This window comes from Cyprinodon tularosa, unplaced genomic scaffold (assembly GCF_016077235.1).
Source record: "Cyprinodon tularosa strain WSP-4 unplaced genomic scaffold, ASM1607723v1 ctg147, whole genome shotgun sequence".
Taxonomy (NCBI): Eukaryota; Metazoa; Chordata; class Actinopteri; order Cyprinodontiformes; family Cyprinodontidae; genus Cyprinodon; species Cyprinodon tularosa.
In genome coordinates, this window is record NW_024038298.1 from 966,005 (window position 1) to 1,110,183 (window position 144,179).

The following is a 144,179-nucleotide window of genomic DNA, read 5'->3' on the forward strand; positions in this document are numbered from 1 at the left end:
CAGCACAATATTGTCTCTGTTTTAGAGCAAGGTTCTTCGGAAAAAAAAAAGTTTGGCTTATTTCTAGACTAGACTAGACTAGACTTCTTTATTTGTCATTTTGTATGCACAGGGTGCATACAGAACGAAATTGCGTTACATACAGCTTATGAACGTTGCATTGATATTTCAAATGGCACGAGTTATAGAAAAATACAAAAAGTGCAGCAGTGGTCAAAGTGTGAACAGTGCAGAGGATAAGAGACAGTGTGCAAGTTGCAGTGGTTCAGTGCAAAATGGCATTTGTGCAAAAAATGCGTTATTGAAAAATACAATGAGATGAACAATTTAAAGGGCTAAAAGTTAAAAGTTCAGCAGCATTTGATGCCCGATAATGTGCAATAGGTGCAGAGTTCGGATTGTGGATCAAAGGTTCAACAGTCTGATGGCAGTGGGGAAGAAGCTGTTGCACAACCTGGTGGATCTGCAGCGGATGCTGCGGAACCTCTTTCCAGAGGGCAGCAGGGAGAACAGTCCATGGTGGGGGTGTGAGGGGTCTTTGATGATATTACGGGCTCGGGACACACAGCGCTGTGATGAAATGTCCTTAATGGAGGGAAGAGGAGCCCCAATGATTCCTTCCGCTGTCCTCACCACCCTCCTCACATTCTTCCAGTCAGAAGCTCTGCAGCCTCCACACCACAGAGAGAGACAGCTGGTCAGAACGCTCTCTATGGTGCTTCTGTAGAAGGTTGTGAGGATGGGCGGGGGCAGGCGGGCTCTCCTCATCCTCCGCAGAAAGTACAAGCGCTTCTGTGCCCTCTTCACTAGAGATGAAGTGTTTACAGTCCAGGTGAGGTTGTCCGTGATGTGCACCCCCAGGAACTTTGTGCTGCTGACCACCTCCACAGCTGAGCTGTTGATGAGCAGTGGAGCATGGTGGGGGCGGTTTTTCCTGAAGTCGACGATGATCTCCTTCGTCTTCTCCCCCATCTCTCTAATCCTCACTCATATTCTCTCCTTCAAATCTAGTTTCTTTGCTTCAAAAATGTGAAAAGAGAAGGAAAACTTTGTTTGATGAATAAATTCAGATTAAACCCATTTTATTGTGGATGGTTTACAGTTGTGCAGAGAGCTTTTAATAAATTATTACATCCCAAAGCGTTTTGTTGTTTATTCAATCAAACAATTTGTTTCATAGATGCATGTGTCATTTTTCTGCAAATGCAGGTGGTGCTTATTACAAACTGCAGCTGTACAGGGCTGGTAATACTTTCATTTTGATCGATCTGCAAAATTGAGCTGCCTGTGTGGAGAGCTGCATCTTATTTAATCTGTATTGGCTCAGTTGATTATTGCAAAAGCACAATGTTTTGCTGCTAAATCAAGTAGAAACATAGACTCATATTCACTTAAATACTATTATTGTATCTGACTTATTTTGTAAAAATAGTTTGTTTTAGAAATCTTGGACTGATGGAAAACTAATGAAATGCTGAAAATCAGCAGAACTGACTTAGTTAATAGTTCCTTTCTGTAACCTTAAATCGTGCTTATTGATCCACTCTGCTTGTGGTTGTTTATTTTTACCAAAGGTCCTTTGTGTGCACATACCGAACTGATTTGGGTTAAAGTGCTCACTCTGAATTTCCGTTCAGAACAAAAAGCCAAAATAAAGAGAGATCAAAAGATGGTTTAAGCTATTTTTCAAAAGTTGAGAGACAATTTCTTGTTACATAGTCTCTTCCAGTCTCTTTCTCATAACATGATTAACTTCACAAAGAGTAATAAAGGTTTAAAAAACATGATGTACTTTTATCAGGCATGTTTCAGGAACGGGGGCTTTTTTGTCCCCTAGAATTAACTGTAGACAACCTTTTTATCCATCCGACTAGATGCATTGCTACCATCCATGGTGGCTCCTATCTGTGGAGGGGGCCACTGTGATCTAAACTCCGGCCACTGCAACAGCTGAGTCTGCAATTACATAAAAGATTGTGTAAACAGAGCAAGACGGCACAAATCTCTGATTTGTTTGTGTGAAAATGTTTAGGTAGAACTCATTTCAAATAACTGGGCTAATTCAGACAGTGTTTAGGAAGATTTTTTTATAGCTGTTAAGCCCTGAAACTCTATTAGAACCAGATGAAGTTTGTAATAATCCACCGATCTTTAATAAATAAAGTATCCAAGATGTAGAAGAGGAACAGTAAACAAAGAAGCAAGCAGCAGCTGCATCTGCAACAGCTGAGTGCCTGATCCCTTCAAAGTTAAAATGAGTGGATTAAGAAAACTGTTTTAATCTGTATCTTGGAACATAAAACCTAAAGAAAACTCCGGCTTTACTGGTTGAAATTACTTTAGAAGGCTTTTAAAACGTAATTTACTATCCATCTTCCTATAGTAAGACACTTTGGTATTGAGCAAAAGTTGCTGGCTGCAGTAACAGACAATAAAAAATGCAGGAGGAATAAAAACTGGGAGGTGGTTGGACTGAAGTACTGGGAAAGAGATGCTTAGCATCCACCCAGTGCAAAGCTCTAACTTGAGCTCAGGATTTACTCAGAAAGTTACACCTCTAATGGTAGACTTCTGCTGTACCCATGCCTGATATGTTCCTGCAGTTAAAATAAATTATGGTCTTGAAAATGACCCAGATTCAAGAAAAGATTGTGGAAATGAACCTATACATGCATTTTATAGGATAGATTGAATATTACATGCTTAGCCTGCATTTTACCTTTAATAAGGGGGAATATCTGATAAGCTAAGCATGTGTTATTCAAAGGATGCCTGATGAAGAAGCCACACAGACACACAGACCAGGTCTAAGCTTACAACCACTAACAGGTCATGAAAATGCTTATTTATTTTTTATAGCCTCTGTTTGGTGGATGGGATGTGTTAGGGACATAGTCAACCTTTCCTCTGGAGGCTGGAAAAAAAGGCAACAACAATATGAGTGAGTCTTACAAAGGTCATGATGGCTGTACAGCTGGATGAGAGACACTCCATATCTGCAGTTCTTTTTGGGGTTTTTTGTTGTTTGTTTTTGAGCCTTGGAGAAGTTGTTTATATCTAAAATTGTCTAAAGGAATAAAAACAAGACAAATCTGTGTCTTGGTTCTAATTGATGAGTGTGGGGAGTGTGCTACTGCTTTAAGCTGCAACAGCTCAAAAGGGTGAAGTCAATGCTTTTCCTAAATAAATGTGTCACACTATACAGTAGATGTCAATTTCGTTCGGTACGGGACTCCATATCTACTGACCAGTAATAAAAACTTATTTCCTTGATAGCTTTGGGCTCTCTCATCCCTGAATAATTCTAGCTTCTGATACCTATTCATCAGCTGGAGGATCATGGTGATTAATGTTTCTTTGCTCAGAATGATTCATGATGTGGGATGTCAGGTCAAAAGCTCTAAAGCTCTAAAGTCAATGACTATCTCTAGAATTTATTTTTTTTAAAAGGCAATTTTGAAAGAAATTTTAAAAACTAAATCTTGGTATGGAATATTGTATGATTTCTTTATTTTATTAGAATTTTACCCTTTTGCTGTGAACAAAAACATTTTCATATATTTGTTTGCAACTGGCTTAACTTGGACAACTTTTCAACAACTGACAAATGATCAGCTGAAGCTGCCCGTATTGTTTTGAAAATATGATAAATATGACTGTGTCAGATTGTATTTTGAATCTGAATCTGTCTATATGATTGGATTAAAATGAATGAGAAATACACTATATTGCCAAAAGTATTTGCTCACCTGCCTTGACTCACATATGAGCTTAAGTGACATCCCGTTCCTAATCCATAGGGTTCAATATGACGTCGGTCCACCCTTTGCAGCTAGAACAGCTTCAACTCTTCTGGGAAGGCTGTCCACAAGGTTTAGGAGTGTGTTTATGGGAATTTTTGACCATTCTTCCAGAAGCGCATTTGTGAGGTCGCACACTGATGCTGGACGAGAAGGCCTGGCTCTCAGTCTCCGCTCTAATTCATCCCAAAGGTGTTCTATCGGGTTGAGGTCAGGACTCTGTGCAGGCCAGTCAAGTTCATCCACACCAGACTCTGTCATCCATGTCTTTATGGACCTTGCTTTGTGCACTGGTGCACAGTCATGTTGGAAGAGGAAGGGGCCAGCTCCAAACTGTTCCCACAAAGTTGGGAGCATGGAATTGTCCAAAATGTCTTGGTATGCTGAAGCATTCAGAGTTCCTTTCACTGGAACTAAGGGGCCAAGCCCAGCTCCTGAAAAACAACCTCACACCATAATCCCCCCTCCACCAAACTTTACACTTGGCACAATGCAGTCAGACAAGTACCGTTCTCCTGGCAACCGCCAAACCCAGACCCGTCCATCAGATTGCCAGATGGAGAAGCGCGATTCGTCACTCCAGAGAACGCGTCTCCACTGCTCTAGAGTCCAGTGGCGGCGTGCTTTACACCACCGCATCCGACGCTTTGCATTGCACTTGGTGATGTATGGCTTGGATGCAGCTGCTCGACCATGGAAACCCATTCCATGAAGCTCTCTGCGCACTGTTCTTGAGCTAATCTGAAGGCCACATGAAGTTTGGAGGTCTGTAGTGATTGACTCTGCAGAAAGTTGGCGACCTCTTCGCACTATGCGCGTCAGCATCCGCTGACCCCGCTCCGTCAGTTTACGTGGCCTACCACTTCGTGGCTGAGTTGCTGTCGTTCCCAAACACTTCCATTTTCTTATAATACAGCTGACAGTTGACTGTGGAATATTTAGGAGCGAGGAAATTTCACGACTGGATTTGTTGCACAGGTGGCATCCTATCACAGTTCCACGCTGGAATTCACTGAGCTCCTGAGAGCGACCCATTCTTTCACAAATGTTTGTAAAAACAGTCTGCATGCCTAGGTGCTTGAATTTATACACCTGTGGCCATGGAAGTGATTGGAACACCTGATTCCAATAATTTGGATGGGTGAGCAAATACTTTTGGCAATATAGTGTATATTGGATATTGGGAATGGCATTAGTAGTACACAGGGGTTAGGTGATTCATTTTAGATTTTTTAAATATTATATACACTAATTGCACACATTTTCATATATATATATATATATATGAGCTTGAGCTATCTCTATAGTTATGTTGCTATACGCTTAGACTTCTGGAGGACATAGGGACCCCTATTTCATAATTTTGCTTTATTCTATCTCTATTCTTCCGCTATTAGTTTAACTGTAACGTTCTGCTCTCTCTGCCTTTTCTCATAGTAGCTTGGCCTCTTCTGTTCCTGTTTGGCTGTGATACCACCCTGGAGAGAAATATCAGCTGTGCTGCTGCCATCAACACCTTTGTTTATAGATGTTAGAGATCAGCCTGTTTTTCCAGTGTAGTCTTGTTTCTCTGATTGTGACTGGCTGGATGTGCTCTCTTCATCCTCTGACATGGGAGTTGGTGCAGAGCTTGTCTGCCTGGCTGTGTGTTTCCTGGACAGGGCCGCCTTTAACAGTTGCTTTTTGTATCTCTGCTTCTGTCTCCTTGACCCCCAGTCGGCCTCTGCAGATTGGCGCTCATACTGAGCCTGGTTCTGCTGGACGTTTCTTTCTGTTCAAATGGAGATTTTCCTCTCCACTGTTGCTACTAGCATGCTTAGTGTGAGGGATTGCATCTGAGTCAATGAGGCAATCAACTGGTTGAATCAATCTGACTGTAAGATCTACTGAACTGTAAAGTGCCTTGAGTGACATGTGTTTTGAATTGCTGCTATGTAAATAAACTGAATTGAAAATATATATATATATATATATATATATATATATATATATACACTCACCGGCCACTTTATTAGGTACCCCATGCTAGTAACGGGTTGGACCCCCCTTTGCCTTCAGAACTGCCTCAATTCTTCGTGGCATAGATTCAACAAGGTGCTGGAAGCATTCCTCAGGGAGTTTGGTCCATATTGACATGATGGCATCACACAGTTGCCGCAGATTTGTCGGCTGCACATCCATGATGAGAATCTCCCGTTCCACCACATCCCAAAGATGCTCTATTGGATTGAGATCTGGTGACTGTGGAGGCCATTTGAGTACAGTGAACTCATTGTCATGTTCAAGAAACCAGTCTGAGATGATTCCAGCTTTATGACATGGCGCATTATCCTGCTGAAAGTAGCCATCAGAAGTTAGGTACATTGTGGTCATAAAGGGATGGACATGGTCAGCAACAATACTCAGGTAGGCTGTGGCGTTGCAACGATGCTCAATTGGTACCAAGGGGCCCAAAGAGTGCCAATAAAATATTCCCCACACCATGACACCACCACCACCAGCCTGAACCGTTGATACAAGGCAGGATGGATCCATGCTTTCATGTTGTAGACGCCAAATTCTGACCCTACCATCCGAATGTCGCAGCAGAAATCGAGACTCATCTGACCAGGCAACATTTTTACAATCTTCTATTGTCCAATTTCAATGAGCTTGTGCAAATTGTAGTCTCAGTTTCCTGTTCTTAGCTGAAAGGAGTGGCACCCGGTGTGGTCTTCTGCTGCTGTAGCCCATCTGCCTCAAAGTTCGACGCACTATGCGTTCAGAAATGCTTTTCTGTCCACCTTGGTTGTAACGGGTGGTTATTTGAGTCACTGTTGCCCTTCTATCAGCTCGAACCAGTCTGGCCATTCTCCTCTGACCTCTGGCATCAACAAGGCATTTCCGCCCACAGAACTGCCGCTCACTGGATGTTTTTTCTTTTTCGGACCATTCTCTGTAAACCCTAGAGATGGTTGTGCGTGAAAATCCCAGTAGATCAGCTGTTTCTGAAATACTCAGACCAGCCCTTCTGGCACCAACAATCATGCCACGTTCAAAGTCACTCAAATCACCTTTCTTCCCCATACTGATGCTCAGTTTGAACTGCAGGAGATTGTCTTGACCATGTCTACATGCCTAAATGCACTGAGTTGCCGCCATGTGATTGGCTGCTTAGAAATTAAGTGTTAACGAGCAGTTGGACAGGTGTACCTAATAAAGTGGCCAGTGAGTGTATATATATATATATATATATATATATATATATATATATATATATATATATATATATATATATATATATATATATATATATATATATATATATATATATATATATATATATATATATATTATGGAATCGTTAAGCAATGATACATTTTCATGCTAGTTTTAAGATTTTTTTTTTCGCGACAACACTGTGTAATGTCACAGCTCTGCGTAGAAAAAGTGTCTAGGTATTTATATGGAAAATAATAGCAGTGTCACGTCCGTCACGAAGTGTGGTTGGAAACAGTTGTACGGAGCTCCTTGCTTCGTTTGGCCTACGCGCTGTCGTCACAGCCCTCTCGTGCCAGTGGCCTCCTGCCATATTTATCATGCCGGGCAAGATGGCGGCTACGCGGACGATATGTTCCTACCAGTGAACACATAAAAGGCGATTTATTAATTATATACAAACGAAACGGATTCCTTTACACGTTTGTCTGGATTGCGTGTGTACTCTTCCTTTGGCTAGTGTCGAAGTCGTTTTTGTTTTTTCAAATTTTCGACGTTTTTTTTCCTCACAAAATGTTCCCGTTGTGAGTCGCTCGCTAACCGAGGCTAACAGAGCAGTTAGGAGCTAGTTAGCTCTCTATCAGAGTGTAGAATGGGGGAAAAGCTGGAGCTCAAGCTCAAATCGCCGGTTGGAGCGGAACCCGCGGGTTATCCCTGGCCGTTACCAGTATACGTAAGTGATACCATTCAGCATCTAGTAAGGACAGATTTTTGTTTACCCTCATGAGGTTGTCTTTGTTAGCTCTGTTAGCCGTTGGCTAGCTGGGTAACAGAAGAAGATAGTACTCCTCCGGGGAATTGGTTAACAGCAGACTGTCAGCTGCAGATACAATTTTCTCCTTTTACATTTTAGAATTACACAAAATGCCACGTGCTGTATTATGTGATTAATATTTGTGCTTTTTCTGACGAGATTGTGGATGTTTAGTAACCAGTGGTATTCAGGTCAACACTTGGTTCAAAAATATTGTTAAAAAAAATTACGGAAACAGGCCTGTTGGTCTCTTTATATCAAGATTTTTGTATCTATTCTCTGTTTCCCGTATTTATTACTTATTTATTTATATGCATGCATTTGTATTAAAGTGGTGTCATTAACGGGCATGCGTGTTGTAATGTTAATCTAATGTTAATATCCATTTTCCAGTTTGTGACATTGTTTGACAAACATAGATCGTGCACATCCTGTGTAGACCAACCCAGTTGTAGCCATTGACTTCTGCATTTGTTGTGGTATTTTAGCCAAAACACCCCTCCCCCAGTCAGCTAACCATCAAATGAATGAGTGGTGTGTATGGCTGTGTATGTATGCTTATTTTCTAATGTCTATAAACAATTTATATATATATATATATATATATATATATATATATATATATATATATATATTACTGATGCATTTTTTTTCTTGTATCGGTATCAGTCGATGTGTTGCTGATTCGTTTGTGCATCCAGCAGCCATGCCTTGAAATCACGTGATAAGGATGCGTCGCTGCTCCCCCTATTTGCTATCCATTTTTAATGTTTCCTTTTATTTTTTACATGTTTAATTTTGTGTTTACATTTCTTTATTATTCTTTACTGCATCATTTTAAATTCCATTAAAAGTTGTCTGTTATAATCTTAATGGTGAATTAAAGCACCTTTCCCCCCAGGGAGCTGTAAAACTCATCTCAAAATAATCTATATTGGCATTAGCCTTGAAAAATCTGTTTCGGCCGATCTGTACATTTTTTTATGTATCGGTGCTGTTGTTGCATTATTTAACTGCAAAGCATTCCTTTGAGTAATAGCTGATGACCTTTTCTGTTTCAAACTTAAGGAACGTTGATGTCTCATTTGGTTGCTCTTGATATGATAGTTGAAGGCCTTTTATCTCCGCTGGGCTTCCTTGTAGCTTTGTGCATGTCTGAAGCTGATAGCAGCTCCTTCATTTAAAATAAGAAAAAAACAAACCCAATAACAGCTGTGGTGGTGGGGGTTTCTGTTTTTTTCCCCCTCTTTTCTTTGGGGCATAGGTTCTCATTTATAATAATTATAGCACCAAATTTCTCTGAATGCTTAAGTTTGGTTTCTTTGAAGTTTGTTTCTTTGAGACAAACTACACCCACACTGAAGTCTACCTCGTCAGTCTTGTTCTTTCAGTTTTGTCATTTTGTCCGTTTATTTCGTTATCAAAATATGTACTGAATGAGTGGTTTTGGTTATTGAGTCACTCACAGTTGCTGCCTCCAGGTAAACAGACTTGCACAGTCTCGTGAACGGGAATGGAGAATGCCAGGAATTTACTCTGTCTGATCATTGTGATAGCTGTTTATATTGAGATGAGCGTCATGGGTAGAATTAGAAACAGCTGATCAAGTGATCATCCTCTGGTTTTAGAATATAACTCTTCATTCCTCTTCCCTCCTTCTTCTGATGATGATTCTATATTATTAGTATATAACTACTAACTCTGGTATGTAGAGTTTTAGGCAATCAATGTTCTTATAAGCCTTTATGTAATCCAGTTTGTTCATGTTGACTGAAATAGACTCTTCTGTAATAACATGTTCCACGTCCACTTAATTTGAGACTGCTAATCTCACTAACAACAAACAAATTGCCGACTGTTTCATGCTCAGCTTGTTGAACAACAAGATGCATGGTGAGAACTAAGGGCAGATAAGCATGTTTTTGCTAAGCTAGCTGGTTCATCCTGTCTAACCCTAGTTTCTTTTTTTCTTTGTTCACTAAACCCCCATATGTGTGCATTTGTAAGTGCTTCCATATGAAGTCCACCACCTCTGAAGTTGCAGTTCCTGCTCCATCTGGTTTTGGGTGGAGGCGTTAAGAGGCCTCAGCCAACACTTAAGAGACACCAGTGCCTCATTGCTTTTAGACAGTACTTCTCTTGTTGGCTACTCAACATCCCCAACCCCCTACAAAATATTCATGCAGATTTTTACATAAATTAATTCTGTATTTAATGTGTGAAACCAACCCTTAGATGTCATTTAAGTTCCTCATATTTGTAGGCGTGTCAGTGGTGACAGAAGAGGTGCTCATTAGCTCAATGTATTCAAATGTGCTTGTTGACGGACCGTGCTGTGTGTGGTAGGTAGTCGGTGTAGTATTCATGTGTAAGCCTGTCTTAGTCATTTGTTTTTGGCTGCTGAGATACAAAGTGGAATTGTGTCGTGTAAAGCCCCCATGCCCACTGTGCGTCACTGTGATGTGACAGGAGATTGACTGAAGTCTTTGCGTGCACAGGCAGAATCGTACATGCATCCGTCAGCACCACAGCTGAGACTGTCTTCTGTTCTTTTTGTCTCGCTCTCTCTGCTTTGTCAGAGCATGTTTATTTTTAGCACCAGCCTGCTGCTGGTGTTGCTGTGTGCTGTCCTCATTTTAGCAGGTGACCTCCCCCCACACTGCTCTTCTCTCGTGCACTAAGTCATTTTCATGTCTTTGCATTGCATAGCTTCCTGAACATAAGATTTAAAATTTACTTTGCAAAGCAACTTTTTTCAGGAAAGCTTTTAGACTGTTGCCTTTTTAAACACGGAGCTTGCACCTAGCTTGATACTGTTTCGATTTTGTGCTCCCTAACATGCACATCTAGTATGTAGATGTCAATAGCTACTATAAATTTTTGCGCGTGCATGCATTTTTTGGGGTTTGGCAGAAGTTTGCATAGTGGAGGCGGGCATTATTGAACGGGAAGCTGGGAATTCCTGGCTCTTAGCTCTTGACTGTAGCTGCTTTGCCAGACCGCAATATCTAAAAACAACCTCTCAGCCTTTCTGTAGCTCCTCAGCTCTGCCTTATAAACTTTGCATTTTTTTGTTGCATTTCTCTCATTCCTTCTTTGAATATCCCATATTTTCTTGCTCTCCTTGCCAATGTGTTGGAACAGGAGACAAAAAGTGGGTCAGTGGGTCAGCACAGGGAACAGGCTCAGACTGGCTGCATGCTGGATGAAACCTGAGTGCTGTTCCTCCTACAAAAAAACTCGGATCCTGCTAACACTTCTAATTTTAGATTTCCTGCATGCATCAAAAATATTTCAATTTATTTTTTACCCTTTTTGAAACCTTTTCTTTTTTTAAAGATCATTTAAAAGTTAATTCGACAGCTGGTGTTCTTCAGCTGCATACACAGGTTTTCCGTGTGGGAGCTAGGGGTCAACCTTTTTTTTTTTTTTTCAGAAAGAGAGCAGCAACCAACTGTTTGAAGATTGCTGCAGAGTAGGTCGTGTTCTAATGAACTGGATTGATCTAAATTGCAAAAATTCTTTGATAATGCAAAACCCAGTATGAACTGGACTGCAATAAATTGGATGATCTATTAGTTAATGAATTCCTTCCTCAGCAGAGAAATGCAACTGCCTGATTGTTTCCTAAGGGCATATACAGTGTATGCTGACTGTTTTCATAAACAAATCCTGTTGATCTATTCATTGCTAGAGTCAACAAAAAAAGAGGTTTTCTATTTGTAACACTTATTTCAGATTATCTGTTATAATCTGTTATTCTGTTGCATCCCCAAAAGGCTCTGAATATATGAGAGTAAATGGTAGGGATGTTCTGCTCTATCGATATTTCAGTTTTTAGTATTAATTTGATACCATCACCAATCATACACACTTTTATTGCTAATTTTGTAATGTGGAATTTTAGAAAAGGCTCGATCAAGTGATATTATCTAAACAGAGGAACACTAGTCAACAGTAAATATGAGAACAACTGACCCATTTATTATCAACCCATGGGTTACAGTTACTTGAAACAGAAGCAGAGTGTTTCTATCAGCTTTTTTACATCTGTGATTTTCAGACGTAGGCTGATGTAGTCCAGTGTTGGCTTCTTGGGGGGCTGATATCCGATCAATTTCTGATAAAGAAGCAGCAAAATGTGTTATCTTCAATCATCTCTCCAAACCACATTTTTTTTAGTAGTAAAAAAATGTTCCTATGACTAATGAGGTTTACAAAAAGCTCAAAGTCCTCCCAAGCAGCAGTTTCATACACCTAAATGTGTTATAGAACAACAGAGAAATTATTGCCTAAAAGGTTCACAATGACTCCCATTTTCATTTATCCTGAAAAAAATGTATTCCTGCATTGGATGCCATCTCTCTATACCATATGTATTTAGTTTTTCCATGGCTTATTTCATACCAAGCTTTCACAGCTTTAATTCAAGCTGGTATAATATTCTTTTTTTTCCCTTCATAATAAAGCTTGTTTTAAACATAAGAAATTAAAATGCCAGCACTGACCTCCTCTTTACAGAATCCCTGACACATTTCCATATGGGTCTGGTTAACCATTGGCAGACAAAACTCTTAGAAAATGTTTCTCTCCAGTTTTATAAGTGTATTATTTTGCTTTGATCACTATCACTTAGGGCTGGGCCTTAAAATCTTATTGCGATATCTTATTGTACTAAATTGACAATAAATACACTTCTTAGGTAGCTATAGAGCTTTGAAAGCATGGCACAGCAATCATAGCCTCACAATCACATACATTACGCTTAAAAAAATATCCACATTTAAAATGGGCTTCTTCGTGGCACATTACATGAAGAAGTGTGATTTATATCACTAAACATCCAGTAATAACCACATTTAATCTTATTCTTTGAAATAGCCAAACCCATTTTTGTTTTATCATCATTAATTCTAGTTCATTGTTTAGAAAATAAAATTATCATGACTAGAACTGGCGATAACAATAAACGAAAAGCCTACTATAATTTTTAATGACAAGTCAGCTCTGCTGAACCTTTTGCCATTTCTCCTATTTGAACAGTTTTGTTTGAAGACCGGAGATTTGGTGGAAACAAGCTTTTAGCTGCATATAGCCACCAAATTACACTCGTAATTTCAGATTCTTTGACGTAGGAAGCAGAATATTTGTCAAATCAAAGATTTTCTAGACAAACTAATTACTTTGTTGGTTGTGATGCCATTTTTTACACTGCTCAAAAAGAACGGTAGACTAATTTGTTTAAAACTGAGCGCAACACATGACTCAGGGAGCATGTCTAAATCTGTAGTTTTTTAAGGCATCCTCATAATTAAGAACAATTAAGTTTTTTTGTTTTTTTTTTATTTATACTTTTCTCTTCCCTTTTGATATTATTAATTTTTTTTCTTAGAAAACAAAACTCCTTCAGCTGCTGGAACAGTTCAGTCATTACAAAAAAAAAAAAAGTGAAGCTGCCAGCAGTTGTTTGGTGCTTTTACAGGTGTAAGTACACATTTATAGTAACTATAGTGAGACAGTCAACACTGACTGAAAAGTGCTGAATTTCTCCGAATGCCTGAGTAGGGTCTCTTTGTCTGTAGTTTGTCTCTCCACCCACGCTACATTTGATCTTCTTATTCTAGTTCTTTCAGTTTCCTCAGTAAGTCCTTTTATTTCGTTATCAAACCAAACTGAAAGAGGTTTTTGGGTCACAAAGTTACTCACATTTTTGCTTCCACAATACAGCTAGGGTTGCGTGATTATGGCTGAAAAATGTTTCAAAACGTAAGCCAATCAAATCAGTCAATAAAAATAACAATTTTTGTTTATTTTTGTCGCTATTTTAGCTAATTTAGATTGTTGCTGTTAGCTTCTTTAAGTGTAACCTTTAAAATTAGGTCAGACCGACTACCAACTCTGCTTAGCTTGACCATAAAAGGTTAACAGATCAAATCATTTTATCTGCCTCCTACTTCCAGAATGTTGTTGCTTTCTGGATTGGAGTTCATTGAAATTATAAAACATTTTATTGAACATGTTTTTTTATAAATTTTTATCAGATGTCTTTCACAATAGCCTTTGTTGTTTTTATTGCCCAGCTTACCGGCATTCCGTATGGATAAACTAAAACAAAGAATTTCAGGAATTTCATATCCTGGTTTGTCTATATCTTAGGAGCAGCTGATTCGTGTGGATAGAAAATATGGGGTCAGCACCTCTCCTCCTGTTTTCAAAGGGAAAGGCTTCCTCTTCCCTCTCCCTTTTCTGTTGTCCATATGGTCAGGTCTCTGCAGGGAAGAAGTAGTTGATCTGTGATCATGTTCTGCTACTTTCATCAAGTAAAAATGCTTGCACACATATCTGAATTAAACGTGTTTCAGTGAAGTGTACATGTATGGGTTTTTAACCTTGTCAATAGTGTTGCTGCTAATCAAGGAACTTTAAAAAAAAACATGTTCCACCCACACTCACAGTAGTTAAGATTAGTTATCTCACCCACAGAGTATGAACACTTTGCTGCCTGTGTTTTGATATTATTATTGCTCGCTCTTATGGCCGATGAATTAAATGTGGTGTTAGAACCAAGCAAAAGCACTGAATTATTGATCTGGTTCATCTAGTTTCATCCTGTTTGCTTCCCCACCCCTTGTTATCCTTATGGGACCTTTTCATTTACCCCTAGCTATATTTTGTCAGCTTAGGCTCTCATATTTATTTTTGTCCACCCCTCTGTGGCAGCCCGTAAATTACAGCCCTCTTAGTCATTTATCATTTAGACTGAAGAAAATCTAGAAAATTTAGATTTTCTTCAGATTTTCTATAGATGACATGATTTATAGACAAATTGTCTATAAATCAGGTCATCTATAGTTCACAATATTGATACAATAACAAGTACTTGATAATTGGCAATTTTCTCCAAAGCCCTTCAAGCGTTTTCTCGTCTGGATCTTTCCGTAACACGAAGGGTTAATTTTCTTTTATAATATGCTGAGTTAAAAGTTATTTTAAACCATTATAGTTTAACAATTTGTTGTGCTAGCTGTATTAAATACTAAATAAACAAAGTTTTCTGTGTTAAAAAAACCCAGAAACCTGCTGAATAATATTAATATTTATTCAGTAAAATTATTCAATATATTTTCAGTAATGTATTGTTACCAAATAAAATCTGTGAAACCCTTTACATTTTCAATGAGCAGAAATGTTAGACTATTGTTAAAATACAGGGTATGTCACTGATATGCTGGCTGAGCATTTACCACTTAGTTTCGATAAAGTGGATTGTGATGGGTGTGGGTCTGGTTTTAGTATAATCTAACAATCAGTGGTGAGAGATACTTTGTGCTGTAAACGGTGCTTATCAACAGATGGTTCTCAGTGGGATGTTATTGCTGTCTCTTTGCTATATAGTCTTTTTCTATCATGTTATTATTATCGTTAGAATGGCGGAGAAGTTGACGCTGCTCCACCATGCAGCACGGCTAAAAGGAGGGCTGATTTATGTGATAGCTTGGGGAGTATATGGAGTTTTTATATTTACAAATAGAACCACATAAAATGCATTCTACATTTCATTTGTCTTTTAACAGTGTAAGTAATCCCAGACAGGATGGCTTGAAATGAGTTTAGGCCTCACATTGTTTTAACTGTGTATGCAGCTGCAGGGTCCTAAACATCACATTAGTGGGTTTTGCAAAGAGTTACAAAATGTTTACACTAGATTTACAAGAATGCCAAACAGCGTTTTAACCAGTCTACAGTCTGGTTGTGATTGACATGTATATAAGTGTTGGGGTTCGGGATCATATCCTTGTATTTACAGAAAAAATAAAACGTGTAGAAAAGATGAGCTTTTCAATCACACCTTTTAGGCCATCTGATAACATTGATGCACAGACTTGAGCCTAGTATGTGGCGGTATTGCCAAAAGGTTCACATGCCAGCCACCAAGATAAACCAGTATTGTACAGATAGAATTTGACCTTTCCATGGCTGACGTGCCTCTATAATTATTTTGATTAACATTCTTATAACGAGTTAAGAGTGAAAATAAAGCAACCAATCAGAGCCTTTCATACTTTGACAAACAGGCTTTTAGGCTGGGAAAGGTACAGCTTTATAGCCTAGTAAACTAGCTACACTCACAAGCGGCCAAAATCATTTTATCCTGCGAGTTGGTCTAGCCTCAGTGCCCCGGGCCCTAAATCTGGCGGGCCAATCACAACGCAGAGATGTGGTTTGAATGTCTGGATGCAAAGCGGGTTTTGAGGGCATGACAACAAAGCTGGAGAAAGCACAACAGTAGCATGCACTGCGGCAGCCCCCGCTTTCAATGATGAGCTCCATTGAAAGTTAAAAGCTCTCTTTTTCTTGCTGTTTTCTAATAAAAGTATGTTTTAAGAAAATTTGAGACAAGAATATTATACTTTAAAGCTTCACTATATGGTCCATTTACCGATTTAATGCGTAATTTAAAAACAATATTTCCGTGTTGAGAGGACTGTGTCGACCAGTGGGCCTCCGAGGCTAACTGCAGCCCGTCTGCAGCGGCCCTCTCTCGGCATAGTCGTGTGTGAAGGACCGCTGGCTCTGATGACAATTTTTGACTCGGCTTTGGAATCAGATTTGGGGTTTTTCATTGAAATGTGAGCAGGAAGAGGCTCTACGCTCATCCATTTTTAAAAAGGACGTATTTGCCGTTTTATAGACAGGCTGTTTGTTTACACTGCCCCACAGGCTTCCTGTCGGGCTTACTACGTCACAGTCAGTTGCGTTCATTGGTCAGAGTGTTGACTAATAGGCACAGACAGCGGTTTGAAAAACAACGGGTTGTTCTCATTTACAATTCTCCGACGTCTCATTCATCGGGGCCAGACTAAATAACACCTTTCATCTTCCATTTAGTCTGGTTTATCAGGCTAACAGCTTTGATTTTCTGAGCATTGTTTGTGCAGCTTTGGGTTTTGTTTTTGTTGAGCCATTCCACATTTATAACTCGGGTTAGGGGGGGACGCCTTAGAATTTCAGGGGAATAAAGCCCTCAGGAACTTTTTAGTTATGTCTGATGTGGCCGTGTTTTCTGTTAGGAGTTTCTGTAATGAGAGGATGAATCGGACCTAATGGTTGTTGTGGGCATTTCACTCTAGTTGCAAAAAGCTATAATCAACTTCCCATGTTTTATATAATGAATGCCCTTATTTTTGTTTAGATCATTGTTTCTTGAGCTTTTGATTGTTTTCTGCTTGTTTTAATGTTAGCAACTCATGATTCTATTAAATGTACAGCCTCTGGTTGAGTCATTTGTTATGTTCGTGGTTTAAATACGCCTTGTCCCTGTCTCATTTCAGGATAAACACCATGATGCTGCTCATGAAATCATCGAGACCATTCGGTAAGTAACATCACCACCAGACTCCCACCCCACCCACAGAATACTCCACACTCTCTTGATCATGTCAGATGTCACGATCAATTAAGTGATTATCTTGTGTGGGTGTTTTTTTTTTTTTTTTTTTTTTCCTCTAGGTGGGTGTGTGAGGAAATCCCTGACCTCAAACTGGCCATGGAAAATTATGTGCTCATCGATTATGATACAAAGAGGTTAGTCCTGGATTGCGTCACATTCAGAATTTATGTTGAAAGAAAGAAACATGAAATACCAAACATCAGAAGAGAGGCTGAGGTGAACTTTATGATCTCTCCATCATATGCTGACTATCTCATTGATGTTGTTCTTTCAGCTTTGAGAGTATGCAGAGACTTTGTGACAAGTACAACAGGGCTATTGACAGCATCCACCAGCTGGTGAGTCCACACACAGGAGCTTTCTCACTCCTCTGTAGGTGGAGTGAAAGTATTAGTCACAAGCAGGTGGGGAATTATGGGTCTATGTGTTATCCTTTCTTTCGGTCTTGGCGATAAATGAGTATTATCTGATGTGTTTTTCAATCAATGTTTATTCAAGCTTTCAAATATTAGAGAAAAAACATCCTGTTTTTTAAGTATTTGTTCTTTGTTTGTCTTTACTTTGTTTAGAAATCACCTAAATGTGTTTCTTTTAATTCTGTGTTTTTACTTCCATGTTAATTACATATTCTTTAAAGTGATGTCTGAGATAATTGATGCAGTAATGAGATAAAAATCTCGTTGCAGTGGAAGGGGACCACCCAGCCCATGAAGCTAAACAAACGTCCCTCCAATGGGCTGCTGAGACATATCCTACAGCAGGTGTACAACCACTCAGTGACTGACCCCGAGAAGCTGAACAACTATGAACCCTTCTCCCCTGAGGTTTATGGGGAGACCTCATTCGACCTCGTGGCTCAGATCATTGACGAGATGGAAATGATGGAAGAAGACACATTTGTTGACCTTGGCAGTGGTTGGTTTTCCACCTTTGATATTATTTCATGTATAATGAGCAGCCTGAACCTTTGCTAACACCTTGAATTGTCTTGTTTACAGGAGTAGGGCAGGTGGTACTGCAGGTTGCAGCAGCAACAAACTGTAAACACTACTATGGTGTAGAGAAAGCAGACATTCCATCCACTTATGCAGAGGTAACTGCTATTTACTGTTTGTTTACTGTTTATATAAGCAGCAGAACTGTGGCCGAAATGCTTCTCATTGTAATAAGTTAGTTGGTGATAGATTTTAATTCAAAAGGTAAAGCTCCAATTATAAAGCTTTGTTTCTCAAAATATCACATATTTTAATGTCTTTTAATTTAGCTCTTTTTTATTTCAGAGCTAAAACCTATAATTAACTTTCTGAGAAAAGTGCAGTATAGCAGTAGATCCATAAGAAGTAGATCTGTTACAGAATGAGAAGTGTGTTCATGCACTAAACATGAGTTCCTGTCTCAGTGTTGTATCAGATGAAATGATAACAAGCTGTTAAAAACTCCTGGTAGAAGCAACACCGGATAATGTACATTATCGTTACTGACTAGAATCTTCTAATGGACTCTAAGCAACTAAAATTGTGTGATTCTCTACTCTTGTCTCTGACTCTGGGACTGATTTCCAAATTAAAATTTGCCCTAATCTGAAAAAGGGAAGTTGGTACCGGTAATCGAAAAATGTTACCTGATGACATATCTGTTGTTTCCGGCTCATGTTTAGCTAAGCAGGATGCGGGAGATGTTTTTCTTTACCATGTCCTGGTTATATCTGTATGTGGTGATTATTATAGCCTCGGTCCACCCCCTCTGAGGTTTCCCCGTGCTATAGAAATTATTGTTTGTGTTACCATCCTTTCAAGGCTTGCTTATGAACATTTCAACCATATTTTTTCCCTTCTGCTTGATTTTATATTATTTGCTTAGATACAGGCTTCATAGGTTATTTTCTTCCAAAGTGCTCTAGCACCATTGTTTGTTTGGTCCAGTTCCTTATGTTTCATTCCATCAAAAACTGTGGAAAACTGGTTCCTTCAAGGTAACAACTCGGAAATGGGCCAGAGAAAAAACTTTTTATAAAAAGCTAGAGGCAGGTTTATGGATGTCTGTAAAGAACTTGCTATGGTTAATTAATTGTTTGATTTATTGCTAAGACGTAAAATCATTGTAGTTAAAGAAGAATAAAGCATCAGATTGGTGTCAGAATTACACACGCTCACTCTATTATCTTCCTGCTGTTTGTTTTTGATGTCACCCATTATGGATCTTTGGGAGGTCAGAGCTCAGCATAAACCTGTTCCCACAGCTGATAGATTGTTAAACACTATATATATTTCCCCATCAACTGGTGGTGTTAATGAACCTAGCTGTTTACGGCCCCGTCACACCTTGCTGATTTAGACAGTATATGCCTGACTTCCCAGAATCTCCTGAAACACTAGCATACGCTGAACTTTCGATGTATTTTTAAAATTTTGGGCATATACATAGAGTATTCATAACAAGACCAGAACTTATGTCCAACGACAGCCTAACTTAAGAATAATGAACAGCAGCGCAGTGCCCATAAATGTTGCACAATCTAGTGTGCTGAGGGAGGGCAGCAATGCGCCCGGAGGCGCCCGGCCTGCATAAAAAGATTTATTTGATTGTGGTTGCTAGCTACTGTTTACCACCCCGAGAAAAAAAAAAGAATAAATAAAAAGAAAAAAGAAAATTTGCAGTCACAGCAGATTCAGCATCATGTCTGCTAGGAGTTTGTTGCTAACGGCCGGGTGCGTGAACGCAGGGAGGATCCATTACACTCCTCTCGCTCACCCTATGATGGGGATGAAGTCTGGAGGAGTGCTGACTGTTTACTCCTGTGAACCCCCTTTATACCAATACGCTACCAATACGCCCATTATACCGTAGCTGTAAGTTAGAAATACGTTCAGCGGTCGTCTGGAACATGTTAAATACGTTGATATGAGTTGTAGATAAGTTCTTGATAAGTTATGCATAAGTTATTCACACGTTACTCATAGCTTTTTGATAAGCTGGACACCACGACTTATCAGATGACGGGTCTAAATCATCAAGGTGTGACCGGGGCTTCCTGTTCTCAAGTGAGAAATTAGCTAATTTGTTTTGGGAATCGTTCACAAACATCCACTGTTGATTGTGTTCAGAAATGTATATTAAAGACTCTATCCGCTACGATTCTCCAAAACGATTTAACAGATGTTTTCTCTTGGTTTGGGGATAAAATAATTATTTTTAAAACAATGAGTTAAGTCCTCATTCTAACATCTGCTTGCTATACAGTGAATTCTGAATAAATCAAAAATTTTGAACTGTCAGCCTCCCAAACTGACATCTATTAACAGAATATCGAATCTCAGAATCATGTATTATGTCTGTAAATTATTGTTTTATTTTGTCTAAAACATTGGAGATTAATGGACTCATGTTTTTTTTTTTTTTTCAGACCATGGATAAAGAGTTTAAAAAGTGGATGAGATGGTACGGGAAGAAACACGGGGAGTACACAGTAAGCTCACTCTTCACATCTACAGGGTTAGAGTTTTTCACCAACCTGTTAGTTTTTTTTCAGATGGTTCAGTCATTTTTCTGTGTTTTCAGCTGGAGAAAGGGGACTTTCTGTCTGAAGAGTGGAAAGAAAGGATAGCCAACACAAGGTAGCACTCTAAACGACAGTTTCACACACGGATTTCATTTATTCAAATTAAGTTAAATTTCATCCTTTTATGTTGATTTCAGGTTTTTAAAAGGTTAGGGACTGAGATCACTGAGATAGAATATTACCATTACACACAATAATTTTTTTTTAGATATTATTTTAATATTTTATCGTTGGTTAAATCTGTAATTGTTTAAGTTTATATACATGAATGATTGCATGAGGCCAGCAGATGTTAGACTGAACATGTTTAATTTTCTTTAGTTTATATAACCTAACTGCTTTTCCTTCTCCCCTTTCTATGGTTCATTAGGTTAAAAATAACCTATTATCAGTGTGATATTAAAGTAGATTTGACTGTGACTGTACTCAGAAATCTGGGGAAGTCAACATTGTTTTTCATTCACTGTTAATAGATTTTAGGAAATATTGATTTCCTAAAATCTTTTTCTTGAATGAACAAATGTAACTTTTTTTGTTTTGTTTGTATGTCTGAACAAAAATACTAAAACATCTACTTCTCTGTCTATTTTCCAGTATTATTTTTGTGAATAACTTTGCCTTTGGTCCAGAAGTAGATCACCAGCTGAAGGAGCGCTTTGCTAACATGAAGGAAGGTACGTAGTCATTTAATACTCTGAGGACAATGATGAGCCAGCGCTTCCAAACGCAACGTTTCTCAACATTTATTTCTTAATATCTGTGCAATTATACTGAAAATACCATCGGAAAGCCCAGAAGATATTACATAGCCAAGTGCGAGCCAGCAAAAGCCTGACACCCCTACTTCAACTATGCCCACGTTTGCTATCGATTAAACAAAATATCAGATCTTTTTTCAGAGACTTAACACGTGGTTATTACTCTAAAATACAGTTTGCGATAACTTCCCGGGGTAACAGTAGAGCATTTCATTATCAGTGGTTCTGGAGAGCAGTAAGTAGGAAGATCTTCAAGGTTTTGGTTCTTGCGATGAGAAGGATTTTGACATCAGATTAGAACGATGTGAAGAAGGGGTAAGTTAATTTATTTTACCAGAAATGGTTTCTAAGCCCATGCCCTGTGTAATCCTGCTCTGATCGGGGCTTTTGGTAAAGCTATCTGGGCTGACTCAGCATTAATCTATAAAAGATTTTATGCACCTGTAGACACTAAACTAGACTGTCTTTTAGTATGTTTGTCTGTTGTAGATGCTAAAACTATGCATAAGAATGGTTCTGTGGCCACAAACAGGATAATATTGTTGCTTAGATAGAATGTGTCTAATAAGTTGTGTGTGATTTTTGTATAAATCGCAATTTTTGATTTTTTTAAATGTATATACATATTTTTTTTTATTGTCTAAAAGTGGAGGTCACAGCTATACGCTGGTAGACCAGGTCTCTGATATTTTAGTTTTTTTTTATGTATTTATATGTTTTACTTCTTCCACAAAACTGCAATTCAGATAAAGCCGCTTAGAGTATTAGAAACAATCTGGGCAAAGGGTAGGAGATTAAAGATGAAAATTAGAAAAGGTTTACAATGACATCTTTTATTAAGCTAAATCCATTTACTCTACCTTCAAAACGACACCATGTTTACATTAGGCACTATGTTCGTCTACGATTCCGTCAATAAATACTAGTAAATATAGCAACACATACTTATGATTTGTAAGGCGAGTGAAATCCTATTCGGTTACTAGATGTTTATATTTTATTTCCTCAAGGGTTTGCGGTTATGCGGCGCTTGGTTTTCTTCCAACAGGGACACTATCTTAGTGCCTGCGTTGTGACAAAAATTAGTCTTTCAAAATGGCAGAGATACTAAAGGATGTGTATGATGTTAAATAGAATAAAATACCGTAAATTCTCTAATATAGGCCCGGGCCTTTATTTCACTCAAGTGCATTGCGGTCCAGGCCTTTATTGGATAGAGGCCAGAATTAGAGACAGGCCTCTATTTCTGTTTGAGCAAAACAGACTACCAGTGGAATGAATAAAAATGAGATTTTGTGTCTATTTGAACCTATAAAACACTAGGTTCATTTATTGAAAAAGTACAGTTACCATGTCTCGCTTGGTTTGAAGTAAAAAAAAAAAAAAAAAAATCCTCCAATTCTGTTTAATTCTCCTCCTCAGTTTTTCTCCTCCTCTTCATCTCTCCCTATAATCTCCTCATCACTCGCGCTCCTCATGTTCTGCTGCGTGTCTGTTCTCTTCCTCGCGCAGACGGGCAGCAGTCAGGGCCTGTCGTCCAGCAGCGCAGGGCTGTGGTACTTGTATGTTACTTACTACCACAAGTATAATGTTGAGGTATGCCCAGAAAAAACGTTTATAGCCCCGGCCTGTATTAGAGACCGGCCATTATTTACCTCCTCTGACAGCGAGACCGGCCAATGTTAGAGTCCCGGCCGCTATTGGAATACAGGCCAATATTAGAGAATTTACGGTAAAAATAGGCCAGTGGAACTCTAAGTGAGTTAAGATATCAACAACAGATTATGTTTAGTTTATATTTTATGTCAACAATCCTCTTTGGTTTTATGCAATGTGTGAATATTGTCTTGGTTGTCGTTATAATCACCAATTTCTTTTATGTCTCCAATCCAGCATAGAGATGAGGTGTTTAATGAAATAAATGTATTGAAGTTTCTTTTTTTTTTTTTCCAGGAGGCAAAATTGTGTCCTCCAAACCTTTTGCACCTTTAAATTTTCGAATCAACAGTCGAAACTTGAGCGGTAAGATTTCTACACAAACCCTTAATTTGTTCTGTAATTGTTGTTTCCTGTTTTTGGCTGACGCTGTTCCTCTCTGTGCTGCAGATATTGGCACGATAATGCGCGTGGTGGAACTGTCTCCATTGAGGGGCTCGGTATCATGGACTGGAAAGCCTGTTTCCTACTATCTTCATACCATAGACCGCACCATAGTAAGCATGGCATTTGTAATTGCAGTGCAGAGAAGTTGAAGTTGAACTCTTACCACTAAAGCAGTAAATAATACATTAAAAGCCAAGATGAACTGAAGCCAGTTAAGAGCCTGTCGTTAAAAAAAAACTTGTCATGATTTAGTTAGAATAAAAAAGGCATGGGAATGCAATGGTTTTCAGGCACAATTTCTGATTAGAAAGCTCTTTTTTGGCCATTTCAGCAACTTCAGAAGACTTGATAAGGGTTAGGAAAAAGCTGTTTTTGTAGGCTTATAACTGGGTTACTTGGCTTTAGTTGTGATTCAGGTCTTGCCTTTTTTAAAGCTTATAGAAACACTGCTAGAAACATCTATATCGTGTTGAATATTACCTATGTAATTAAAGACAGCATATTCATCCAGTATCAACATTGTCCCTCTGTTTCAGCTTGAAAACTATTTTGCCAGTCTAAAAAATCCTAAACTCAGGGTAAGTTATTCTCTACTTTCTACGTGTGTTGGTTTTGTATCTGTATTTTTGTATAAAACTGTTAAACCTTTGGGTTTTATGTTAGGAGGAGCAAGAGGCAGCTAGACGTCGTCAACAAAAGGACACAAAGGACAGCAAAAGCAATAACACCACCCCTACCAAAACCAAGGAGCAAAACAAGGTGAGCCATGTGCAGGAGACCCTCTATATTGTCCAAATGTTTTCACTCAGCCACCTGTGCATTAAATGAAGCAGGTTATCAGCTCCATTTCTGATGAGTTCATAGCTGCAGATATGAAACCTTAAAGTTTCCTTAAGATCAAGTCAACAATTTTGCAGCCAGTCTTTTAAGAAAGTGGTTTGTATGGAGGAGTGGCTGCATTAAGCTGCAGCTACAGTTTACTTTACAATCAGAGACAGTTAACAAGGTCTACTTTCTAACATTAGTATGCAATGTCATAAAAACACATTAATGCAACTCCAAACTATGTGAGAAGTTAAAGCTGTGAAAGTAGCCCACGGCATTGCTTATACTCAACCATATAGAATGTATATCAAGGCAGGTTGGCAATGCAGTAAATTTAAATCAAGTCTCCTTCTCTATAAACACTTTCATGTGTAAATCTTAAGCTAGTGTAGCGAACATAACATGAATCTTTGTCTTTACACAGCAGCAGGACTCTTGTGGTGAGGAAGAGCGTCCTAGCTTGGTGACCGTGGTCAAAGCCACTCCTAAGCCCAGGAGAAACCGGCTGTTAGCCAAAGGTCGCAAGCTAAACAATAAGAAACGTGGTCGACCCAAGAAAGCCACCCCTGCTGTGGAGAAGAATAAGAAAAATCAGAGCGCATTAGATCTGCTGCATGCAAAGACCCTTTCTGCAGCGCCACCTCAGGGTCAGTAGACTCACACTTTTTCAGCGCATGAAGAATGCTTTTAAGCAGAAAAAAATACATAAGCTGTAATGAGATATAAATATGTAAATGCTCTCGTTTATAGATGCATATCGGTCGCCTCAGAGCCCCTTTTACCAGCTACCTCCTAAGGTCCAGCACTATAATCCCAGTCAGCTGCTGCTGAGCCCAACTCCTCCGGGTCTGCAACAACTACTTGGTAAGCTAACTCCAGACAGAAACACAATGATTCATACATTAGACGGGAATTTATCATCTAGATTTATGATAATAATTATTATAGATACATATAAAGACGTCTTTACAAAACTTAATTTCAATCTTCAGATTTCCAGTATGAATAGTTAGAATATATGAGCTTAAATCTCTTTATTAACCATAAAAAGTTAAACTTGTTCACCTTGTTATAACTAAAGTTTCAATCATTCACACTAATTTTATTGTTTAAGTCATATTTATCAAACTCCAGGCAATGTATTTGTCCTCCAGGTGCCAATAATGCATAACTTTTTTATTTTTAATTGCATTAAAGAGAATAGTGGCTCATGAAATATTGGTATTCATTATTAAAAGGGTGCAAAGTGGCTAAAGTCGATAAAGAAAAGTAAAGTCATAATAACACAACAGTGGTCTTGGTAAATAAGAAATCAAAATTTCCAATGATAAAGTTGCAACCAGCCCTTTTCAAGAATTGATATTACTGAAAGGACCTGTTATAAAAACTTTATATCGGGTCCTTTATATCACTCCCTTTCTTGTTCCTTTTTTTGAGAATAGATCAAGTATCTACGCTATTTTAAAACACTACTATTATCCACTATAAAAAAACAACAATTTGCCTTAAAAACAAGGTTGAGTAGTTGTAAATCATGTGTGAATTTCCTAAACCAAATAAAAGAATAAAATAACTCTTTAATCTTTTTTTTCTATCTCCATTGTCCAGATAACATCAAAGTCCAGTACCTCCAGTTTATGGCTCACATGAAGACCCCTCAGTACCGCTCCAATATACAGCAGCTTCTAGAGCAGGAGAAGGTGATTGGACATGTTCTGCATGTTTTCATTGCTGTCAACATTAACTACTACAGTAATGGTTTAGATGTCAGTGTTTCTTTGGAGCTCAGTTTTGGTTCTACCTTGCTCTCTTCCTCCAGAATAAACACAGGGATTTATCAGGACAGGCGGAGCAGCTTCATTTGGTCTGTCAGTCTCACAAGGACAAGATTAAACAACTCTTTCAAACCAAACTGGACGAGGTGAGAAGATATTTGAAATGTTGTTTCTCCACAGTAATTGGTATAATAGGGAGGTCTCTTTGATCCATCATCTTTAGGAGGAAAACTTGAAAATAATGGAAAACTCTGTGATTAAATATGTGATCTGTTTGTGAACAGCTTGGAGTTAAAGCCCTGACAGTGGAGGACCTCATCCAGGCTCAGAAGGAGATATCAGCCCACAACCGTCAGCTGAAGGAGCAGACTAAGCAGCTGGAGAGAGACATGGCTTTACTGAGGGACCACAGCCTGCTTCTGGTGAGACCCTGTTCTAGTTGTTTGAACTTCCAAAACTTTTTAGACGATCAATTTTCACTCTGTGTAATTAGAGGAGCTGATTGTCTTTGCCAGAGGAAAAAATAAAGAATCTACTGCTAACTGATTTTGCTTGTTTTTAGCTGAAGTCCCGATGTGAGGAGCTGAAATTGGATTGGGGATCTTTGTGCTTGGAGAGTTTGTTAAAGGAGAAGCAGGCTCTGCGCCGGCAGATTTCTGAGAAACAGAAGCACTGCTTGGAGTTGCAGGTACACACCACACCTCAATATGGGAGTTATTTTCATCTGCCTGATTAATTAAAATGTATTTATTCGTAAATCCATGTTCATGTGACCAGGCATTCATTAAAAAAAAATTACTCTTCAAGGCTACTAAATTGATTTTATATAAAATGAGCAAATCAAAAAGCTCAAAAGATAACCAGTTTAATTTTAAAAAATGTCAGAACTTTTTCAAACTCATTGAACTAAAACAAACGTCTTAAGACCTGGTATTACTACACATTTGTTGCTAATCACTGAATATATTTCATTTAAGCATTTAAATTCTCACTTTAAAATAAAAAAGCGTTAAAATAAAGTTTCTTCAAAAAGAATCCACATAAACATCCCACCGGTTTTTACCTGAGCTGTGGTTCTTATCTGTATCTGCTGTTGATGAACGCCTGTTTTCCTTTGTAATGCTTCCCTCTGCTGTCCGTTTACAGATCAGCATTGTGGAGCTGGAAAAAAGTCAGAGGCAACAGGAACTGCTTCAGCTCAAATCCTACAGCTCTCGTGATAGCTCCCCCTATAGGAAGAGTCTGGAGCCGCGCAGTTCTGCAGATATGGACTCATCCAAGCTCAGCATGTCCTCGGCCCCAGCACTAAATGGCATTAGCCCAGAGCTCTCAGTCAATGGGACCAGCTCGCCATGTTTTGACCGGGTTAACACAAAAGTGGAACTTTCTCGCTACCTTCCCATTTCTCCAGACCACGAGATGGGGGCCAGCACCCCAGAGGCTCGACAGAGGCAGCAGAACTCTTCCCAACCAGACTACACTCGCTTATCTCCTGCCAAGATTGCCTTACGGAGGCACCTTAACCAAGACCCCAATGCCTCTGCTCACCTGAGGGGATCGGGCTTAATGATGAACAGGTGGGCTTCTCCTAGAAGGCTATATGAAAGATGATGGCCAGTTTCTAAAGTCTTCTTTGTTTGTTTTTTTGTTTTGTTTTGTTTTGTTTTGCTTGTCTTGTCTTTTTTTTTTTTTTTTTTTTCTTTGTTTTTTTTTTTATGTTTCTTTTGTTTTGTATTTTTTTTTTTTTTTTTTTTAGGGAACTTGGAGGTGTGAATTCCCCTCATGGAGCCAAGCAGAACTGTCCCTCTCCCGGTGCATCTGATGTTCAGTGTAATGGAAAAATCTCTGACAGGGTAATCACTGATTTTTTTTTTTCCCCCTTTCAGTTTATCTGACTGATAATTTATTTGATGCTTTTCAGTATTGACACATTTCTCTCACTGGTGCAGGATTTATCCAAATATGAATTGATGCCTTGATAGTATAATAAAGTCTCAGTTAAATGTAAATCTCATGTTACCTCTAGTGTCTGATCAAATAAGTGAGATGTCCTCTAGACTTTGTCACAATCGATCATTAAAGGAAGAGGACAGGGAAAAGGCCTATATCCAACCTATACCTCTTTATCCAAACACAGCCTGTAAACAAATTTAACTCTTGGAGCAGAAAATGTTTGTCTCACTTGTAAATGATGCCATCTCATTAAAGGGATAGTTCGGTATTTTTGACATGAATCTGTATGGCATCCCCATCACCAGTGTCATGCAATCACACTGACTTACCCCTGGCAGCGTCCTGTGAGCAGAGTTCTCGTCCAGTTTTGGTCAAGCCGAAAGTAGTCCGGCAGGTTTGCTAGAGCCAGCGAAATAAAACGTTTCTCTTCCCAAAACATTATGTTAAAAGAGTTCAAAAGAGTGATATTTTTGCATCCCAAAAACGTTGTAGTGGAAAAAGTCACACGTCGTTATCACTTGGTCCTATTTTCACTCTGTTCGTATCAGTGCGCGCCGTCATTCAGACAGCTAGGGCCTACTAACCTGACAACAGCCAGATGCATGCAGCTAGGAGCTAGGCGGAGGGAGACATGCATCTGGCTGTTGTTGAGCTCGCTGTCTGAATGACGGCGCGCACTGATACGAACAGAGTGAAAATAGGACCAAGTGATAACGACGTGTGACTTTTTCCACTACAACGTTTTTGGGATGCAAAAATATCACTCTTTTGAACACATCATGTTTTGGGAAGAGAAACGTTTTATTTCGCTGGGTCTAGCAAACCTGCCGGACTACTTTCGGCTTGACCAAAGCTGGACGAGAACTCTGCTCACAGGATGCTGCCAGGGGTAAGTCAGTGTGATTGCATGACACTGGTGATGGGGATGCCATACAGATTCATGTCAAAAATACCGAACTATCCCTTTAAAGCATTAGAGCTTTGGCTTCATTTTTAGGTGGCTAAAGCTAAAGGAAATACCTTGATACAATTTTCGTTTTTAAGCCACTCTTTGTGTCAAGAAGAAAAATTCAGATCACTCTGTCTATAGAAATATTACTAGTCAGAAACGGACTTTAGTGGATGAAAATAAATCTATCGTGTTGGTTTTTATCCAGGGCGGTAAGGAGAAGAGTCAATCTGTTCAGGGTGACAGCATCACCAGCCTTCCAATCAGCATCCCTCTGAGCACAGTCCATCCCAGTAAATTACCAGTCAGCATCCCACTAGCCAGCGTGGTGCTGCCCAGTCGTGCTGAGAGACATGTGAGTTTACTCATTCCTAAATTACAGTATCTTGACAGCCTCACCTGCTCTAACTATGTGTTATTGCTGTGTTGTCAGACATTATAATTGTGTGGTAAATAGAAGAGTTAAATTGCTGCCATTTCTTTTTCACTTTGTTTTGTAAAGCAGGATTTTTAATAGTAATGTCTGATTTTATTTGCACTGATCATGCAAATAGAAACACTCTAATCTGGTTTTACATTATATGACTATGAGGATCCTTTGTTTGAATTGTCTTTTTATTTCGCTTCGTGATAAATGTTCTTCTTTTATAATTTCAGAGAAATACTCCCAGCCCCTTGTCTCAATCGGGTTTGACCAACGGTAAGGAGGATTCAATACTTTTTTTTTTCAGTTTTTTTTTTTTTTTTTTTTTTATGCGAGTCAGTGTATTTGTCTGTTGTTTAAAAAAAAAAATCTCACTTAGACAGTTCTGAGATGGTGTCCTGTGACAGCATGGCTTCTTTTTCTAACCAGAAGAATCTGGTACTAAAGGACTTCAGAGGTACTGTAGAGAAATGACCATTACCAGATGAAGTCCAGCTGTCTGTCTTGCAGTCTGAATGGAGTTAACCTGTAGAAAGGTTTCTGCCAAGTCTTACTATAAATCTTTTATGGATGTCCCAATACAGCTTTCATGTCCGATAGGTTACCAATATTGCAGCTTTAAGTACCAATCGTTATTGATATTTACACGATTCCAGGATTAATCATACAGCTTTTCATTACTTATTGTGTGGAACAAAAAAAAGGTGTTAGACAACTGGCCAATTTCTTTCAATTTTAAACTTGGTCTTAAAAGCATCATCCTTCTTAATGAATTGTGATTTGAAATGTCTAAGCTGAGAACCTCCATTATATTCAGTCTATAAGGGCAATAATCATCTAGTTTTAGGCCCTGTTTTTAAATTTAATGGCTAATAAATTTTTTTTCCAGTTTTATGTTGTTTCCCATGTATACATTTGGATATTGTTATAATTTCCTTTTTCAAAAAGCCTGCATATAATTTTTTAACCCAGAATTACAGAGATAATCAGAATAGATCTACATCTGAATCCACAGCTCAGATCTCAGTGTAAACCTTCAGTCAGTATAGGCCATTAAAAGGCTGGTTGGTTTATCGCTGATCATGCAAGGAATTCATAGGTTCTCTAAAGGCAAATTTATACTTCTGACGCATAGCCTCTGCAACTGTCAAATCTGTCTCGGTGCCCGACCACACCCCCCGCGCAGAGGTTCTGCAACCATCGTCACACACCTCAAAAAATATCCTGACTACACGTCGGACGGTCGCAAATCTGCGCAGACCTCAAGCGGAAGTGCGCAGACAAAAAGCAGCTGTGATTGTCATGTCATGTTTGGTCGTCCTTCTCGATTTGGTGCCGGGGCACGCCATTTTTAAAAAACAAGTAACAATGAACTACGACGAAGGATTAATCGAGGAGGTTTCGGAAGTAGAACCACTTGTACGACGCCTCAGACAAATTATATAAATAAATATATTCTCTTCAGTGTCTAGCAACTCTAGATCCATCTCAGTGACATCTTGCAGACGCACCATTGTTGTTTCGGAAGATAAACACTCCCGCCGGCGCACCCGAAGTTCTCGCGACTTCTTGAATAGGCTCCCCCTTGCAGTTTGGCGGGAAACTGCTGTGCGTCCCTAGAAATTCCAGACCAACGGTGCAGAAGCATACCAGCAAAACTGGTTCACCACCAGACCCAAGCTAAACTTGATGTGTGCCGTTGCAGAAGTATAATCTGCTGTTAACCCTGATCATTTCTGCTCCTTAAACACTTTAAACCCTGTTTTAAATTGCGTCTGACACCTACTGTGCTTCTTTTGTCGAAAACTCATTTACAGGCTGTTTTTCCTTATCTTTAACCTCGACTTTAAACTGCTGCATCTCTCCAGGATATTCATGTAGCGCAGGCCTGATGAATGGAGGTCCACACCATGAGGACCACAATGGTGCTTCTTTATCACCTCTTCCACACAGCAACAGTCCTCTGACAGGACCAACGGGTCGAGGTGGCCCCATCCAGAGCCCCTCCTTGAGCACCGGAGGCGTGCTTCAGTATGCCGACGGACCGCCACGGATTCTCCCCGAAGATGGAGCGGACCGCCAAGGTGGGGATTCAGACACAGAGCTCCAAGAAAGGGAACTACGGATGAAGATTTTCTTCTCATCTTCCCCCTCTTCATCTTCGTGTTCCTCTTCATCAGGCAGTGGAAACTGTGCGACTGGAGCATCACGCCTCCATCATCATGCTGGCTCAGCCAAGCAGGGATACCACAGTAACCATGGAAACCACCACCACCAGTCTCCCAGCACGCAGCACGCACACACTCCCACACATACGTCATCCTCCCACAGCTTCAGCTCTCAGGAGCGGTGTAGGCGTTGGAGGAGGAAACGCAGCTCCACAGGGGCAGCGGCGTCCAGCACCTCCCCGAAGAGACGCTCGTTTTCTGGGGTCGGCTCCAACAGCCACTCCTCTGGATCGCCTCTCAACATCAACTCCATGGTGGGTCACTGTGACAGAAGGAACGTTGAGCTGTCATCCTTATCTTGTGAAGAGAAAATTACAGCAGAAAGATTTTCAGATAAAGCGATAGTTAATCAGATTAGATTATTGTCTTTATAAGCTGTGAAAGTTTTTTTGGACTGAAGATAAATGTTCTGTTTAACCTCAACAGGTGAACAACATCAACCAGCCTCTGGAAATCTCCGCCATCTCTTCTCCAGAGGAGTCAAGCCGAAGCCCCCACGGTGCCGACCGGGACCAGCCCCCCATCTTAAAGAGAGAGCGCCCCCTGGAGTTCAATGGTAACGGTCGATACTCGACCACCCCCAGCTCTGATGACGAGGACTCAGGATATCCTCCGGACAGCTCCAGTTCCCGGTAATTTAGCAGCAAACACCGCCTGAACTCTGTGTGGTGCAGGACGACTTTTTCTATCGTTTTCAGCTTTTGAAATATTGTGTAATTAAATTCTCTCATAAAAAAATACGTTTAAGTATATAAAACCTCAGAACCCGCCTGTTTTTAGAATTGTTTGTTTTTTTCTTTAATACAAGCTGCGTCATTTGGCTCACAATAGCTTTGTTCTTTCTAGCATCGAAAGGAAAATAGCCACTATATCATTGGATAGCAGAGATGGACATAGACTGGTTGATGGGGAACGAGGTAAGAGAAGAACACTCCACACTTTGGGAAATTTTTCAGTCTTTATTTTTGCCTCTTTTGGTGAAGAAATCCGTTGTCTTCTTTCTAAATAGGAAGGAAATCTGGCAGCAGCAGTGGCAACAGCACAGGCAGCGAGGCTTCCTCATCATCCTTTTGCTCAAACAGCAAGTGGAAATCGACCTTTTCACCCATATCAGACCCCAAGCAAAACAACTGTGACCTCAGTCAGGGGGGGTCCCCTTTCAGCAGTGGGGGGTCGAGCCGAAGCACAGACTCAGACTCGGACTACAAACAACAGAATGGGAGGAAAGGGGGCGACGGGGATTGCTCCAGCTACATGACCCCTAACCCTTTCCTCAGTCAGGAGACAGGAGCGTGGGTCGCCACTAATGGCTGCGGTGTCCAGGGAGGAACCGGTTCCGACCAGCGCCAGGTCCTCCAGAAGCAGAAGGGTCCACGTGACTGGGAGCTGAAGAACGGCAGCAGCATGGCCAGTCAGAACCTCTTCATCGCCGCCGCTGCCGCCAGCAGTGGTGGAGGCATTCTGAGTGGGAAGGTTGGAGGCAATCCCAGCGCAGTGTCCTCAACCACTGGGCCATCTATGGGGCAGTACCTGAGCTCCCAGTTTCCACTCACAGGGACCACGGTCCTTCAGTCCTTGTTCGGGGCCCAGACGGGTGTCTCAACTGTGAACGGGACCTCCAGGCTTGTAAACGGACATCCTGCCCTGGGAAGCTTCTCCAGTGCAGGGTTGGCAGGTGGAGCAGCAGGAGGTGAGCATCACTGATAACGTAGGAGTTTGGTATCCAATATGGGAACAGTCAGAGTTACTGTAGGTCTAAGTCTTATTCAGTAGTCGGAGCGAGGCTAGGAAACAGGTGAGTGGAAACACAAGCTTGTTCTTTTGGTGTTTGAACCACAGACGCTCTGTGCTGCTTTGCTTCTGCTGACGTGGATCGGCTGCCAACAGAAACACCTCTGGACAATGCTGTGAAGGAATTGATGCTTTAACAAAACAAAAACAAAAAATGGAAACCTTGTTAACAAATTGACTTATTTCTCTGTCATTTCCTGGGGTGTTTGCGTTGTCTCAGAGTCTTTTCAGCAGATTCTCTTCAGCCATTGTTTGGTTCCATTGCTGTCTCTGCAGGAATCACTGTCTGCTTTTTGTGTGATTGTCTCAGACATGCTTGCCGCTTGTGCAGAACCCCGCTCAGTCGTTGCCTCTTTCTTTGTCCCCCTCTCCTGGCTCTCTCTCCGCTGCTGTCATCTGCTCTGTCTTCCTCTGCTCTCCACTCTCTCGCCCCCTCCCCCCCACTCGTCCGTTTCTGCTGTATAATTTGCAGGTATTTTTCACCATGTGGTTCCCTCAGCGTCCTCCCATCAGTTTGGGGTGACACTGTCCACCTCTGGAGGCCTCGGCTCCCTGCTCAGTCACTCCTCCTCTTCCTCTGCCTCCTCCCAATCCCAGCAGCGCACCACTCCTCCACCTGCCTCCACGCGCCTGACCTCTGTGTCCCAGTCTCTCTCGCTGTCCCAGGCCCAGCACAGCCGCACGCAGTCAGTCCTGCACAGCCCCTCTCTCTCGCTGCCCCCTCCACCACCCCTTCATAGTCTCTCCTCCTCCTCTTTAGCCTCCACACACTCTGACATCTCATCGTGTTCTAAGTCTGACTCCCTCCACTCCTCGCGTCTCTCCCAGACTTCTCTCCATCACCAGAGAATACAGTTATCTCTCTCGCTTTCCCTCACCACCTCCTCCACCACTTCATCCTCTGTCCCCCCTGCTGCTTCTCCCTCCCCCTCCACCTCTTCGTCATCCCGACCATTCACAGTGCACCCCCCTTCCAGGCTGCCAGTGCCTCTATTGGGCAGCAGCTCAGGCGGTGGCATGTGGAGGACTCAGGGCATGCATGGTCCACACACCAACTCCCAGATCCTCGGCCCCCGACATAGATAGTGTTTGGGCCGAAGGGCAGTGGGGAAGAGGGGATGGGCGCGGGGGAATCAGAGAGTGGTTAGAGAAAGATAGGGGGAGAGAGAGAGAGACAGGATACCTGTTTTCCATGTTTTTCTACAAGCTGTTGTTCAAAATGAACAAGGTAAGAGGCCTGACGACTATCTTAGGTGTGTCTCATTTTACCTTGTTACTCATGGAAGTTTTACATCGCACAAGCAGTCACCCCCTTAGGCTTTTCCACATTGTGGCAGCAGGTTATGGACACACATATCAATGTATTTTAATGTTATTTTATGTGGTAGACAGAAACAACTCAGTGCATGACTGAAATGTGAAGTAAATGATTAATGGTTCAAAACTGGATCTGATGTAAAGACCTGAAAAGGCTTAATGTGAAATTTGTTTTCTGCCCCCTTTTGACCCCAGAACCACCATTTTCTTCAACCATGCCTGCTGTTCTGTTGAGGTGTCTGTAGATGCTTTGCTCACCTCCACACTGCTCTTTCTGACCATCCTTCTTTACAATATGTAAAGATGCAGCTCGAGTTCTTGTGAGCTCCTTTCAATGCTCTCTTTCTACTCCCTGGACATAATGGCTGAATTCCCCATCAGACGTTCTCCAGATCTGCCTGGAATCCAGGCCTTCCCATACGTGGAGCAGCTTTTGAGGCCTGTGCTTTGGCACCCCTGATCTTAACCCTCCCATAGCTCAGATCTATGCAGACTAGCAGATTTTCTGCATCTTTTATAAAGTTCATCATCCATTTCTCTTTTAATCAGCTTCAATTGAACTCGATCAGTTATAAAACCGTCTTGTTCAGGTTTGTTCTGCTCCACAAGTCCTGCTTCTTTTACGCTCCCTCCCTCGTTGTCACTTCTTGAATCTGCAACTCCTTCTGAGCTACCATGAGCATCATGGCTTCTTCACTTTTCAAACTCTCCGTTCACTTGTTTCACACTCTAAATGACAAACTTGTGCATCTTTTTTCTATGACCTGACCCGTCCTCTGTGGTCATTGGTATACATTCCTGTCTGTTCACTGAGGTTCTTTAACACAGTTTTGAAGGCTGCTAGTTGTACTAGGTTTTATTTGCAGGTACAGGAGTGTTTATATAAATTGACTCTGGTTTGTTCCCCTCTAAGCTGTACACAACTTTGTGTTGATTTTACACATAAAACTGCATTTAAGTGTGTTTATAATTGGACAAAATGAAGAGTTAAACCGGTCCAAAATCTTCCAAAGCACAAAGGCTGCTTTGTTGTTGCTAATGAATGTTTCTGCTCCAAGTGACTGACTGTATTATTTTCTGTCTGTGATTGTTTCAGGTAATTGATGAGAACTACCTCAACAAGAAATAAACTATGCAAATGTCCAGGTGTGGACCAAGGCACACTCCTCTTTCACTGGTGCTTCAAACCGTCTGCACTACCCAACCGCCTCCAAGACCGGCTTTCCACTGGGACATCTGGGACTCTCACACTAAGGACCACTGTGGTCACCTGGAGCATCTGTTTTTAAAAGTCATGTTTATGTTTGATGTATCAAATGTCTGTGTGAAGATTTATAATCTGGACTTCAAGCCCAAGGAAAATAAATGATTGAATCAGTGTCAGCTCAAATCGGATTGTGGTGGTTAAGTGGAATTACATCCTGGAGCGTCCATCTTGTGAATCCTATCAGGTGCTCCGCTCCTCCCAAAGCTTCCCTTCATGTGTGTTTGAATACTGAAACACAGAGAATCAGATATTCAAACAGCTCTCAGATATTTTGCAGCTTTTCCTTACAGCATGCTTGTTCACCTAACCATGTTTCCTTCCCTCTTGAGCATGATGAGGATCTCTTGTCTGACGTCACACTGGAATTAGGATAAAGATGTCCCAGTCTCAGTGGGTTCTTTTGCACCACATTATTTTATTTTATTTTTTAAAATACCAAAAAGAAAATTTTGAGTTCCCTTTCCATTAGGTGGGAATTAAACTTCAATTTGATTTGAATTAGAGTTTGATCTAATATCAAGTATTCAGCAGTATCACTTAAAATCTCTTTAGTTATGCTTTTTTTCAGTGTTTGAAAATTAGTGGGAACATCTGCTAATCTTAAAACATGATTCTTGTTTTTAGACCATTTGGTGACCAGCAGTGTGTGTTTTAATCTAAAAAGATGAACTTATATTCACTAACTATGTTTTATTTTAGTGGAGGTTTAAGGACTGGCTTAGGATCGGGTGTAGAGATTTATTGGAGTCGGTTAGTTTGGGTTTTCTGTTCTTGAGTCAGCTTGGTTAAGTCACACTACTACTTGGAAGGATTTCTTTTCTGCAACCAAGTTTTTAAACTGGTCTTAAGCTAAATTTTGCCCTATTTATATTTGCTGCACTTGGTGAATACAACCACGCACACATAACACAGAGGCAAACATGCAAAGCCTCGCACACTGGGTTAAAAAAACAAAGCAAAATTTACAGTAACCACAACAAAACTACTGGACTACCTTCATACCTTTGTTTGCTTGTCATTTTTTATTTTTTTTGGTAAACAATGTATGTACTGTGAATGTGATTCATTCTCCGACTGTATAGTTGTTGATAATTTAGAAGATTATTATTTATGCTGACCGTCTGTCCTTTTCCCTTGGTGTACGTTTCTCACTTTGAATTGTGTTGACAAGTAGAATGCAATGGTGTGTGTGTGTGTGTGTGTGTGTGTGTACTTGACTCACAGTCTGAAAACAATGGTGCTAAGTTTGGACTTTGCCTGAATTTATTTATTGTAAATTGAAATCAGAAAAAAAAAGAAAACAATTTCAATTCTTGGTGCTCTACACAGGGACATTCTTTAGGCCATTTTTGGCTTTTTTTTCTTCTCATATTTAATATACTGTTCCAGATTTTAGCCTAGTGTTCAACAGTAGACGCCGCCTAATGATGATAAAACTCTAGTAGCTGCCTCAGAGTTTGAGTAAATAGGTTTTGATGTTCTCCTAAAGAGGTTTTTTTCCACATATAGACTGCTTTTTCTCTCAGAAGTGAACTTCTTATCTCTCAGTGAATAAGAAACACTGTTTTTATATTGTTTTTTGTTTTAAGTCTCCCATCAAAGTTTTATAAAATATGTATCTATTTACATTACGTCTATAAAAGTAAATAAATATATATGTATATAGCTATATATATGAAAGTGATTAGGGATGTTTGGTGCTCACATTCTGACCCTTATTTTCAGCCTGTTTAAACAGGAGGCTTGAAGCCAAGCTGAGCAAAGCAAAGCATTACCACCTCGGGACCTTAACACGGCAGCACCTGAAGCTTTGTGATGTAAGAAAAACAGGACTAGATACACAAACTGTGTTCCTATCTAAACACACGGCGGTGTGGTAGCTCAGACACACGTAGAACCCAGCACTAGAACTGTTCTCACTTAAATCAGGTGTTTTCAGCTCTATTTTTCTTTTGTTTTGGATCCGCACTCTGCAGAAAGAAAGAAAAAAATAAATGGTGCTTATGTTTCAATGCAACCCGGGTTCGGTTTTACAAACTAGATCTTAACTGGTGCATATAACGCCATGTCGGCGTCTTTTTCATGTTTTTTTTTTCTCCCCACACGCTATCTTCCTGACGAGGCCGAATTGTCAAGTGATCATGTTGTGTAACGGCTTACAGACATGCTGATGTAAAGTACTGTTTTGATGATCGAGAGCAGCAATGCCTCCTTTTAAACCTGCTAGAGGAAAATGCATTTAAGCTCAGTTATGTGTGGGTGCTGTATCTTTTTTCTCTCCCAACTCTTACTAGTGCATATCTAAGGGAAGATTAGACTAAAATGGAAAGCTTTACAGTCAAACCTCCTGTCCTGTGCACTCCTCATGTAAACAAACATTCTCCTCACCTGTGCGTGTTAAAACGAAGAGAAGAAAGTCATTTTCAGATGTAGTTAGATACTAGTCCATTTGTTACCAGCACTGAGAGATATTTTGTAATTATTGTTGATGCTGTTTGGATTATTTTTCTTTCCTATTCTTGGTGTTTGATACAATTACAGTTACATGTAATGCTTTTTATGGTGTATGCAGATTCCTGTCAGGTTTTATTACTACTATCCAGATGGACAGCACGGTGCTCTCCTTTACTTCAGATATAAAAATGCAGCTTTTGATAGATGCTACCCTTCTATTGTGCTGCAGGGTTTTATGGTTAGAACATGTTTAATCTGAGCTCGCTTTGTGGCTTTCCTGATGGTCCAAACTCTTGGATCTTTTCTTTTTGAGGTGATTTGGTGCATGCACTGCTGAGAAAGGTTTGTCTTATAAAAGGTTAAATGTGCTCATCACAGCTTTTAGTCAGATTTGTAGTTTTTTTGTGCTGTTTTTTTTTTTTTTTTTTTTTTGGAGTGTTATTTGCAATTAAAGATTTTTTTCAATATTCCTGGTACGTCTTTGGTAGATTTGTGAGTTTTTGCACTCTAGGCTGTTTACTTTAAATCCTGCCAAAGGTCTTAACTCAGGAAGCTTCCAACAGTTTTCTATAAACAGCTAATTTATAAATGTGGCATGATGGAGTCCCCCTTAGAAACTAAGCTCAGGACGAAGATAAACTCGGTGAGCATATTTTTTAAGCAAAAACCTGCCTGTGATGTCCTCAGACTGACTCCTAGCAGTGCATGCGCCGAGCTCCATGAGTCGCTGTGATCTCAGGAAAGCCATGAAATTTGCTCCGACTTCTTTCATCTCACAAAATGCCTCTGTCTCGAGATGTGTCGGCCAAGAAAGAGGTGCGGCGTCCTCTGTCCGGATCCCTTTAACCGTCGGGGCTGGCAGTGGAGGACGGCTGCTACCTGAGTGGTTGGTGTGCGGTCACCTGTGATTGGTGAAGCCAGGGCAGGTTTGAGGTGCAATAATGGCAAACCTACTTTCCAAAAGGCCCTGGGTTTTTCCTGAAACAATTGTTACTGTTTGATGTTGGTGCTTCTATCCTATGATGTTAACATGAGACAAATGGAATTAGTGTTTTGGGTTTTATTTCTGCCTCTTATGTTTATTAATAAAATGTTTCATATGATATTGGCATGTTTTGGTGTCCAGAGTATTTAATCCTGAATATATTTAAAGGTAGAGACCCGATATCGTTCAATGAAGTGAAATATTGAATTAATATGTTCTAAATGAAGGTATAAGGAGGGTTTCTGCAAGCATTGGCTGACCCTTTTAAATGAAGAGCACCACAGCATAAAATAATTGGATTAATTAGATCTACATTAGAACTTAAAAACATCCTTTAGTGCTCTTTCACTGATGCTGCCAGCTTCCACGTCCTACAGTATCCCTTAAGCTTCTACTGGTGAAGTAATAAGAGTTCCATCTATATTCACATTAAGGAATGCACAAATCATATTTTAGATGTGCATCATTGTTTTTGAGGTGAGAGATATGAAGGTAACTTTGAATTATAAGCAATTGTGCATTGATAATGTTGCAGAGAAAAATATAAGTTTTGTAATTTTCATTTTTCTGCAATTTTTTTTACAATTCAAATAATTTGGTACAAGTATCTAAATTGTTCTCTGAGTTACATAACCATATCTATTGTATTTATAGTTTTGCTTAGGGGTGTTGCCCTTAATTGTTTTTTGTCCTACCACCCAATTGGAGTTTCTATTTAAAACTGGAGAACTTTGTTTCCTCTCTTCTATCTTTCTATCTCCTGATTGCACAGAATAAAACAACTTAAACTTGGCCTCAATGACAAAGCATGGCTATCTTAACTTCTTAGTCTAAATTTGAACAAGACAGAAGTTATTTGGGGGAAGGGGCTCTTTCACCAAATGTAGATCTTGGTTCACGGTCAGTTTAACTCAGGTTCTCCGCCACAAATCTGTTTGTAAATCCAATCTTTTATTCGAGGAACAGATCAGCAGGTCTAAAGTGAAGCCAATCTTGGCGAGACTGGATCCAGAGAAATTAGTCCACACTTTTCTCATAGTTCATCTCGACTAATGTTGCGTTTTTAAACGGGCATTAGCCAGGCATCTCTTGCCTGTCTGAGGCTTGTACAGAACTCTGCTGCTCGCTTATTAACTCACACCTGCAGCAGTTTAGATATCTCCCCCATCCTGGCATCCCTTCATTGGCTCCCTGTTTATTATAGAATTCATTTTAAACTGTAAATTGTTTTTTAAATGCCTAAACAGCCTCACTCCACCATATCTATATGATCTGCTTCAGCCATACTGCCAACCATGAACACTTGGGTCAGCTGATCGCCTGCTACTGAACAGCTGCTACGTTTTGGAATAATATAACCTTAACTGTCCATCAGACCTCCTTTTCTGCTGTTTTTAAATCTCTTTTTGAAAACACATTTTTATTTCTTGGCTTTACTTTGATCTAGTTCTGTATGGCACCACTCCTGTTGTCACTCTGGTTATTAGTCTATTTTAAACTTATTTATTTATTCTTAACTTTATTCTTAACACTTTGGTGCAGTTATCAAGCGTGCTATAGATTGATTGATTACACTAGATCCTAACAGAAACAATTCACAAATACTTAGGATTCAAAAGGTGGTTGATTGCACACCCTACTTTTCAGCTTATTTGTTAAAGGAATAGCTTTCATCTTCCTTGTGATTCACAAATATTTTTCACTTCGTGTCAGCCTATCACAAAGAGGTTTAAAGAGGTCTGCCCTGAGAAGAAAAACTGTCTGTTCTGCCATGAATGGGGAATGCCTTTATCTCCTGGGACCCCAAGCTTCTGAACCGCCCTAAGACCTTGACTGTCTGCAAAACAAGGCTGCATCTGTGAGAACCTGTAGGGAGTTTACAAGGAATCATTTCTGCTGTCCGCTACAATTTAAGACACCCTGTGACCTATTGTGAACTATTTAAGCAACCGAAAATGGTGTTGCATTCTGTTTTAGCCTTGTTTTTGTTATGTTTATTCCAAATAAAGCTAAATTGTTGAAATCCTCTTTTGTATTCCCCATGTATTTGTATTATATATATAACACATATAGATATATATATAATACATATATATATATATATATATATATATGTATATGTGTGTGTGTGTGTGTGTTTTATATATAATATATATGTTTAAATTCTCTTTTGTATTCACCGTTATATGTATTTGTATTATATATATAATACATATTTGTGTGTATATATAATACAAATACAAATAAGCGGTGAATAAAAAAGAGAATTTCAACAATTTTGCAGAATTTGGATAAACACATATATATGTATATATATAATTAGTAAATGTCTCAGTCTTTAGCATAATGCTTAAAGCTAGTAAGTGCACAGTGTTTTGGCTATAGTGTGTCATTGTGCTCAGCAGTAGTAGATGAAAAAATAACTAATGAATCTGTTTCAGATTAAATCCTCCCTTTATTTTTGTTTTCTCTCTAATTTGTCAAAGTTAAGGAGATTCAACAAGCCACCCAACCTGCCTTCTACCTTTCTATTCAACAACCATTTCAGATCATCAAGGACGCATCTTTTTTTTTCTCCTACTTTGACTCCCCTGTCAGTGAGAAGGAAAGGTGGGAGGATGTTAACTCCCATCCTCTGGATCTTCACCCGAACCAAACAAGCAACTAGGAGACATGGGACCACACAGGTGTTCACCCCCACAGTTAAACATGTTGGTGTTGGTTCTGCTCTGGAGCAGCGTTGGTCCTACAGTAACAGGTCAGGATTTAATAGTGTTTCTGTTAGTCTTGCTTAAAAGAAAAGTTGCATGTATTTATGTGTATGCTCATTCTCCAGTTCCTCTGATTTATTCCACAGAGCTGCAGAAGTCTCCCTGCTTTGTGGATGACTTGGTTGCAGCGCTGCATGACGCCACAGGGAAAGATGGGGAACTTGTAAGCAGCAGCTCGACTTTGTTTGGGATGTGCAAGGATTCTGATAACTCATCCCTATCAGTCCTGTTAGAACTCAGTGTAGGAATACGAAGGAACAGCAGAAGAGGTGTGGAGGTTTTGGATCCGGCGGCAGGTATCAGTGCTTAAAAGCTGTGCAGTAATTTATTTGAACAATTTTCATTATTTATTTCTTATAAATAGTTTTGGTGACACATGATGGTATTTCTCTATTAGTGCTTGTATCAGTGGAAGATGATGAAACCATCATGGCAACCTTTGACCTCCCTCAGTCCCCGTTTTTCAAGTTGAAACCAGTGCTGGTGTTGGCGTTTGAAAGCCCCCTCCCAGATGGAGAGATGGAGGTCACTTTCTCTAGTACTTCTCTCAGGCCAAACACACAGGTACAGAAAAAAAAACACAGTTTGTGGTACAAAATGAGTGAAACTGGTTTTCATATCTAACTGGGGTCCTCTTCCAGTTAGACTAATCATCCATAACAGCACAAGCGTTGTTTTTTAACGTGGTTAATGTAACACATGAAAATCAATAGTTATATTTTGCAGAATATATTTTACCAGACCATAACATATGAAAATAAGGATTATTAGTCAGGGGATTTCAACATGCATCACAAAATGTGTTTGAAGATGCTAGTGTATACTCGCAGGCATTCATGTCATGTTACGTAGAAAACTTAATTAAAGTCAGCTGGGCTTTTTCTAAATTTTGACTGCGTAAAAGCAACTTTTGATTCAGTGCAATGGAAAAAAAACTTCTTAAATTAAGTGTATTTATCCTTAATTCAAGTAGGTAAATGAGATTTTGCCGATGGAATTTGTATCTTTACTCTTAAAATAATATAATATGAACTTGAAATAAGAAAATGCAGTTGTGTGTACATTGTCCTGTTGCATTGGCAAAATGTCGCTTTCACCTCCTCAATTCAAGAAAAAATCACTTTTTTAAGAAAGTATGACTTATCTAGATTTTGATTTTTTTTTTCCGGTGTATGTCTGAAATGTGACTCCTGCAGAAAAAGAAAAATCGGAAAACGATTCAACTACTTACATTAAGTCAGCAATAAATATAAAATTCTAACTATTTTCAATTAAGCTAAGTATATCTTTAAGTTTGAATAAAAAAGCATAATCTGTCAAATCTACTATTAACAACCTTGGACATAATTGTAAGAATATGTTAATTCTATATAGATGTATAATGAGTCTGAGGAGGGCACTATGCAGCAGCTGTTTGTTTGTGCCTTAGGATTCTGTTGATGGGATTCTCTAAATTTATTGTTCAAGTTTTCCTCATCTTCGGGTTTCACTCTGCTGTGACCACAGGTTTCTTTGCCTAGTCTGCTTGCATTTCAGGGGGAACGATGTACATACTGCTAAAAGGAAAACCATCTGAAGGAAACGTTGAACAGAAATGGCAGGTTTCTCTTCAGGCAAAATCCCCAAATATGAGTAAGATGTGTTTTTTTTATTTTTCCTACTCTTAATGTCTTGTGGTGTGTCTTATCTCCTTACGCTTCCTGTCACGCAGAACAAAACCTAAAAGATGTTCTTATGGGTGGAAATACAGGAAGCAGCATTCGCATGATTCCACTTCTGCTTTTTTCCGTAGAAACAGGAAGTGATCGGAGGTGGGTTTGAGTTTCATGTTCCCTCTTTAAACTGATGTGTTGGATCAATTCTGACTGGTATATCTCCCAAACATGTAAACAGGTCAAGTGAATCAGTGGCCTCCTTCCAGACATCATCTGCCTCCTTCCTCTGTGAACTGAGGCGCTTCCTAGATGCTGTCCTGCCTCAGCAACGCACCGAGCCCCCTCTATTGCCGCTCGGCTCCCTGCAGTCCCTTCCTCCTCTGGCTCTCGGCTTATCCACCAGCGAGGCCCTGTTGGCGGAAATCATTAACTCCTCTGCCCCCACTATCTTTTCCTTCGCCAGCTGGAGCTCCTGCTTCCCGGTGCGTCCTGGACAGCTGGCCCTCTCCCCTGCCCTGCTGGAGCAGCTTGGTCAGAGGCTGGAGAAGAATGAGCAGCAGATAAAGGAGTTGATACGGCAGGAAGCCATACCACCCAGATCATCAGAGAAGCTGGAGAGACTCAGAGAGCTCAGTGCTTTTCAGAGGCAGGAACCTGCAGCAGAAGGTGTTAGGAAAAAATGCATGGGCCTTTAAATCATGCTGTTTAAGAACGAAGATATAAACTGATCTCTTGTTTCCTGTTTCAAACAGGAGAGAGCCAATACTGCGCCTTCCTCCTCCTAAAGGCCCTGCAGACGGTGACCCATGCATACAACATACAGGGAAAGCTGAGGGCCACCAGAGCAGGCCCTTCCACCAGGGGACCCATCTGCGGGCTGGGTAGTCTCACAGTGTCCCTCGAACAGCTCCTCTTGGGCCCCCAGAGCGCCAACCTCAACAACTGCCGCGGCTCATGTGCTTTCCCGTTATCCAACGGCAACAACCACGCAGTCCTCCTGAACTATCACATCGAGAGGGGCAATGTGAATGAGCGGGGGCCCTGCTGCGTGCCATTGACCTACGACCCCCTGGAGGTGATAGACTGGAACGACGAGGGCAGCTTTCTCTCCATCAAGCCGGATATGATAGCCAAAGAGTGCGGCTGTCGCTAAAAGTTTGTGGCTTTCTGCATGCAGGGTTTATACAGTTATGGTAAATTCACATTATTTAAACAGATATGTATGATTCTTTCACATAGATGTTACAATGTGCATGTTTTATTATTCTTTCTGTCCTCATATGTATAAAAATTCAAACATTAAAATAATGCATTAAAATAACTATGATCAAAGACAGTCTGTACTTGGTTGTACTTTTTATTCAGGAATCCTGTGAATCCATCAAAGAAAACATTTTTTATGCTTCACTCTTTAGCTTTCGGTTTTAGAATTACTTTTCTGCCTATTGGCTTTTTTCTTCTCCGTATTGCTCCAAGCTCTTCGGATCCCCACCAACTGGTCACACTGTCCCATATGGAAAACTGGGAAAAGAAATAGGGAAATAACACCATGAATGAATAATGAAATGCTCTAACAATTATTTCAAGGCAGGGACACTTCCAGAACGTTCTCCAGGGGTCTGCTGGATGGGGGCCACTGATAATGACAAAAAAAACTAAAAGATATAACAGAGATTCAGAAAATGTCCCACTAAATGCCCTCTCCTAAATTAATGCATGTAAAAAAGCCTGATTATTAAAGGGCCAGAGTGTTTCAAAAGGGTGACTGTTGCCCTCCTGCAGCTCACTCACTTCAAAACCCTTCAGAAATGTCTTTATTGTTAAATCAGCTATAGAGTAATGATGGGAATTGAAATGAGTAGAATTTTACTGTTTTGACTTTGGAGATACATCACATTTCATGACGTTAAAGGGGAACACCGTTTTTTTTTTTTACATTGGCCCCTTGATTTTACGTTATTACATCATGTTCTACTCACCAATATGAGTTTTGTGTCATTTGGAGCCGTTCTGGAGATATTCCGTTAGGCTATATCCAAGTAACGTCTTCCTATGGGCAACGAGTTGAAGGCACAAACTAAACTGTTCATAATGTATTCTGTATGGTACGCCAGCATTCATAACATGTCTAGAAATATATAAATATAAAAAATATAAACGCGGATGTCTAGGGTACAGTGATTCGCCTACATGTTATGAATGCTGGCGTACCATAAATGATAAATTATGAACAGTTTAGTTTGTGCCTTCAACTCGTTGCCCATAGGAAGAAGTTACTTGGATATAACCTAATGGAATATCTTCAGAACTGCTCCAAATGACACAAAACTCATATGGGTGAGTAGAACTTAATGTAATAACATAAAACAAAGGGCCCAATGTAAAAAAAAACTGTGTTTCCCTTTAACAAATACAAAAGCGAACGGAAAAGGATTTGAAAAGAGGCACTTTTTGCTGTTATCGTAGCTGCAGGGTTTTTATATTACTTCTATGTAAGCTTTACACATAGAGGCATAAAATTATAAATTTCCTTCTTTATAATTCTTCTCATCACAAGATATATTACATTTAAAAGGAAGTTTCTCAGAAAAGCATTTCACTGTAGCTCTGGCTGTATGTTTATATTTACATTGAAGATTTTATTTTGCTCCATCTGCCTTTATGTATGTATATATGCACACACATATATATATAGTGAATTCTTTTTTTCTATTGTTGTTTGTTGTTGTAACCTAGAAAACCAATCCAGAGGACAGCGTACCCAAAGAATTCACTCAAAAAGAAGCAGCAAAACTTACAAGAAAATTACTCAAACAATAGGAAGCACGGCAGAGTAAAACCATCCTGAAGGTTTTTTTTTTTTTTTTTAAATGTTTCTCCAGTTAATGTAACTGAGTAAATATAACCACTACCCACCTCTGCTGACTGCTCAGGTGTATCAACAATAGGATAAAAAGAATTCACCAACAGCTGCCTGCACTGCTGTATATATAGTGGTTAGGACATAGAGCTTGGATTCCTGAGGTTCTCGGTTCGAGCCTCCTACTTCCACAGACTCCCAATCTGGGTCCCTGAACAAGACCCTCCAATGTGAGATCAATAAAGTTCAATTATCAAAAATATCAATTATTATTACATATAAATATTAATAGCCAGTATCGCCCTTCTGGATAGATGCAAACTACATTTGGTTGCTTTCTACTTGTGACAGTGTAATGACAATTAATTTGAATTCTACACTATTCTATAAAACAGACCAGTCTGAAGTAGATTATTTTAACATTTGTTAAGTCCACAATATTGCAGGAATATCTCAGCATCTAAAATTAAAAAATTCAAGTTATTTCCAGGTGAGACGAATCATACCTGAGGAAGAGACCCTGTCTGGAGGCAGTCAACCAGGGACCTGATACCCGTCTCCTCCACAAAATAATCCAGACCCTCTAAACAAAAAAACAAAAAAACACAAACCGGAAATTAATCGTAAAAGATACCGTAATTAAAAATGCTATCATCCATAGTGTTCGAGATATTACAATAAAGTACATATTGTCCTAGAATTACAGCATTAGTGTATTCTGTTTAACATCCAACATTGAGGTAAGTAAACAAACTTTCATTCAGCATGAGATGCAATCGTGCAAGGACATGTACTGTAGTGGATAAAGCAATAGTGAGCATTCACCATGAACTTCCTGTACTCCTGAGCTCACCAGCAGCACAACCAGAGCCATCAATAAGCAGCGGTTCATAGTAAATCCTTTCCAGGGATTTGGAACATCGTTCAAGTTTTCAATGGACAGAATACACTCATAAGACACTGTGGAAAGATGGAATTATATCAGACATTTTTCATTGTGTCCACAGATCCAGGTGGGTCATTTCTGGTAGACTTTAGACTTACTGCTTTTATTTATTCGTTGTTTGCTTCAGTTCTGGCTTCCTAACTCTGAGGATTGGGATGAAAGTTTGATGCAGAGTGAAGCTAAGAGATAAGAGAGAGAAAAATATATTTGTAGAATGAATGCTTTAAATCAGGGCCTACAGACATACAGAGCTTTAAAAGTTGTTGCAGACGCTCTCAGTTATATATTAGCCAACAGAAAAAAAAAATCTTACCACAGCTGCTACTCCTCCCACAGATGTGAGGGTCGGAAAAGTTTTTGTTTTGAGCCTCGAACAGTGGCCGAGCCACACAAACCCTGCGGCGTGCCCCTGAGCTTCCTGATTGACAGGAACAGATGGAAAACGACATTGATAGCGCTCACTTTCCGACAGATGGAGAAAGCGTCCCAGAAGCAGCAGAAGCTACAGTGTCTTGCAAAACTGTTCATACCCTTTAAATGTTTTCACTTTATGTTAATGTATTCCAGCCACAAACGTTATGGATTTTAATTTTACAGATTTATGTAACAGACGATCAACCAGCTGCATTTCTCAACAGATTCTGGGTTAGAATCCGGTCTGGATTTTGACTGAGCCATTCAAACACATAAAAGAAATACTTTCATCTGAACTGTTCCACTAAATCCCCATAGCTGTATCTTAAGAGCCAATTCGCTGCTGAATGATGAGTTTCTGACTCAGTCTGAACTCATCCTCAGCCTACCAACAGCTTCCCTTATATCTGATTTGGAAATGAATCCCACAGCATGATGCTACCACCACTGTGTAAGCACCAGGTATGCAATTTGATTGCTGATGTTTTTTATTCCATCTTAATAAAGAATAATCATGTTGACATTTCAATTAATTACTTTCTATTTACGTTCTATTTTCTAATGTTAGAGACAATATCAATGGCTACTGTAACTCAGTCAATATCTTGGAGTCAATCCGAGATAGCCAGACTAATGTTGCACTAGATACTATACCGGAGGTTTTCAACAGGGGGTCCGCGATCCCTAGGGGGCTAGGGGGTCCACGCAGGTACGGCATGGGGGTCACGAAAGTTTTGCTTGATTAGACTTTTTTTCTAATCTATATATTCCCCTTGCAATTTTTCCACTAATTAAAATGTCTTTAAATACACAATAACATGAATTAAACACACTGTAGTAAACAGATAAATGGAGGCAGAACATGTTGTTCAGTCATCAATGCACACATTCAGCGACACACAGGAGCTCTTTCAAGCTAAGCACTGTTTCATTCACAACACCTGTCCCATCAACCAGGAATCAGAAATCATCCCAGGGCAATTTACTTTCGTTACATGACTCCATCTGTAATAGAGTGACTATAGGACCAGTTTAATATAACAATTTCATACAATATATATATAATTAGGGGGGCCCCGCTCCATCTCACCATCAATTTGGGGGTCCTTGATCTGGAAAACGTTGAAGAGCCCTGCTCTATACTATAGGATACATCAGCATATATATGGATTTTCTTGGTTAGTATATCCACCAACTTTGAAATTACTTGTGAAACATCTTCCCACAGGTGGCAAACTTCTTGTTTTTGCAGCCAAATGCTACACACGTTTTTATGGTGCATCCCGTGGGAGTGGGGAGTACCAATATGGTGGCAAGTGGCTTCACTTATTTCGGGATATCAGCAATCTAGTAAATAAACAGAGATTAGTAGATAGCTCTCATGTCTCTTAAAGTAAAACTGACTAAATTGTGATAAAATGAATTTTTTTTTCTAAATTTGGTTCAAATAGTACAACTGAAGCTATCACCTTAATTTTCAAATATTAAATAAAACATAACTGTAGAGGAAAAGAAAAAATTAGTCAATCTAAACTATTCCAACAGGAACCAGCACAACATCCATGTTTTCTAAATAAAGACAATCTGTACTTTCTTAAAGCTACAGTGTGTAATTTTCAGCGACATCTAACGTCCAGTCTGCAGACCGCAGCAACATGAACATCTCCCCCCCACCGCTTCTCCCCCCCAACAGTACGGCGAGCGTTACGGGACAAAATGTCTTCCACGACGTCCGCATCACCTACCTTCTCAAGTGATGAGGTTTGTTTACATAGATAATTTTACAGATAGTATTTCATTAGTCTGTGTAGGGTATAGATTTCATGTAGACTTAAGATAATAAATATACCCGTTATTTTTTCTACGTCGTTGTGACGTTTTGGTGAGCTGCTTTGCATGGTGATATAAAGAGAGTAAGTAATTGTAGTCATTAGTTTAACAGCGAGATTGTGTTCGCTGGAAGAATATATATTCCCCGTTTACAGAGTCCAAATCTTGTTTGTGGCACGGGGGTTACAAGGCGAGGAAGAGGGAGAGGAAGAGGGCAGAGAGGCCGGGGTGGGCGTGCAGCCAGGGCCAGGCGAGGGAGAGGTGCCAGCGGGATGACTAGAGCAGAGGAGGAAAGGCTTGAAGATCTCGAAAGGAGCCGGAGAGAAGTAACCGAGGTATATATCCAGAAAATTATTTTACAGAAAATTACTGACTCATTACCTGTGAAACGTCAGGGACGTTGCTGAATAAGTATACTGGAGAGTAACAGCATCATCACGCAGCATGTTATTGTAATGGGCGATCTCGCAATCGCTAGTTTGTTGGCTCTGCGCTGCCATAGCGCAAAGATGTCTGCCTCCATGGCTGCGAGACCCACTCCTATGTAATTATAAATAACGAATTCTAAGGCAACGCAAATAATAATGTTAAGAGGCTGAGCTCGTAGATGATGATAAATAACATAGTTATGTATAATATATTACATTTCTGACTGTATATCCCTGTAATTATTACACACTGTAGCTTTAAAGCCTTTGCTAACAAATAGACACATATATTTAAACTTCCATGCTGTCTGAATAAAAGGTAGTAAAAGGTGTAAAAATTTCTGGGGCGATCATCTTTCCCATTTTCATTACTTACCTACTTTTATCAAAAATTTCTCTGCATAAAATTAATATTTACATGTACTAATATCTATATTAAATAGATTTTTAAAGTTATTATTAAAGTAGTTATTTATCTATGATTTCAATGAAGACTCCTAAATGACTTCTAGAGAATTTTCTCTTTACCCCATATAACATAAGATTTAGTTCTGAAGTGAGCATGAATTGTGTATAAATCAACTTTAATGTTAGTATTTTGATTTGTATAATTAACCACAGCATATTAGTTGTCAAGAAATCTTTAATATATGAAAAACGTAAATGTTTAATAAGTCTGAACATTCCCCTGAAAGTATTACTGCTGCTACCAACTTTATTAGAGGGCGAAAAAAAATGGTAAAGGTGGCCACAGGGGTGGCGATGGCCACCTCTGGCCCCCCATCTTGCTCCGCCCCTGAGCCAGTGGAAATCATCAATAGATTTTTTTTTTTTTTGCATTATGCCTTGAATATGTAGGGGCACTAGCCCCTGTTGGCCCTTCTCTAGAACAGCCCATGAACAATCTTTGACTGGAGCAATAAGAAATGGATTGACTTTTATTAAAGAGGTGATAATTCACTGTAAACATGTAGACAAAGTAAAAACTGATAACGATTTAACAGACAATAAAAGTAAGCAACCTGAAATAGCATCAAATCATCCAGGATGAATGAAAGGCTATGATTGTTTTGTACACATACGTCACGGTGAGCGGGACACTCCCCGGGCTGATAGCCGCAGCTCGCAGCCCTGACTCTGCTATCAGCCTACGGAGGAGAGGGACGGAGCGAGCAGCCTGTGGCGGACGCTGGCCGGATGGTTAAATCCAACCTACAGACGATTTTAAATAGTCATTGTTTTGTAAGAGAAAAAGAAAGAAACTTATCCGAGATGCCTGTCATTGAGCAGTCCGGTAATAAACCCGAAAGGTATGTCAGCTGTTAGAAAACAAAAGAGGCTAAATGCTAAGTTTTAAAGCTGCGGCCTAAGCCAGGTGTACCTGTCTATTTACTGGAACGAAAGGTACAAGTCACGTATGTTGTTCACAATAACACCATTTGATAGGATAGTTTTCTTTTCTTTTTTTATTGTGTCAGGTATTTTTAATCTAGTTTGGGTTTAAAATGTGTTTAGTCAAACTAGTTCATTTAAATTTGAAGCGTACAGTATGTGTTGTAAACCAGCAATTAGACAAATTCAAGTAACGTTGTTGACAGTCATGCTGTGATTAGCAAGCTAATGCTAACGGTTAGGCTAATATATGAAACGCTGTGCAAGCTAATGCTAACGGTTAGGCTAATATATGACACAAGCTAATTGCTAATTGGTTAGCACTTAGTAGAAAAAAACCCAGCTTTTTTTATATCATTCAAACATAATTTAAAACGTATCGCATAAACGATAAAATTATATAGTTTAGTCTTAAAGCGCGTGTGGATGGGAAAGAAACGGTTTACTTCAGCTAGCGTTTATTGGGTTATGTCATCGATTTTGTTTTTGTCGCGACCATAAAAACAAAGTATTCTTCTTGACGGCTGTAACAAAAAAAAGCACATTTTCAACAGATTTTGGAGAATATCGTCCGTCGTTCTTAATAAAATATTGTGATTTTTGTTTGTTTGATTTTAGTACGGCTTGTACTGTTAACTTTATGCCAACTGACGTCGTGATAATCGTGTTTTTATCCAATTTTGCTCACACGGTTTAAGGTGATTGAAAATTACATATTAGCTAGATTTGTTTTGAAGCTGGTTAATTAGGTGGAGTCAATAATTATCTTTAAGCAGCCAGTGTCCCCACCTGGGTAGGACTTTTATAGATTCACCTTAATGAGGATCACGCAGATTTACCGTTAAATTGAGATAAAATCGGGACACATGAGGTTAATGTCTTTATATATGGGTTATATGGGTTTTAGTGTGTTTTCCATGAGGAATCCTAAGACCTTGTTAAGTCTAGTCGTGTTCTGACAGGATTTTTATTCAGGCGGTCTGTCCTGTTCTGACGTCTTTTAAAGCTCTGGAAGGAAATTTCCACTGCACTGCGAAAGGGGGTGGCATAGGGAAGACAACTAATGATACACGGTGTGCATTTGTGAAAGAACTATCATTATGATTGTTTGTTTGACCAGTTTTGACGCATTAAGTGATGATTAACTATTTGTTTTTTCTGTCCCACTTGCATTTTGGGAAAATCTGTAGAACCTTAACAAAATCTCTGAAGATGTAGAAAATAAGGACTTTTTATGAGGTGATATATGTTATTTTTATTTCTTTAAAGCAATCATTTCCTCATCATACCACCTTTATTGCCTGAAATATTCATTTATAGATACTGGACTGAGATAAGTGTTGTCAGCCTACTAGGAAACTTTACTGTACTACTCATTCCAAAAAAGTAAAAAAAAAAAACAGTCCTCTGGACTTTGTTTCCAAGTTTGAAGACATTTCGCCTCCCATCCAGGAAGCTTTTTCCAATTCGAAATGTCAGAATTAGCGTAGATTTCCAAGCTTTGTAGAGTGGACCAAAACAAAGCCTTGTTTTGGCTTAGAAAACATGCAAATTGAAACAAATATACAGGTCCAACCATTAGGAATGGGGAGTTGTTTGGTTTCTTTGTACTGGTCTGGGTTGAGATGATGGCGGGAAGGAATTGCTGCGTTGTAGGTTTTTGAGAGCTGAAACCTGAGCTCACCCCCTCTGTTTAAGGTTGTTTTTTCTTTCTTATAAATGGCTCCCTTCACACCCCTTTCAAACCACCTGTCTCCTTTGTCCAAAATGTGAACATTCTGGTGCTCAAAAGAATGTAATTTGTCCATAAGGTGTAGATGTACCACCAAGTCTTGTGCAGAGGAGATAGCTCTTCTTTGTTTGGCCATGCGTCTGTGGAGAGGTTGTTAGGTTTCTTCAATATAATTTAGTGTGCTGCTTTTTTCTGTATCATTGAATGCTAATAGACATAGTCTAAACATGTAAGCGTTTATTGATCTAATTTGTCATTTGTCATTTGTCCATAAGGTGTAGATGTACCACCAAGTCTTGTGCAGAGGAGATAGCTCTTCTTTGTTTGGCCATGCGTCTGTGGAGAGGTTGTTAGGTTTCTTCAATATAATTTAGTGTGCTGCTTTTTTCTGTATCATTGAATGCTAATAGACTTAGTCTAAACATGTAAGCGTTTATTGATCTAATTTAAAACGACAACAAAACACTCTGGTTCTTATGAAACTCATCATTGCGTTGGATTGAATGTGCAGCATACCTGATCTCTCCAACAGAAACTGTCATAAACCCCAGTGTAAAGGGAGAAATTATTTGTAATGGTTGAAAAGCTATTAGTGGTTGGGCCTAAATTACCCATTCTTTAATATACCAAACTATTTGGTAGTCACATAGAAGAAAGCAAAATTAAATGAAGAAAAAAAAATCCAAACGTTTGGCTTCCTAATTTACGGTTTTTCTTTTTTTTTTTTTCCTCCTTTGTTCAAATCTAGCAAGTTAATAGAATAAAACGGAAGCTTTACTCCATTCAGCCAGTCTTTCCCCGTCTCTCCAGCCTTAATAAACCTCAATTAAGACTTGGGTATTGTTGAGGATTTTTGCAATTTTTTTTAACAACACAAGTCGCTGCTGTTGGTAGCGACAGCCTGTGGCCACAGCAGGCCTCTGTGATTGAAAACCTCATAATGCTTTGCGAGGAGAGCGCACGCGCAGAAAACGATTGCTAACGGTGCAAGCACGTAGGTAGGCCTTACATAAACATATCACCAGAATGATTGACAATTAGGACCACTTATTTAGATGATCACCCTGGAAATAAGAATGTCCTTTATACCTTTCACATGTCAAAAGTATTTTCCTTTATATAAACGCATCTTTTGTCCCCCTACTTTTTTTGTGACTTTTTTTAAACACCTAGTTGTTTTACAGCACATCTAGCCTTCAATATTCACTTGCTAACAGCTCTCCTCTTACTGGTTTTTGTTTTTTGTTCACTAGTGGGAAAAAAAAATCCCAGTTTGAGTTTTCTATCCAGCCAATCAAGCTGAAAATATCAGATTTTAGTCTGACTGTTTTTCATTTTGCTGCATAAATTTCTACCTCTAAGTGCTCCTCACATGGCCTCCTAATGTAGGGGCATTTCTTACTATAATGCAGTTAAAGAAAACAAAAGTGGGGGATAAAGGTCATTCTAAGTTAAAGCAAACAAATGTAGTTGGTCGATAATATTTGGTAAATAACTGACCACTTCACTGTGAATTGGTCAGCAGCAATGTAGTCTAGCATAAATCCACTTTTTGTCTGATATATTGATGCACTTATGTTCAATTTCATGAGTCAACATGTAGAAATGTTTGTCTCTTGGAAAAGAACAGTTACTGATTGAACTCTTGCCCCATGTTTTAGTTGGTGTTTATTAACCAAGTTTAGCAAATGTTTTACTGTCATAAATCTTTCAGTTGTGCAACGAAGACTAAACCTTCTATTTATGTTGCAAGTTTGTTTTGTTTTGTTAGCAGTGTTTGGTGAAGACTTGGCTTAAAATGGCTCCGGCTTTGTGCGCTTCTGTCTGCTTTTCCAGCATCTCCAGTCCCAGGAGGTGCTCCCGCTGTTGCAGTAACCCGTGTCCGGGGCCTCTGTGGTGCTCCTGATGCCCCTCTCCCACCCCTGAAGATCCCAGGTGGGCGAGGGAATGACCAGCGGGATCGCAATCTTTCAGCTAAGCTATTCTACTCTGTACGTTACAACAGCTGTTTTCTTTTTCATCTGACATTTGTTTCTTTCCACGGCGTCTCACCTTTATTTCTCTTTGCAGGATGCTCATTTATTGGTTCTTGAAGAGCCTCCCCCTGCAAACAGCAGAGTGCGTTTCTTGCTCTTTGAGCCCCGTCGCACTGAAGGCAAACATTGTGTCTGGAGGGCTGCAGTGAAAGGGGGGAACCTTTATGTTGAAATCCCCTCTGGAGCTTTGCCCGAGGGCAGCAAAGACAGGTCAGGAGAAAAAGAGATTTTTTTTCTCTGTAGCTCAACAAAAAATGTTCAGTTAGAAGAATGTTTTTTCAATAAATTTCACTTTGAAGACCTTTATCTCAGTTGATACTGTTTTAGTCTGGGATTAAAATTTGATTGTGTTTGTAATGACTATAAAACATATGGGCAAAGAGGTAACTCACCAAATAGCCGTAGGTTGTTATTGTTAATACTGTTGTTTTTCATTAACCTATATTGAGAAAATTCCGATTACCCTTTGAGTTTTTCTGCGTCCTTTAATTTTTTTTTTCTTTGATTCTCTACAGTTTTGCACTTTTGCTGGAATTTGCAGAAGAACAGCTGCAGGCTGATCATGTGTTTATCTGCTTTCACAAGAACCGTGATGACAGAGGTGAGATTATGGTGCCTGGTGTTGTTTTAACTAATAACTGTTGTTTCAAGAATAACTCAGGTGATGCAAATCGCTTTGATAGTTTTGTAGTTTACACTAAAGCTAAAATAAATGTTTTTCACATTTTGTTGTGTAGATGAATCTGATTTTTCAGCTTTTTTTTTTTACATTTCATTTTTTTATATATATATATAAAAAAAACTTCCTACAGTAGTAGCCACTCAAAGTTTCCTCACTTTCGTTGATGAGCCGGTTCTTTCTTTCATGATTTGTGGGCATTCAGATGTAAAGAGAAGCGTCATCTCCTGGTCAGACCCTGTAATTCAGTGAAAGGGTGGAGTCAGTAAAAAAAAAATATGCATGTCCAAGAGAAGGCCAGTGGCTGGAAGTTGGAGGGCATTTTGCTGCCATTTGGCTGCCGTTCAGCAGGCTTTTGGCTGGGAAGGGCCATTTTGAATGGCTGCTACTGTAGTTTATGTTTAAAAATGCTGTTCCTTCAATGATTCTCCGAACTGAGATTAAATTAGCTGCTTTTTGAAGCAGGTTAGGAATTAACTGGTCATAAGTACTTAAAACTGTACCATGTTTATAGCAGCCAGATGTATCACAAAACAACTTGTTTAAGTCATTGTTGTTTTTGTTTTTTGTTTTTATTTCCTTTTACTTCTGAGCAGACTCTGTGTTGTGATTTCTGCTATGGTATTGTCTCAGATGTTTGTTTTGTTTTTTAGAGATGGACCAACATGGTCTTAAGTGTTCATGCTAATGAATTTGTCTTCCCTTGCCGTTTCTCCTCAGCATCCTTGCTGCGTACCTTCAGTTACCTGGGCTTTGAGATTGTTAGACCGGGTCATCCTCTCGTCCCCTCCCGACCTGACGCTTTCTTCATGGCTTACAGCATTGAGCGAGACTCCTCTGACGAATAAAAATAACGCTGAGCAGTTACAAATGTTTGTTCCCATTTCAATCGATACAATTCATCAGTTCTAGAAATTAATATATTCTAGTCATCCAGTGTGGTTGAGGTTTCCTGTTTTAAGCTCGTTTATCATTGCCTTTACCTTATGTGTGCTGTTTCAGTGAAGAGTTGCACAAAAGTTTAAATGTTTAACAGAGCAGGGAAGTAAAGCAGAAGCCTGGATGATGGCAGGGCATTACATTCTGACCATTCAATTTGTCATGTTCTGGTTTTGTCCTACCCCTGAAATCTATCTCCAGTGTATTTAAGATCAATCAGAATCTTACTCATGTAAGTAGGTGTTTTCGTAGTAATTATCATTTGATTTTGCTGTTGATAACTTTTTTTTTTTTTATGTGTGCATGGTTTTAATTTTTTGATCCACTCAGTAGAGATCTGCATGTTGTAACTACTAATAAAAGTGCTCACCTTATAATGTGTGGTCTTCTGATAAATGTAGTGAAGGACTGGAGCATTATAGACTGTATTGGAGTTTCTTTAATCAAGCACCATGGGAATAATGTGACATTGGAAGTGGATCCAGGCGTCGTTCCAGAAATTATACACAAAAAAATTCTGCAAGAAAGCAAAAGGTCCTGGTAAGTTTCTGACAGGACCTTTTTTATTTTATTTTTTATGGATTTGTTAAGAGAAATTGGTTGGAAAAAAAACCCAAAACAACCCAACATATATTCAAAAAAACCAAAAAGCCTCTTTCTTTTTTTTTTACACAGAATTGTGTTTCTATTCTAAAATTTTGCCCATTGTCCTCAGTAAATGTGTCAGAATTCTTAGCTAAACGGCACAGATAATTGCATTTGAAAGATCCGTTAAAAGCGAACTACTGAAAATTCCTTTAAATAACTAGAGTACTGTGAATTTATGGACATTTCTTAAAGTGTAGATAAAAGTGTTTTGAAGCTTGATTAAAATGCTGCAAAGCAAAACAACCTTATTTTTAATCACTTAAAGACTTCAACATCTGGCCGGGTATATAGCCATCCTTCATGCCAGAAATAATGGAGCCTTTTGGTTTTCTGACAGAAACCTGAATTTTAAGTCCAAATAATATTCCACCGGCCTGAGGTGGCATAGAAGATTCATCTCAAGCCTAAATCATCCAGTTGGAGTTTTGCTGGTAAATGTAAAAGAGGTAGTTTGATATTTCAGGGTCTTCATGTAATATACAAACTTAAATCATCACAGCATGATACTACCACTCTCATGTTTGATAGCTGGTTCACTGTACCTCCATTTAAAACATGTTTTTTGTTTTGTTTTTTCAAGGTCTTAATCCACATCACTTAATCCAAATATGACTGTTTGGATTAGATATTGGAAATTTAGACAACTGCCTTTTCCTGCTGTCATTACGTTTTTTGTTTTTTTTTAACCATATTTAAGTCTACAGTCAATGATGGAATCTGGAATCCATGATTCTATCAGAAGCTTGCTGATGGATATAGAAAGAATGTGGTTTTATATTTGTGGAGAGGCATGTTAACTTTTGATCAACTTTGACTGTGTAAATTACAGCCACAACTGTGTCCTTTCAGTTATGTTGTACTTAGACATTGACTTGGTATCATGGCAACTTTAAATTAGTGAAAGCAGCACATTTCAATTGGCAAAGCTACAAGTACTTGCCTTGTATTCTAAGATCATCTCTGTCCAGTTACTAAAGAGAATACATGTAAAGAAGTCATGATACATGAGATCATTTGACAAGTTTGTTTATTTAATGATCTCAACTATTTGGGTATAAAGTTTGTAAAGATGGTGAGTTTTTATTATTTCAGTAAGTTCAGAATCCTATCAGACCAGTTCAAGTCCATATAAAAGTAGGGACTAAAAGGCTTTAACGAGGATGCAGTCCAAAAATAACCCGACTGAAGAATCATCTCAGGATGCTGCAAAGCTGTGTGCCCACACCCACTACTGTTTCAGAGTCGGTGAATGACAGGTACTTCAGACACATTAACACCTCCCAATTCAGACCAGACTGATCCTGAATCAGTCCTACTTCTGCCAGCTTCATCACCAGCAGGGCTCGTTTGACAGTCAGCCATCTCTGCACGACCATCATTGTAGAAAAGCCTTTCTGTTCGAAGACGGACACCTGGGGGCCCCAGAGGAGCACCTGAAGCATGGCTATAATGTCTGTGACCTGGGGGCTGCTGTCACTCTGAAGCAGAGAGGTAAAATGTTGAAGCCCCTTTCGGTATAAAGACTGATATGCTTCAATGGGGCCTTCCTGCTGGCGCAGACAGAACTGAATTAGGGCTCCTATTTGGTATTTAATGGTGGTCAGGGACTGAGGGGCTGAAGAAGCAGCAGATTGTGGCACTACTAGCACACAGGGCGAGCCATATTTCCTCCACAACTCTTGGACTCTGGGACCATCCCCTTCCTGGGTTTCTAGCCCCTGACTTCTCTCCCTGTTGGGCCAAACCAGAAGGATCTCCCTGGGCCTGAGCTCAACTGCCGTGCCACTATTGTACAGATGGTGTGAGCCCATTAGAACCTGCAGTAGCAGAACACACACCTGTCTCTCATAATCCTTACACGAGCAGCTGTCCAATACAAAGTCCTCCAGGCTGGTGTGCGGTAGATCACGCTCAATGCTCACACAGTGTCCTCTCTGTAGGAGAGACTCAACTGTCTCATTGCTGCCTCTGTCTAGTGGGTTAGAAGCCCTGCAGTCTGACTCTGCAGAGGTGGGAAGATCATTGGTAGGGCTTTCCTCGTTTATGCTTGGCTGAAAATAAGCAAGGACGTCTTGCACATTAGCATGCAACCGTTCTTTGCGACGAGCTGAAGGAGCATTCTTGGTCCCTTTGCATACCTGCAAAGAAAGAAACATTTTTGCAATAGTTTAATAAACTCTATACAAAAGAGATCTTGTAGCAGCTGTGGTGGCTGTTGAAAGGAAGTGAAGTGGCACCACAACAAGTGGAACATTTGCAAATGTCGATAACTATCAGTCTTGTCTTCAGTATACAGTGCTTTGCATTTCAAACCAAATCATTGTGGTTGTGTTAATGCTAAAGTATTGATTCACTAAAGACCATATATGGAGTAAGAGAAGGGCAACATTACCCTCAAACCAAGCACCCTTCCAGGAAACTTGGGGCTCTGCAGGCTGTAGTAAGTCTTGTCTCCAACTGTCTTTGTCTTGGCACCCTGACTCAGCAGAAAATCCTGAGGCTTGTATGTGTCAGGTTCCTTTTCTTTCACCAGGAGGCTTCGGTCATCAACACCCTGAGCCATGCTGCGAAGGAAAAGCAGCTGATGGTGTTGAATCCTCTTAGAGACAACATCCTGGTCCTGAAAGTTCCCGAAAATGGAGAATAGATCTTCATCTGGCGTGGCAAAGGACAGCTGGGAGAAGGACGGTAAGGAGTTTGGACTTCTGGCTGGTTTAAAGTCTTCACTTTCTTCAGAGATAAAAGTACCAGGTATCGGCGCCATCATATAGAGGGGATTGTCAAAGTTCTGAGGATGCCTTGGCAGAGGAGAGAGTGGAGAGAGCGAGCAGGGTGCTGGCGGGTCGATACCGGGAAGGGAAAGGGTCCTGGTTAGCCTCTTCTTTGGAACAGGTGGTGGTGTGCCATCAGAGAAGAATCTCATCTGGTGTTTGAAGGGATCTGGACAACACATTGAGAAACGCAGAGGAAATGGATCAGAACAGTATCAGAAGCTCCAAAAAATATTTTGATCATCTTTTAGTCAGATCCTGATTAACATATTTCTTTAATGGCACATTCTTGTGCGTTTCCCATTCGGTAGAATAAATAAAACTATGCCCTGATGTATAATCATATTTATACCTCAAAGGAAACAGGAAATAATAACATGGTGGTGGTCAAGCAGTTAACTCTGTTCGTGATCATCACTGTATTCTGGACAACTTTCAGTCAGCGTTTTGTAAATCTCACTCTACTGAAAAAGCTCTTCTTAGAGTCTTAAATTATATTTCCATGCAGTGTGACGCTTTGCCGTAACAGCTGGATGCCCATCATTTCCTGCAAGTCTTTGTAGTGTGAAGATAACTTGGATATTGCTAAAAGTAAAAGTCTCAGAGTTTTAATTCCTCTCATCTGTTTTCATATTTCAAAAGACAAAGTGAAGACAGGAGTGAACCACTCCTTTTGTCTTTTCCTCTCATCTCCATCAACTAAAGCCATGAACTTATAAAATCTAGCTCTGAATTTAAACGATGTATCGATGATCACGCAGAAGATTGAGGTGATCCCTCTTTAAGCCTACCGTAGCGTTGGTGAATTGGACACTGGGCTGCATGACAGTCGGTGGGTTGAGAGAAGACGTCGCTGTATCCCAAGCTGGGATGCTGGAACCCAGTTGGACTGAAAACAGAGTCCGACTCCATACTGGAACGCCTAAAATAAGGAGAGGTTTTTTTATAGCTTGCATTTTTGCAGAAACCATAGTTTGTTTTTGTACAATATAGTATTTCTACTTCTAATAAAACATACATTATAGAATACCTAAATATGCAATAAAGGAGGATCTGTGAAGATATTAGAATGCCCACAAAAAAGAATTTTATTAAATTGAAAAATTGATAAACGAGAGACTTATTAATTGTTTATATTACCTGTGCTGTTTGACAGGCAGAGTAGGTGGCAGATCCCTCTCTCTGCTAGCAGACGCCATCAGGGAACTTGCAGTTTAACACCTTAAACCGTTCCCTTCACCTCCGATAAATGCTCTAAACACGGCACAGAATGAAACTCAGGAGGCCGACTCCTTAAAGACTTCCCATCTCCGTTTCTGCCTCATCTGAATGGTTGATATTTTGAAGCAAGTCTTCTTTAGAGGTGTTGCCTGGCGGATGTTTTACTCTCATCAGTTTTTTTAGTTAGAACTTGAGGTTGGCACCGGAAAAGTCGTGTCTGTTCTGAGGGCAAAGCTGCTCTCTGAGCTAACCTCAGCTCCGACAGAAAGAGGAAGAGCAGTTACAACAGAGTGCATTCACGTTGCGCTCATTTCTGTCTGTTCCTCTCAGGTGAAGCTTTACTCACCCTGAGCAGACATAGCATGAAGTTATATGGATGATTCAGTTAAAGCATTCTCATAAATATGCTTCCTGAGATGATTTTAGAAGTGAGAAAAGCTAAGAATTTAAATGAAAATAAAAGCTTTCAGTAACTTTAAGTAAGTTGATCAAGAAAAGCCATCACTGAAAAGAGAACAAAGGGGGGAGGATGGTGGTTTCAGCTACCTAGCATAAACAGCCCTGTCTTACAACTCATTACAAAGGGTTTTAGTCGAAATATTTTCAGAAAAACTAAAAGTTTCAGTTGATTTTGTTTATTATTTTCAGGTATTTTAATCAGCTTTTTATTGATGTTTATCTACTGACCAAGTGTGTAACCGGCCTGCAAGCAGACATAGCTGAAATCAGCGTTGCCTTGCAGCAGTAAGGGCCTATGTTTGCATCCCGACCTGGAGTCTTTTCTGTATTTGTCACATTAAAAACACAAATGTCTTTTCATTTTTCTGGTATGTTAAAAAAATATACATAATTTATCAATTTGTTTTTGAAAATAAAGTTATGAAAAGGGCTGTGTTGTTTTGTATTCACAGTCCTTAACTCCAACACAACCTAATGCCTTCAGATGTCACCTTACTAGCAGATTGAGTTCAGCTGTTTTAAATGTGAGCTCATTATAAATCCAGCTGTTATGTAATGGTATACCTTAAAAGTTTGTCACACTTTAGTGGAAAAACAGCATTTCGAGAATGAGAAAAATTGTAGTCAGGCCAAAGATGAAGGATTAAAGTTTGGGTGAACTAATTAGACAGGGAGTCAAGAGGCGCATGTTTACTCTGGAGGGGCTGCAGCTCAGGTGGGAGGATATGTATTGTCAATGTTCTCCACAAAGCTGATCGGACCAATCTTAACTTTTATGGCTACATTCAAAATGCTTTTTATGGACGAGCATTTGTGCTTCAGTCCACATGGGACAAACCATCCCCATGTTGATGCTTTGTGAAGATAGATGGGGGAAGTTTAGAGCCTGGAAGAAAAACCTAGACATGCTGCATGAGACTTGGAATAAGTGTAAAACTTTTTAGTAAGACCTAAACTTTGAATGTACTTCACCGCAGGGAACCACCCTTCAAAAGGGAAATGGCCCGAAGTGTTCACACTCATCAAAACGCATTTTGATCTGTTAACCTTACTGTTGACAGCTGATTTCTGAAGCTGTTGTGTTTAGAGATCATGACAGATGAGGTGACACCTGTATCCTGTCAGTATCACACAAAACATCTTTGCACCATTTTTTCTTTTTTGCTACAATCTGAAAACTGAAAGGAGCACATATCTGAGTTAACAACCGCAGATGATTTTGAAGGTTAGGGGCTGTGCTGCTGCCCAGTAAGTAAAAAATATAAAACATGGATATGGGCCGTTGCTCTTTTTTGGGGGTCAGGACCCTATTTAAAAGAACTTGACTTGATTTTAAAGTTAAATCAATGTCCAACGTAGAGTGTTTGCCAGCTAGTGCATTGTACCAAGAAAAACAAATAAATAAGGGGCTATTACAGCATGGAAGGAAACAAGTCAGTGAACACATAAATACCTAAATAATAACATGTTTAAGGGGTTAGAGAAAGCATCTGCAACTTCTAATCCCTTCCAACTGCACATCACAGTCAATATGGCAAACCTCATAAAATTTAAACCATTTTAATAGAAAATCTCAGCACAAGTAGAACTAAAAACACAGATGCTCCCATTCTCTGGTAGTTTCTATTTTGAGGGGCCCAAAAGAGATTGTACAGAGATCCAAATACAACTAAAAACATTGTGGGTTAAACTGCATTTTCTTTAAGGCATTTATGATACAGTCATACATTTTTTTGGGGAAAACAGCCATTTAAGACATAATCTGTAACCTATTTCAAATGATTGTTGTCATAGAAGGCAGCAGGCTGATTTTCAGCCACAATAACATATGACCTGAGTTTCTGTAAAGTGAAACATATTGAGGCAGAAATAGGAATAGATACAGGAACCTGACCTGTCTACCTCCCATCCTTTATCCTTATCGTCTCACAAAGCAGTACCAGAAGTTACTGTAAATGCTTAAATATGATGACATTTCCTGTGCTATTGCTCTATGAGAGAAGGTAAAAGGATACCACAAGAGCTGTGACAAACTGTTTCGGCATGATTAAATGCCTGCTTACAGGAATATGAACGGACCCTTTAAAAAAAAAAAAAAAATCTCTTTACAGGAAATTAATGAAAATACTTTAAATTGAAAAAGAAATTTAAACCAAAATAAATGTTATTTGCCTTTACTAGTACCTTATGTCGCTGTTACTAATTTCTAAAGAAATAAAAAATTAAGATTGCTAATAAATATTGAAACACCAGCAGTAGAATTTTATAGTCTTTAGGTATGTCTTTTATCAAGGAAAACTCTAACATTAAAAGGTTTGTGGAGAGTTACATTTCTATATGAAATAAAATAAAAAACAAGCAGATTAAAAGCCTAATACACACTATAAAGTAATTTTCCTATGAATTTTCACTTCCATATGAGAGCAGCGTCAAAGACAGGGTTCAAGGTTATCTGAGAGTCTATCTGTGTCATCTGTTTTACTCAACAGGCATTACACTGCATTGTTCTAGCTAACCAGAAACCAGTGAGACTACGGTCAATTCCTGTTTCCACTGAAGATGTTGTTTAGCAAACTTCTCTTCTAACTGGAATCAAAACATCAAAAGTTTACACTCATGATTACGGCAATTATAAAGCCCTGTCACAACCTGACGATTTAGTCAGCGAATGCCTGACGTACAAAAAATCTTGCAAAAACACTGGCATATGTTGGATAAGTTACGAGTTGTTCAAGACGACTGCTGAACATTTTTCCAATGTACAGCTACTGTTTAATGGCGTATTGGCAGCATTTTGATATAAAAGGGGGTTCACAGGAGTAACCATCAGTACTCCTCCCGACTTCATCCCCATCACAGGGTGAGTGTGAAGTTGAGTATGATAGGGTGACCAAACGTCCGTATTTCCCGGGACATATTTGTATTTCACGTCCTGTCCCGGGCGTCCCGTTTCACGTTTCAGTGTGTAACTTTTAGCGACATCTAGCGGTCAGACTGCAGACCGCAGCAACATGAACATCTCCCCCCCACCGCTTCTCCCCCCCAACAGTACGGCGAGCGTTACGGGACAAAATGTCTTCCACGACGTCCGCATCACCTACCTTCTCAAGTGATGAGGTTTGTTTACATAGATCATTTTACAGATAGTATTTCATTAGTCTGTGTAGGGTATAGATTTCATGTAGACTTAAGATAATAAATGTACCCATTATTTTTTCTACATCGTTGTCACGTTTTGGCGATCTCGCAATCACTAGTTTGTTGGCTCTGCGCTGCCGTAGCGCAAAGATGTCTGCCTCCATGGCTGCGAGACCCGCTCCTATGTAATTATAAATAACGAATTCTAAGGCAACGCAAATATTAAGGTTAAGAGGCTGAGCTCGTAGATGATGATAAAATAACATAGTTATGTATAATATATTACATTTCTGACTGTATATCCCTGTAATTATTACACACTGTAGCTTTAATAACTTTTTTTATTTTTTTAATTTAACACTTGTCATTTGTATTTTATTGACTTTATTGACTGTTTCAAATAATTTTTCCTTTTAATGTTTTTTTCTTGTCTGGTTCAATTATTGTGTAACTCTTGTGCAAGTCTTTATATCTCCCCCTCTGATGTGCTGTCCCTTAATACAAAAAAAAAAGCAGCCCTGTTCTTAATCAGAATATAGATTGTGTGCCTGTCAGTACGCCAACAACATGCAAAAGCGCACATGTATGTTTACCGACGATTTACAAAAGAGTTTCCCCGCTTTCAGACCGGGTCGAGACAAATGGGAGGCCTTGTGCACATATGTCTCGTGTCCAATGAAGGTGCAAGGGATCTGAAAAGCCATCTGGACTCCGAAAGTAAAGATAGTCTATTGATATGTTTGTTCGTTTTTGGTACATTTTGAATGATTTTTGCTACACAAGAGGTATTTTTTGTTAATTAGCTCATTTGTTAATTTATTTTTACCAATAGCCTACAGAACAGACATTATCTCGTTCATTGCTGAGTCTAAGTATCATCTGTTATTGAGAGTTGAGAGTTATTGTTAACTTTTATTGTTAAGTGAGGGATGTTTAGATGAGACATTATTTCTTTTATTGTGCTATTCATTCATTACAGGAATTGTTAAGCATTTTTAATAAATACATTTTGAATGAAATTATCGTTTGTTATTGGAGTTATTGCTGTTGACTTTTACTGAAAAGCATTTTTTAATAAATCAACTGTAAATATCATGTTATTGTAGTATTACGTAGGTCTATGTTAAGTGAGTGCATGCCACAGACATCTCTATGCATGGGAACAGAGATCCCAATTCTTGTTTGCGAAGTTTTTTCGCATGAAAAGAGTCTGCAAAGATAAAATCAAAGCAGATTCTTTCTGCTTCATTAGTTCTACTACAAGTACATTTTTCCTAATTTCTTTAAACAATATCCTCCAAAAATCCAAATCTGATATCTAGTAAACATATTGGAGAATCATTCAGTCAGAATGATACTTGCCTCTACAGGTTTACTACATAGAAATGAAATCAGTTCTTGCTTGACGGATTATTTTAGACTGTTTGAACCAGGTAGTTAGGCTGGAACCATTTTAAGCTGACATATATTTGCTCCACTCTGCTAAGCAACTAAATCAGAGGTGTTCCTCCTACCGAACAACCTGGTGAAAACCAGCTGACCAGATGGTCGTAAAGTCGTAAATTGTAAAGTGCTTTGAGATGACACGTGTTGTGAATTATATAAACAAACTGAATTGGATTGAATTAAGGTTACACTAAGACAAATAAAGGCATACTTAAAACTGTATGAGCTAGAGTGTTTAACAATAAAAATGGATAAAAGACAGGGTACCAATTGGACAGGCTCGGTAGATCCATTTTCAGATCAGGTAAATTATTTTTTATAATTCTATGTAACTCTGTGAGCCAGAAGCATGTTGCGGTTTTTGCTGAAACACTGCAAAAACTATTTAAGAATAAGTTTAAATTTCTGAAAATAAATGTACTCATTTGAGTTGGTTAATAAGATGCTGTGCCAATGGAACATTTTTACTCTTAGAATAAGACAATTAGATATTATACACTTAAAATAATACTATTCAATTATTTTTCAATAAATTTAAATGTAAACTCCTTAATAAAAAATGTTTTCTTATCCATTGGAAGTGCAGATAATCAACTGTAGGCTCCCAGTAAACTAGTGAAGAGGTAACTGTCAGGTTAAAAGGTTTCAAATTAAGTGGCAAGAACAAAAGTATTCATAGGCCTTTTACCTTTTTCCTCATTCTGTCAAGTTTCAACCACAACTTAGATTTTTTTTAAAAGCACAACTTTGATATATTTTTCTGAAATTCATTTTTTTTTAACAAACAAAAGTACAGATATTCTATATTCTTAAAAAAAAAATCAGGGATAAAAACAAGGAGAAGTTTAAAGTATGACTAGATTTCAAACAATATTCTGAGCTTAAATAATCTGATGTAAATTGACCTGATGAGATTACATTATTCAGAGAGGGAGCCAATAGAGTCCTGGCGACTTTAAAGGAGCTGCAGAGATTCATGGCTCAGGTGGAAGAATCTACTGAGAGGGCAACTATAAGCCATGCATCCAACAAGTCCCCACAAAAAGAACCCATTGTGGTTTATGGAAATCTATCAATTTAAAGTTTTCTCTATAGGAAACAGTAAAATGTGCTCTGTTCCAAGGGAACCATATGTGCTTATTGTGCTGGACATTTAATACCGCAGATCAAGAGGGGTGGTTTTCTTCACCAGGACTAGAAATAGCACATCAGGGTTAATAGGAAGATGGATGGAGCTGGAAGGATTTTTGGAAATACAGTCTTTTTTTCATAAATTTGTTCATTGAGGAAACAGATTAGTGGTATACATCAAGAAAATACATAATTTTCCTCATTACATTTTCTTGTTTTTCCTCCGAAGAAAAGATAGACCTAAAATGGACAAAAGTCAAGTCTAACCAAATCTAAAAGCCATTACATATAACATACATGTATTGAAAAAAAAACAAAAATAAAAATAAACTCACAAAAACACCCATACACACAGAGGGAAAGGTGGGGATGGGTGTTATATTCAGAAGGCAAGGACTGAAGTGATTTTCAAATTTTTCCTGGTTTCCTTTCATTGCAAAATGCATTTTCTCCATTTCAAGAAATGATAGAACATGCTGGAACCACTGAAATATATTAAAGGTGATTCAGAAGATTTCCAAAAAAGCCACATTTTTCGTCTGGCAATAAAAGCCAATATTTTGGTGTGAAAATTGTCCATTAAAACAGACTTTACTGGTATACCAAAAAATAGCTAAATAAGGATTCATTTCAATTTTAGTTTTGAGGGCTTTAGAGGAAATGTAAATTTGTAAATGTAAATTGGAAATGTAAATTGGAAATTATGAAGTGTCGGACATGAAAAGAATATGTGGCTCAGGTCGCATGGGCTTGTAAGACATCTTTCACATTCATTTACTATTTCTGCAAAAATATTTCAAAGGTGTGGCTTAGAGTAACAAACTCTGTACCCTAATTTAAATTGAATAAGTAGCAACCTAGCTGACGGTGTACTAAACCAAATAGCTGATACTGCCTTTTCACACTGCTGATCCGAAATAGTTATTCCTAGTTCACGTTCTAAAGATGTTTTAACTTTCCATGTTGTGTATGTATCCAAGTCCATAACATCTTTATATATAATTGATATAATTGACTTCTTATAGATTTAAGTGGTAACAATTCTTCCCAGGGTTTGGTGTTAGGGAGAGAAGGATAAGAAAAAAAGGGGATATACAGTGTCATATCTGAATTTAACGAAACAAGTGAGTAGCTGGGAGATGGTTGTCAGAGGACCAATCAGAAAAGATTTGAAAAGTGGCATCTTTAAATAGATCCTTAAAGTTTTTAACACCCCTGTTTTTCCACAATACATAGGTAGCATCAGCAAGACCAGGAGGAAATTACATTTGTTTTGGTATCAATAACAATGCCTATCATAAAAAATAGTTAAAGTGGTTTCTGTACTGTGACCATATTTTAAGAGTGGATAGAAGGATGGGGTTTGAAGTAAAACGAGCGAAGGTGATCGGAAGTGAAGGAGACACAAGAGCCCCTGACGACGTACATGATTGAAATCCCAGTTTACACCATAACAGTTTGTCTGACTGGAGCTTGTATGTCAATATCTGAATATGAGCTGACCAATAGTAGTATAAAAAATTAGGTAGAGCAAATTTGCTACTCAATGTGAGCCTCTGCAAACGCGGTTCCTTCCCCCTAGGGTTCTTTACCTCCCATAGAAATGAAGTTAGTGCATCAAGGGTTTTAAAAAAGTTGCTCAAAGGCACTTAAAAATATTGGGGAGGAAAATGGAAAGGAAAGAAAAAGAAAAATAAAGGCAAGGCATTCATTTCAATTGTATTAATTCGACCTATGAGTGACAGGGGCAAAGAGCCCCATCTTTGAAAGAGTAATTTAAGCTGAGATTTTAATGGGTAAACATTCGCTACATATAAGGAGCTGGATATAAATTCTTTCCAGTCATGTAATTTTTATAAAATCCAATCAAATGTATTGAAGTTTAAGATTATAGAATGACAAAATCTTAAAGAATCTAAAGATTATTCTCAAGGCTGTAAAAATATATTATGATTTATTGAAGCATTTTGTTCTCTTTTTAAATTATTTGATAAAATCCCAGAATAAAGTAAACTGACAGGAAAGGGGTACAAGAGGGGGAGAGACATACGGCTAAGGACCACAGGTCGGATTCGAACCCGCATCGGCCCCGACGAGGACTATGGCCTACTTACATTGGCTGTGCGCGCTAACCACTGCAGCACCTACACACCCCCAACAAGTCAATTTCTTTTGGTCATATTATCTGATACCATAATTGTTGTCATAACTCTAATCATTTCTGAAATGCATAAAGGGATTATGATATTTGGAATTTGTTTCCGTGGTGCACGGTGACACAGTTTGTAGTTATGTTGCTTTGCAACAAGAAGGTTCCGAGTTCGATTCTGCATGTTTGCATGTCCTCGTTGTGCAGCTTTTAGGTTCATTAGCATCTCTAAATTGTCATCAGGCTGTAGTGTGTGTGTACTGTGTGTTTTGCCAATGCGAATGGTGACCTGTCGAGGGCGTGTCCTGCCTCTCACTGCTGGAGACAGGCACCGGCCTTACCATGACCCTGATGGAATAACCGGGAGAGGGTGGATGATTAGAATTTGTCTGCACATAACATGACAAAATTAAATATTTAAAATGCAAAAAATTATACATAAAGTTAAGAGTATTTTATGAGCATATTTGTTCTGACTAGAAGAACAGGATGTTGGAGAGGACTAAATACTGAAGATTTGTTGCTCATTACTAAAGATTCTTAGGAAAGAAAAAAAAAATAAAATTTTAGGAATTTGCTGCATTTATATTAAAATGTACACAAAATATTCTGCTAATGTTTAAACAAATTTTGTGGTTTATATTTATAATCATGTGATAACTCCTCATTCTCCTATTAAATCTTCCTGGGACTTATCTGATGTAGAATAAGGGTTTCTTAACAGCTTTACACAACTGAACAATTTCAAAAGCACCTCATTGTAGTGCAAAAAACCTTTTATTAAAAACCTGTTTCCATTAAGAAATGTATTTCACTGAAAGGGCAGCTGTTGTCTTCTTTTATAATACTGTTCAGATGCCAGATTTCCTGTCAGAAAAGCAAAAAAAAAAGGCTTAACAATGTTTTTTTTTTAAATCTAAGATGATATGAATAATTCTGGATTAACACAATTTCCTTGTTTATTTAGTGAGGCGTTAAAATATACAGAATTGTTTTTTGAAATTTCCTGTACCTGATTAAGAGAAGGCTATCAGAGCTACAAACCCATTATTTTCTTCGCTTCATTCATCACTGTCTGCTTTTTAAAAATGCTTTAGAAACTGAATTTTAATGAAGATGAAACCCTTAATTGCTTCTAAGCATTCAGGAGAAACCTTTTCCGTCATGCAAATAAACAAACCACATAGCAGTCTGATTATAAATTTAAATTCACCTGCTTCCATGTTCGAGCTCTAAGCTTGTGCTCAGGACTCAACAGTTTGCGTCACAATGATATTTAGCCTCTACATGTCAGTGTGTGGGTGACAGATGATGCATCAAGTGACCAGCATGAAGACCCTCTCCAGTGAACCTCTTCATATGTTAAATGGGCTGCTCTGTTTCCGTTCGCTGTGGAGTCTCTCAATAAAACAGAAACAGATTAATTGATGTTTGCAGAAACCAAATTACAATTTCACTCAGTTTACATACATCCAGAATGCTTTATTTTAATTTTTAAACCATTGTTTTTCAAGCCTGGAATAGTTATACAACATACATTTTCGATCATTCTACATAAAGATTTTGATGCGCTAGTTTAAATTTACAATCTTCTCTCATCTGAACAAGTAAAAAATTATACACAGCCTTAACTAAGCACACACACTTCCAACCAGTCAGAATACTAAACTTTGTCAACAAAGACAGATTTATTTAGCCAATAAAAACAGTTCTAAGTCGTGTTTTGTGGTCATTGTATTGTTGGAACAAGGTTTATTACTCATACTTACTTCTGCAGAGATTGAAATGGTTAAAATGACAAAAAAGGGCTAACTTTAAGGCATGGTACAGGAAGTGTCAGGCTGAGGGTATGTTTGCTGACAATGGTACTGGTGCATAACACAGTATTGAAATCTGATTTAAATTTGGACTCAACTGATGCTCTGAATGCACTATGATGCAAAGACATATCAGAATTGGTTTAGCAAGAAATCAAGTTGAATAAAAGCTGGTAAATATTATAAAGGTCTGACCACAGACGTATGTATGACCCAGTTATACATTAAACTTACACTTTAAAAACAGCCCATAGAAATTTCTTGACATAAATGAATGTCAGAGATCTCCTGTTTGTGTGTTACATGAAATGTTTCTTTATAACGTGATAGAAGCGTCGTTTTAGCTTATCTGGGTGTTTAGAAGTAGAGGAAGTTGACCCTGAAGCACTGAAGGTAGCCTGCAGCTCTCTGCAGTGTGAATCAGGCACGTCTTTGGACAGGTTCTTCTTGGCTCCTGACAGGTGGAAGCAGTTGCCTTTGATAATCTCTGTGTTACATCCTGATGCAAAGTTTGGATCCTTGTTGTCGCTGTTTGGACGGTGCAGCCCAGCCTGGCAAAGCAGTGCCTCCTCATTCGCCATCTGTGGGCTCTGGCTTAAAGTGACAAAGCCATAGGGTGTAGTTATTTTGGTGAGGTGTGGCAGGGAGAGGGCAGCCTTGCTCATCGGATCCAGGCAGTGGAGGCTGTTTTTGCTGAAGTGAGGAAGCTGCATGTCCTGCTGAAGGAGGGATCTTCTCTTGGCTAAAGGGTCTGAAAGACACCGTTCAGCTTTGCGGCCTGACAGCAGAACACTTGAGTATGAAGAGGACAGAGATGGAGAGATGTTAGAGCCACTCAAGTCCTCCTCTGACTCTGCCTCATTGTCCTCTGTCTCTTTATCCAGTGATTGTAAACTGGTCTGTATAGACAGACTCGGTATAGTAAACTGCGGGATGCTATCAGGAGTCAGAACTTTAGCAAAGATGTTTTCACGACTTGCTTGTGAGTCTGTAGAGCATCCAAAGGATTTTGTGCTGCTGGCGGCCCACAGCAGGCCCTGAATCCCTGCGCTACTGTGCCTCCTGGTTGTTGAGAAATCATCTGGAGACTTGTTTCCGCCACAGATAGCGCCAAAGCTGAAAGTCCTTGTCACCAGTTGTTTATCCATTATGTAAGAGTTTTCCACTGCTGCTAGACACAGGTTCAGCTGTAGTTTGGCAAGAGGAGGGACAGAAGGTGGCTTTTATACCCATCTAGTTCGATCTGTTTTTTTTTTTTTTTTAATCATATGCATAAAACATTACAGAAACAAGACAGTAAACACAACCGAAAATGGTAACCAATTAAGGGGGGCAGCTCTTTAAGGACTCTCTCAAAGCTCTTCAGATGCAAAGTAGCAGCAGAAGTAGCAGCATCTGCCAGCCTCTTGTCTGAAGCAGGACACCTGAACTCTGGTCTAGTATTAAACCAAAGGAAAAATCACTAATGACTGAAAGATTATTAGACTTAGCTTTCATGACCAGTGAGTTGATGACCTAAATAGAGGTTAAAAATACATTTTAATTGAGTTTTTGTAAAAACCACATATCTCTTGCCTGACCTGTACCATACAGACATAATGCATTGCTTGTTATAATACTGTTTCCACACATAGAGAATATGTCAGCCTATCTCACAAATGTCGGGTTTTAAATAGATTTTAGAGCTGTTCACTTTATGTAAAAAAAAAAAAATCACATGACAGTAGTTAGAAGATCCTTGAAACAAATTCCCTCCCATATTCTATACATCTACTTCATTTCCTCTTTTTTTAATGGTTACTTCCCTAATAATGGCACAGTTTCTAAGAGCCGAACAAGATGTAACACAAGATAGCCTTGCAGGTATTGAGAAGAGAAACAAACAGTTGTAATATTTGATTATCAGGTCAGCAGAGCAATCATTTAAAAAATTTGATTTCGACTGTGCGCAGTTAGCAAAAATATCACCTGATTAATAATATTTAAATCTCTACCCTATAGCTTTGTGTTGCACTCATTGCATCAGTTATTACTCATGTCATTGTTGCAAATGGTGTGATGGACCACCATAAACCTTTGTAAACTGGAGGACAGTTGGGGCCTAATTGTTAACTTAAAGAAAAATTAGACAACTTTCAATGCAACTGTATGGGAGTTTTTTGTTCGTTTCTCCTTACTTTGTGAAAATACAGTTTCTTTTTTTATTTTATTTACAGAATAAAAGTGAATAAACTGTCTCATAAAGACCAGGGCTTCAAGATTTTAGAAAAAAAATTCCATTCAATAGTACTTCATTAATCCCAAAGGGAAATCCGGTTTCAGTACGACTTCAGCTTTATGAATGATGGAGGCAGGAGTCGTGTAGGACCTTCAACGTGGCAGACATGTTTCCCCTCCTTTCCCCAGATTGGTGCCTCAAGTCAATCCTTTCTCTGCAGTCTACAGAGATTTCCTTTGAATCCATGCTTGGTGTTTGCACTCTTATGGGACCTCATGTAAACAGGTGTGATTGTTTCCTAATCACGGCTGATTAATTATATTTACCAAAGGTGGACTCAATGTAGGCTGTAGAAAAATCTAGAGGGGATCGGGGAAAAAGTATGTACCTCAGCTTAATTTTGGTCTTCTTTACAAAGGCAGTTGATACAATTGTAAATATGTTTGCTAACTGTAATAATAAAAAACAAAGAATGTTTGGTGTGTAGATTTTTGAGGAAATAGGAATAAGGATATAATATAACTAAATGTGGAACAGAGGGGTAAAATAATGTGCTATACAAATACAGCCCATTTACCATTTTATCATATGTATTGAAAATGTTCTACTGTTTAATTCTCCCCACAGTGAACTCAATTCCATGTTTTATGCAGTTATATTTTAAAAAGTATAAAATTAAGCCCTTTATGTCTATATCTCTATGTTTAAAACTAAGTCTAGTTATTAATGTTTTCTGCTTTCCGCTCGTACTTCCAGTCATCGTCTCTCCTGTCATGTTTTTCAATCCTACAAATGCTCCTTTTCTTCTCCATCTCACCGTTTCTTCCATTCTTTCTTCAGTTTGTCATTGATCAGTCTCCTTGTCTTATTTACTAACATAGTTTGTTTGAATAATGTCAATCATTTTAATTACATAGCACCAGGCGAGGAAAGCAACCAGTTACATTAACGGCTTAACAGAAAGAAATATAAATATTATTCTTACCTGCTGTTTGTTCATAATCCATTTGCCTTAAACACAATGGATTAGGCTTTTACTGTTGAGTGTTATTAAAAACTTTTTGATATGGGGGATGGTGTATATTGGACAAAGGATAGCATGAAGATCAGAATCACCTGATTTGAAGGAGGAGAAGGAAAAGCAGAGGGAAGCTTCATGGGGAATGATGCAGAGGGTTTAATATGAGAAAAGAGGATGTTCAGATAGGAGAAATGATCAGCTTCAGAGAGCTGTACATATGGGAGCTGCATATAATAACTCCAAAATATGTATACCTAATGGTTACTCTGAGAAAATACATGGTGTGAATTAGTAGGATATGAAGAAACCAGATGCCTCTTTAATTCCTGATAAAAGTCTAAGACAAATATCTCCTCTCTTCCTTTGTGAAATGGAAAGGAAGTATTTTTTATTTTAATAAGATGTAACTAATTTTTACTTTATGTAAAATTTGGCATAGGTAACTTCTACGTTTATTATTGAAATTTTGCACTGGTATCTTTAATATTATTGAACTATATTTTTTGTTGAGTTCATTGTTTTTGCAGTCTTTCCACCTTTGCAAATCACCAAGTGCTCTACAGGACTGCTCTGATGGTGTGAGCAGCCAGCCACCTGGGGGGTTAGCTTGGGGTGAGGGTTTTAGGGGTCTATTATTGTAACCCCCTCTGCAATGTGAGGTCCAGGCTGTTTAAATGGTCCGATTAGTATTCTTGGAAACTTTAAATTGTGCGTTACTGCCACCAGCTGGTATGATTTAAGATACCAAGTATGCACTATGCGATCAAAGTGTTTTGATCAATTTGGTTTTCTCAGGAAAATCTAACACAATTTTGTATTTTTGCTCCCAAAAACGTCTTTGCAATTATCTACAATATTAAACTTGTCAAATGCTCTCCTTGTGAATTTTCTTTCTTGCAAGTTTGACAGTTCAACATATGTTCTGAAGATTGCTCTTCTCCGCAGTATTCACTATACTGTGCTTTTGTATTATAAACAACTCATTTATGTCTAAATCTTGATTTTGTATTTAATATTTCCTCTTTTCTGGTCCTTCTTCCACTTCTACTGTCTTTTCATCTTCCTTCTTCCTTTTTCCATTCCATTGTTTCTGCCATTCTTAGGTGGGAGTGGCAGTGCCCATCCTATTGAGATTTATTTTTAACTAAGATATCCAAGGGTTGATGTTTATTAAAGTAACACATGACCATGAATAAATTAAATGCTTAATTATACATCTGCTTCCTAATTGTTTTTATTTTTTATTTTTATTGAGCCATATTCTCCATGTTATTTTCAACCACCATTGACTACTCTTTGACCTTTCCTTTGGTTATAATAAAAAAACGTGTCACTTTTTTTCTGTCTTTTTTTATAGGCGTTTGTGGTCTTCTCTATATAGCTTGTTATCAATTAAAAATGCATCCAATCATTAGCTAATCATTGTGTGCATTAATACTGTTGATATGCCAATTTACTTTAAATGAGATAACAGCAAAATTGAAGACTCAATATCCGTTATAATCACAAAATAGATAAGTATTTCTAATAAATTCTAGGGGTAAAGTTGGAGATTCTAACCTATAATTGTTAAATTTACCACTAATCTCTATTTATTCACTAGATTGCTGATTGCCCGTTGGTAGTATGGGGTTGAAATGAAGCCACTGGCCGCCATATTGGTACTCCCTAGTTAGACCGGCTGCAATGTAAACAATATGTGCTCCACAGCATCAAACAATGAGGATTTTCTCATTTTCAGGGGAACGTAAGACTTTTAAAATAAAGATAAATTCATCACTCTGTCACACGCTTGCTGTTTCATGGCATAAGTAGTCTCTAAATCATGTAATATAACAATACAAATCCATCACAATAGAGGTAATGTGTTAATGGAGCATAATATAGATGTGCCAGAAGTGCAGAATGATTGATGTACATGTTATATACATGTATTTTTTACATTGTTACAGTAATTACATATTACATATAAATTTAAGATTTTACAAAAAGACTGTATTACAACTACATGTCTGTTAATGCTTTAGTATCTCTCTCTCTCTCTCTCTCTCTCTCTCTCTCTCTCTATATATATATATATATATATATATATATATATATATATATATATATATATATATATATATATATATATATATATATATATATACACTATATTGCCAAAAGTATTTGCTCACCTGCCTTGACTCACATATGAGCTTAAGTGACATCCCGTTCCTAATCCATAGGGTTCAATATGACGTCGGTCCACCCTTTGCAGCTAGAACAGCTTCAACTCTTCTGGGAAGGCTGTCCACAAGGTTTAGGAGTGTGTTTATGGGAATTTTTGACCATTCTTCCAGAAGCGCATTTGTGAGGTCGCACACTGATGTTGGACGAGAAGGCCTGGCTCTCAGTCTCCGCTCTAATTCATCCCAAAGGTGTTCTATCGGGTTGAGGTCAGGACTCTGTGCAGGCCAGTCAAGTTCATCCACACCAGACTCTGTCATCCATGTCTTTATGGACCTTGCTTTGTGCACTGGTGCACAGTCATGTTGGAAGAGGAAGGGGCCAGCTCCAAACTGTTCCCACAAAGTTGGGAGCATGGAATTGTCCAAAATGTCTTGGTATGCTGAAGCATTCAGAGTTCCTTTCACTGGAACTAAGGGGCCAAGCCCAGCTCCTGAAAAACAACCTCACACCATAATCCCCCCTCCACCAAACTTTACACTTGGCACAATGCAGTCAGACAAGTACCGTTCTCCTGGCAACCGCCAAACCCAGACCCATCCATCAGATTGCCAGATGGAGAAGCGCGATTCGTCACTCCAGAGAACGCGTCTCCACTGCTCTAGAGTCCAGTGGCGGCGTGCTTTACACCACCGCATCCGACGCTTTGCATTGCACTTGGTGATGTATGGCTTGGATGCAGCTGCTCGACCATGGAAACCCATTCCATGAAGCTCTCTGCGCACTGTTCTTGAGCTAATCTGAAGGCCACATGAAGTTTGGAGGTCTGTAGTGATTGACTCTGCAGAAAGTTGGCGACCTCTTCGCACTATGCGCGTCAGCATCCGCTGACCCCGCTCCGTCAGTTTACGTGGCCTACCACTTCGTGGCTGAGTTGCTGTCGTTCCCAAACACTTCCATTTTCTTATAATACAGCTGACAGTTGACTGTGGAATATTTAGGAGCGAGGAAATTTCACGACTGGATTTGTTGCACAGGTGGCATCCTATCACAGTTCCACGCTGGAATTCACTGAGCTCCTGAGAGCGACCCATTCTTTCACAAATGTTTGTAAAAACAGTCTGCATGCCTAGGTGCTTGAATTTATACACCTGTGGCCATGGAAGTGATTGGAACACCTGATTCCAATAATTTGGATGGGTGAGCAAATACTTTTGGCAATATAGTGTATATATATATATATATATATATATATATATATATATATATATATATATATATATGTATGGGTCACATGTTTGAGTTGTTTTTTCCACTCAAATTAACATATAATATTTCAGCACATATAACTTTTTCACATGAGAAATACAACAATACAAAATCAACAGCGTCGTCCACTTACTAAAGAATTACTACATTGACATTTCACAGTGAATTGCTTTCTATTTACCGTACTTTCTATTTTATAACGTTAGACATAATGTTGATGGCTACTGTAACTCAGCCAATATCTTCGAGTCAGTGCGAAATAGCCAGACTAATCAGAGGCGTAGCCAGAAAATCTTTATAAGTGTGGCCAGGTAATAACCAATGTACACTGAGGGGTGGCCGAAAGTAAATAGGCACCAAAATCTCAGGGTCAATCTACACTGTTCCAACGGGAAAATTAACCGGCAAAAGATACATTTTTTTCTAGATAAAAACAAACTATATCTTCCCACAGCCTTTGCTAACAAATAGACAAATATATTCAAACATCCATGCTTTCTATATAAAAGATATAGTGGATAAAATTCTTTCAGGTTTGAGTTTTGGGCGAACATCTTTTCCATTGTCACTAGTTACCTACTTATATCAGTAATCATTCTGCATAAAATTGATATTTACAAGAACTAATATCTAACATAAATTGATTATTTAATAAGTTTTTATGAAAATAGTTATTTATCTATGATTTCACTGAAGACTCCTAGATGACTTGTAGAGACATATTTTTCTCTTTACCTCATAAAACACAACATCTATTTCTGCTTGAATTCTGTACTTATTATCTTTAATGTTAGCATATTGATGTGCATATTTAACCATATTGTTTTGTTGTCAAGTAATTGTTAATATATAAAAAATTAAAATGTTTTGAATATTCCACTTGAGAGTATTACTGTTGCCACCATTTGTATTAGAGGGAAACAATGGTAGGGGTGGCCAATGTTCAGCTAAGGTCACCCTCGGCCCCCCATCTAGCTCCGCCCCTGAGACTAATGTTACGCAACATACTATACTATAGGATACATCGGCGTATGGATTTTCCTGATTAATGCATCCACTGACAGTGAAATTACCTGTGAAATGTCTTCCCACAGCCGGTAAACTGCTTTTTTTTGCAGCCAAATGCTACACATGTAAGCAGTGGTGGATCTAGACCACATGTACCAGGGGGGCCAGGAGGGAACCAGGCAAGGGATTCAAATATATTAAGAGAGCTGCAAGAAGTGACATTTCTATTCAATTAGGTTTCATAAAAGTTGTATTTCTTATAAGGTCAATTTACATTCATAATTTAGAAATTTTACAAATGTTTCACTTAATTTAGGTTAAAACTACCGTTTTCTATAAAATCTGAATTAGAACTCAAGAAAAACTGATAAATTCAGCTGTAAAATTTTTTTTTATGTTTTGAAAAAAAAAAAAAAAACATTTAGCAGATTAAAACTGGGATCCTATCTCAATACCACTGAAGCTATCATCATATTGTTTTAAAATAATTAGTAAAACATAATTTGTAAAGAAAAAAACAATGAAATAGATCCAAAGGACCTATCAGTAACCATGTCTTTTCCAGCGCATATCATCATTAGAATTTCTTCAGTACAGGGGCCATAACAGGGGCGAGGACATAATTTACAGGGGCATTGGCCCCCGTTGGCCCCTGTCTAGAACCGCCCATGCGTGTAGGCATTTTTACTGCGCATCTTCGTGGGAGTGGGGAGTACCAGCATGGGTTCACTTTTTTCGGGCAATCAGCCATCCAGTGCATAAACAGAGATCAGTGAACTTTACCCATTAAGCCCTCATGGCGGGTCTCTGGACTCTGCTAATTAGCTGGGCCTGCTGATTGGTTGGTGCTAATTACACCAGGTGCGTCAGTGTCTGCTCATTGGCCACTTCGTTGTAATGGTGGAGTACATTTTGAGTCCCAAACCAGGCGGTGATTAACGCCTCCTCCTCGCTGCAGACCCATCAAGTCCAGGGCTGACCCAGCAGTACCATGACCCGTGAAACCCCCAGAGAAGCTGTGGAGCAGCCTGTGGACAACGAGGTGAATAGAAAACTTCACATTAACCGGTATATGCTCTGGGTTTGTCTGCGCTGAACTTTTCACCGTCTCCACCTGCAGGGCAGAGTAGTGAGGAGAGACGGCGTCCTCCGCTCCTTTGTTCGCGGCCTCTTCTGGCCTTTCAGTCTCGCGGTAGGTTTGTCCAGCAACCAGCACGGATTAAATTACGAGGCTGTTGTATAATTTGTCTCCCTGTTGTAGTTGAGGTCCTTCCGAGGATTTTGGTGGATGCTTAGCAGATCTCCGCCTGAAGACGCACCCACCTCCATCTCCGTGGTTTCCAGCCCCGTGCGCCAAAACCTCACCGGCCGGAAGCGCCTCTACAGGGTCACCCGGCTGCTGCTGCGCATCCTGCCCTCCTGGGCGCAGGCCGCCCTGGGCTACCCGGTGTCTAGCAGCGTTGGGTGCTCTCTGTCCCCAGGTAACAATCATTATATTTTTTTCGCTCTTAACTTTTGTTTTAAGTAGCGAGATATATATCCTTTCTACATGTTTAATGAACAGAGATCAGTGTTTCACCCACTAAACCACATGGAAAGGGCAGCAAGAGAAAACAAGATGAGCTTGATGATGATGAGGAGGAGGATCATCCATCTTGGGTGGAGGTGCTTTCTAAGGAACTTCCAGATGATGAAGGCCAAGAGGAAGATCCTGACTATGAGGTCTGTAGTGCATACAATCAAACTCTTTGTGTCAGCCAATCTGCTACTGTATTTAGGCCAGTGGTTTGCATCTACCAGACTGTTGGGTCGACTTGCTTGGTTTTTAATAAACCTTGGAAACCAAGTCCACTGGATTTAATTTGTAACATTTACAGAATGAATATGACCTGGATGAATGGGAATCTTTATTAGTAATCCTGAAAAAGTTAACAAAGGCCATCTCTCTTCAGGTCAGCACCGAGGAGGAAGACAGTGAGGAATATGCCTCAAAGGCCGACACAGAGAGTGATCTTGAAATTACAGAAGGTCGCGTCGTTATTCGTGACGTGAACACGGTGAGATGACCTGCAGCTCTGTGAAGTTATGGCTTTATTCAAATGGTTGCATTCATTTGGCTGCTTTGTTTACAGGATGTTGCTGTCCCGATGCCAGCTGAAGAGTCTACAGCTGCTGTTTAAACTTTCTCTATTGCTGTAATTTTTGTATGTTTATATATTCAATAAAACTTTAATGTGCTGTTTTGTCACCAGATGGCAGTATTGGCTTGCATTCTTTAAAGGGGGTTTGCAACTAATGTAGAACTCAGACTTCATTTTAGGCTCCATTAACCAGATGGTCCAGTTACCTTAAATGCAGTTTCTGCCAAGCAAACTGAGCAAGGATGGCTGTATGACATGTATTTATTTTTTTTCCTGGGAACATCTCTGCAGGTAAAATATCATCCTTATGATGCCATCTCTCCTTTAGACAGACAACCCTGCAGTCTGTAAACTGGTACTGTTGGCTGTATTTATGGAGTTTGGGTATGAAAAAGACCTTAAGTGGCTGCGCCCGAATAAATCCATAACTTGTGCAAACGATCCCAGACTTTAGCTCACTGATGCTTGGCTTTTCTAAAGAGCTGTTAGATTATTGAAATGCAAATGAGGCTGGAGACTACTCTATGAAAACGCCCCTCAACTTGGACATCGTTTGAAAACACAATTTCCAGTGATTGAGCTTAGGATAATCTTTGGTTTCACTTGAATAGGCTCTATTAACTAGAAATTTGATTTTGGGCAGGTGTGGTTCTTTTTGCCAGCTATGTGACTATACTGTCAGTTTTAGAACTGGTCATTTGGAGATATCCACACCCTCCTGTTCACCCTGGGTTAATTTTCCAGATGGTAATCTTTTGTTCTGAATGGTACAGTACTCTGAAAATGTCTTATCTGACCAAATCGCACAAACCCAATGCAACTTATTAATGCAAGTAATGAGATCAAATATTAAATGGGAGAAGTAAGGATAAGCCTCCACTTTAACTAAAGCTATAACTTACTATAGTGACTTATGTTTTACAGCTAGCTTCCTTATCTGTTCAGTGCCAGATTGAACAGGGTTTTGTCATTATGGATGCTACTAAATCATGTGAACAACAGTGACGTGCGGTGAGGTTCATAGCTGGTGAGGCACTGACGTCATCAGAATCAGATTTGCAAATAGATGCATAGATTGACAGCAGTTTACAGGTTATGTTTCACTTCTGCATCCTTACACATACAAACTGTAGCTCACAAAACACACATTTCCTTAAAAAACAAAACAAAATAAATGTTATTACTGTCTTACCTTTACTTATAAATGAATAGAAGTCCTCCTTATCTTCCTTCAGTTTTAAAAGTCTCTCTGTCTCAATGGAGATCACTGCCAGGGAAGAAAGCCTTCCTTGATCCGTCCTGTTCCTGCCTTATGTTTTCAGTCTCTTGAGCACCCCCTGCCATGAGGCAAGAGAACTGCCTGCCTCACCTCGAACTTGTTCTCTGCCGTTTATAATCGCTCATTACACGAAACACGTTACACAAACACAGTTGGTGACAAAAAGCTCTGTACATTATATACATAAGCCAAATTATTAGAAATAAGTTCACATATTACATTTGTTTAAACCATTTTATTGACGCCGTACAGCAACATGCTCTCTCCGCTTTGCAGCCAGCGCAGAGCCAGGGGTTGCGCAATCCAAGGTGAGGCAGAGCTCGCTGCTGCCTCACCGGCATCGCTTCCAAGCATTTGAATGGGAAAATAAGAAAATTCAGCGATTTTGAACAAATAAAAATCGAAATTGGTGAAGCTACATGAAAAATGAATATTTTTTAGTACAAACCACCGGATGAATATAACAATTTAAATTACTTTATGATTATATATTTTCTTTCTTTCCATGATGGCTGGTGAGGCACTGCCTCACCTGCCTCCCCTGACCGCACGTCACTGGTGAACAAGGCCTACATAATTACCAGGGAGCTGTTCTGTATGAAGACAGGGATATGCAGAAACACTAGGTGGTGCTAGAGCACCTGTCATTTTCCTCAACCAAAAAAGTACCCTAATAAGAGTAGCTTCAGTGTGTGGCATTTCTGGATTCCTAAATTTCTATCAATGCCACCAACTTTAATGCTTTTGATCAACCTTCTCCCCCCGCGTGTGTCTCTAAGCAGACCTGAAATCAAAAGCACGCTTGATGGCGCAAAGCTTTCTCCTCTCCTTCACCCTGCAAAGTGTATTTGGTGATTGCAGCATAATGCTGAGAAAGGCGTACAAGCAGGCAGCACTCTGCTCTCCTGGATCAAACCAGCAGCAGCTTCGGTAGAGGAGAAAGATGTTGGTAAAACTCATAAGGGACAAGAGATCTTTGGAAAGAGCTGTGTTAATACATTTTTTTTTATATCTTTACTACCAATCTCAATTATGGTAGTTATACATATATTAAAGTTTGTAGAGAAATTTATGTACCAATGTGTTTACAGCACAGTCCAGAAGTGTCTCAAGTAGTTGCTCAGTTTGAGTCTGAGACATTCTTTAGGAATGCAGGTTCCATTGACTAAATCATGAAATTGAATTCAGGGGCTGCGTCCTCCGAAAGCCAGATTCATAGGCAGATTACATCATAGCGCAGCGCTGAGGTCTGTTAGGATTCCAAGACTCCTCGTTATGCGGCCGATTAGGACGGGTCTGGTGTATTGTAACCTTGGAAATCTCGCGATTCATTGGCTGTCCATTTTATTTCAAGTTTGTTTAGTTTTATATATCTAAAATGCTTAATTATTTCATACACTGTTTCATTATACTGTTCTTTTTACCATTTTTATCGTGAAGCCAACCTGTAGAGTGTTAAGGCTTATTAATACTCAGAAACCAGGTCGTCTGCGTGTGTCACAGTGAATCCACATAAATCCCCCCTATTCCGCAGACAATCTGGTGCGTCTCTCCAAAATTGTAGGTGAATGCAGACAGGAGGAATCTGGTCAAATCTACATCCGTAGATCTATGCATATTTCCTCTTTGATTCCTTATCGGCTTGTTTTGTTTGTATAACCGCCATCGTGGAAAACGACTCGTGAATTTGGGCCAGCTAGAAGAGGGAGGTGAGTGACAATGCTGGGAGCTTTTTTCCACCTGGATCCCAGGTCTTTTTCCTCCGATATCCTACAAAATTGCCCCCACTTCCTCACCGCCTCTGCCGTAGCTAGAACCACAGCAAGTTCGTGATTGTACCTCTTGCGTTGTGGCGTGGAATAACATACTGTAGTGCAGACCCTGCTTCAATATTGGGCATAAATCAAAACATCTGCGACACACTGCTGCAGGGAGTATAACCAGCCCTTTAAACAATATTAAAAACAGTCATCCGAGAGGATTTGACTATTGGTTTGAAATAGTCTATTTGAACACCTGCCCCTCAAAATGTCTGTGCACGCCACTGTATGAAGACCTGCTTTCTGGCTAGAGATAAGCGTTTCTGTGAGTAGTGCACAGAGGTGAACTTTGTTTTCATGTCACAGCTGTTGCAGCTATCGCAAAACAAACAGCATGACAAAGACATCTTTAGCGATCATCCATTTATGTTTCATTTAATTTGACTGCTGCTGCTGTCCTTCGGCAGGGGTCCTTATTCATTTCTGTAATCCATGTGTTTGAGCGATTCATAAAATGGAGAAAAACAAACAAGCAGTAATTTGGTAATCGTAAAAATCCAGCTGCTTTCAATTATTTCCTGAAAGCCTTTCAGCTTTTTTTTTTATTAACCGTACTTTTGAGCTTCCTTTTTTCTATCCCCCTTTGAGAACTTTTTTTCACCTCCAGATGCTCGGGTGAAAAAGGCAGACGCTCTAAGAGGATGCTGGTTTGAAATGAATGCCTGATGTGTGTGTGTGTGTGTGTGTGTGTTATAGTGAAGAGCAGCTGCAGAGAGAACAGGATACAGAGGAGGAACTGGTGGTCTCTGGGGGTTCTTATGGCTGTCTGAACGTTAGAAGGGAAGCCTGCTCAACAGAGGCAGCAATGGAGAGTATCGACCCCCATCTTCTGTCTTTGTAGTCAGCTGGAAACCATCTTTTAAACCTTGAAGCTTTGTCTTTGACTTTGAAGGCGAGACCTGTACAGAACTATATTTTCGGAAAATGCTCTTGAAAAGAAGGCTCTTAGAGAAGGAGGCGATGAGCACAGATTTGCTAAGATGTTCAATTCAGATGCAGGGTCACATATACTTTCATAAGGCCTTGCAAAAGTACTTATAACCCAGACCTTCTCATGTTTCATGAATAAATGCTACATTTAATGTGGCATGTATTTATATCATGGTACATTTACATATATTTAATCCTACCCCTTTAACTCTCCATAGTAAAGGACAAAAGGTTTAGACACACCTTCTCATTCAAAAAGTTTCTTTATTTTCATGACTATGAAAATTGAATATTTAGACTGAAGGCATCAACACTTCACACATTAATTCACACATTTAAAGATAGTGAATGCCACAGAAAAGGGTAGAAATTCTTTAACAAGGCATTGAATGAACAGAGAAAGACTTTCATAGGATGTCAGAAGGTTATATTTTGGATTTTTTACCTGATCTATGTGAGCAGCACAGATGGTTATAAAACCTTCCTGACACAAACAAATGCACACCCAGAGGTAAAGCCCTGCATGGTCACGGCCAGAACTTTCTGACATCGGTGCATTGTCACCTCAAATGGATAGAGGCAGTTGCCGGCTGCTCCCTGGGCCGACAGTGTGACCTGCGGGCTGCTTTTTGTGCTGCATGACAATGCGACTCACTTCTCAAACTCACTTCTTGCCTCTTACTTTGTGACTGTAGCACTCCCCACTGTCCCTCTGCACAGTCATGCACTGTGATTCACTTTACCTGTGGCCTAATGACTGTCTGTCCCTGCGGATTTCAAGAGCATCCATCATCTTCAGAGAAGTAGAGCAGGAAAAGAGGTATGAAAAGTGAAGCAGACAGAAGCAGACCTCTGTTAGTCACACACTTTGATGCATTGGACAGTGATGGCTCTTTAGGATAGTTTCAGAACTGAAGAACGGTGGAGATTTTGTGCAAACAATCAAAATATTCAAGAAATGAAAAAAGAAATATCTCTGGAGGAGGAGCTCCACCTCAGGATGCTCTCCTCAGCGATCTAGTCAATATTTTAGAGAAAATGGAGGCAGTTTAGCCTCCTATGGAAGATAATATGACATGGCATTGATTTCCATTTTCATAATGCTGCTTTAAATTCTTTCAATAGGAGTCCAAACATGGCTTAGGAGAGCATAATATGCCTAGTCTATATGAGTTTTCTTCTTGAGCAACCCAACAGTTATTTAAAGGTCTTCCTGGCAGCAATTCTAGCAACTGCCCTTATCTTTCCGTAAGGTCAGCTGCATCCTTCAACAACTGTGCAGCCCTCCCTCAGAGGTGTGTGATTATAACAGCAAGCAAACTCCCTCACAAACTCTAAATGCCGTTCAAAGGTACTTCAGAACCTGTGAAGGGAAGGAAAACAGGCAGCTCGCTCAGAAGCCTGTTCTGGCAGCTTTAAAATCTCAATTCCCAAGGAGAAACTGTGGTGTGGTGAAGAAGGAATCCTACTTTGATATCAGTGACCTTTGCCTCTTCTTTATGCAGTTTGTCCACAAATGTAATTCTGAGATCTACTAGAAAATAAAGTAGAAAACAGCCTGTAAAGAGGAGAAATAAATGGGGCCCTTGATTTTTGGGTACAGAAATCTGTAAAGCATGGAAACTATTTGTATTTACTACGTTTTTCTCTGGTACTCCAAATGAAATCAAGTCCAACCAGTTTTAATTGGTAGATGGTCACCATTGAATCTGGCTTTTCTGTTTCAGGCACAGAGGTTTGTTGGAGAGGATTGATGAACAAAGAGGTCATGATATTTCTCGGAAGTTGAGGGATGTCCAATTTATGTAGCATATATAGTAAAGCTTTGATGTAAGCAGCAACTAAAGATTATTTTGCAAATCGATTAATCTGTTGTTTATTTTTTCGATGAATCGATTAATAATTGGATAGCAAAAGAAGACTTTTTGTGAAATGAAACAAGGTGAAACTAAAACTTTTCAAATGGAGGAGTTCTGGACAGAGCATATTAGCAGACAATAATAATAATTAAAAAAAAAATCTTAAATGCAAAATGTTGATATATATTTTTTACAATCTTGGTATAATTGCTGCTCTAGGTGGGTTGCTCTGTCAACTAAAGCCATGTTTTAGAGTCTCTATACTCCAGTTTACGATTAACGATTACTAAATTAGTTGACAATTATTTAACAATCCATTAATCCCGATTAATCCGATTAATTGTTTCAACCCTACTTTGATGACTTGCCTATGCTTACTGAGGTTACATAATGGTCACAATGAAATGTAGGCATTTAGACACAAATCAATAGATGTTCTTAAATGGATATAATACAGTATCTTGTGTCCCATTGCTTTAATAAAATACAAATCATCAGTAGTAATGAATGTTGTTCTAAGTCATTACCAACATTAATCCTGTTTAACACTAAATGGTTCTGCTTGGTCTGCTCAGACTTAGGATTTCCAATATAAGGGAATTTTTCTAACATTTTAAAAAGGGATCCTTGAATATTGTACCTCTATGTCCAAATAGATTTGATCATAAATTAAATAGAGGTAAAAAAAACAAAACAACAAAACTGTTAGAGGCAATCTAAACTTTAAGACATAAGCCCTCTTAAGGCATTTGTGGGTTCTCTTCGGGTACTCCAGCTTCCTCCCGTAAACATGATTGTTGGGTTAGTTAATGTCTCTAAATTGCTCTTGAGTCTGTGTGTGCATAGTTGTATGTTTCTGTGTTGCCCTGCGATGGGCTGGCAACCTTTTCATGGTGTACCTTTTTCCCATAGACTGCTGGAGATAGGCACCAGCCCAACGGTAACCCTAACAGATGAGCAGAGGAAGATTGATTGATTGATTGAGTGGGGGTTCACATTTCAACAGTAAAACAACCCTTAATAAACATAAATGCAACAAAGCAATTATACACATCAAGCACAATTATGTGTTAGAATTTAGTCCAAACCCTTAATTTACTTGAGAATCTCTGATGAGACTGGAGATTGGCTATTCACTGATGCACTATCCAATCTGACTGAATTTGGTCTATTTTGCAAAGAAGAATATCATAAACTGAACAGATGGGCAGAGTATTCAGGCGAGACAGACAGGGGTAGTTTCAAAACGTTTAATAACAAAATGAAACAGACAGAATGGAAACTGAACATAGGCTGCTGTGGATCAGCGGACCTGCAGCGACTGTTGGGGAAGGCGGAGCATTGCCCATCACTGGCACTCTGTTTGTGGGAGAAACAAAGGTAAGTGGCCATGATAATCTATGGGGCCAAAATGGTAGCTTTAATATTTGCAAATGTGTGTGGAGAGTTGTGTGTCTGTATCTCGATTTGTGTGTGTGCAGTGGGATTTGAAAATGTGTAAATAAATCTGTAAATGTGTGAGGAGATTTGTGTGTCTGTACAACAATCTGCAAATGTGTAAAACTACTTGTGTGTAATCCGTTTTGCAAATGTGTAAAAAATCCACAAATCTGTATTCAGATCTGCAAATGTGCACTGAGATTTGCAAATGTGTAAAAAATCCACAAATCTGTATTCAGATCTGCAAATGTGTACTGAGATTTGCAAATGTGTAAAAAATCCACAAATCTGTATTCAGATCTGCAAATGTGTACTGAGACTTGCAAATGTGTAGATCAATCTGTAGGCACACACAGAGACACTTGTGTCTGAAGTATTTTCGCTTCAAGACCCAGAAATACAGACAAATCATTGGTTACAAGTCAAGCGGTTTTTCGGTTGGCTCTCTTTACACACGTGATTTTTGCTACTCTTCTGCCGTGTGAGATGCACAAATGCGTAGAAGGATTTGTATGTGTATTTTCGCGATTTGTAACCCCTTGCGCAGGCTCGCAGGCTCACATGCTGCCCTGACCGCAGGCTCACAGGCTCACAGACAGCCTCTAACCTTTTTTTTTCCTCCGCTGCGGGAGTTGACGTGACAAGGATGATATATTGATACCATTCAGTAAGGAAAAAATTTAATCTATTATTAAACAAAAGGTTACGGAAAGATGGCAGAAGCTGTGGGAAGAGCATAGAACTGGAAGGATGCTTTATAGTATTCAAAGGAAAATTGGTGAAATGAGGAGAACGGAAAGGAATAAAAAGAGGTTATATCTAGATTAAGTTTCGGAAACACGGGGTTAAATGGAAACTTATTTAGAATGGAACAGGAGGTTGTGGTTTTTGTTATCAAGGGGAGACGGTGGAGCATGTTTTGTTGTTTTGTTATAAATATTCTATGGAGAGAAGGGTTACAAGAAAATAAATTACAGTTAAATATACAAGATATTTTGGGGGGAAAAAATCTACTTATGATTATTTTTGTAATTTGATAAACAATCTTGAAAAAACGAAATTGGTAGAAAGGATATAAGTTTATTTATGAAAATATTGTTAATATTTATTTTTATTTTTCAGTGGGAAAATACATAGCATCCCGATCCACACTCCACTGAAGTAGATGGTGGTAATGCACATCATAAAGTTGCTTGCCAGCCGCCATAAAACAGAAGCAGAAGAAGAAGAAACAGTTTTACTAATGCAAACTATAGAAAAAAATAAAGAAATATACTTACAGAAAGCTGACGGGATTCCATTGCTCTCAACTTAGCAGGTACAACCCCTAGGACCCCAGTAACGTCACGTACTGTACAATACCGCCAACTGGTGGTATGTGGCTGTATGTGAAGCAAGTTGTGCTGAACTGTCGCAGCAGAGACAGGCTGTCTGTGAGCCTGTGAGCCTGTGAGCCTGCGGTCAGGGCAGCATGTGAGCCTGCGAGCCTGCGCAAGGGGTTACAAATCGCGAAAATACACATACAAATCCTTCTACACATTTGTGCATCTCACACGGCAGAAGAGTAGCAAAAATCACGTGTGTAAAGAGAGCCAACTGAAAAACCGCTTGACTTGTAACCAATGATTTGTCTGTATTTCTGGGTCTGGAAGCGAAAATACTTCAGACACAAGTGTCTCTGTGTGTGCTTACAGATTGATCTACACATTTGCAAGTCTCAGTACACATTTGCAGATCTGAATACAGATTTGTTGATTTTTTACACATTTGCAAATCTCAGTACACATTTGCAGATCTGAATACAGATTTGTGGATTTTTTACACATTTGCAAATCTCAGTACACATTTGCAGATCTGAATACAGATTTGTGGATTTTTTACACATTTGCAAAACGGATTACACACAAGTAGTTTTACACATTTGCAGATTGTTGTACAGACACACAAATCTCCTCACACATTTACAGATTTATTTACACATTTTCAAATCCCACTGCACACACACAAATCGAGATACAGACACACAACTCTCCACACACATTTGCAAATATTAAAGCTACCATTTTGGCCCCATATAATCTGACAGAAGATGATTATCCGTGTGAGCCACTTACATGGTTAAACAGTTCAACTCAACTCAACTCAAACTTTATTTATAAAGCAAGTTTAAAACAACTGGGGTTTCCCAAAATGCTGTACAGGAATCACAGTTAAGTTCAGTTAAGTTCAGTCCATCCTCTCATGAAAGGCAGGATCAGCCAATGCACTGCTAACGAGTGAGTGAGCAGGCACAAGACCGATCCAGGTCAGTTCAGAACAGGACCATTCTGAGATCCAGGCGTTTGTAGCCCGACCAAGACTGATCCAAACAGGAACAGACAGATCCAGGGTTCCAGGAATTAACAGAGTGTTCAGGCAGTTTCAGAGTTCCAATGAGTCCAGCAGCGAGCTCAGAGGGAGACAGGCAGGCTCAGTGGTTTAGAGGAACAGAGACAGGACATGGTACTAGGAAAACTGCAGAACTTTATACTGGCTCCTCCTAGGACATGATCAGGAGACAGGAGACAAACACAAACACCCTCTCTACGCACTGGCCCCTCGAGAGCAGCAACATGAACCATGGACTTATCTAAAAGTAAAACTCAAACAAAACAAAGAAGCATGAATAAATAACACAAATAATGATCTGGCCACGATAGCTGGGCTCAAACAAATATAAAGCAGCGGGAGCAGGTGGATAAGATGAATGATAATTAGAGAGCGGGGAGGGTATAGCAGGTGACTGAAGTTAGTAATTAGATCAGCTACAGCGGCTGCAGTCCTGACAAAGAATGGACTAAAGAATGACTCTTGCTAGATGTGAATTGCAGCAGTTGGCAGTGTTTCTCCGCTGTTGTAAAAATGCGTGAAACATATCTTTTTAAATCTTTATGTCAATACTGGATTCTAGGTTTTTTTTGTAATTGCGTTTTAATCTTAATGGGAAACATGACGTTTGTGTTTGGAATGAGCAAAGTGCTGCCATAGAACCTGACTAGAACTCAGTATTAACTTATGCTTTAAAAGCTGTTCTTCAACACTAAAATGTCTTTTTTGCAGAAAATACAAGAGAGATAACTGCTTTACTTTGTCATCCTTGTCCTTATGGCAGAGATTTATTCCTGATTCAATCAGTGCTCTAGAAAAAATATTGATTTGCCTCCACCCCACAGCTGCAGGAAATATGCAACAAACAATTGGATGTTGAAACAGAGCGAAAGCATGAAGAATATGCTCACCTTCTTGCTTCACCTAGCTTGATAAAAATACATTTGTACATCTAAATGCACTCTTTGTCCTTTCTCTTGGCATGTTTTCCCAGCTCACAATCTTGAAGTAGCTCTCTCACTAAAGGCAGATGAATCAACTCGGATGACTCATGTTGTCCTTTGGTGTCTTCATCATGAATACTGAGCCACACTATAAGCTACTTTGCTTAAGAACATCTGTCAAATGTTACAAATGCAAGGAGCTTGATATTTTTATTATCATTGGGTGACAGGTTTTCATAAAGGTTTATATCACTTGCATTTCCATCCATACGTGTTAGCTATTTCTCTGCGTGCATTAAATTAGGACATCATGCTAAAGATTTTAATGCCATGAAGTGTTTCATGCAGTTGAAAAAATGAATTACAGGTGTTGAGATAGACATGCAAAGTCAAAGCTCAGCTTTGTCTGTCTCAGCTCTTCAGACTGACTGTGAGGAGAGCTCTTGAATAAATATGTTTTGGCACCTTTCTCTGCAGCAGAGGTTTTGTCCCTGCAAGCTCTCTTAGATTTTACTCCTTAGGAGCTTAAAAGACCAAATAAGCACATCCTGTACAACAAAAAGAATATCTTAGACAAATTTCAGCTGGTCCATTTTCCCTTTTCAATATCTGAGAATATGATGCTATATATAAAATTGATACAGCTGATTATATTCCAAATGAGGATTCTCAGAAATCTATCTTCACTATCAAGCAGGCGCAACATAGCCAGCGAACCATAGCTGTGGCCTTTCTAGTTTCAACAGCTGCTTCCTCTGACAGTGCACCCAGCTCCTCACACACTATGAATATTTCAACCCTCACTTTATGCTTCATTTATGGCCTCACCATCTAATTTATTTGCTGTTTGCAAGGCAGTTAAGGGCCACAAAAGATCAATTGAAAAGTTTCTTTCTTTCCTTGTTCAGTTCTATGTAAGTTTGTTGCTTGTGGTGCATTTATTTCCATGTTTGAAATGGAAAAATGATGTAAAAAAAAAAAAAAAAGCATGAAACAAAGACAACAAACGCATTGCAGCCGAGAATAGAGTTTCAAGTTGTTAAGCAACAGAACATTAAATTTGGATACCCATACAGAACACCCTGAGAAGAGGGTAGTGGTAGCAGGATATCCAAATGTCAGGTAATATTGCGAAGATCTAAATAGCAGTTTGATCAGGTAAGATGGGAAATCAGGAGATTGATGCAAAAACTTCGGTATCTAGTGACTAAAATTGAAATGAAAAACATTTTTGTAGATTTTAGTCATTTCTGCATCGCTTCTGATCAACATTGTTACTCTCATGCACACCCTAAAATATTTAATGCATTTATTTTGTTAGATAGAAACTGTGAATGGAAGATGCTTTCACATATGATCAGTTTAGTCTTGAGGCTTTCACTACACAAAGAGCAGAGTAAATCTCAACATTATTCTGTGGACTCTGCATTTCATGCAGCTCAGATTATTTATGACTTTGTATTTATAGTTATTTTTTTCTGTCACATGTTAATTGGCAATGCAGATTTTCTGTACGCTTAAAGTTTAGATTTAGAATTTGTAAGTGAAGTTAAAATACTGATTTCATATCTATCACTCATGGGACAGACACTAGGAAAAATTAATTTCTGCTTTTGTGGGTAAACTTGCATGACAACATTTTGGAGAGAACAATTATTAATTCAATAAAACAAGCATTAGATGTCAGTGACTAGTTGTTTCCAGCTGAAAATACTTATAATGGACCATACTTGGTCCTTACTCGGTCTTGCTGTTGAGTCACTTCCAGAGTTGACTACTATCTGATATATTTGTCCCTCAGCCTGGAATGCCATCCTAAATTCATCATAAACTGGGGGAAACAATAGCAGCAAAACAGAAATAATTTTGGAACCTCCTGACAAATTTAATTCTCCAAACCGGTTGAGGGACAGCCTGCTCCTTGTGGGGCTCAGTGCCTGGACCCCATTAATATATATACCCAAGTTTAGGGCCAGAGTTCACATTTAGGACTAAGATTTGAATTAAGTTTAGGTTGGGGTTAGGTATGAACCGATAATGGAAGTCAGTGTAAAGGCTTTGTAAAGATAGAGAGCCGTATTATGGATTTGTGTGTGTGTGTGTGTGTGTGTGAGTAAGTCAGCAGCATAGCAGTATCTGCTTTTGATGTACAGTATCTGCTCTGGCTTCTTTGAAGCATCATGGAAACTCTTCGATGCTTCCATCTGAATCCAAGTCCAAACAGTTGTTTTGTAAAAAGTCATTAGACTGGGCACAGCCTGGCATCTGAAATGCAGATCAGATGCATTGCAACAGTTCCCCTGCAGGGTTAGATGCTGTTGTTGCATATTGTCCTGTATTGAAAGTCACACGAAGCTCTTCACATAAGTTTATACACTAGTAGATGATGTATATACTCAATTAAGGTTCTTGTTTAGTGAATAGTTTGATATTATTTTTAATTCACTTTAAGAGTAACTTGTGAGCAAACAAAAAAAATAAATAAATATAAATAATATAATATTGATCCGTACTCATTGCATACTTTATCAATCGTACCTCTTTGATTTGTTAAACTGCAAATGAGCTAAAGTCACTGCTACAGCACAGTGTAGATAGAGTTCTATACAATTTGAAAGTAACTTGTTGAAGCTCTAACTGTGTATCAATAAAGAGGAGGAGAGATTAAGAAGGTCCCTTGGTTGCTGGTGTCAGATGTGTTGGTCTACTCATCTACTCATATTTTTATGCACTTCTCTCCAGTGTAAGGAGAAAACCGCCCACTGAGCAGTAGTTGTGTGGAGAAACTTGACTTGCTGATGTTATTAATTCCATTAGAATGGGAAGGCTGCTTCAGGAATAAAGGAATAGAGGAATATATTGAAGATAAAATATCAAATAATGTAGAATATCATCTTTCTAAATGGAAAATAATACAGATCTTTACTTACTAAAGCAGACTGGCTGCAGAAGGAATAGATCACACGGGTGCTTCTTTTGAGAAACAACAGTAAACTAAGGAGGATAATCTGACCTCAACAAGCTGCAAAACAGTGAAATCTAAGTAAGTCCATTTTTATAAGTGCTTTTATTCTTGAACTGCGCAGATAAGTGAGACACTTTGCAAAAGGAATAAAGCAATTTACATTTAAAATGAGAAAAAACAGCTACACTCTCTGAACCCAAGTGCATCTAATTATCTATTTTAAGGGTAAAAATACTCATTCCATTGGAAAATCATCTTATTTACCCACTCAAATTAAGGGTAAATAAAGTTATTATAAGAATCTTTACTCATTTTTAGATCATTTTTGCAATGCATCAAACAAAAACACTTTGCCTGCCAACACGTGTCAAAGGCTTACTTGGTTTCTTATCTATGGATATAAATACAGCCCAGATCCATCTGCTAATCCAAGGAAGAACTCCTTGTGATTGTGAGATGATCGATAGTTCAAAAGAAGAAAATACAGACATAATGCATGCCGTCATTTGGTAGCCTTTAAAAGAAGTTTAAAATAAATTATTTTGAGGATCTTTTCTTGTTTGCCTTAAATACATTTTTCTTTACTGAAAATCTTTCACTCCCTCGTAGGATTCAGGGACAACCCTAAAATAGAAACTCTCTGTCTTAGGTGTCGGTAAAAATGTCTGCATATTTCGTGAATGATCTGTACTCTTCAATTTCAGCTTGACTGTGAAATCTTGGTTCATGTGTAATAAAAAGAGAAGAGCCGCTCCTTTGATGCCGTCTTTAGATTTTAATATTCTTCCCTCATTCTTAAGCCTGTACTTCCTTCTTGTTTTCACTGCACAAAAACACCAGCATGTATCAAGAACTCAACAGCTTGAGTTTTTCCCCTTTGCCCCATTTTCTAGTTTTCAGTGTTGCAGCCCCCTGAATAATATGCCTCAACTTCAAGCTCTCCAATTAACCCATATTTTTACACAGTTTTTGATGCTGGGGAAAATTTTTTCCTGTTGCAGGAGGAGTGATGCTTACTGCAGAAGTAGGACAGAAAAATGAAAAGATAGTTGAGATCTGATGGCAAAGACTTTCTGTCAAAAGAAGCAGAACATCCAGTCCAGATGGTTTTCATTTTTTTTATTTTCATTTTTGCTCGAAGTTAAACTTTTTATACCATTGAAAAAATAAAACATTGTTCTGCTGTTATATAAGTTTATTTGTGAAGGGCGATACAGTACACTTCCAGTTCATACCCTTTCACTTATGCCCTTATAATTTTACTATTACATAACATCTGATAGTGTTACTGTACCTCCTTTATGTACTCATTACTATTTATTTTCACTTCTGCAGTAAAAACCACTGCATAATTTATTTTTAATGCATTATTTTTCAGAATCCACTTGTGTGTAATTTAATACATCCACCTTTCCTGCGAAGGCCTCAGAGGTTTGTTAGAGAAAATACTTTCACAGATAACTGTTAAATCCAGTGATAGAATAGTAGAGCAACCACCCATGCAATCTGTTAACAGGGGAAGCTGGTGACTATATGCATGAGGAAAAACTAGGGTTGAACATCCATGGAACATAATATTGTTAAAGTTGGTGGTGGCAGCATCATGCTGTGGGGATGTTTTTATTTTTATTTTAGCTGAATGAAGCTAATTGCAGGACATTGCTGTAAGAAAACCACATGCTGCAATAGGCGTAAAATGGGTTATCTCTTCCGGCAAGACACTTATCAAATGTACAGCTAGAAGGGTGTAGATCAAAATACATTCTTTAGTAGATTATGATCTTTAATCAAAATGATTGCTAATCAGACCTAATGGCTAACGTTCACATCATCTCTACCCAGTCTGACAGAGCTTGAGATTTTTAGGAAATTATTATAATACAAAAATTTGTCTCTAAATGTATGAAGCTGTCAGGGAACCCAAAATACTTCCTGTTCCAACAGTGAAGTGCCTTGAACTGCAGAAAGCAGTGTTTCTACAAAGACAGCACAAATGCAAAGATTATGTGTAAGATCTAGGTATGGAAAAGAAAAAAATGTTGAAAACCATATTATCTTAAACAAAAAGTGCAACTTTGTTCAAGGAAATTTCATTAAATCAGAATAAATTTGAGTATTTACAGTTTAATGTAACAGACTACAAAATAGTATGGATTCTTTTGTAAAACACCATTAATTGTCATCATTATTACTACTGATTTTAACTACATTTCAAGTCCAAAATGGGATAGGGTCATTTCTTTTTCGAGATCTTCTCTTTGTAATTTATCTGCCCACAGCTTGTTACTGCAGCACTTTTTGAAGTAGATAGAGATGAATGGCTGTTGTTGCAAAGTGGGCTATAAACACTGAGCATCACATTTTATGACAAAAGCACTTCGCTGACACAAGCAGTAGAGAAATTATCCCCTTCATTGTTAGAATATAAACAAGGGTTGTTTGGGCTTTTATCTGTATATACATTACTCACTGCTGGCTGATGGACAGCAGTTTGTCTGACAACTTCCTACTAGTTTTCATATATTGAATAATAACAAAAAGACAAACATATTCGGAATGTTTTTCTAGTTTATTAGTTTGAATACAGATGACTCCCTGTTGAACATACAGACACGTTTGTTTATTGATTTAAGACCACCTGTGACCTTCAGGCTCTGGATGGTGCTGATTATTTATGTGATTTGCGATGGAATGGGAAATTACAATAACTCATCCCTGTGATCTCAAGGTGGATGCAAGCCAAAGCAGCTGAAGGCAGCAGAGGTAAATATAATAGTAATTCATGACATGTCTGCAGTTTTTGTTTTTCCACCATATATTCTTGAGAGCCCTTCTGTCTAGAGACCCCAGGGTTTAATAGGTTTTTATTTCACCTCACCTTGGCTGTCTGGACAGCGGTTATGGGCAGAATAGAGTTTATGCCTTCAAACTCTAAAAGGGTTTTTCTGATGGATGATTGATCGAGCTGTTATGAAGCATGAAGAGCAACAGCTTGATTGGGCTCTAATGGAGCTCTGATGGAGCTTTATGAAAGGGTGCCAGGAGTGCTGCTGGGTTTTTCAATTGGATTGAAATATTTTTAGTAGAAACAGGAACAGCAGTGAGGTGTAAAAAAGGGGGAAAAAAACTCTAAAGCCCCCACAGTGCGATGACATTTGTTAAAGCCTAGTGTGTGCTTATAAGAGCTGGCTTGTATAGGGCTTTGAACGGATGGAGAGCGGTGTCAGTGAGGCTTTTGTTGCAGGGACAGAACCTGGCATGGGTGAATGTGCTGCTTTGCTTCATTCTCCTCACATAAAATGAAGAACACACAAAAAGACAGTAGCCAGAGGCGGTTTGAGCACAACCGATAAACCGCCAGGCCGGAAGCGCCCTTCTGATACCTGGTGGCTCTGAGGACCGTTTGGCAAGTTTAGAAATAAACAGAAGGTGAAAACACAGCAGTGACAGCCAGAGTGCGTGGGAACAATAGAAAGACCTTTATATTCCTTCTCCTGGGTCTGACTGAAATGTACTGAAGAGGAGGGAAAGAATAAAACGAAAAGCCTGCTCCAGGTTGACTCATCAAGCTGAGTTTAGTTTGTTTCTTTAGCTTGCTGTCACGCACCTTTAGCCATTACATAGCTTTTCATTTATAGTAATGGTCCTCACCTCTATTTCCACTCTCACCACCTGCCACACTCCCCCCCCCCCCCCCCCCCCTCCCCCCATTGTCTATATTACCCATTTGTCTCCAGTGTTTCTGCCATTTGCAGGTTGTTTTTTTTTTTTATGTGAGCTGTGCACATCGCATAGCTCAGCTTAACTTGACCAGCCACCCGTCTTAATCGGCTCTCGGGGCCCAAGAGCTAACGAGCTTACAGCAGAGCGAGTTTGCAGCCAGCAACAAATATCTGCCTGTCAAAAATATTTTCCCCCTGCTGATGAATACTTTTGTTGTAATGACTGTGTGATATTTAAAGTTGCTCCCTTACAAAGTTGTATATATCATCTCCCTTCATGTCATAGTTCTATAACTGTGTGTTAATCTATCACATAAAAAGCTTTTGGTTCTAATGTGATCACTAAGTTCACGGGGTGAGTCTATATTTGCCATGCACAGCATATATCAAATGATTCAGTACAATGTGGAAAGCCTAAAGGGAGAAAAAGATCCCTCTTTGTTCTCACGTAATCTTTAAAATCCAATTTATGAAACGTGCACTTTCTGATAGCAGCTATTTTTCCACTTTTGCAAAAAGCCCAAAGCATGGAAAATGTCTGGCTTTGTCCACATCTAATTGGTTTGTATTATATCCTCCATGCTTCATTTGCTTGTCTCATCTGCTGTGATTTAGATCCCTCATGTCTGAGCGGGTAAAACTGACTGGAAACCCAGAGTAAAGGAGAAACACAACCCCAGAGCTTTTTAATCCACCCACTATCCTCTGCACCACTTCAATCTGCATATGATGTGGGAGGCTATTGTCTGAACTCACTCGTTTCATATGGAGAGCACAAACACGCCTAACAATCATTCTCACAAATCATAAAAAAAGAAGAAGAAAAATAAAAGCTATTGGGGCTTTAAAACAAAAAATATTATGATGGCTGAAACATCTTTGTTTGCTTCAGGTGGATTGACATTTAGATGTTTGGTGTTAAACAGAAACTGAAAAGCACATTTGGGTTCCAGGAAGGCCTAGGGCTGAGAGTACTAAGCTGCATGCATTCAAGGACAATATTTGGTTTGGCTTTGTTGAATTGTTGCTTATCTGAATAAAGATGACTAGATGTCACACAGACCAGTGTTGCCTCCAGCCTTGTTTCAGCAGTGCTAGTTTCCAGATACGAATGTGGATTCATATGTCAATCTCAACCTCTTCGATTTGAAGAGAGGCAAAGAGATAAAGATACAAGTTTCTTTTCACCTGATTTAGACCTTAGTATTGGATCTATGATTAAGCTCCATATTTTTTCTTCATTATAATGGATAACCACCAGTCTGTAAAAAAATGTTCATCCTAGAGAGCTTGTAGAAGATTAGGTACACACACAAATATGTCATCATCAGAAACAAGTTTATTGCCAAGTAGGTTTGCACTTATGAAGACTTTGACTTGGTGTTGATGGTGCAGACAATATATATATATATATATATATATATATATATATATATATATATATATATATATATATATATATATATATATATATATATATATATATATATATATATATATATACATACATACATACAGAATACAGAATCTATAGCTACATATAATATAAAACATACAATAAGCTACATGTATATGCAATATATAAGTACATACCGTAAATCGTCTAATATAGGACGGGACCTTTATTTCACTCAGGTACATCTTGGTCCAGGCCAATACTGGAAGGAGGCCAGAATTAGAGGCAGGCCTCTATTTCTATTTGATCAAAACAGACTACCAGTGGAATGAATAAAAACAAGATTTTGTGTCTCTGTGAACCTATAAAATACTAAGTTCATTTATTGAAAAAGTACAGTTACCATAACGGTATACAGAACATTATTCAGACATCTTCCAGCAGCTGCAATTTTTCTGCACGGCAATACGAAAAAATGGAATGGAATCTTGGCCAAACTGACTTGCGAAACAAAGTTAAAAAAATAAATAATGGAAACTCTTCTGCCATCACAGCAAAATTTTATTTGAGGCAGGCTAAGTGGAAGTAGGCTACCAGTATCATATATTTCAAGGGAAATTCAGAACACCAAGGGCCAACGAAATTCTGTAATTTTAACGCTGCCTGGTTACCATCAGACCTACTGGTAATCACATGTGTCTTTCAGATCAGAATGATTGTGTAAGGCCACTACGATCTCTGTGTAAGGATGGGACTTCCCATGCTAATGGCTTGGATTCATTAGCAAACATTCCCCCCCTGTGGTACTTGTATGTTACTATCACAAGTTGTTGAGGACTTCCCAGGAACATCGTTGGTTCTAATTCTACCTCGGCCTGTATACGAGTCCGGCCATTACTTACCTCCACCAACAGCGAGACCGGCCATTGTTAGAGACCCGGCCGCTAATGGAATACAGGCCAATATTATAGGATTTACTGTAGCTATATATATACATAGTAGACTGTAGGCTATGCATTAATGTAACGCAGGAGATCTGGATATGCTATGTTGGTGTAGCTTGTAGGTTCTGAATGGCGGAGGGAGAGCGGCAGTGTTAGTGTCATAAGGTCTCTGGGCCGTTTTGAGAAGGCTAGTAGTGGATGGGAAGAAACAGTTTTTGTAGCGTGAAGTTTTGGTCCTGATGGACTGCAGCCTCATGTCAGAGGGAAGTGACTGAAATTGTTTGTGACTACTGTGCGAAGGATCAACCACAATCTTCCACCATGCCTTAGAGTCGTGATGTTACATTAAGATTTCATGAGTAGGGAGTGAAAAACCTTCAAATATGAAAAAAAAAAAAGTTTTAACCCAACCATTCCCGCTCCCCATAAAAATAACTTCAACTGCAACTTAGAAAAAGTTTTCAGGCCTTCCCAGCAGTAGTCCTCCTAAATTAGTGTTGCTCATTACTTTACTGCACCCTTCAGCTCTCCCACTCCTTACTGGGTTGGTCCTTTCCCAAATAAACACGGAAGTTGCTAAAACTGCAGAGATGGACTAAACGAATTCTACACAAAGGGCCGGATTTATCAAGATCCAATTTTGCGTGCAGTAATTTGCGCTCGCAAACTGTAATTTTGCGCGAGGGGCTGAACCATGGTTTGCGGGTGATTTCACAAGAGTGATTGCATAACTGGTGGCAGGTGCAAAACTGTTGTAGACGCCCTATTTAAATGATGGTTTTGCGCGTTTTGTGGTTTGCGGCAAAGTAGTTTGTAGTTTGTACAAACTAGTGCATTAAGAAATTTAAATCTTACAGTGACCCCCCCAAAAAAAAAAAAAAAAAAATATATATATATAGAAAAAACTGAGATGAGATTACTGCCCGTATGCATCCCGGCAGCATTTGCATGTTGCTCCACAGGCGCAGGGGGAAGGTCTGGTTTCTCCATTAGGGCGTCAGGGCGACATGGCATTTAGAACGTCAGACAGCACTTCTGAAAAACTAGATTGGGAGATCCAATGTTGCAAGGAGTTTTGTGATAGCTGGTATTTCGTGGGTCCTCCTTGTGGCTGTCTCCAAATCCATTCGGAGTTCCCCGAACAGCTCCAAAATGGCAATGCTGGATAAACGATATGTTTTGATGATCGTTTCCTCGTTCATTCCAAAAATATTCACACGGAGTGAAAAAATGCGTTCTCTGCGTCTCCTTGCTTCATTTCGATGTCTCCTTCTTTCGACAATAACCGCTGCCATGTGTGCGCAATTACGCATACAGACCATTTGCACCTTCTTTTGAAACGTGTTAAATATAGAGTCAGATACCGTTAGGAAAATTGTTTTCAAGTTTAATAAATCACTTTGCGAGTGCTAAATTAATATATTTACATGTTCTCCTCCCACAAGACGCACTTTTGCGTGTAATTATACCAGCATTGGTGGGAGGAAATGAAAAGCACTGCAGCAGGCTGCTCTGACTGCACAAGTCTTTTATTTACACTGTAGGTGTAATGTCATGTGATGTAAGGATGATATAAATGGTGAAGTCCTTTTTAAATCAACCCCCTGGGTTAAAAAGGAGGCCAACTATGGTTCCTTTTTTATTCCCAGAGCAGATCTGAGCTCCCTTAAAAGCTGCTCCAATGATTATACATTTCCTATTCCGCCATTGATCAGACTTCACTTCTTTTTCACACTAGACAAAGGTTTTACTTTCCTACTCTTGTGTGGAGTTTGTGGTGGGATTTGAGGTGCATTTCTGGCTGATCTATTGTGGTTCATCTTAAGAAATCATTGACACTTTCCCTTACTAATATGAATGACACATTAGGGGTGGTGGGGGGGGGGGGGGGGGGGGGGGGCAACAATCAACATCTACTGATGGCTGTCATTGTCACTATAGAAATATAGAAATGTTTTCCTACATTATGAAAGTGGATACAGACTGCAGTGGGAACTAAACTTTCCTTGAATTTCTAGTCAGTAGATTCTGATTGGCTTTCAGCTGTGTGACAGTTACAAAAGTTTTAGGTTTTTTGTTACTTTCTTATCTTTTTTTGTCATGTCTCAAGCTTGAGTGTGCACATCTATGTGTTAGAGCTAGAAATCTTACATGCACGGATTTGGCTGTCTGGAGGAGGGAAAGTGATTGTCGCCTCCCTAAAGAAGTTCCTTAGGCTATGGAGAGGAAGCAGCACTCACACTCAGAAACTAACAAACTGACAAATTTAGGGCACAATATACAGTAAAAGAAAAATAGTAATTAACTTTCAAACATGTGCAGTGTATTTTAATGGCACTATATGTAAAGATACAAAATAGAAAAGTGCTTTAGCTTTTTTGTGTAGCTTATAATATTGAAAGTATTTGCGCTTTACACTATGTCAAATTAGTGATTTTTGTGATTTACACAAAGTCAGACTTTAAGTGGGAAAATGAAACTAAACATAACTCAATTAAAAACAAAAGGTAGCTAAAGCATATTCATCTGAGCAGACAAAAGTACACCAAAACCTTAATAAAAACAAAAATGCACATGAGACTAACCCATACAGTGGTTTGACTAAAGGTCACATATGTCTAGATACCAACTAAGCACATCACCCCGTCCACATGATTGTCCCTCTGAGATAGCAGTTTAATTTCAATTCAAATAGTTTCATGCTCTTTTCCTGGGAGGTGACCAGCTCCCCACACCAGGTAACAAATATAAACCAAACAGTGAAACTGCATTTTTAAAGACCACACATTGCATTTGTGCTTAAAGATGATTCCGGTGCTCCAGGAAGACACATGCTGGATCAATGGAATCTCTACAGCCTTTAAAAGATCGCTCACACATTTTGGTTGTGCATAAATAAAACATCAATTCATTTTTTTTCATTTGTCTGTTTTGGTCTACTATTCATTTATTTGATCAATAAGATTAATAACCAGGTCATATTTAAGTGGTTTTGAAGAGGCTATGGAAATGAACTACAGGCTAAATATCCAAGTGCTGCAACAATCTTGTTCTAAAAGAGAAAAAGTTATATCATCTAGAAAGGATTAATTCTCTCAATTATCCCACAGCTGCTTTTTATATATTGCTCTTTATATAATCTTTTGGCTTATCCTCTGCGTGCTGCCATAGGGTGAAGGTTTTTCACAGTCGTATTTATTTATCTCCCACTTTTTGTTGTGAAGGTGAAATGAGCTGCAGGACTGCAGGGCTCAGCAATCCTGCCCTATATTCCTCTCAGACACGTACTTCTTATTTACTCCTGACAGCTTTAAATTGAAACTTTGATCACATTTTCCACACCGTTCCTCAGTCACGATCAGTTTTAGAGCTGGTCAGCTTCGCACTGCAGGGGGAAGATGGTTTTTCGTTGCTTGTATCTCTATGTGCCTTTCGTTCCTGATATCTCTCTCTTTTTCTTTCCTTTGGCTTACTCTCAGATCCTCGGGGGAGCCATCAATAGCTGACCCTGACATTGTTTTATTTTCTGCTAGTCCTCGAGCCTCCCTCTGTGTCTCGGTGGACTGGGCAGTCCATTAGTTAAGACTGAAGACCCGACAGACAGATGACTTGAGATTGGATTAACAGAACAGAGAAGATAAGGGGTGGATTAATCACAGCAAGTGTGTTTCTCTCTGTGACAGCTATAGACAGTTCTGTCATTACCATCTGATGAGATGGGAGCAAAGACCTTTGTGTGCTGGGCAAATATCCACTGTTTGTCTAAAAAATACCATTCTTCTTCTGCACAGACACAGGCGCTATCAAGTACAATAAGAAACTCTTCCATAAGCACATGCTTTCTTAGTTCAACCATTTAGTTCAGATAGCTTCCCTGGCTAATTTGGATGTATTTCAACTGAAAGACCTACTTAGGGGGAGTGGCAGCCTAGTGGTTAAGACATAGAGCTTGGAATCCTGAGGTTCTGAGTTTGAGCTCCACTCCCACAGACTGCCACCCTGGGTCTCCAAGCAAGACCATTAACCCCACACTTCTCCCTGGTTCCCCACGATGGCAGCCCACTGCTCCCCAAGGGTGTTTGTTAAATGCAGACATAATTATATTATTTTTTAAAGTTTATTAACAGTTCATCTCACAGCTTAAGTTAATTTGGTTTTTCGTCCCTCTTGCATGTGATCATTTTTTCAATTCGGTGTCATTTCCTGTTGGATTCAGACTTCACGATAGGTACTTCAAACCACTGAGTATTTAATGCCACCTTATCTGTATTCCTTCTTTATGTTTAAGCTTTAAGTTCCCAGTTAATATCTTGAGATGCTGGCTCCAAATCACCCTGTAATGTTACCTTTGGTTGTCATCTAGTTTCAGAGGAGCAACAGGACCCATTTCATCCACAGCAACCCCTATACATAACAAAATAGTGTTCCCAGGCCTGCAAGCATCTCCCTTTTCTACAAATGTTCTCACGTGGGGAAAACTACCCTGTTACCATCTGGCAAGTGCTAAAACAGTATGCTCCGTAAGATTACAGGACTCATCACGGCTTTTTCCCCAAAGGCCTTTTCTGCACAAGAACATATGTTCACAAAACTATTTTGTCTCCATGCTGTTATCCTGCACTTTGCCAAATGGCATATTTGTCAGTTTTTGGTTGAGGTTTGAGGACCCAGATGCAGAGGCAGGGAGGCAGAGGTTAGTTCTTGAAGATTTAAATGAAATCACCTAGTACTCACAGGCAACTGAGGCAGGAATACAAAAATCCAACATAACAAAATTCAGAAAAAAACAGAACCTTGGAGACATCAGGGAAAACAAACACGAGGAGCCAGGATAAGATGAGGAAAGACGAGGAACCAGAACTGAGGAACTGCACAGGGAGAGTATTTCTGGCTGACTGAGCAAAGGCAGGACTAACGAGTTGATTGAGAGCAGGTGTGAACTGAGGCTTCTAGAAAGGAGCTGGGGAAAAGGAGACCAACACAAGAGGGCGACAGAGGGCAACAAAGGAAAGCCTAAGAACTCAAATACATCAACAACAAAAAAAATCCTATTGAGCATCTCTGGAAGGAGCTGAAACATGCTGTCTGGACAAGGCAACATTCAAACCTGAGACAACGGGAGCAGTTTCCTCATGAGGAGTGGGCCAAAATACCTGCTGGGAGGAGCAGTAGTCTTGTTACCAGTAAAAATAATCATATGGTTACAGTGACTGCCTAAAAAAGTTTTGCTACAAAATATTAAGTCAATGGTACCATCAGTTTCTTTATCATGAGCTTTCATAGAATCTTTATTTATTTATTTCAGATTCAAGTTATTTCTGCACGCATTGCTGGTGTTTCTTTTATTAAAGAGAGACATCAACAATTTTGTCCATGTGTGGGCAAACACTACAGTTTTGGTTTCATTAGACCGCAGTTCATAACATTTAGATTATTTGACATTACACATCCTTTAAATCTTTTGGAATTTTACATAATCAGATGTGGTTGATTATTCTGAAACCTTGACACAATTACATCATTATCTGGACTTCTTAAAGTTCAAAGTCAGAATAATCCATCTGTCTAATTATTCTGTCAATTAAATGACAGGAAACTTAAACAGCAACCTGACAGGAATTGACTAAAACAGGAAACTTAAATTTAATGTCAGACAAGTGTTAAAGGTTTGTGTTTTACACTCTAAACTGTAAACAAATATTTCATTTTAAATAAACGAGGAAAAGAAGAAATATAAACATAGAATCAACCACCTTTCCAGCTTTATTAAATAGCACATTTAAGACCAATTTTCCATTGACGAACTTGCTTTACAAAGAGAAAAACATAAAATGAAAGAAATGTAATCAACAGATCAAATACAATAAATTAAGATCAAATTTAAAGCTTGTTATAGAAATAAAGTAGAAAAGCACTCTGAGAGCGTAGACCTCCTATTTTGACAACTTAAATTACTGTTCTAAATTAACAGAAGGTAAGGGTATTACCAAAACCCATGCAAGATTGCAGACTTCCGGGAAAAACACTTTTTAACTTTGTTTAGTTTAGCTGAGACTGACAATGATCCAAACTTTGCAAAATCCAGGATACACCTACCTGGAAAAGGCTCGGACCATCGGCCGTGGAGGAGGTCTTGCTGTTATTCATCACAAGGACCTAATTATAACTCCCCACCCACTGCCAGAGCTGACAACATTCGAATGCCTTCTCTTTAAATGCAAATCACAAATAGAAACAGTTTCAATTCTTCTCATTTATCGCCCTCCCAAACCACACCCCCAATTCATAAATGAACTGCAGGATCTCCTGACAACCCTTTGTGCAACAGCCAAAAACACACTTATACTGGGGGATTTCAATCTACATGTAGACTCCCCCACTAATCGCCCCGCTGCAGAATTTCTTGAACTCCTGGACTGTCTACATCTTACACAACATGTCACAGTACCAACACACACCAAAGGCCACACACTGGATCTGGTTATTACAGACAGTGCTTCCATCACCAATCTGCAGGTACATGATTTAGGCATGTCAGACCACAACAGCATCTCCATGGAACTGTCTTTAGCAGGCCCGTACAATAAAACAAAACGTCAGATCCATTTCAGAAACCTAAAAGCAATAGATGCCAACCTCCTCAACCAGGACATACAAAACATCTCACTTGACCCACAGTTCACATCAATTAATGGATCTGTTAACTACTACAATTCCAGCCTCCATAATATCCTGGAATCTCATGCACCTCTAAAAACAAGAACAGTTCACTTTTCCAAATCAGCCCCCTGGTACACCATAGAGCTCCGCAAAATGAAAACTGCTGGCCGTGCCCTGGAGCGGAAATACACCTCCACTGGACTACAAGTTTTCAGACAGGCTTACCGTGAACATCGAACATCATATGTCAGAGCACTCACCACAGCCAGATCCCAATATTTCTCACAAAAAATCTCAAACAGCACTGGAAACCCAAAACAACTATTCTCAACAATAAATTTTCTGCTCAAACCTCCCACACATGCACATGTCGATAATAGTACTAGTCAGTGTAACAGATTTATGGACTTCTTCAAAACAAAGGTAGCATCAATCCGGTCAGCCTTCCCTGTTACAGCCCCATCACCATCACCCGCTGACGGCACTCCCTCAACCCAACACAATACTTTCTCAGTTTTCTCAGACGTCACGCAGACAGAGGTGGAGAAGATCTTAAAAAGCATGAGGCCATCCACCTGCGTGCTGGACCCTCTCCTCACTGCACTACTAAAAAATCACATCACAGCCATCAGTCCATTAATCACAGCAATAATTAACCAGTCATTACACTCCGGTCAGGTTCCTCCAGCTCTCAAAACTGCAGTCATTCGCCCCCATCTGAAAAAGCCCTCACTCGACCCTGAAATCCTGGCCCACTACAGACCCATTTCAAACCTGCCATTCCTATCCAAAGTTCTGGAAAAAGTTGTAGCAGCTCAACTCCACAGTCATCTTCACACCCATAAAATATATGAAAAATTTCAGTCCGGTTTCCGATCAGCACACAGCACAGAGACAGCCCTGGTCCGCGTCATGAATGACCTACTCATGACTGCGGACCAGGGCTCACCATCACTCCTCCTCTTATTGGACTTATCATCTGCCTTTGATACCGTTGACCACACCATCCTACTCCATCGTCTTCAGTCCACAGTTGGACTCTCTGGAACCACACTCAACTGGTTCCAGTCATATATCACGGGAAGGTCCGAATTTGTTGCCATAGGACAGTCCAATTCATCACCCCATACAGTCACCTGCGGAGTGCCTCAAGGGTCGGTCCTTGGGCCGACCCTTTTCACCATCTACATGCTCCCACTCGGTCAGATAATCAAAAAACACAAGGTATCTTTTCATTGTTATGCAGATGACACCCAGTTGTACATAAAAATGGACTCCACTTCTCCCACAGTTCTGCCATCTGCTTTTCACTGCTGCCTGGAGGAGATAAAGACATGGATGGCTGAAAACTTTCTACAGCTCAACAGCAGCAAAACAGAAGCCATTCTCATTGGCACCCCACACCAAACCAAGTCCTTCTCCCTAAACAGTATCCCTATCTTCAGTCAAAACATCCCTCTGTCCTCATCTGTCACAAACCTTGGTGTCAAATTGGATCCACATCTCACGTTTGACTCCCACATACGTCACCTCTGCAAGGTCTCTTTCCTCCACCTCAGAAACATCGCCAAACTCCGCCCCTCCCTTTCCCAACCCGACGCAGAAAAGCTAATCCATGCCTTTGTCTCCTCCAGATTGGACTACTGTAATGCCCTCCTCGTCGGGGTCCCTGGCAAAAGTCTACAAAAGCTGCAGCACATCCAGAACTGTGCTGCCCGGGTCGTGACGAGGAGGCGCAAACACGAACACATCACTCCAGTCCTCAGGTCCCTTCATTGGCTGCCCATCCAACACAGAATACATTACAAACTTTGCCTCCTCACTCACCAGTGCATACATGGAACTGCCCCGGCTTACCTCAAGGAACTCCTCACACCTCACACCGCCTCCAGAACCCTCCGCTCCACCACCTCCACCCACCGACTGCACCAGCCAAGAGTCAAGCTCTGCACAATGGGAGATAGGGCCTTGCAGGCAGTTGCCCCACAACTCTGGAATGGCCTCCCAGAGTCCCTTAGGGTCCCACAGAGTGTGGAGGCGTTCAAGAAAGGCCTCAAGACATTTTTATTTAAAAAAGCCTATGAACATTAGTTAGTATTTTATCTGTGTGGTTTTATGGTTATTTTACTGTTTTGTTTTTACTACGTATGTTATTTTACTGTAATGTCTCATTTTAACTATGTATACTGTTTTTATTATACGGTTTTGTTTTAACTATGAATTTTGTAGCACTTTGAGATTTTTTTTAAATGTAAAGTGCAATACAAATAAAATGTATTATTATTATTATTAAGTACATTTTCAAATTGTTGGCTCTTAATTATTAATATGTTGTGAATAGACTATGTCATTTTAAATGAGCATTTTTTTCACTGCAGAACTTTCTCCTTTGAAACTAAAGGCAGAGTTTAACTAGAGTAAACAAGTAACAGCAAAATATTCTCATTTTACATCTGAGGGCTAGACTGGTACACACACACACACACACACACACACACACACACACACACACACACACACACACACACACACACACACACACACACACACACACACACACACACACCCACCCACACACACACACACACACACACACACACACACACACACACACACACACACACACACACACACACACACACACACACACACACACACACACACACACACACACACACACATATGTATAGGGACTTGTTTTGGCAGTTTGTATTTTCATTTCACAAGCCATGAGCCACTCATCTGTATCTGATTGAACCATAAGGATATTAGCAACATTTAAAATGGGTTTAAATCAAATCATTTACCCATTTTCTTGTAGCAGTGGGGCAGAAAGTGAGAATTCAAAGAAAATTAAGGTTAAGATTGTTTCTGAAAGGATCAGAGAAACATAAAAGCTGGCTGTGAAGGTAAAATTAGAACTGTTTTTTTTATTATTATTATTTTTTTTATCTTTGCCTTCCACCAGAAGATAAATATAAACGAGAGATTATGAGCAACTAAGCATTAGGGCCCATGAAGATGATTCAGACAAAGCACATATTCAGCTGTTGTTTTTGTTATGGTTATAGACAACATTTTCATTTCCTTCAGTATCATGACCAATTGAAGATTGTTACATACATTTAGTCTTGGACTTCTGGTTTATTTTATATCTTTTTATTTAAGAACGTTGAGTAGGCTATTTTCTAAAACTATTTAATCTAGTTTTGTTTATGATGTAATATAACTTAAAAGAAACATTCAACCAGACTGTTACAGCTGATGACTCAGTTCTAGTTTCTTAATTCTTAACTGAGATGGGTGTGAATGAGTCAAAAATTGTGTTATAAGAGTACAATTGCTTTTCTCTCTTGGGTCTGACAGATGCAGACCACTTTTTGGACAAATGTCTTTCTCTGTGACTGAAATGAATGCTGCTTTAGCAATGATCACCAATTTTTCTTTACTAATCAAATATCGTATTTTTACTTTTTCTCCATCAAATGCCAAATGACCTCATAGACAATTCAGGGCTTCTAGAAGCAGGTGTGATCTCCTAGTCTTTTTCCTTCTCTTCTAAGCACTGGAACAATCAAGATTTTTGTGTTTTGTACAGTTTGTTGACACCTTAAGGATGGATTTTGATGCACCAATTAACACATTAAACATTGGCTGATTAGCCACTCAACAAAGACAATTGCAGAAATGTACCTGAGAGGAAATCTGTGCAGAAGTTATTGTCTCTTGGGAGAAAAGAAGCAAGGACATTTTTATTTATACACTACCTTCAAAAGTTTGGGATCACATTGAAATTTCCTTATTTTTGAAGAGAATAAACGGAAGGGATGAATATCTTACTTGCCTACTTGCCGGTGCAAGCTGCTGCTTTTATTAAAACAACAAGCTTGACCCTAAGCTGAAAAGGGAATGAATAGGCTGGTCCATATCAGGCCAGCTCCGGAGATTGAATAATAAATGCTGAAGTTAGAAGGCTCCGGGTACAAATGAGATCTTTCTTATAGGTTTGGTATTTCTTGCATGCAGAATAAGTTAAGCTTCTCTACAACTCATCTGTTGACTTCTGCTTTTCTCTCTGTGAAGCTGAAATGCATTGCTTCCACTAAATGTAAATCTATGACATATGCTGCTGTTATGTATGAACCATGTGATCTTGCAAACACGCACAGCTCTCTGACAGTCCATCAATTCTCAAGCTACAAAGACAAAGCTTAAGTCAATTTTTTTCTCTTCAGTATATAAATATAGGTTTTCTACTAATATATATATATATACATACAGTAAGGAACATAAGTGTTTGAACACCCTACTATTTAGTAAGTTCTCCCACTTAGAATGGATCTAAGTTGAAGGGTCTGAAATTGTCATCGTAGGTGCAAAAAAAAAAAAAAGTCCACTGTGAGAGACATAATCAAAAAAGTAAAAAATGCATTTTTATGATACAGCTGCAAATAAGTATTTGAACACCTGGGAAAAGCAATGTTGATATTTGGAACAGTAGTCTTTGTTTGCAATCACAGAGATCAAACGTTTCCTGTAGCTTTTCACCCGGTTTGCACAAACTGGAATTTTGGCCCATTCCTTCACACAGATCTTATCTAGACCAGTCAGTGTTTTTGGCTATTGCCGAGAAACACAGAGTTTGAGCTCCCTCCAAAGATTAGGTTTAGGTCTGGAGACTGGCTAGGCCATGCCAGAACCTTGCTATGCTTATTACAGAGCAACACCTTGGTTATCCTGGCAGTGTGCTTCAGGTCAGCTCCTCCTGTGTAGTTCTGATTTCTCACCTTTCTTAGGATCATTGAGACCCCACGAGGTGAGATATTGCATGGAGCATGGACACACATGTTTCGCTTCTTCCATTATCTAATGATTGCTCGAAAAGTGGACCTCTTTTCATCAAGCTTCTTGACAATTTCCCTGTGGTCCTTTCCAGCCTTGTGGAGGTGTACAACTTTGTCTCTACTGTCTTTGGCCAGCTTTTTGGTCTTGGCCATGTAAGTAGTGGGATTCTTACTGATTGTATTGGGTTGTCAGGTGTCTTTATGCAGCTAAAGACCTCAAACAGGTGCATTTTATTTAGGATAATAAATAGAGTGGAGGTGGACATTTTTTTAACAGTGTCCTGTCTGGCAATGTGGCAATAAGAATAACTGTCTTGAAGCCAAAAAGAGCACAACAGATTTTACTTTCAAAAGTGGAGCAGTAGGGCTATTGCCATAGTGTTCCGCTTGTTTCATGCATATAAATTGCTTTATTATAATTATGCAGGGCGTTTTACAGATTATATGGACACTGCATTGTAAGAAGAGGAAAAACGGAAAAAAAGGAGAAAAGATGAAAGAAAGAGGAGATAAAGGGAGATAATAATAAAACATTTTCAGTCTGCTTCATCACCTGCAAAGAGATGTAAAAAGAACAGCAAAACCAACAGACATGATACGAGACATACAATAAAGTAACACCTAGATAATATCGCTGAAGTAGTATTATTTAATCTGACATGTACTCTGTGTTACCTGAAGATAAGGTGAACATTTTGAAGGCTGATTAACAGGTCTTTGAGGGTCAGAATTATAGCTGATATATAGGCGTCAAATACTTATTTGCAGCTATATCATACAAATACATAGTTAAAAAAATTATATATTGTGATTTCTACTGAAAATATTTACAATTTGTGCTTTTCATCACAAGTCTGCTAGCTGCTGTATCTACTGTTTCAAAGAGCAAACCAAGCTAAAAAAAAAAGCTGCAGTAAAAAAGTTCCAACCTCTAGTTGTTCCATCTGGAACAAGTAGATGAAGCAAAAAATTAATTAAGTAAAGGTTATTCGTTTCTCATTAAGCAAATAATTGAAATGAAATGTCATTTTCCCAATAGTGTTTATTTACCTCCTTGGATTTGCATTGTGAATTGGGATGAACACATTTTAATTGCTCTAACTTAATTAAACACCAATATGACGTAATTTCAAAATCTTTAAGATAAACTTTGGTTCGCAAACATAAAATATATGTTGAACTATGATATCGTTTCATCATTTCAACCATTTCCCCCCCCCATCGTTTTTGCATACAAATTTGTTTAGTTGAGTTTCACTAGTTTAGTGAACAATTTTTTAACTGGGGTATGTATGACTTGGAGTTGAATTACTTTTGTTAACCCTTTAAAGCCCGATCCAAGAATAAAACAAAACAGAAAATTACTTTTTTTGGGTCTGAAGTCCTTATTTGCCCTTTTAACAAATTATGTAAAAACAAAAAACAGAAATACATTTTTGATATTAATAATTTATTACTATGCAATAAGTCAAGATTATTTTGTGTAGTCTTCTGCCCTCTGTTATCAGGTATATCTGATTGTGTACAATAGGATTTTGAGCAAAGTTTTTACCATTAAATTATGCAAAAGGTGTCAGATGCAAAACATTTCAGAAACCATATGTATCAAATATGATACATTTGCCATTACAGGGTTAATATATCATTATTTTTTGAATGGAAATTGTTGTAAATTAATAAAGATGTATGCAGAGTTAACTGTTTGACCATGATTTGAGATCCATCCACACTTTCATTCATTTGTCCTATGAGACATTTAGCTGTGTTTTCACGGAAAAATACATACAAGTCTGAAAGTTATTTATTCAGATGACACAGTTGCACCCCCACAGTTTCCTCACTACGCAATGCCAGATCTGACTTAAATAATATAAACTGTGGAGTACCCCAGAGGTCAATTGTTGGACCAAGACTTTTATATCTTATATATCATGATTTAGTTCACATACCTGAACATCTTTAATGTATTCTCTTTGAAGATGACAAAGCTTTTTTCTATTCAAGTGAAAATGTGACTAATGTGTTGGGTGTAGCTTAAAAAAGTAGTTGAATGTAAATATATAATCAATTAATGTTAAAAAAAAAATGTTTAGCAATACAGTAATTCCTACCAATGTATTGATTGATAGTGATGGAGTTGTGATCAGGTGTGTGAGAGAGATTAAATTGAAACCCCTATTCTTGAAGAAAACATAAACTGGGAACCACACATTTCAAATTTATATAACAATGTTTAATGATAAACATATAAAATAAGATGTATTATTACATGATTGTTATTATTCTTATTATATTATATTAAATAAAAGACTCACTGAATGATAAAGCATTGTTGATATCATACATTTCACTGATATTTTTCCTAATTGAACTAGAAGCTTAGAGGGATGCCTTTAAAGGATATACAAGCTTTATTTTCCAAAAAAGAGCTGTAGAACTGCTAGCAGAAAACACTCAAACCCTGAAACCAAAATTAATTAAATTTACAACAGCAGTGAAACAAAAGTGTTTGCACCCAGAGTATTCCTGGGTCAGTTTGAATCCTGTTATGGTGATCTCATGCCCTGTTCTGATCTAGTCAAGGTTTTCCTTACTACCTTAAAGTCTACAAAAGAGCCGTGAAGGTCTCCACATATAGTTAAACCAAAGAAGTTACAGGCAGTTATAAATAGTAAGATTGTCACGCCAGCTGCTTTGTTTTGCTGCCCTGTCTTCTGTTCATTTAATTTCTACCAACCCCAGCTTTCAAGCATGGATACTTGACTGATTTTCACCTGCAGCTTCCTTTGCTTCATCAGCTGGTTCAGGGCTTAAAGCCTTTATTTGATGGATGATCTAAGACTTTTCTTCCTGGCCTTTAGCTGCATGTTCTCTTTCTCCATTCCTATGCTGTCACATTTGCTTTTTGCTGTGCTAACAAATTACCAACTTAGTGACTGGTGCAGTTTTGTCACTCCACAGTTTTTCATAAACCCTATTCTCTCTTGCATCTGCACACACTGCTCAGGCAATATGATATATGATTAAAGATTCATTTAACTTTATTACTGTGTTATAAATAATTGCTGGGATTTAATTAGTTAACCTAGCAGGGGAATTTACTTCCATGTAGTCCTGATTTAATTAATGGATTCATACGCAGCTTGAGTTGGAGTTATAGGAGCAGTCGTCTCAAACACACCCCAACACACACACATAGACATACACACCTGCTACATTTCAGTCAGACTCTAATCAATAATTTACCATTCCACTGGAAATGCAGGCATGGTTCTGGATCTGTCAAACTGGGCCTTCAGTTACAAGGTTTGCTGCACTGACTTCTTCTCATATGCGGAATAAAATTAAATACAATATTTGTATGTCAGTGTGTTTAATGAGAGATCTGTCATATCTGTCTCCTAGTTGCTCTCCCTGGGTGCTGAAACGTCCCATCAGTCCCTCACTTTGGCAGGAAGCTTTGAGGGTTATTCATGTGATGCAGCGATGTGTGCAGAGATATTCCACATCCCTTTCAGAAGGCACTGACCCTAGACGCAAAGCCGGGGACCGTCTGTCAAGTAGAGAACTGGCTTCTCGCCATAACAGGATTCACACTGACCCAGAAACACTCAGGGTGCAAACACTTTTGTTTCACTGCTGTTGTATTTATTGCCTTCGTCGAGGTCGGATCTCCTCCATGGAAAACGGATCTTGATTTTATTGGATGGTTTTGCATCCCTAAATGTTTGCCAGAGCCTAAAAAGTGATGGATAGCTGATCTCCAGTATAAGAAATATGGTCACCAGTGTATGTGTTAAATATAAAGACTATTCATTTAATCTCTTAAACCATTGGTAGGTTTACAAAAACAGGCAGAGATGGCAAAAGTACTCACTTTCCGTACTTGAGTAAAAGTACAGATTGTACTTGTGTTAAAAAATACTCTGGTAAAAGTGGAAGTACTGATTAAACTTCTTTACTCAATTAAAAGTAACAAAGTACAGGCTTGTAAATTTACTTAAAGTATAAAAGTAAAAGTAGAAACCACTTTTTTCATGCCGTTGCCTACATTTTAAATGGATGTCTGCCAATAGGACTAGATCTCCGTTGTGTTCATTTTCAATCATCTCGTCGTCCATGCTACTATGCTAACGCCACCGCCATCAAGCTGCAATGATTTGCCGCGAATGAATACCGCCGAATCTCTCGATTCATCTTGTAGTGGTGCGTCAAATGCAATGTAGATTCCCATCCAATTAGATTGAATTTGGTATTGATGATGTGAAAAATAATAACGGTAACTCCATTGAAATGATTAACAACTAAAGTAACGAGCCAATTTTTAAAAATGTAAGGAGTAGAAAGTACAGATATTTGTGTAAAAATGTAAGTAGAAGTAAAAAGTCACCATAAAAATGAGTAGTAAAGTAAAAATATCAGAAAAATCTACTTGAGTACAGTAACGAAGTATTTGTACTTCGTTACTTCCCATCTCTGAAAACAGGTAAAAGTCATTTAAAGGTATACAATTCCAATTTAGCAAGTCTGCTTATTATCTTGAGGCCATTTTTAAATATTACATGAAAATCTAACACAATACAAAGCTATTCTATCTTTGAGACTTGTTTGTGAAGCTATCTTTAGGTACCTAGAGTGGGCTTTTTCAGGTAAAATGAATTTATTTATTTTTTTTAAATAAACCTCACTGTCAAATATTACTGTGGAAACATGTTGAAACCATCTCCAAATACCAGAACAAACACGTTTTACTCAGCCTCCTAAAAATAAATTAAAGCAACAGCAATAATAATCATAACAATAATGTTCCAAGATAATTAGTTGGAATATCATAGTTCCTTTATATATATTTCCCTTTTGCTTGACCCATTTTAAACAACAATTTTCAAAGAAATATGCAAATTCTGCATAAAGGGACCTACTGGTTTGCCAGACTATTTCTGCTTTCTACAAATGCCAACCTAAGTCTGGGCTTACTATTTACATACTGCAGTTTGAATCTAAGCACCATGCAATTTTAGAAGGTGGCAAAAACACCATTCATTTTAGCCACTTATCACGGTATGAAAGGCATTTTCCTAAAAATTTGATACACGGTTTGATTATGTACCTTTTTGTGTGCACATAAGCAAACCCCCCCGTTTTAGAGCAAACGCAACAGTAATATTTAATGCTGTGACCACTCTAAAAAAAAATCACATTTTCATCTTTTAACATCTTGGCTTTAGTTGTGTTTTCAAATGTGTGTCTGCTGTTTTTCTTTTTGCAGAAAGTGGATGTGAAGTGGGTGTTTAACGGCTTCTTTAAACCACTATCTTGTAAAAACATGTCTGCTCCTTCAATTTTAATCATAGATTGTACAGTTGTCTTTTCACCCGACCATGCATCACACTCTAAGGGAAATGGTGCCTAAAGTAGAGTCAGTATTGTTTTTAACTAAAATTTAAAAATCAAAACAAGTTCTTGTGCAAATTTAAAATTAGCTGTAAATTTCTGATTCTTATACACATTTTCTTTGTTTCTTTTCTTACTTGAACTGATGTTTTTTTTTAAAGAAAAATATATAAAGATGCATTATATGTTTGCATGTCAATTACTTTTTGTGTTTGTTTGTACTACTAAGAGTTAAGACAATCATTTGAACAATAGATAACATGTTTTTGACTTTGCCTTCTTACATCAGACAAACACTCATTAAACCTTAACTCTTTTAAATGTAAATGTTTCCACAGCGGGGGTTAAGATCAGGTTTATATTTCCAAAAATCAATAAAGGGAGATGTCTCACATATATAGTGAATTACAGTCACCCTTTTAGGAATTCTGTTGTGAGGTGGATTGCAGTGATTTGGATGAAATTTTTTTTTTTTATTTGTCAAGCTGTGTAGCATAATTTGCACATTCTGAAGATGCTTTTGGCTCATGGCTAATGCAGTCCCTGGTTCCTTTTTATGTAAACACTGTTGTAATAGCAGAAACTGTGTAATCACACACAGATCCACACAGAGCCTAAGAGTAGTGTCTGTGTTTGCTGAGGCAAATATGGTCTCCTGCCCACAACCTGAAGGAATTTCTTTGTATTTGTCTTTAGTCTCAAGAGTTCCCTGGAGTTGTCTCCTCTCTTCCTCTGGGATGCCTTCGTTACCGTCCTCCCGGGGGCTGCTTATGGCCTCTCCTTTACTTATTTACTTCTTTATCCCTCCCTTATCCCCATTCCTCCATCCTTATATGTATCCTCTCCTCAAATCTTCTTTCCTTTTCTCTGAGCCATCCCTAATTCAGTCCTGTGTCATCGGTATGTCTTTGATGTTCTTCCTGCCGCAGCTGAGGCACTGTGAGTCACCAACTATTCTTCAAGCCTACGGCTGTGAGACCATCCAGCCCACACAATTTAGTTCACACAGAAACGGTAAGAAACTGTCATATTATTCATATTGTATGGCCTTACTATTCAGGATATTCCTTGTTTATCCTTTATAATTTTTTTAAAATCAGTTTTGTTTATGTCCATTTGGCTGCTCCCATATGCAGGGGTTGCCACAGCAAGTCATATGACTATGGGGCAAAGTTTCTACACTGGATGCCCTTACTACTGCAACTGGGATTCAATCCTGTTTTTCTCATATTGTGGTCTTGTTATGGTGTGTTGGTGGTGTTAGGGTGGCCCATTATGTCTATTTGGTTTTTATTTTTGGGATCAGTTATTTCAAAGTTTTATACAGGTGATCAAGCCTTTAAAGCCGTTACACTCAAATTGTGCATCAATCTACTTGAACATGCTTCAAAAGATTTATCAGTGTTTTAATATCCGATGGAAAAACATTGTTTTTCTCTAGCCTTATCTGTTCAAGCTTCTTATTTCATCATGCTGTTTACAGCGCTGTGGTTAGTGACTGCTGGTGTCTAGACATGCCTTATAAAAGATTTGATTTGATTTGACCTATGGAGATGTGCTGAGAGTAGGACTGTCATCTTCAAATGTCACTAGCTGGAAGTACAGAAAAATAAAATGACCCAAATAAAGAAGAACCAAATACTTAGCAGAGTCCATAATGGTTTTATGAAATAATTTCTATTATTTTGTATGGTTAAAATATTGTAAAATAGTAAACCTTTCGAGAAGGAAACCCTCTGTACACAAAAGGACCTATAGTTGATTGAAAGTGCTGGTGTGCACGTTCAATCAACTGCAGGTGTTCTCTACTTCAACTGATAATGCTAAAATGAGAAGGTATCTTATTGCATAATTTATAGCTCTGTTTCTAGAAAAGGACATATTTGGAGTTAGAATATTAACGAACATGCTGTTTGAATATAAATATTATACTGCAACTGTATAATCCAGTAAAACCTATGCTGGTATTACATTTTAACATTAAAATGCAATGGGTTCAGGCAGCAATTGAAGTTGTAATTACTGGGCCTCACTTTCAATTATTGGAAAAAAAGGAAAAAAACTCAGTGAAAGCCATACTGGTCCATCAGCTTGGCCACCACTGACCCACTGCAGAAAAAAACCTGATATGATTTTTAAAAAACTTTGATTAAAATTATTCAGCTGTTTCACCTCTTCCTGCGAAATGAGCCAGCACCTGCAGCTGCAGTTTGCTTACGTTCTGTATGTGATGTTACCAGTGGGGAGGATCATGAGCCATAGCAGATAATGGCATGTTTTCATAACCCCATAAAGAAACTTACAAAAAATACATGGGTTCAAGTCATAAAAGAGGCCAACCAAAAAGAGAAAATTTAACTCAAGCAAACTGTGCCCAAACTAACTGGCTGCATAAACAAACATAACTGACCTAACAAAGAAATGACTCACAAGGGTATATATATATATATATATATATATATACATATATATACATATATATACATATATACATATATATACATATATACATATATATACATATATACATATATATGTATATATATATATATATATATATATATATATATATATATATATATATATATATATATATATACGTATATATATATATATATATATATATATACACTGGCGGATCAGACCATTAACACAATAGGGGTAATTCAAACTAAACATATAACAACAAATTACAAACATCAGCAGTACAGTTAGGAATGGCAGAAAACAAATCTATATCTTAGAAAAATTAAAACACACCAACCGCAAAACCAATCCTAAGTGAAAAATGCAAAAGTGAGAAAAGGAAAATTCAAATTCCCCCCTTTAAGCAGCAGCTGATGGAACAGTCATGCATTTAGCAGATCTGAGCTCTGGCTGCCATCTTTTGTCTGGCCAAACTCCTAGGCACCATAGAAGGTAACAAACAGATTAGTGACAAAAACAGAAATATGAATGAGTGCAAACAAATACAGTGAACTAAATTTGCCCACTTACAAATAGAACACATGCACTTGAACTAAGAATAACCTTTCATTGCAAACTAAAGTATGTGTATGGATTAAATAAATATAGTAGAGTAAAGACTTGAGGTGTAGCCATGGGTTTGGCCATCACAATTATAAATAATTCTGGAATCAAACCTCAAAACAAGGTGGTCGTTCTTACTACTTAATTTCCATTTGGGCTGGAGGTTCTTTAGACATTTTTGTATGTTTCCCAGTGATTTTATTGACTGTTCTTTATTTGTTTCTGTCAATAGGGCCTAATGTCATCAGGGTGTTCTGCATATGATTGTAAAGTCTGTGTACATGCATGGAAACACTCATTTCTGGGGACCCATGATGCCTGTAGATACCTTTAGACTGTGTGAAATGCACAGGCAAAAAACAACTTGTATTTATGCAGTATTTTCTAGGCTGTTCATATATGGTAGCAACGGGTTTTTTGTTGAGTGTCTGACAGGCGCAATTGCCCAGATGGACTCAGCATTAAACTTTCTGTTAAACACTTCTGGATAGTATGCATGCAAAATGAAACACCTCTTCTGTCCTATTTCTTTTGTGATACTTTTGTGATACTTTTGTGATACCACTCTAAATCCTAAGTTATCAATCAATCAATCATGTTAGTGGTATGCTCTTTTTTACATTTTCATACTTTTGAGAATCCTTAACTTCTCCTTTTTTCCTGGTTTGGTGTGGAAACTGATGTGACGTCTTGTTTCAGTTGGGATTATTGAGACTTTGTTCTTCAGTTCCTGCATGATTTCATGTCTTGTTTGCTTCTAGTTCCTCTGCTCTTGTTTTTCCGCTCATCCTTTGAATGTTTTTGTTTACATGTGCCTTGTTTTTCTCTCTCTGTCTATATCCCAGCCTTCCCTCTTGTCAGCTGCCAGTTTTTTTAGATCACACTTGTTTGTTTCTGCAGTCAGGTTTATCTAGCTTGTTACCCACCTGCGTATGGGACTTTCCTTCTTAACATTTTGTTTGTTTGGACTTTTTTGTATTCGAACCAGGTAGTGGAAGGGAAAAAAATGAGAGTGGCACAGGTAACATGAGAAATGGGTAAACAATGGGGCAAAAGTTTGTGGAAGATTGTCAAAGCTGCTTAAATTGTTCCAACTACAACTGAGAACAAGACTGATTTATTTTTTGAAAATAATAATTTTAGTTGAATTTTGTGAAAAGCTCAATAAAAAAATAACTATTTGTTTAGTTTACTTGCTCTAAATGAAGATCTTTAACTGTGTTGATTGCATAACCATAGTGGCCATCAAAAACAACCAAGTCCCCAGTACATTTTTTTTCTGATTTACAAAATAAGACTGTGATTGTGTAAAAAATATCTGAAAAACAAACAAATTTGTTAGGAGGAAAAATCTGAAAGATAAACAGGAGGAATGAGCGGGGTGCACAAAGGCAGTATTTTTGATTGTATATCGATGTCAAACTTTTTCCAAGACATACTGTACATGCCAGTAAATCGGATTGATAACACTAATCCCAGCCATGATGAATCAAAGAACAGTCTCTGTTGAGTAATGTTCAGCCATGCTTCAGAGCACCTCAATAAAGACAAGTTCAGGCTGTAAAAAAAGGAATTGTAAAACAGGCTGAGTGTGTTAGGGTTCTGTTTGTGGGGATTGTTTTTGTGTTTTCCTTTTGTTTTCTCCATCCACCTCCAGATGGTGCCCTTTTACTGTTCTGGCTTGGAGGGCGGCTTCCGTGGTTTTCCTCCTCACCTGCGGCTTGTTAGGTAATTACCAGAGGAGTATAGGGGCAGCGGACTGTCACCACCTCCACGCCAGAGTGTTTGCCAGTATTGGGTACTCTAGCCTCCTGAGATTAGCTGAGTCTAACTCTTTGCCTCTTAGCCTAAGTTTTTGCATTTGTCTCCTTTGTTTTCTCCGGTAGGAAACCCTCCTGATCCGCTGGATAAGCCTGGTCCTTCTCCTCCCTTGGAAGGAAAACATTTGTCTCGCACTGAGCAAGGGGAAACCCCTTCCAGCCCACCTCTGGAAAATCCTGTGGCAGTCTGCTCCTTTGCTCCTCTCGACCCAACTCAAGTCTGCCTGTCCGCCCTCCAACGAGTACAGTAACCTCTGGACAATTCCCCCACAAACTGGACCCAGGGATCAACCAAGACTGCCTTTTTGTGAGTCATCTCAAAACTATTCATCAGCCTAAATCATTTTCCCTATGGGCCTAGAACTCATCCTGTGATCTCCCTCCTAGAGTTTCCCGTTCCGGTTCACCAGACCGCTGGGTTCCCCACCTAGAAAACCTGCTATCTATCTCTCTCTGTTATCTGTAACCCTCACCAATAAACCTGTTAACTTTTTCACTTGCTCTCTGAGTGTGTTTCTGAATGTGGGTTTGATCAGTTAAACCCATCATGACAGAGTGGTGGAGCTGGTGGGCACACAGTATGTTAGAATTAAGTTAAATATATCAGAGAAAAACCTGAATGCCAAATGAGTACAAGTTTCTGATTGTAAAGTGATAAAATAAGAAAAGGGATATGAATATTTCAGCGAGTCACTGTACATCAAAACTCAATTCGACAGCTGGGTTTACTGCATAAAAATTTACATGTTTCCGAAGAGTAATGCTGTTAAGATCCCAGGACAATAACTGAGGGTAAGGAGACCTTTCAGTTTGACAAATGAGGGTAAAGTTAATCCTTCTCAGCCGGCAGGTATATAGGTGCTTCATGTTTTATGTATAACATATTTACGTCAGTGCGGCAGAAATATGACAAATATTCAAACAGGAAAGCTCCTCTAAGTAAGGGCGGAGTTGACCTGACCACAGCTGTGAGGTATATAAATGGTGCAGTCATAACTGTACTGTAATAAAAGCCTTTAAACCTCTGGTAGAAATGACTCTCATGAAGGTCAACATACCATAGCCCACTGTAGAACAGCGGTTAGGCCTTCAAAACTGCTTCCATGAGCAGAAACGATGACACTCCTCTTTATTATTCTCTTTACAGTGAAGACTGCGACACTATAACATGCAGAGAGAATGCAGCTTAGATGAATCTGGCGCTGTAGTTACCCTTTGTGTCTGCTGAGGACTGTAGCAGAGACTGCAGAAGGAATGAAACATGGCACAGATTTCTTTTCTAATAGCATATGACACTGCTGTTTTGCCTCCATTCCACGCTCTTCTAAAAGCCTGTGGTGTGAAAAATCTGTGTTGATGAGTGGGGCTATAATGCAAATCTACCTGACATGCTTGTCCCCTTCTGGACCCATTTAGAAGTACATATTTTAGTTAGGAATGAATTGCATGGACAGTGCCTAGCTTAATTAAGAACCTAACAATACACCTTTTTTTTTTTTCAAAGAACTGCTTCTTTTATATAAAGAACATACTTTCAACAGATTTTAAGGTAAACATTTAAAAGCAAATGTTTTCAAATCCATGTTACACAGTGTTGCATAAGGTTACACAATATTGCAAAGCTGTACTTAAAGCTTTATGTCATATTTTGGCTTCAGTTCTCTTGAGATGTTGCAGAAGCTGAGTTATCCATGAAATACAGTTCCAACCTTAATGCTTTATTGTATTTGCAGCCACCTGGTGCACCATTCCCCTCCCTCTGCAGTCTCACTGTGATACAAGGGTGCAGCAGATGTTGTTCAGTTGCTATAACAGGTTGCTCAGTTGGCTATCAAGATGATGGTTTTATATAAACCTAAGATAGTGAAGCAGGGGATTTTTATAAGTCAGCTAATAGAATTGAACAACATTTTGGAATCCCTCAACACACCCAGGAACGTCTGCTTCATACATTAGTAATATACTAAATGTATGCGTCATATAATCATGAATGCTATAAAACCTATTACAATGGATAGGTATTAATAATGCTGGATGTTTTTCCATATTTTGTCACTTTACATAAAAAAAAACTATATTAGTTTTTCTGGGTTTTTATCTGTGAGAGATAAATACAAATAACATGTAAAGCACCATAACATATACCCCTTAAATTTTGGAAACAAAAAGAAGCCATTCCAATTAATTGCTTTAAGAGGTTGTATGATTATTTAATACCCCCCACTTACCCTGAAAGGTCTTACACAACATTGAAAATGGAAGAACTATAGCTGTAGAGATATTATTTCTTCAGCAAGCACAGGAAAGATTGTGATAGTTAATCTATACATAAAGTGAAATATAGGGAGATATGGGAATAAAAGCAGCCAGAGGCAACCTAAGGGCTTCCCCATAAACCGACAGCCATAGCCATAATGAAATACTGTAGCTTAGAATAGGTAGTATTCACCATTTAACATTGTTACAATTGAGTTTCTGATAAAAATGTAAATGAAAATATTCAAGTAATTTAGGGGTAACCGCTAATTAGGCAAAACTGATATGGCAGAAGGTGCTGTGCTAAGAAAATACCAAAACTGAACTTTTTGTGTTCCATCAAAGTTCTATGCATTATGGAAATCTGCCGTTCCACATCATTGTGAGGACACCATCCCTACAGTCAGCATGTAGCGGACAGTATCATGCTATGGGACAACATTCTCCAGTAAGGCAAGCCCCATCAAAGTCTAGACTTTTGTCTAATTGAGAAGATTGAATATTAATGTTCAGAAAACAAAGGCGAAATGAATTGCAAAGCTCTTTTACAAACAGTCATAATATTCATTATGACTGAACAATAATAAAACATTTTCAAGACTTGAAAAGTACCCAGAGAGCACAGACCTCAGCCAAGCAGCACATTTTGCCTACACTGTGATTTCCAAATATACCACACATGATCTGGATATTACCAAATTGTTATGAATGTGGTGCACCTTTGGTAACTATTTTCTTAAAATCCTTTCATAAGTTTATAAATAAGGCACAACATGTACAGTATCTGCAGCCTCTGGTGTTTGTTCTGCTCTCACCTTCATTCACTCTGCTTTCTTGTTTGATCAGCAGATTGAGATTTCGAGCGAGGCATGGCTCACCTTTCCTATGTTTTTGTCTTGAGTATAGCATTTCTGGACTTTTTGGAGTCTAATCCTGAAGCTGTCATTGCTGCCAGTCTCTGGTTTAAGGAGAAGCTGCTTGTTCCACCAAATAAAGTTAAAGAATTCTTTACAAATTCCTCCATCCGGATTATGATGTGGATCATCATCAAAATGTAATGGATTTTTCCTTGAAAAGAGATGTACCTTTTATAAAAAATTGTTAGAACGTTTCAATTTATCCTGTACACGGACTCACAGATAGACAAACAAACACACAAACTCGACTAAAAACATAACCTCCTCAGAGGCATTAAATTCTACAGAAAAGAATCAATAAAGGTAAAGGTAAAAAAATCTCAAAGGTTCTCCCATGCATACAGTACATACTTCCACACAAGATAACTGCTTTTTACCTTCATAGAGTAAAAAATAACAAAGACAACAGATCTTAAGGGGGAAATGATGCATTGCTGCTTTCTTTTGTCTACAACAGTTAACTACTCCAAAGGTTGATCCTGTTTCTTTCCCCTCTGTGCTCCTCTCAAACACCAAGACAAGCTGTGCAAGCCTGAGCGGAGCAGCTGCGCTGTGTACAGCCGAAAATCACCCCGCAAAAAAAATCTATGGTGGTGTTGACTCCTTGAGGCTGAATACAAATGTAGCAGAGACATCTCATCTCATATTTTTAAAAATCATGCATCTTTCCCCTTTTAAATCACGCACTTGTCCTAACCCAGTCCCAACTAAATGCATTGATGTTATTTGCTGCATCATGAACATTTTTAAGGGGTTTGGACTGTTTGCCTACCAAATCAAACACAATAAAATAATTTATTTCAGAATCTGAAGTTAAGATGACATCAAGATTAAACTGTGGGAGGAAGCTGCAGTGCTCAGAAAAATATGTTAAAACAACCAAGCCCACAAAGAGAGCACCGAAAGGTCTGCATACTTGAGATCTAAACTTTCTACATCTTGCCTTCATTTAAAAACTGCACCACTGAATTCTACTTGTAGTTGTGCAGCAATTAAATGTTTGAAAGTCTGAATTCAAACAGTTATGTAATGATAAATATCTGATCTACTGTTTGTTTCAATAATGCTTTCAGTATGACTGTTTATATTGAGGATGAGTGCAGATTATCTTCATTAACATCAGGAAAGTGCACATCCCACAGACTTGTGTGTTACCAAAAAGTGTCAGAATTTGAAATCGGTATGATCATTTGGATGCATCATCTTTAACATAACATATGTCAAACAGAAATGTATCTTTCCAATCAGAACATACATGTTGGCAAAGGTAACCTGTCATTTAAAATCTAAATAAAGTAGGGATCGGAATAATTTGGAGATAAAATTTAAGTAAATATATATGTGCTATGTTACATTTGCTTTGGTTTGTGAAGCTTTCATATTTTTGAAAAAAAAAAAACCCAAAAAACTCAAAATTAGAAACAGAAAAAACACTGATATTTTAAAGAGTTAAATGTTTCTCATAGATCCTTGTTGATGAGGTTTAACATGTAGATATAGATGTTTGCATATGACTAAACCAGCTGCTGTGATGGATTATTTCCCCTGATCTGATCGGTTTATAATAGAAAAGCGCTGTTGGCAGCGTAGTGCACTAAATCACTTTTTTTGGATAATATTAAGGAACAGAAAAAACAAATATTGGACTTGATTTTTAGGCTAGGGGAATGGAACCTTATTTTTTTGTTTTTTATTCATAAAGTAGACTAAATCTAGTAACCACATTTTAAAATATATTGTTTCTACTTCACAACTATGCATCACTTCATTTTGGTATAATAGCAAAAAGAACATGGAGCTAAAACATTCTCAGTTAAGTTCAATGCAAACACTGTATTCACAAATGCAGTCTATATTTAAAATTGAACAGAAAAAACATTAAGTAATTAGTTTCTAATGTGTACAGAAACATGTTTTGATTTTCAAACTATTTGTGGTCTAGGAACTTTATTGCATTTGTGTGAGGACTTTAAGACTCCCCTGACTTGGACAGAATACTTGGCTAAAGTAACAAGCAGCCCAAGAAACTATTTTTTTTTTTTTTTTTCTTAAGCATTATGTTTTGGCACAGAGGAAGTACTGCATCAAGAGAATTCATAGTAATCAGTTCATATTGTCACTGGTAGTTCTTTGTACAGCTGTTACTGTAATGACTCACACATGTGTTTCTGTTAATTACAACCTGTTTCAAGTAAATTTCCTTTCATTGAAATTGTGTTCTTATCTTTTATCACTTTATTGTCAAGTCGTCTGATGCTGTATTCTTCTTAATGTGTTTTTTAACTGTCTGTTTGTATTAAAATATTGAATGAATATTAAAATATATCAGTAGAGCATGTGTCTACTGATATCCTGCTGCGGGTTTGATACAAGGCAATCCAACCTGTGGCAGGTTGACATAAGCAAAGGAAGAAGGTTTAAATACTTGAATACATGTTTGAATACTTTGGATGGCAGGCAGAGAACAATATGCATTGGGCCAGTGGTGTAGCAAGTTTTTTTAAAAGTATCTATAGGGAGCTTAAACTTAGAATTGAGATTCTTAAAGTTATAGAGGACAATCTGTTATTTCTGGGTGGATCATCTAAATAAGTGGTCCTCCTAATTGTCTATCATTCTGGTGATACGTTTAAGGTCATTCTACATGCTCATCCCATTAGCTATCTTTTTGTGCACATGCGCACTTTCAGCCGCATATTGGTGGTGAGCTATCGTTACAGTCATTGAAGCTCACCTTTTTCACCACGGTTCTTTGAAAACAGCTGAGGGTTGTAAGAGAGAAAGTGTCTGCAAAGTGTATGAGAAGAAAAGAAAGGCGTCAGAAGAGGCAGATATATCCCAGAATGCTTTGCACGGAGAGCTCTCCTCACACAGCATTATTGGATTTGCATGCTCTTGCACGTGCACTTTTTTTAAGTAGAGAGGGTGGGTCTTTTCAAAAAATCCTCCACAAAAACTTTAGTAGATTTTTTTTTTTAGGTTTTTATTTTAATCTAGTTTTAAAAAAAAAATATGATTTCATGAAAATGCTTATAAACGTTACACTAACAAAAAACATAGTGACCAATGGGACTGACACACACTAAATTTGATCATTTAAAATAACCAGATGTGCTTTCTGAAACGGCTGCCTTCTGCACCTGCCAATAAGTGTCCTACATGAAAAGCAGTGGGTAGTGGATAGATTTACTGGAGTAACTTTATATTAAAATACTTTTATCTGTCATAACAATAATAATAAAAAAAATGTATTTATTTGTAATGCTCTTTACAAACACACTATTTACAAATCTCAAAGTGCTACTATAGCAAAAATATAAAAAAATAGGACCATAAAAATAAAGCATAAAACAACAACTAGGCAGAGTATGCATTTCTGAATAAGGAGCTTTTAAGTCCCCCCTTAAAAACATCCATCATCTGTAGGGCTCTGAGAGTGTTCAGTAAATGGGGAGCTGTGGCCTCAAAGGCTCTGTCGCTCATTGTCCTGTGCAGAATAAATGAATTTATTGATCTCACATTGGAGAAATTTACCTCTGCATTTAACCCATCCCCTTGGGGAGCAGTGGGCTGCCATCGTGGGCGCCCGGGCAGCAATGTGGGGTTAAGGGTCTTTCTCAGAGACCCTGAGTGGCAGTCTGTAGGAGTGGGGCTCGAACTCACAACCTCAGGATTCCAAGCTCTATGCCCTAACCACTAGGTCCCCATTCTCCAAAGACGGGATGTTGTTGGCCTGGCTGGGTCTGGGTTCATGTTTGAGGTGAGATGAAGTGAGTGTGGGATGTGAGTGAGTGGTGGATAGGGAGCTAGTGCAGAGTGCTTAGAACAGGGGTGAAGTGCTGCTGTTTTTGCACCATCATCCGAACTTTTCCAGCGCTTTCTTTTAAACACATACATAGCCCGTATATGGATTCCTAACAGGAATCCATATAAGGGGTGCATTACTGTAGTCCAGCCTTCAGGAGACAAGCTGCAGGGAGTAAGGTAGGGCTCCAGTTTGGAAAAATTACATAGGTGTAAAAAGGAGTTTTTACGAGTGAGGTGACATATTTGTCAAAAGAAAGGTGGGGAACATATGGAGATAGATAGTAACAGATGGAGAGGCAGGACTGGTGCGGAGGAAGAATGAAACAGAAATAACGGCAGGAGTGTTTTTGGTTAGAGTTTTTGGTTCGAATGGCTCATGTTTGTTTCTTTTTGGTTTCTTTTTGGTTGACTGCAGGAAGTTTTTACTCATGTACACCTTTATCGCCTCCAGATAGAAGCGGGGTCAGGTTGGCTGAGAAGGAACTGGAAAGAGAGATCTGGAGAAAGAGTTGAGTCTCTGCAGGGTATCCATGGAAATTAATAACATGCCTACTGACAACATGGCCAAGCATGTAGATGGTGAAAAGGGAAAGATCAAGTATGGAGCCCTGAGGGGCCCCACAGGGGACAGTGTAACGGCTGGATTTTGCCTCAGACTAGGCCACAGATAGATCCATTATGTGAGTAAGGAGTGAAACCAGTAAAGGGCAGTGCCACAAAGATCAGTGCAATGGTGGAGATGGTGCAGGGATGGACGGGATGTGGAACCAGTCAGAAGTTAAAAGTCATGAATCTGACTTGAATGACTGAGAAAGAGTGTTTTCTGGCTCAACCTGCTACTAAATCCTGAGAAAAAACTTGTGAGCATCAAATAAGCAACTTCTTTGTCCATACAGTCCGGTGTTTCCTCAGCACAAACTCAACATAATATCAGCTGAAGATAAATGGCAGGACTAAAGGTGGGACAGCCTGGTGACATAGAAAAGGTGAGGAACAGAAGAAAGGGTGAGCAACAGAAGAAAGGGTGAGGAACCGGAGAGAGGGTGAAGAACAGGAGAGAGGGGGCAAAGACAGAGAGTGAAAGACAGAGGAAGAAGACTGTGCTCTAGAAAAATGTGTGGATGTTCAACCACCTTACAAGGGAAAGTGTGGGAGTTCCACTTGGGTGTGATACCCATGTGGTCAGGTGATGAGGACTAAGAGCAAATTGCTGTTTGGGGATAAAACCAACAATTCCACCTAGGTAAAGTAGCCCATGGCATTTACACTCCTGCCTGTTTCCGCAGAACAGAAAGCAGCCTCTGGTTTCGATATTTCATACTTTCTCCATCATGGCTAACTCCTGCACTGTGCTTCCCAGTTCTAGTGCAGCTCTTCATTGTAGGATCCAGTTCAAGTTACCAAAACCTGCTCAGACAGCCTACCTGAAACTGTTTTGACAGCACCTACCCCTGCTGCTTGTAGTGTGACAGCACTACAACCTGCTCCTCACTTTAAGAGTAGCAGAATCTGCGCCTTGCAGTATGAATCAAACCTCCTCCTCATCTCAAGATGCTGTCTGGGTCCCAGTTTCGGAGATCTCCACAAACCAATCGACAGAGTGAACAGGACATTTTCCTTATCTACCTAAGCCTCCAACATTGGTTTCCAAGTACCTACTTGTGGTTTCAGCCCTTGAGTTTTCTGACAAGAGTGTTCAGGTGGGCCAGCCTTATTTTCATGTTGCTGACATCCTCTGTTGGTTCCTAGCAACTGCACCTATTTTTGTGTGCCTGGCTGTTAAGCAACTTTGTGGGTCTCAGCTTTTATTAGAGCTTTTCCATGGGTCCAAGCCTTCATCAGAGTTTCTCAGTGAGTTCTATCAATCACCAGAGATTTTAGCTGGGTCCAGGTGTCCAGGAATCTTTTGTGATTTTGAGTTTTACAGCCCTCTGTGATCTAGCACCCCTTCATGGTCGGAAACCAACCTCTGGGGAATCTAGCTCTGTGAAACCTGCAAGTTTTTAGCTTTGCCACCAAAGGTCTCCTGAATTCTTTGCTTCTTTGGGACGACCTCTGGGACTGGCACTGATATGACCCTGCAAACCATGAAAGTAACAACTGTACATGATATATAGTAATTCTTTATAACACACTTTATGTTATAAAAAATGTAATTGAAAAAATAGTTTTTGAAGTGATAAAATCACATTATGAAATCTAGTTCTTCCTTTTTCTTCTGTTGTTTAAAGAAAGCTTTTCTTAAGATGCATTTATCAATTTTTTTAAGGGAGAAAACGGAGGTGGTATACATTTTCAAGTCATTCTATGAATTTGTTTTCCTAGATTCATTTGTTTTTCAATTGTTTGTTTTTACTTGTTCAAATTCTTCCCACATGTTTTTCAACCAGAAGAGAGCTCTGAGTGCATCCACCAAATGAGAAATTGAAGCTGTCTGATGTTTTTTAGTATGCCACACATTTTATATGTGTTCCACAGTATCTGAATGCAGCATACAGTATCTAGAGAATGACATAGAGAGAGGGGGAGAGAGGCAACAGCGCAGATGAGCCCCAATGACCAACAGCCGGCTCCTCTTTCAAACAGCACCACATTCTCTTTCCCTAACACACACGCAACAGCAGCACACTTACACCCACATGCAACCCAAGAACCTGAGCAGCATCAGCCTAAGCTGCCCACCACTGCTGGTGGCAGCCCCCACCGCTTCCCTGCACCGTGAAGACATAAGACGAGTTCCTGCTGCAGTCAGAGGCGACAAAGGAGATCCATAGACTCCTGTAGACAATTAATCAGCAGAGCACGGAAGAGCAGAAAGCGGGGGAAGGCGAGTAAATATGCTCCAGTCCAGCTGCTGCTCCTAGTGCTGCTGGAGAAAGAAGAGGAGGAGGAGGAGGAAGGGGAGGAGGATGCTCTGTGCTTGGAGAGACTGGAGCAGCAGCGTTATCCTGTACAAGCAGCCCGGACGGCCACAAGTGATCAGAGCATCTTCAGCCCTGTAGATGTACGAGCTCCACAGTGCAGCTTCCAGTCCTGGGTGAGTCAACTTCCCATCTTTTTTAACACACCACACTCATTTGTGTACTCCATGAGCCGTCTGTAACTGTCTGCATTAAGCTTCACAAAAAGAAATTGTACACACGTGGTGCATCCTGTTTGTTTCTCAGCCTTGCTGCCAATGAGCAGGAGATACAACCTGTGATTGTTGTTACTATATTTTATCTTCTGATGGTGCAGCACGTATCCCCCCAACCCCGATAACGATTTGCTCCTTTACTTAGATGGACATCAGCTCTCATTATCTCATACGGGTTTTGCTTTTCTATTGTCAGCACTGAGCCAGTGTGTTTGTGCATCGATGCACAACTCATCTCCATCGGTATGTGTGTGCCAGCGCCTGTCCTTTGGTGATCAGGTTTCAATTAGGATTAAATGATGAAAACGGGGCAGGAAAAGTAAGGCAGCCCATAATCGATCCTGCAGTCGTATCAGTGTGACCAGATGACACATCTAATCCTCTATGCCTGCTTAGCTTTTTTGCACCTCTGCTTCATATTCTTTTATTGCTGTGTCCTCACAACTAAAAATCATATGATTTTTCTATTGAGTGCAGCTGTGCTTTTATCATAGGGGGTTAGGATTTCATCTCTCTCTTCTATGAAAAAAAGTTTCAGAGAGGTGACATGAGTGGATAAAGTGACTATAACCTGTGGGTGTAGCAAATAATGTTTCCCTGTTTCTTCTATTATTTCCCATTTTCTACTGTTTTGATTTATTAATAAAAATTGACCCAGCATTTAAGCGCTACATTGTCACTGCATGGTTTCACAAATAAATGGCAAACGTTCAATAAACATTGACATTAAAATCTTACATACATTATTTTACAGAAACTGACAAAACTTTCATAGTTTATCCTGCAAAGAAGTTCATACCTCTCTGTGAATGCATGAATAAATTCTTGTTCTCACTCGGGGGGATATGTATTGCGTTTTCTGCAGGTAGCGGATTGGATTGCAAATGCTCATCACTAGCTCATTTAGTCTTGTTTGAAAAAACTATGGGTGACATGAAATGACATTAGAAAAGGTTTTATTTTCTGTTTCTTTCTGCTTAAAAATATAGAAAAACATAGCATGTTGGAATACTCACACTCCTTAACATATACAAAGTACATTCCTCTTTCAATTCCCATGCCTGTCCTCTATATTTAAGGTTAGTCTTTTGAGCACATTGTAAAATTATAGTTCACTAATCTGGTAATATATTAATCCAAAATTTCACTGAATCTCTTCTGGAAAACCACATTTCTATTAGCCATATATACTGCAGTGACCCCATTCCTATTCAGTGTTTTGACACTAATATTTTTCCCCCTTTCAGCTTTTTGTACTTTTTTTCTTCTATATCCAGTTTCTAAGGACAAAGATATTGTTGTAGCAGATATTGAAAAAAAATCTGTTATTGCATAGGATTTACAAAAAAAACACATATTTAATAGTAATTTCCATAAGATTGTACAATGAAGATGTCAGACTATTACCATAGAAGTGCTGTGCCAGACAAGTCAGACACATATTTCAATCCAAAAAAGGATTGGCCAAATTTTTTCACTGTGCTGTTTCCATATGGGTGGATATATTACACAAGCATGATGCCCTAATCTTTCCCTCCCTCTTAGTTGCAGTGTTCTGCTCAGGTTGCAGAAATAGGGTGGTAGGTTTTTGTAATGTTTTGAATAAACATCAGTAGGTTAGTTAGGAGCCAGTGGTGAGTTGTTTTGAGAAAAACCATTACAGTGAGTTATATAATTTTTATTTAAGAATTGTTTTTAATAGAATGATAAAAGGAAAGTTACTGTATAAACGCACATAGGAATGGTGAAGAACCAATTTTCCCACACAATAGAAAGACCTTTTTTCTGGAGTATTTTTCAATATCTAATATTAGACATTGAGTATATAGTGACAATTTATTTTACAAATACCCAAATATTTTTTTCGAAGCCTATCTAATAACCTAATACATTTTAAATCAAACCTGTGGTTCAAAAGGCCCCTAAAGACAATAGCTAAAGCATAAAAATATAAAACGCCTTTCAGAATCAACGGAAATCAAGTTTGTCTTCTACGCAAAAGCATTGTTTTATATTTGATATTGCTTGACTTGGCAATCACTGTAATTATGATCAGATGATTTGCAGTGACAAAATTTTGGCTAAAATGATGGGAGTCAGAGGTCTCCAGAGCACATGGTCCAGAGGAGAAAATAGATATTTGGGCTTTATTGGACAGAATAATAAATACATCAATAGGACCGTCTGCACTCCATAGCTCTTTGCTGTTCAGCACTTAAAACATTAGTTTTTCACATTGACAGTATTTCTGATTGTGCCCTTTTGCACAACTCTAGATGTGTCTTCTCCTATTGCTTGTCCCATTCCATGGAATCTTTAACCTACTTGTCAAGAGCAGTTATGGTCAGAAATCAAAACAGAGACGGAAGCGAAAGCAATTATGCAAAAGCCCTTTAATGGGACCCAAGGTACCACTTAGCCTCCTTCCTTGACAGGTTTATGCTTTAGTAAGGAAATGGGCACCGACAGGTCTATGTCTCCCTTCAGAGTGCATTGTTGAATCGGGCCTGTTAGTCTTGTCCATTATAACTCCCACACTTACATTCCCATTTCGAGCCTCTCTGATGTGCATAAAGCTGTCATCTGTGCTCACTAGTGACATTACCGCAGCTTAACACTGCCAATACCCAGACAACCTAATTGTTTTCAATTCCACAGTATTTATGAGGGCAGTAAAGCAGAGATACATCCTCTGTCAGTAAGATGGGGGCACTGCTGTTCTCCGGGGAAGGATAGTGGGAAGGGAGGATGAGGAATGAGGGATACAGTGGTGGTGGAGCGCAGGAGGACTCTGATACCTGCAGGCATGCTGGCATGTCATCTGTTGCAGTTAAGAACTCCAACTGGAACTATGTGCTGGCTGTCCTCCCACTCACTGACTGGTGTAATGCCATTATAAATGGGGCTGCAACCTAAATGTAGAGCTTACAGAGCATCTGGACACTACAAGTTTGACGTTTTGTTCTCTCCAAACATGATTGCATTTTACTTGTTTTCTGACAAATATGGTTTGCTGACCTTGCAGGTCACCCAACCAATGCATGTGATCACTGATATACTCCAATTCAAAATATTATAAAATGTAAGTTATGATACAGTTGAAGCTTTCTATTTTATTACACATTACCTGCAGTACCTCTTTGCCCTCTATTTAGCATATTGCTACGCCATCATATTTTATTGATGGGACTAAATACCAAGAATTTCATGAGATGTTCTTTTTATCACACAATGTTATGCATCCAAGTTGAAGCATTAGTTTAACAGTGTCATAGCACAGGATTGTCTATTTAAAATTATTTTGTATGAAGAGAATGAACTCTGGCTTGGAAACCACATCATCTATGCCACAACCCGGTGGCAGTCCTCATTCTTGCGGTAAGATGATAAGATTTAAGGCAGCCTAGTTTAAAAAGCCTAGCTTTTTTTTAATCCTTCAACATATTTTTTGTCAACCTTGGTTTCCTTTTCTCTCATGTTTTTTGCCTAGGTCTTTGCAGATAAATGTTATTTTTTCAATAAGCAATAACACTGACATATGAATTATTTTTGCATAACAAATGAGTGCAAGTATAAGTGTAGAAATATGTCAATAGGCATAAACAGGCTTTTTGAGGATGATGGGTCTTATATTACTACTGGATTGGCTGAGGAGCAGCAGAGATCAGACAGAGATGCATTCCAAGGAGGAAGAGCTGAAGTGAGAAAGCATCCTTTTCTTGCTCTTTGGGTGTTGCATTTTTCATGTTTTTTGGTTCTCTGGATGGAAAGATGTGTGATGAGCTGCTTGTTGTGTTACATAAGTTAAAAGAAGGAAACAGACCGATCTGAGTGTAGGTGCATGCACTCTCAAGTGGGGTTCAAAGATCAGCATTTGCTTTTTGCAAGCAGTCCGTTTGCTGGCTCAGGGATTCCAGGGACATAATGGCTGTGCATAATCAACTCTAAAGCTTTAACTTTGCACTTGCATGAATTACAGATGATGTGGTGTTAAAGAGTGGAGTTGTGTGCGAGTAAGGACACTAAAAGGTTGATAATGTACTCCTCTTTTGATGTTTGAAGCTGTGAGTGTAACAGAGTACTGTGTGCATAAAACATTTAGATGGATTATGAGTTAAGGAGCTGGGTATCTGAGTCTTGATATACTTGTCCAGCTCTCTGTATCATTTATTTGTATATATACTTTCTGTTGCTGGCAGCTTCAAGTGCAGAAATAAGACAGCCATAAAACCGTCCTCTACAATATAGTTCAACCATCCCAGCTGAGATTCCTGGAGAAAACAGAGTATAGGGCTCCTGCCAAGGCTTCATTTAGGACTGTTGTGTTTCATAGTACCCCTGAAGTTTAATCCTGTGATATGTTTTACAGATCACCATTCGTTTCACCGGAAAATAGTTTAATACAATAATAATTCAGTTGAATTCAAAAAGGTGGTTTTCAACATAAAACATAACAATAGATTTTTCAGATCAGTGTATGTCCCTTCTAAATCAAAATTAATTGGAAAAACCAACCTAGATTTCTTGGAGAACGTTAAACCTAATATGTAAAACTTTGTTTTAAAACCAGTCAAACTTTTCAATTCAGTTCAGTTTATTTATATAGCGCCAGTTCACAACACATGTCATCTCAAGGCACTTTACAGTTTACCAGATAATACAGTCACATTGATTCAAAGTTGTCTATCTAAGGAAAACCAGTTAATTGAATCGACTCATGACTCGAAGGCAATCCCTCACACTAAGCATGCTTGTAGTGACAGTGGAGAGGAAAACTCCCTTTTAACAGGAAGAAACCTCCAGCAGAACCAGACTTGGTGTCAGCGGCCATCTGCTGAGGCCAACTGGAGTTCAAGTAGACAGAAGCAGAGATACAGAAAGAAGCAGAGATCCAAAAGGCAACTCTAAAAGGTGGCCCGAACTAGGAAACACGCAGCCAGGCAGACAAGCTCCGAGCCAGCTCTAATGTCAGAGGATGAAAAGAGCACATCCAGTTAGTCCCATTCAGAGAAACAGGACTACACTGGAAAACAGGCCGATCTCCAACATCAATATACAAAGGTGTCGATGGCAGCAGCACAGCTGATATTTCTCTCCAGGATGATGTCACAGCCAAACAGGAACAGACGAGGCAAAGCTACTATGAGCAAACGCAGAGAGAGCAGAACGTTAGAGATTAAACTAACAGATTCTACAGATTCTACTAAAATTATACAAATGTTACATATTGTTCACTGTGACATACACTTTTCAAAAGGTTTTCTTCCTTATCTGTATACTTTAACAAACTACTTATCTGTTTTGATTTTTTACAGTAAGAGATGGGATCAAGTCATAATTTCCAAGTCACAAGTAATCCTTAAGTCAAGTCAGGAATAAGAAGTCTTTCTATCTATCTATCTATCTATCTATCTATCTATCTATCTATCTATCTATCTATCTATCTATCTATCTATCTATCTATCTATCTATCTATCTATCTATCTATCTATCTATCTATCTATCTATCTATCTATCTATCTATCTATCTATCTATCTATCTATCTATCTATCTATCTATCTATCTATCTATCTATCTATCTATCTATCTATCTATCTATCTATCTATCTATCTATCTATCTATCTATCTATCTATCTATCTATCTATCTATCTATCTATCTATCTATCTATCTATCTATCTATCTATCTATCTATCTATCTATCTATCTATCTATCTATCTATCTATCTATCTATCTATCTATCTATCTATCTATCTATCTATCTATCTATCTATCTATCTATCTATCTATCTATCTATCTATCTATCTATCTATCTATCTATCTATCTATCTATCTATCTATCTATCTATCTATCTATCTATCTATCTATCTATCTATCTATCTATCTATCTATCTATCTATCTATCTATCTATCTATCTATCTATCTGACATGCTGAACTGTGTCATGCCAGCTGCATCCCATGCGCTGACTCGGGTTACACCCTCCTTTACAGCGGGCCCTGCACATCAGATGGCTTTTTAATCAGCTCTCTTCAATTATGCAACTATGAGCAAGATACGATTAACACATGTGACAGTGTCTTACAAAACTTGATGCTGTTATGCTTCTAAGGACCGATCAGGAAAACACACACTTGCAGTTTTCCATTTTCCTTATCTAAAATAAATCAGAATCTCTGACCTTTTTATGTAGATTAGGAACATTTTGTCATTGCTGTCTCCTCAGCCTTGAGCCACCTGAGGATCTCTTTGTTGGGGTCAAACACAATTAACACTATCAGAGGGTATTGAGCGCGGGATTAATTAATCACTCTTCAAACAGTTCCATTTGCTGACAACAGCTAATGGTGCGTTCGACTTATGTGAACTCTGAACCACTCAGTCGAGCAATTATTCCTGCGCCGATGAGGCATTCAAATGAGCCTCTGCTCTTGAATCTTCATCTCTTTAAGTTTTCTTGGACAGAGAAACACCTATAAAAATTGTTTCCTTTTCAGTTCAGTTTTTCTTTGTTTTGTTTGGTATGTTTTCTTCTTTTTCTCCATGATTTTGTAGCTGTGTTTCTGTACTGCTTTCTACAAAAGCAATGTTCTTTTTGTTCCTCAGTCTGTTTCCTAGTTTGTTTCATTAAACCAGATTTGCAAATATCATTATGTGCATTATGTTAGTAATTATCCATCATCCTTACAAATACACTTTGCTTTCTTCTGCTCTCTATCATTTCTTTCTTGCTCTCTTTTCTGTCACTCAATCTTTCTTGGGCGTTGTTATTCACTTTCTCTTACACTTTAAGGGTTAAGTTACATTCATCTTTAGCTTTTCTCTGGATTTAAGAATAAAGTCAAGTTTGTCTTTGAGTCTTGTATTATAGTACAACCTTGAGTGCTCCTTTCTGTCTGCACAGAAGACTGTTTCATTTTGCTTAGACATGAAAACCAGACCAGACTTTTATCTTCTCCATGCTGAACATGAATCAGCTAATCAGTTGATCTCATCACTTTCTTAGAGTGGAACAGAAAGGAGCTTAAACCTCTCCATCACGTACGGCTCTTTCTTTTACTCTTAGCTTCAGTTGAATTAGTTAGCTTGTTTTTTGAGTTTCTTTTTTCTTAAAGTAGATAATTAAACTGAAGAAAAAAAGCACTTAAGCTGTATTTTGGGATAAATGAAGAATACCATATTTTTTGTTTTCATGAATGGATAAATAAATCCAAAGACAAATCCAAAGTTTTAGCCTCAGCGCTTGGCCATTGCTCCAAAACATTTCAACTGATTTTTGCTCATAGTTTACACATTCAAGTCCCTAATAACTTTCATCATATCTATGTTTTTTGGTACCCCACTGATTGTATTGCTAAAGTTTAAACTACAAACCTGTGCCAATTTAAGTTTACATTATTGTACATACATTATTACATGGACATTTCGTGGTAATCCTTCACTCTATTATTCTTCAGAAACAGTTATGGTTTTTAAGGATGCACGATATCGGGGCGACAGTGGCGTTGAATGTAGGAGTTTGCCCTGAAATTGAAGGGTTGACGGTTCAAGCCCCGACTCCAACTTTCAGCGTCGTTGTGTCCTTGGGCAAGACACTTCAACTGCATTGTCTACTGATGGTGGTCAGAGGGCCCGGTGGCGCCAGTGTACGGCAGCCCCGCTTCTGTCAGTGAGCCTCAGGGCAGCTGTGGCTACAATGTAGCTTGCCACTATCAGTGTGTGAGTGTGTGCGTGAATGGGTGAATGAATGTAGTGTAAAGCGCTTTGGTCAAGTCTCCTAACTTGAATAAAGGCGCTATAAAAGTACTTACCATTTACCATTTTGGTCGGACAAAAATAAGTAGTCATTGAAAATAGCAGTTTGATCCATTTCTGACACTTTGAAAAATAATATACTCAAATATATTTTCATATGCTGATATCAAATAGATTTTTAAAAACGCGGTATCGATCTATTTTACTTTCAAAATCTCGTGAAATTTCATCGTTCTGTTACAAACTCTCGTGATATTTTGCAAATTCTTGTGAGATTTTGTTAGTAAAATAGATCGATACCACGTCAATATATCAAAATATAAAAATATGGCAAAATTTCGTGAATTTTCGAGGGATTTCGTAGCATAACGATGACATATAGCAATATTTAATTAGTAAAAGAGATTGATATGGTGTTTTTAAATGGCAATATATCAGCATATGAAGATATTGTGATATTTTAATGTATCAATATTTTTTCCCTCGTCTTTAGAAGTTTTTAAGTCTGTAAAAAAGAAGTTTTTGAGGAAGAAGAAGAAGTAGAATTTAATTTTTTTTTTAAGACTTTAGAAACTCAGAAGCTGATCAAATATTGGGGTAAATATCTGTGGGGTGGCCGATGTCCGATATTCAGTTTTAAGGCCGATACAGGCCGATACCGATAGGGGGCCGATTATATCGTGCATCCCTAATGGTTTTAATCATTAAACATTTAATTTACCATCTCAACCGTTCCCAAATGCTGCCTTATAATCGTTTACAGTATGACATGGACAGCAGCTGCAAAATCTAACCAAGCTTGAGTCTCAAATCAGGGCTGTTGGTCGAGTCTTCAGGGCACAAGCATAAGTTGCATCCTAAGTCTTTTATTTTTAAACTTCAGTCTTCATTTGTGGTGTGTATGAACCAAATAAAGTGGACAATTTATGATTGCGTTTTGTGTATTTTGACTCCACTTGATGTACAGCACCTCTGGACAGACCTGTAGGGTTAAAGTTGCATGGATGACATTGCCCTAGAATAAAGTTTTAACAGCTAATAAACCATGGTCTGGTTTAGCCCTCAGGGGTTAGGCTAGGACTGGTGGATGTACAATAGCACTATCAATGCTTGGCTGTTTAACAAACAATTCTGATTGAAACTGCTGGAAATAATAGTAGACCTGATCCATGGGAGCCAGAGTAAAAATGCTGGTCAAAGATGCAGCAGAAATATAATGTGTTTCACGATGCTTGCAGAATTTTAGGATTTGGAAATACAGTTTTTCTTTATTGATCATGGTAAAGTACAGGCAGATAAATTAATGGCTATGGAGCTGATTTCTTAAACCCTTTCCTCCTGATTAAATAAATTATCTTATGATTCTTCCCTTTATTAATCCAGATCTACACATTATTTGTTTCAGGAGTATCATTCTGTTATGCTTTGATGAGAGTGTGCATCAATGACAGAATCTAGTTTCAGGAGGTCGAAGCACAGTATTAGTCTGTTTGCGTTCTGCTAATGTCTGTAATTTTTTTAAGGCTTTTTTAAAGATTTCACTTTAACAATAATTTCTACTTGTTATCATTTATTAGTATCTAATTTTATTTCAATGAATAGATTGTGATCCTCTAATGTTCATAAGTATCTTTATAAGTATTAAAGTATTCCTGCTTTAAATAGGTAGAGAGTGACTAATTGGTATGCTGAAGTGATGAAGGAAGTCTAATTTATTTTTGTGCATGCTCTGAAAAAGAGCTGGTCACACAGCTCATGAAATACTGTTCTTCCTCTCGTGCCAGTTATTTGAGAATGCGTCAAAGCTTGCAGGGATGTCTCTCGCTACTTTTCCTGCCTCCTGATTTGAAGTAACAAATCTGCAGCTGTTTATGTCCATGTCTAACCATGACAGACGAGCGTGATGAGATTGCTCATAACAGAGTTCTTCCTCTTCCCTTCACCCTCTTTCCTTTTTCCTTTAAGTCTTGCACGCTTTCTCTTTGGTAGCATACGGACTTTGTTTGCCTTGTCAGAAGTGTTTGATCAGAAATATTCTTTGCTTTAAACTCACAGCTGTGGTACCCCCCCAATGGTATAGACCAATGCAATCTACAGCCTGCTCACAAAATAGTAGAGGGCACTTAGTGTGCCTTGCTTGCTCCATTTTTACATGTGGAGGTGGATCGCATGCTATTGTCGAGAAGTATGAGGCTTTGTTTGTCAGAATAGATCCTTTAGATCTCTGTGGCTATATATACAGCCCAATGTCGCTCTTCATACACACATATACACAAACATTTAGTTCTCCTGCTACATGTTGTTAGTTTGACAGGTGCAGCTTTCCATCTGTGCAGTGTGCCGCACATTGAGGTTAGGAGGACGCGCCGCTTGTGGACATCAGGGGAAGGTTATGAATTTATAATGAGAGCCAGAAGAACCGCAGGGAGACAGTATTGCATGAAGCTGCTTGTCACCGCTGTGGGATGATTTCATCTTTTGTTATTTTGTTTCCCTTTTAGAAAAAAAACCTTGATCACACACTCTTAGATCAATCCCCCTGTATGACAGCCCACTGTCAACTCCCCTCATCTTTTAAGACAATGCCTCCTGCTCTCCTTTCTCTCTGTCCCTTATACTTTTAAATAAACATGAATAGCAGCTTTCTTTCAAAATACATCCTCGTCACACTTTGTTTGCATTTGGATTTTGTTCTCGCAGAGGAGCACCTCATGATAAGATTTCCCAGCTTTCTGGACGAGGATGGGCGACATGCACACATCAGAGTAAACACTGTGAAAAGACTACAGAAAATAAATTGTGTGCCAGATTTTCTCTGTGACTCTGCATGCCTCTGCAAATGTTCATTTTTTTTATTTTGGTATGCTGCTATCTTTCTTCATCCCGCATGCTGTTTTATCACACTAAATCCAAGGATGAGCTCCTATGTGATGTCAGGACATATTTATGTT

At 38.8% G+C, this 144,179-nt stretch overlaps 4 protein-coding genes and 1 long non-coding RNA gene across 9 annotated transcripts; 3 read left to right on the plus strand and 2 right to left on the minus strand.

Moving 5' to 3' along the window:
- Positions 1 to 7,358: 7,358 nt before the first annotated feature.
- dot1l (DOT1-like histone H3K79 methyltransferase) lies at positions 7,359 to 45,364 on the plus strand. Of its 5 annotated transcripts, XM_038279052.1 has the most exons (34): positions 7,359 to 7,731; positions 17,145 to 17,188; positions 17,323 to 17,397; positions 17,538 to 17,601; positions 17,950 to 18,178; positions 18,262 to 18,356; positions 20,667 to 20,729; positions 20,822 to 20,877; positions 21,417 to 21,496; positions 23,534 to 23,602; positions 23,687 to 23,793; positions 24,220 to 24,261; positions 24,347 to 24,442; positions 24,933 to 25,155; positions 25,259 to 25,372; positions 26,117 to 26,208; positions 26,328 to 26,429; positions 26,568 to 26,705; positions 26,846 to 26,971; positions 27,430 to 27,860; positions 28,040 to 28,136; positions 29,394 to 29,540; positions 29,843 to 29,885; positions 31,478 to 32,091; positions 32,264 to 32,469; positions 32,684 to 32,754; positions 32,847 to 33,527; positions 34,101 to 34,588; positions 42,520 to 42,718; positions 42,820 to 42,986; positions 43,943 to 44,054; positions 44,134 to 44,233; positions 44,316 to 44,743; positions 44,830 to 45,364. In XM_038279052.1, exons 1-34 carry the CDS (start codon positions 7,651 to 7,653, stop codon positions 45,228 to 45,230), a joined length of 6,081 nt encoding a protein of 2,026 aa, XP_038134980.1. In that variant the 5' UTR covers positions 7,359 to 7,650; the 3' UTR covers positions 45,231 to 45,364. The 5 variants fall into 5 exon arrangements, 2 of the variants coding, with proteins under 2 accessions (XP_038134980.1, XP_038134979.1); XR_005280221.1 differs by lacking the exons at positions 42,520 to 42,718; positions 42,820 to 42,986; positions 43,943 to 44,054; ... (1 more) ...; positions 44,316 to 44,743; positions 44,830 to 45,364 and adding an exon at positions 36,042 to 36,849 and having other exon boundaries at positions 7,360 to 7,731; positions 31,478 to 31,693; positions 31,790 to 32,091; positions 34,101 to 34,856; XR_005280220.1 differs by lacking the exons at positions 42,520 to 42,718; positions 42,820 to 42,986; positions 43,943 to 44,054; ... (1 more) ...; positions 44,316 to 44,743; positions 44,830 to 45,364 and adding an exon at positions 36,042 to 36,849 and having other exon boundaries at positions 24,936 to 25,155; positions 34,101 to 34,856.
- Positions 45,365 to 45,418: 54 nt separating this feature from the next.
- LOC119779406 lies at positions 45,419 to 48,357 on the minus strand. Its single transcript, XR_005280222.1, has 5 exons — positions 48,197 to 48,357; positions 47,982 to 48,062; positions 47,763 to 47,897; positions 47,444 to 47,520; positions 45,419 to 45,598 (listed from the first exon to the last, which is right to left on the minus strand). It is a non-coding gene; the product is annotated as an uncharacterized LOC119779406 (long non-coding RNA).
- Positions 48,358 to 51,671: 3,314 nt separating this feature from the next.
- oaz1a (ornithine decarboxylase antizyme 1a) lies at positions 51,672 to 57,707 on the plus strand. Its single transcript, XM_038279054.1, is given in 6 exon segments — positions 51,672 to 51,865; positions 55,516 to 55,582; positions 55,584 to 55,670; positions 55,750 to 55,925; positions 56,231 to 56,316; positions 57,115 to 57,707. Coding segments are annotated over 6 exon segments (657 nt in total). The 5' UTR covers positions 51,672 to 51,752; the 3' UTR covers positions 57,243 to 57,707.
- A 492-nt stretch (positions 57,708 to 58,199) lies between these two features.
- On the minus strand, positions 58,200 to 62,188 carry peak3 (PEAK family member 3). Its single transcript, XM_038279058.1, has 4 exons — positions 61,893 to 62,188; positions 61,544 to 61,674; positions 60,374 to 60,921; positions 58,200 to 60,119 (listed from the first exon to the last, which is right to left on the minus strand). The coding sequence occupies exons 1-4, from the start codon at positions 61,949 to 61,951 to the stop codon at positions 59,172 to 59,174; spliced, it is 1,686 nt and encodes a 561-aa protein (XP_038134986.1). The 5' UTR covers positions 61,952 to 62,188; the 3' UTR covers positions 58,200 to 59,171.
- An 18,490-nt stretch (positions 62,189 to 80,678) lies between these two features.
- org (oogenesis-related gene) lies at positions 80,679 to 82,049 on the plus strand. The gene is made up of 6 exons (XM_038279061.1): positions 80,679 to 80,840; positions 80,919 to 80,990; positions 81,060 to 81,279; positions 81,363 to 81,520; positions 81,751 to 81,855; positions 81,931 to 82,049. Exons 1-6 carry the CDS (start codon positions 80,790 to 80,792, stop codon positions 81,976 to 81,978), a joined length of 654 nt encoding a protein of 217 aa, XP_038134989.1. The 5' UTR covers positions 80,679 to 80,789; the 3' UTR covers positions 81,979 to 82,049.
- Positions 82,050 to 144,179: the final 62,130 nt, after the last annotated feature.

Excerpts from the sequence above, each read along its gene's own strand:
- peak3 (XM_038279058.1), bottom strand. The coding sequence starts at position 61,951 with ATGGCGTCTGCTAGCAGAGAGAGGGATCTGCCACCTACTCTGCCTGTC. Across the intron at positions 61,675-61,892 it reads CTGCCTGTCAAACAGCACAG|GCGTTCCAGTATGGAGTCGG; the intron begins GTAATATAAACA and ends TCCTTATTTTAG. Across the intron at positions 60,922-61,543 it reads TCCAATTCACCAACGCTACG|ATCCCTTCAAACACCAGATG; the intron begins GTAGGCTTAAAG and ends TGTGTTGTCCAG.
- dot1l (XM_038279052.1), top strand. The coding sequence starts at position 7,651 with ATGGGGGAAAAGCTGGAGCTCAAGCTCAAATCGCCGGTTGGAGCGGAA. Across the intron at positions 21,497-23,533 it reads CTTTGCTAACATGAAGGAAG|GAGGCAAAATTGTGTCCTCC; the intron begins GTACGTAGTCAT and ends TTTTTTTTCCAG. Across the intron at positions 33,528-34,100 it reads GGCAGGTGGAGCAGCAGGAG|GTATTTTTCACCATGTGGTT; the intron begins GTGAGCATCACT and ends TATAATTTGCAG.
- org (XM_038279061.1), top strand. The coding sequence starts at position 80,790 with ATGACCCGTGAAACCCCCAGAGAAGCTGTGGAGCAGCCTGTGGACAAC. Across the intron at positions 80,991-81,059 it reads TCTGGCCTTTCAGTCTCGCG|TTGAGGTCCTTCCGAGGATT; the intron begins GTAGGTTTGTCC and ends TCCCTGTTGTAG. Across the intron at positions 81,521-81,750 it reads AGGAAGATCCTGACTATGAG|GTCAGCACCGAGGAGGAAGA; the intron begins GTCTGTAGTGCA and ends ATCTCTCTTCAG.